Source organism: Lynx rufus, unplaced genomic scaffold, assembly GCF_022079265.1.
Source record: "Lynx rufus isolate CCGP_SWC_20201006 ecotype Redwood Valley unplaced genomic scaffold, mLynRuf1.p SCAF_4, whole genome shotgun sequence".
NCBI classification, from domain to species: Eukaryota; Metazoa; Chordata; class Mammalia; order Carnivora; family Felidae; genus Lynx; species Lynx rufus.
The window spans coordinates 135,652,798-135,796,976 of record NW_025814856.1 but is presented as its reverse complement, the minus strand read 5'-3'; the positions used below and the strand labels follow the sequence as shown (position 1 = coordinate 135,796,976).

The 144,179-nt window shown below is 38.0% G+C and overlaps 1 protein-coding gene across 1 annotated transcript; it reads right to left on the bottom strand.

Annotated features, from left to right (window-relative positions):
* Positions 1-29,358: 29,358 nt before the first annotated feature.
* MET (MET proto-oncogene, receptor tyrosine kinase) lies at positions 29,359-141,884 on the bottom strand. The gene is made up of 21 exons (XM_047097036.1): positions 141,721-141,884; positions 114,302-115,518; positions 88,280-88,471; positions 76,871-77,005; positions 75,661-75,834; positions 70,595-70,755; positions 68,684-68,786; positions 68,437-68,573; positions 67,583-67,744; positions 66,451-66,550; positions 62,666-62,884; positions 56,854-57,000; positions 54,884-55,040; positions 54,541-54,681; positions 51,212-51,442; positions 49,201-49,281; positions 47,424-47,605; positions 42,682-42,791; positions 41,343-41,508; positions 31,671-31,807; positions 29,359-31,562 (listed from the first exon to the last, which is right to left on the bottom strand). The coding sequence occupies exons 2-21, from the start codon at positions 115,502-115,504 to the stop codon at positions 31,352-31,354; spliced, it is 4,149 nt and encodes a 1,382-aa protein (XP_046952992.1). The 5' UTR covers positions 115,505-115,518; positions 141,721-141,884; the 3' UTR covers positions 29,359-31,351.
* Between the last annotated feature and the right edge of the window lie 2,295 nt (positions 141,885-144,179).

The following is a 144,179-nucleotide window of genomic DNA, read 5'->3' as shown; positions in this document are numbered from 1 at the left end:
TCTGGAGCCAAGCTGCTTAAATTCAATGCTCATCCTATTACTTACTAGCTTGGAGGTGTTGAATAAGTGATTTAATTCATCTGTGCCTCAGTTTTCTTATCAACAAAATGGAAATAATTATAGTACCTACCATTTAGCTGTTGTGAAGAAATCAATGAGATAATACATGTAAAGCATGTAAAACAGTGCCTGCTTCATAGTAAATAACTAATAAATAATAACATTTGTTACGATGAAATGGTTGGCAGCAGGAGAGAAGATAAAGTGACTTTGTATTGTCATTTGAACATATCTTAAGACTAAAATTCTCGAGGTATCCGTCACCACTCTAGTGGACCCCCCCTTACATTCTATTGTCAAATGAACAGGATTTCTCAGACTCAGAATAAAAGTCCTGATCCACACATGTCCCTTATAGTCAGGTGGGGACAAAGCAGGGCCGAATATGCAACACAAACGTCCTGGGAGTTGTCAAACTCACTCATGCCCCATGAGGCCAACTCATCTATGTCTGTTAATCATAATAGTCTGGGTTATATTACCAAATCACCTCTGATTCACTGGTTTCACCTCTAACCAGTAGAAAACCTGTGTTCAACTCCATGAACAGACACTCCTCCTTCTTGGCTTAGTTTATCCCTCATCTTAGCTTGTTGTTTTCGGTTCCTGACTTTGTCCTGTCTTGTCTGAGATTCTGTACCACTCCTAAACAATTTCCTTTCACATCTTGGCCTCCCTGTCTTACTTTCTTTTCTTGCAAACAATTTTTATTGTGGAAAATACCACACATAAAACGATACTGTGAACACTGTGCTATGCCTCTCAGTCCCATTCACAAATGAAAGACTTAGTCCCAGCTGCTAGGAGCTCGGCCAGCAAGAAGTCCTCAGCTGTGAGCCTCCTGTGCAGATGGCAGTGGCTGAAGAGAGCTGCTTTGCTCACGGTCAAGACCTTTTCCCAAGGGTGGCTTATATCCAATGACTGATTGCTGTAGGTATACAAAAACCAGACCCATCACCAAATCAGGACAACTCAGAAGGGCCATTCCAGCTTCAAAACTCTCTATGTGGTTGCTTGTGACCTTCACTGAGACCCAGTCTGGTCCTGCTTTCTTCAGTTCCCTTCCATAGGTGTGCTGATTCTAAGAACACTCCCAAATAAACCTCTTACATGGTAATCTCCCATCTCAGAGGCTACTTCCCTGGGATCTCAACTTGTGACAGATGTACACAACATTCATATAGTTTAAAGAACAATAAAATAGGCGTTCATGTACCCTCCATCCAGCTAAAGATAAAGAATATTTTACCAGTACTTTGAAGCCCACTGTGTACCCCCTGCACTCTAACCCTAGGTAATTACCATCCTGATTCTGGGGGCAAAAATTAAGAAGAGCCGCAAAAACTTGACACAGAAGAGTTTCGAGAGCAAAGCTGGGCTGGGGTGAGTTGTGAATGGACAAGTGTCATTGAACACTATTGCTAACTGCAAGCAGGTGGGAGAACTCGGAAGCCTACCTTTGTGCGGATGCTGGGGCAGTGGAAGTTGGCAAGTGAGGAGAGCTAATTCACACTCAGATAGAAGGGAACTCATTTGGGAGAGGAGCTGGAGGTCAAAACCAGGAGACCTGAGGCAAGGTGCTGAGGGTGGGACTTTGCATAGATTGGATGCCTCCTGCATCCTCTTCCTATCCACGTAAACATGTTTAATTAATCACAGCAGCATCTACACATCCTTGAAAAACAGTGATATAAAGAACATATAAACATGTTTATAGTATACATCTGTCCTTAAGCAAGATTGTTTTGTGCCTGTCAATGCTTCCCAAACTTTTATGCAGAGGAAGTATATATTACTTTGAAATTTAAATTATATTTTTTACCCACCCCATAACTAGTGTTCCAGTAAAATTGCCATGTGGCTTCATTTACCTGCCTGTGCATTGCTACTGACCCTAAGGGTTATACACATACTGTGTGAGAAATAGAGGCATATGACTTAGGGGAACTCTTACCATTATTTAGGGCCTTCTGAGGAGGATTCTACAAACCACAAATTGGGATCACTGTGGGGTAATCAGATTAGGGAAATAATATATAAAATGAAACTATGCTAATGTGTCATTTTTCCCAGCTTATACTAATTTTCAAATTAATATTTCAAAAAGATTCTGAGTAATATAATGGCCAGGCCAAATCAGAAGGGGAGATGTTTAGGTGGATAGACTTTTATTTAAAGAATAAGCTTTTAATTTTAGAATAGTTTTAGATTTACAGAAAGATTACCAAGAAAGTACAGAGCTCCCACATACCCCATACCAAGTTTCCATGTTATTAACATCTTACATTATTAGTATATGTGTGACACCTAATAAACCAACATTGATTTACTATTTTTAAGTAAAGTCTATGCTTTATTCAGATTTTCTGAAAAAAATTTTTTAAGAAAGAGAGAGTGAGAGAGTGTGTGGGGCGGGGGGGTGTAAAGGGGGAGGGGCAGAGAGAGAAAGAGAGAGACTGTTAGGCAGGTTCCATGCTCAGTGTGGAGCCCGCTGTGAAGCTTGATCCCATGACCCTCTGACCCATCCAGGTGCCCCTGGATTTCCTCAATTTTTATCTGATATTCTTTTTCTGTTCTAAGATCTCACCTTAGAACAACAAGTAAATTATGATTTACTCAATCCCTATCTTTCTACAAATCAAACCACTCAACAAACTGCACAGACTAATGGGACGAATCATTTCTAGGGTGGCAAAGTTCTATGATGATCCTCAGGAGCATTGTGATAAAGGCCAGAAAGGTGACTAACAGTTAATTGTGAGGAGAGTAGAACCTTTGGGGGAATAACGGACAGTTTCATTACAGTGATGTTTCCTTTGAAAATTTTGGCTTTCTATTAAATAGTTGATATCAAAATGAAGAGCGTTACTAATTCAAGAAGGGAATCTATCCTTGAGGAAGAACATGAAGAACAAAAGCTTTTCAGAGACTTTCTATATGTGTAAAAATCTGTATGTATCTGTCCTAAAGCATTCTGTTATATACTATGAACTTCAAAGACCTTTGAAGACTCTTGGCTATGGTAAACGACTCACACTGCCTGGATTCAGATATTTGGCTCCATCACCTATTTGGGGCAAGTTCCTTAATCTCTGTGAGACTTAGTTTATTCATCTGTAAGATGGGATAATAAGAGTAGGCTAAAATACAAAATTGTCCTTCTTATAGGTTATGAACAGTCAATTATCAGCAATTTCCTACATTAAATCTGACAATTTCTACTTCAAAAGGTTCTTGAGAGGATTACTTGAGATAATGACAGGCTTAGAACATACTTGGGACTTAGTGGAGACTCAATATACACCAGCCATGATTAACATATACTATTTTCTTCTTCTCTGCAAGTTTTGAATATGTAACATGACAATTTAGAAAAACTATGCTCATCATGATTAAACCCATGGATGGTAGGCCCACTTCTTGCTATAGTCAAATACACAATGAGTTTAACTTAGTCCTGCCTGAAGTCAAGGGAGCAGATCAAATCAGGGCCTGGAAAGGAGAGAGAGTAGCACAGTGCTTCGTGGCACGATTTGAGGAGCACTAAAAGATTTCTCTCACCCAAAACATTTCCCGGCATATCCTGACCATCTGAACATCTTCAACATTTGTTCTTTTATACTTAGCATTGCATCTGCTAGTGTCCACTTAAGCAATCCAGAGAGCTTACTTATATAAACGTATGCACATAACAAGACACTGTGGGGAGAAATTCACCACAGAACAGATTGGGTGAGGTGAAGATGAGCAGTGTAAAGACCCCAAGTCAAAGTTTTCACTTGTGAAGACTGCATCAAGACAGCTTTGGGCAAGGCTATTCTCAAGAGGTCCTCCATCTTATGGTACTTTGAATTCTTTGTATAAATACATTTTGTGGAATAGGAAGGAAGAAAGAAGAAAGGACAAACTGGTTTACATGCTTCTCTGGCTCCTACATGCCGTTGTTCACTTCCTGAAGTGAGAACAGAGCAGAGGACAGCTTTCCTCTTCTCTCTTCCCCTTTGCTTTCAGTTTTCTCTAGCAAGAATATTCCTATTATTTTAACCTTAGTATTTCTCTTTTCCCTCTTTCTCCACCTTCCTACTAATCATTATGTATTGGTTCACGCATGACATTTTTGGTATAATTAAGTACCTAAATTATTCCTTAGAAGTAAAGTGAAGTAAGAACAAAGAAGAAAAAGCACATCTAATTAGGCAAAGAGCAAGCTGGAGTTGTCTGGAGAAGGAGCGCGTTCTCAGAGCGCCATTTGAGGTCACTCATTTTTCTTCCTCTCCCCACTTACTTCTGCCTAAGCACTGCTTCCCTACTGAAATAGGAGTTTACTAACTACTTTATAACCTGTAGCCAATACCACACTACTGGTCTTTTCTTCTTATACATATGACTTTTCTTTGCAACACGGGCCCTGGCTACCAGCTGCAAGTGCGTCAAGTTAGGTAACAGGCTCCTGGAGTCCTGTGTCCTCAAGCAGATAAAGCTTCCTCAGACACCATGAAGTCCTGTGCTCTGCCACTTGGCAGCTGTGTGACCTTGGGCAAGTTACTTAATGTCCTTGTACCTCAGTTTTCCTTATGCATATGTTAAATCGGGGTAATAAAGGACCTCCTTTATGGGAGATTTTAATGAGAAAATAACTGTCAAGCACTCGATAAATGTTAACAATGACTGGGATGATTATGATAATGATGATGATGAAGGAAATATTCACGGGGCCAATTACACAAATTTTCAACTATATGTCTTAATTTGTCTGGTTCCCCAGAGTGTCAGTGGAAAGAATTTGCTTCATGGCCATATTTGGTGTTCAGTCATATAGAGAAATATTTGATGTATTCACAGGAGGATGGGTTTAGGGAAGCCAGATTAAAGGAAGGGCAATGGGCCATCTGAAATAAAATTCCTCATCAAGAAGTAGAGAGTCTGTTACATTTAGAGTACTTAGGTCAAAGTCCAAGTTAGAAGGTAGAAAGAGGTTCCAAATACAGTGTGTGGCTGCATGTGGACCCACCCTGACTCAGTGTCAACCTTGCCAGGCTGCAAAGTAAGAAAGAATTATATCTTTGGGAATCCAAAAAATTCTGCTGTAGGAACTCCTCTAAAGAGCTTGACAGGAAAAAAGGGCAGGAAGCATTAATCAGTCATTGCCTCCTGGGAGCTCATAGTCAAATATAGACATACAAGAATGGGACACACAGATAGAACAAAAGAATTACAAATGTATCAAGTATTTATCCACTTACATGATGTGTTAATCAAAAGTAAAGGTACTTTAGAAATGGATCCCATAAGATTAATGCCATAAGATTACCTAGTAGATATTAGTTTTAGTTAAGGTAAAAGACAAATGTCAGCTTGCATTTAAAAGTGGCAAGGTTTGTGGGATAAATTTATTTTAGATCTTGGGACAATTTTACTTTAGGTCTTGGCCTATTTTAGATTCCACTGGAGGCTGGATCAAAGGAAAGGATCTGGGTTGTTGTGGGAGTTTCATTGTGTCCCTCAAAAAGATACGTTGATGTCCTAGCACCAGCACCTGTAATTATAACTTTAATTGGAAATGAGGTCTCTGGAGATGCAATTGAGTTAAGGTGGGGTCATTAGGGTAGCTCCTAAACCAGGATGATTGGTGTCCTTATAAGAAAAGGAAAATGTTATGTGAAGAAAGATACACAGGGAAACACCACATAATGATAGACACAGAGATGGAACAATGCAGCTGGAAACAAAGGAGCACCAGAGGCTGGGAAGAGGCAGGAAAGGATTCTGCTTAGTCTTGGAACATATACCTGCTTACACCTTGATTTCAAACTGTAGGAAAATACATTTCTGTTTTAAGTCACTCAGTTTGTGGTACTTTATGGCAGCTCTAAAAAAGTAAATACTGAGAGATGCTGATGTAATAAGTATTGGTACCATCAATTTACTATTGTAAAGTAGTTTTCATATATATATATATATATGTTATATATATTATGCATCTTATATATAATTATATATAATATATATATTTGTTATGTATCATATTATATATATATTATTATATATGTAATTTATTATAAAGCAGGTTTTTTTCCAGGTAGCTAGTAATAGCTTTTTTAAACCTTTAATGTGCCTTTATAAATAAAAGCTTTAGTAGGTAGTTACTCTTAATAACAATATTAGAATCTATTCTGTATCTAGCAACAAGAATTTATTTAATCTAACAACTTCTTGCTGGTCAGCCCTCAATCTCTCCACTTCCTGCCTCCGACATTGCCACTTGTTTCTACCTCAGGGATGATGGGTCCTCATGGCCCTTCTAACCTACCATTCTGATCTTGTAGCATTTCTGTTGACTTCATGCTGTTCTTACTGGAGTCTGTTGGATATGGGGTCTATTCCACTCTGGTACAGTTAAAGAACTCTGTGTTTTACATTGTTTCTTACATTTCTGCTGGCAAAACATTTCAATACTGTGGTTTCCCCCCCTAATTCTGACATTTTAGTAGGAAATCTTGTCTTTTTGAGACTTTTCTCACATGTTTCATTAAAAATGCAAGTGCAGGGTGGTCTTGTCTGGTAAGATTCACAGGAGACACTACACCTGAAGCCCACCCCAGCTAGGAGCCTCATATAGTGCTTTTAATCCATGATGCTTTTGTAGCTCATTAGCTCAGGAGTTCTCACTTGGTCACTGCAAGCTAAGCACAAAACAAAGACTGCTTTTCTGTGGGGACTGAGCCCCAGACAGTCTTGAGGTTGAAGCCTAACTCTCGTCCAGTGTCATTTAGGAAGCCTTTGCTCTGGTTCCTTCTAGTGCAACTTTAACCACCACATCATTATGCCAACACCAGGGCCTGCCTTAGTCAAAAGCAGACTGAATTTTGCTTCTAGTTCTTTCCTTCCCTTTTCGGGCTTTTCTATCAACAACTTCCTATTTCTTATCCTTCTGACCTCTTGGGGACTGCTCTCTCTTTGAAAATCTGACAAACCAGTAGAACCAACCGAGTAATGAGAATTAATTTTTTCATGGAAGAAACCTTCCTACGTGCTTTTTAACAGGGGTTTTATAAAGATGATATGCTAATTTTAGTGGTAGGTAGGATCGGCCTTAAGAGAAAGGGAAGATTGTTTTGCTTTCTTTTGAGCAGCAGAGGCCTTATAGTACAGTTGCGATGTATATCCTATTTTAGTCTTTCACATATTTTTAGAGAATACAAGCCAAAAAAAAAAAAAAAAGAGGCTTATGTTTATAGTGTACTTCTACTGTTAACACTGACTGCAGTCCAACAGTTCTAGCGGTTATTAGCGTTCATGGTATTTTCAGGCCCCACCAAAAGAACATCAAGCTTTTCCCTTTCTTTCAGCATCTGCTTGGTTGCTCTGTATTTCCAAGGACTATTAAAAGAACTGATTTGTATATTTGGTTCAGGAATTCCAAAATAACCTAGAGCTCTCATAATAAGCAGACTGCTGGCTTTTTTTTTTTTTTAATCAAAGCAATTATAAGATGCATGACAAATATTTTGTTAACTGGCCATTTTCAAAGGGACAAATGGAGGGAAGAGGCACAGGGGTGACAAAAAGTTCTCAAAACTGTGATTTCCAAGTTTCTGAGGTTTGACCTAAATTGTTAAGCAGGGTTTCAGAATACACTTGACCTCTGAACAGTACATGTTTGAACTGTGAGGGTCCACTTATACGTGGATTTTTTATAGTATAATATTGTAAATGTATTTTCTTTTCCTTATGATTTTCCCTTTTTTTTAATTTTTTTTAACGCTTATTCACTTTTTTGAGAGAGAGACAGAGTGTGAGCAGGGCAGGGGCAGAAAGAGAGGGAGACACAGAATCTGAAGCAGGCTCCAGGCTCTGAGCTGCCAGCACAGAGCCCGATGTGGGGTTTGAACTCACGAACTGTGAGATCATGACCTGAGTCGAAGTCGGACGCTTAACCGACTGAGTCACCCAGGTGCCCCTTCCTTATGATTTTCTTAATAACATTTCTTTTCTCTAGCTTACTTTATTGTAAGGATACAGTATATAATAATATAACATGAAATAATGTGTGAATCCACTGTCTATGTTATCGGTAAGGCTTCCAGTCAACAGTAGACTATTAATAAACTTTTCAGGAAGTCAACTTATACATGGGTTTTCCATTGTGTAGGGGTTGGCTCTCCTAACCCCCGCCTTATTCACGGCTTAACTGTACATAATTTTTATTCTTCCGTCATTCCTTTCTAGTAAATGCTGAAGAGTAATAGTGTACAACCTGCTTTTAAAATAATGATTTGGATATACAACTTACTGTTTATAATGCATGTTCATTAAGTGGCTGAATACATTGTCTTTAGTTTCTTTATTTTTCTTTATCAACAAATGTTTACTAATGGCACTTAATTATATTCCAGGCAGAGTGCTAGAGATGCAAAGATAAAACATAGTTCCTGTTATTGAGCTGACAATATGTATCAAGCTAATAAATAATTGCCACATAGCTTGAAAAGTAATAAAAGCATGTATTTGTTAAAGGGACAGTACAGCAAAAAAAGGACCAATGTGGATTTGATAGACTGGAGAGGATCTTGCAGAAAAGGAGTTGAGTACTGAGTATTGAACTCACGAACTGAGTCCCTGAGTTGAGTATTGAAGGAAGATTATGATTTTAACACACAGATGGGAGTGGTAGGGCGATGTAAAGGCATCTCTAGCAGAAGGAACAGTCTACACCAGAGCAAAGAAGTGAAAGTTGGAGAACATTTAAAAGTCATTTTGGTCTGGACTGACATCTGAGGAAGTCATGAACTGTGATGCTCATAGAAGGCAGGGGGATCCAGTCCCAGGGTACCTTTCTCCATCTTACTTAGGAGTCTGTAGAAAAGGCAGAATCTCTGAAAGCTATTAACAGAAATGAGTATGTTATGAGAAGTGGATATTGGATTTAAGAATGGTGACACTAGAGGGGGTGGACCAAGTAGGAGACTATTTAGTGTTAAGGTAAAACATGATGAGAGCCTGAGGTAAGGCAGTCAACACGGGCAAGAGAAGATGAGGTAAAAGAGAACATTTAATAACTAGTTGAGCCTTGGGAAATACTGACATTTGAAATGTGGGTGAAGCAGAGAATGAGAGGAGAAGGCATTTAGATAAAGTAGAAGGAATAGGCCAAGGAGCAAAAGTTGAACCAAGTAGAAGATGGTATTCCATAGCACCCAAGTCTCAGTTTGTACATAGGCAGAACAATAGTAAGTGGTGTTCATTCACTCACTCTTTGACACATATTCTTGGGTTTCTATTGTGTGTCAGGTTCTGTCTACATTCTAAGGACACAGGGATGAATAAAAGAGATCAGACTTTGCTTTCCTAGAGCCTATAATCAAATGGAGGGGAGACAGGTAATACAGAAGTAAACACATAGATGCACAATAATTTGAAATAGTTATAAATCACCAAAGGAAAAGAAAGCAGGGTTATGTGACAGAGTATGACTGAGGGGGTGAGTGCTATTTTAGACTAGGTGATCAGGAAAGGCCTTGCAGAACGATGATAAGGGGTCAGCCAAGAAAAGATCTGAGGCAAGGGGTTCCAGGTGGAGGATATAGCTAGGGCATAGATTCTGAAGGGGAAACACGTGCAGAGGAGAGAAGGAAGCCTGGTGAGGCGGTTGGTAGTGTGCTAAAGGTGTGAGTAGAATGAGATGGGCTGGAGCAGAAGCTGAAGCTCCATCATGGAAACCTCAATGAAGCAAGGTAAACAACTTGGACTTTCTTCTAGATGCGATGGGAAGCTATTGGAAGATTTTAGACATGAAAGTGACATGGCCTGATTTATGTTTCTAAAAGCTCACTCTGGCTACAATGGAAGAATGGATTGTAGTGGAGTCTTGGAGACCATTTGAGCAGTAGTCCAGGTAAGAAACAACTGTGGCCTGGTCTTGGGGTTTGGCAGCACAGACGAAACAGATTGTGGATATATTTTGGAAATGGAGTCATTAGCATGTTCTGAAGGGTGATTTTGGTAGAGTACCACTGGGTGGATGATGATGCACTTTTACTAAGATGGTGGAGGACTTGAGTGGGAGAGGTCAAGAGTTCTATTTTTCATTTGTTAAACCTAAGGTGCTTATCACATGAAGATGTCAAGTGAGTAGCTGCATATGTGAATTTGGAATTCAAGGGAAGATGTAAATTTGGAATATTGTAGATGTATAGATGTATTTAAAACCACAGGACAGGATATTACTTTGGAAGGAGTGAGGCCACAAAAGAAATGGTGCTCCAGGACCGAACCTGAGATAATTGGATTTGAGCTGGGAAAAAAGATCCAACAAAGGAGACTGAGAAGGAGTTTTCTGTGACAGAGATAGAACCAGGCTGGTATGGTGTCACTGAAGTCACAAGAAGAAAGCTAACCACTGAGGGAGGAGTGATCACCTGGGTCAAATGCCATGAAGATGTGATACAAAATGAGGACAGACTTAATGCCACTGGTGACTTTGATAAAAGGAGATCCAGTGGAGTGGACAGATAAGAAACTTGATTGGAGGGGCGCCTGGGTAGGTCAGTCAGTTAAGTGTCTGACTTTGGCTCTGGTCATGATCTTGCACTTCGTGAGTTCGAGCCCTGCTTCAGGCTCTGTGCTGACAGCTCGGAGCCTGGAGCCTGCTTCGGAGTCTGTGTCTCCCTCTCTCTCTGTCTCTGACCCTCCCCCACTCATGCTCGCTCTCTCTCTGTCTCTCTCTGTCTCTCTCTGTCTCTCAAGAATCAACATTAAAAAAAATTAAGAAAAAAAAGAAACTTGATTAGAGTGAATTGAGAAAATGAAGTGTGGACATAGAGTTTGGGTCTTTTAAGATATTCTAACAGTACAAGGAAGAAGAGAAATGTGATGTTGGTAATATTTTCTGAACACTATCTTGTGCTAGGCATTTCTGCATATAGTATTTATAATTCTCACAACAATTCTACAAAGTAGGTATTTTAATTTTCACTGTTTAGATAATTAAATAGAAGGCGAGGGTGCCTGGGTGGCTCAGTCAGTTAAGTATCTGACTTTGACTCAGGTTATGATCTCACAGTTAGTGGGTTCAAGCCCTGCTTCAGGTGCTTGAGCCCTGCTTTGGGTGAACAATGTTTCTTTCCTTCTATTTCTCTGTCTCAGCTCCTTGTGGGATTCCCTCTTCCTCTCTCTCTCTCTCTCTCTCTCTGCCCTTGTTCACTTGTACCCCTCCCCCCCATAAAAAAAAGAGGAAGATGAAAAGGATAAGAAATGTCCTGAAAGCCACAGAGGCTCATTCCATTGCTCCATAGTTCTACCATAGTAGCAGAGCACCCCACTGATGTGATTTTCCAGAGATGCCCTCTCGATTTCTGACCAGAAATAGTTTTCCTGAGGGATTAAAAAAATCCATTCTTGAAAGTTTTTCAGACTTCTCTGTTATTAATTAAAATGTCAATAACTAAGGGAAAGGTAACATCAGATAGTTCATAATGTGGATTCCTATTATTTTAAGTACTATTGATAAGCTCATTACATCCCAATTTTTCTCTTCAAAACATTCCTTTGTGCTCTGGAATCATACTTCCAACTTGACATTTTTTTTTTAAAGTTTATTTATTGATTTTGATAGAGAGGGAGTGAGAGAGCACATACAAGCATGCATGGGGAAGGGCAGAGAGAGAAAGGAATAGAGAGAATACCACGCAGGCTCCACACTGTCAGCGTGGAGGCCGATGCAGGGCTTGATTTAAAAAATGGTGAGATCATGACCTGAGCTGAAATCAAGAGTCCGACACCTAACTGACTGAGCCACCCATATACCCCCAACTTGACATTTACATGGCTTACAGGCACTTAAAAATCAACATATGCCAATATATCTTGACTTCCACAACCCCTCTTCCAATTTCCCATCCTGTCAGTTGTCTGTTGCAGAAATCTGGTAGTCATCTTCTCATTCTCTCTTTGCTTACCCCTCACATCAGATCTGTCAAGCTATGTTGGTTCTGCCTTTAAGAGAGACTTTAAATCTGTCTGCCTGTCGCCATCTTCAGCATCTTTACTGCTACCCCAATCAAAGTGGATCCCTCCTACTCATCATCTCACTATGACTCCTGGTTTCCTTCTGGCACTTATCTCATGTTATTATCATTTGTTTAATTTTTTTGTTTGCTCACTTTCTGTTTATGCCTCCTTCTAGAATGTCAGTTCCATAAGGCAGGGGCTTTATTTTGATTCCTGTTGTATCCCCAGTGTTCACCACAATTAGCACAATGTTACGTACATGGGAGATGCTCAATCAACATATGGGTACTTGAATGAAAGGTTTAATGAGCAGGTAATTTCCCTGTGGGTGGCAGGCACTGAAGGGAAAGAAACAGCCCCCGTCAAGTGTGGCTGAAAAATAAAATGACAAAACCTGTGGTCATCAACGTCAGGCTCTCCCAGAATATGGGGGTGAGGGAATCTGAGGCACCAAGGTAACTGGGGCCGTCTCCCTGCCAGTGATATCCTTTCCTTCTCTGACTCTGGGTTAAGTTGTACATGGCAGTTCTCTGACAGGGCAGTAAAACACACAATAGCTTGTTGGTTGGTAGTTTGCAAAGCACATTAGGTGTGCTACTTAGATGACCTGTGAGACAGGGAATAGGTTTTACAGGAGGGAAGAATGAAGGATAAGCGACTATGTTGTCGAGTGGATAAGGGCTGAAACCAGTGTGGGACCTGTAGCCCTGACTCTTCGCAATCCACATGCTACACTTACATTTTCTACCAAAAGGACATCATACCTAGCTTCAAAGTGCAACAGTGTTGTAGGGTCAATGCCAGGCGATTTGCCTAAGTGTCAATCTTTCTATTAAAAAGGGACATCTACTTTAAAATTTCACTTAGAATTCATCTTTCTCATTTCTGAGAACCAGGAAAAAACCCCTGAAAACTGTAATGATTTATCACTTACTGAGACTTGTACATATAATGATCTCACTCTTCAAAATGACCTGGGGAAATAGGTAGAAGAGGTTTATTACCCTCATATTTGAGATAAGCTATCTGAGTCTTAGGAAGAAAAGGGCTCAAGGTTATCCACTTATGGAACGTTGATTAAAAGCTTGGGTTCTTATCCTAAGAAACTTAACAGAAACCCATGGGGGAAGGGAAGGGAAAAAAAAAAAAAAGAGGTTAGAGTGGGAGAGAGCCAAAACATAAGAGACTGTTAAAAACTGAGAACAAACTGAGGGTTGATGGGGGGTGGGAGGGGAGGGTGGGTGATGGGTATTGAGGAGGGCACCTTTTGGGATGAGCACTGGGTGTTGTATGGAAACCAATTTGACAATAAATTTCATATATTAAAAAAAAAAAAGCTTGGGTTCTTAGAGGAACACTGTCTATGTTTGATTCCTGGTCTGGCTGTTTATTAGCTATGTAATTTTGGGCAAGTTCCCTAAGTTCTCTGTGTCCATTTTCCTCATTTATAAAATGGGGACAATAATAGCATGTACCTCATTAGGTTATTGTGAGAATCATATGTGTTAATCCATGGAAAGCATTTTGTATCATGTTTGGCACAAAGTAAGTCCTCAATAAATGCTGGCTATTAAAAAGTGACTAAGCCAGCCCTTGGGTCCCGTTCTTCCAGCTGCGACTTGGTGGTCTTCCTATTGTTCAAGTTAGACCAATCTTAGAAAAGCAAGTTGAAATCATTTTCTTTTGAAATGCTCTTTCAAGGAGCATCTGAGGCCAAGGATGTCTTGTTTAGATTCTTACTTAACTCATAACTGTATTGCAGAGCACAGGTCAGAACTTAATGTTGCTTCATCTTATGAAATCCCCGCAGAGAATGTTTTGGCAGAGCGTATGCTGAACATCACAGTATCAACATAAGGAGTTGCCCTTTTCCATTTTCAACTTTTTTCTCCAGAATTTCAGACATGGGACAGATGTGGTCATGCCTTTTTGTTTTTTTTTTGTTTGTTTGTTTTGTTTTTTTAAAAATTTTTTAACGTTTATTTTTATTTTTGAAACAGAGAGAGACAGAGCATGAACGGGGGAGGGTCAGAGAGAGAGGGAGACACAGAATCTGAAACGGGCTCCAGGCTCTGAGCTGTCAGCACAGAGCCCGACGCGGGGCTTGAACTCATGGACCGCGAGATCATGACCTGAGCCAAAGTCGGAGGCTTAACCAACTGAGCCACCCAGGCGCCCCTGTGGTCATGCCTTTTTGATATGACACATGCTTGGACTTATTATGTGTCTAAGGAGAAATCTTTCAATTTCATATGTTTAATGTAATGTGATATTAGAGGATGCATCAATTATCTATTGCTTTTTCTGTCTTTTTAGGACTGTGTCACAGAATAAAAGGCAGGTATATTAGATGACATGTATATTTTGGACAGCATTGTTTGTAATGTTAAACAAAACAAAACAGAAAACTTGAAAACAACCCTAATGCCCATGAAGAGGGGAATGATTACATGAAATTTTAAATACCCATTTTGCAGAAAATTAGGCAACAAAAAGACTGAGTTACAAGCTGAAGGAATACCTGTGACATACTGCTAAGTGAAAACAAATCCTGTCGCAGATTATGTCCTTAGCATGATCCTATCTTTATTGAAAAACCCTAAAATCAACATAAATGTATATCTTTCTATGAATATGAAGAGGCATGAGAATATGGGGGTGAGAGAATCTGTTGGAACACATTAGTAGTAGTGGGAGGGATTGTTAGCCTGCAAGAATGTGAGCTTTTATAAAATTACTTCGTGACATTAATCGGCACACAGGCATACGTTGCTTATGAAATAAAAAGTCTAACAAGAACAGATTTTTAAAAGTGTTTTTCTTTAGCAGTGGCCACTTCATACATTGAATCTCCCAAAACCCATTGATTTTGAGGAAGCATGTTGATAAGATGTCTCGAGGCACCCAACAGCGAAGCTGTTTGTCCTGTTTAGGAATCAAACCTCTGACCTTGGTCTCAACAGCACAAAGCTCCAACTGTACTAGTCCCCCTTGCTTACTATATAATCATAGCAAACACAGAATCAGCTTACAAATTATACAGACGTATGCTGATATAGGATCATATACCTCCTCAACAAACCATGATTTAATTATGTTAGCCTTTTAATCCATACAAATGATCATACTTGGATTTCAGTATAGTGCAAAGCTGGAATGATAAAATCCGAACACTAAAAAAATCTGAATCTCAGATATAAATAAATGCAATTGCTTTTTTCCCACTGATTTACCACTTTTCTTTAAAATGTGTGTTTGATGTCATTTAAACCATATCTGCTATTGTCACAACCGCCTATAGGTTTCAGATTAGTAAAGTCTTTGAAATATGAGTCTGCTCAGCAGAAAGGAATCTGTAGCACTTGGTATAAAGATTATAATCTTTGGCCTTCCTGTGGCAAGATTTACAACTGTGACCTTAGGCTCTATTTCTTTTGGAGTGTAGTCACTTTCAGTTAGCAGTGATGATAGCTTTGAGTTACTGGGTCAGCGTGAATTGCCTAATATAATGTCAGATTCGTGCTTCCCAAGGGCTGGGCAGTATTAGGGACACGAAACAAAGTGAATTTTAATGTCTACAGAAGGCAGTGCTCTGATATATGAGCCACCCCAGTAACAGGGAATTTCCACGGCAAGAGATTTTAACACCAGTTCCTAACCTCTTCCATCCTATTCATCCTTTAAGTCATGAAATGTTATGACTTCACTTTTCATTAGGTGAAATAGTCTGAAACAGTTAAAGAGATGAAAAGAGAGAATTAAAAGCTAGCTCTACTTCAGGGCCTTTTCCTAGAATGTTAAAAAGAGGGGGTTGTATCAGGGATGATGCAAAGCTGAGAATAATGTCTTCCCATTCTGTTGACTTATCACAATCTAGAAGTGGAACTGAAACCCTTCTCACAATGCAGTTTCAAAATTAATATTTTGCTTGTCTAAAATCCAGATCTATATCCAAATGGAAAGCAGTAAAAGTAGTTTGAGAATTTGGTTCTGACTAGTCAGACGTTGACTAGTTTTCAACAGGAGAAAATTGCAAACATAGATAAATGCCTACCTTTCTTTGATATGCTGCATTAAAAAATGTTGTCGACACTAGATGGCACTCTAGCGTTGCTTTTCTTGTATGTTCCTCCAGGTCCAAGGTCCTTCAACATTAATTCCCTCCTTTAAAAAGAGCAAACATGCTATTTAAACAAAGGTCCCGGTAGTTGCTCTGTAGTTCTGTTTTTATATTTATAGTCATGTAATCAATATGTTGGAAGAGTAATTAATTTTTAACCTCAATCCGTGGGGAGAGCAAATGTTAGTGGAGTTAATGGATGGAACAGGCTTCATTATTCTAAAGTAACACTAATGATAAGGCAGAGAAGAAAGAGAAGGGTTGTAAACAATTGTGCCATCAAATACAAGCATAAAGCAACAGTGCAACGTGATCACAGGATGCTGACCTATTGTCACTCTCCTTCAGTACAGCTGTAGTTTCTGCTCTAGTCACCTAGACTACTTGAAATAGTCACTTCACTGAGCTTCTAAAATATTTCCTCTTCCAACCAATGCTGTTGGAGTTACTACTCCAAATAAGAGTTCTGATCTTGTTGCCCCTCTGTTTTGAAAGCCTTTTGTCCTTCCCCATTTCCCAACCCCTTAAAGGCCTTTCATGATTTGAGTCCTCTACACTCCTGGAGCATGCATGCTCCTTAGCTCCGGGAGTGCCATGCAATTCTTTTATTCATGACATTTTTTTTGCAGTGCTGTGTAGCTGACCATATGCTACGTTTTTACAAGAGAGGCAGCCGCCTTGTGCAGCGTTCGTATTGCATCACATCCAGCGGCACAGAGTGTTCTGGATGGGTCACACCCAGGACAGGAGTGGGGTGGCATGACCCACGCTGAGGGACTGGAAGCCAAAAAGGACAAAGAACTCACTTTTATCCTGATTATATCCTTCCATTACCCAACCCCATCCTTGAATTTCTGAACATACTAACCAGGGTCATGAGAAGATAAGAAAGGTAGGCAGGGGAGGCTTGCAGTTGATTGTTCGCTCAGGCTTATTATCAGTAGACACACTACTGTTTCTTCCCCAAGTATTATGTTCAAATTAACCTCTCTTGTTCCTTTACCATTCGTGTACTTTCCCGGCTTCCTTGCAGACATGACTCTCTCTCTCTAGTGGAGTATTCCTTTCCTGTTTATCCATCTGGGCCCAATGCACGTGCATCTTCTTTCAAAACCTCCTTCAATGCCCTTCTAGCATAATGAATCTCCTTATATGCTGAATTCCCCAATTGCTTGATTTCTATGTTTATTACAATAATCTACCACAGTTAGGATTTCTGTCCTTATTTTTCTTTTCTAATACAAGTGTAAATTATGGAAAGATTTGTAAATCTTTGTATCACCTGCATTGCCTGACCAAGTGTCCCATCAAACAATTACAGTCCATTAATGTTGAATTTGCTGAAATTAGATGGGATGAAACTTGATCCCATGATGGATAGCCAAGTCAGGGACAGCTCATATTTTTTGGATTAATCATTAAAAAAAGAAGATTCTTTTTTTTTAACGTTTATTTATTATTGAGAGACAGAGACGGGGCGTGAGTGGGGGAGGGACAGAGAGAGAGAGGGAGACACAGAATCTGAAACAGGTTCCAGGCTCTGAGCTGTCAGCACAGAGCCCAATGTGGGGCTCGAACTCACAAACTGCAAGATGATGATCTGAGCTGAAGTCAGACACTTAACCGACTGAGCCACCCAGGTGACCCCAAAAAAGAAGATTCTTCAGTGTTTTATTCCATAAAAAAACACTAGTTGATAGTGGTCTTGTATACATACCATAAAAGAGATTATTAGTTGCCTATTCATATCCATTCTCCCCTTCCTTAAAAGAACCCTGGTTTTCATTTGGGCATATTGAAGCCAAAAGTAAAGGACTACATTTCCCAGTCACCCCTTGTATCTAGGGGTAGCTCTAAGACTATATTCTGGCCAAATACAGCAGTGGAAGAGTTCTGCAGGCCTTTTAGAAAGGTTCTTAAAGGATGTTGACTCAGCCTTTCCTTCTTCTTTCAAAAACTCAGGAAGCCATCTGGACCACAAAGGTGACCATGAGGATAGAAGTCATGCACTGGGACGGCAGGCAGAAAGATGGGAGCTGGGTCCCTGATGACATTTTGTAGCCTCCACACCAGACCCAACTGTCTGACTTCCAACTTGTTTTGTGTACGAGAAGGAAGCTCTTCTCTCATTTAAGCCACAGTTGTTTTGGGGTGTTCTGAGCCCAGTCCTGATACACACACTCTAGATTAACTGTGGAGCATTTTTTTTTTTCAGGAACTTGCTTGAAGTACAGTAACGATCATATAAGCTTATCATCTAAGTAAAAGCAGGAGTTAAAGTGTTCAAAGTAAGCGGGAAAACGCAGGATGAACATCTTTCCAATTTAAAATGAAAGAAGACAAGCTTGGATATAATTTGTGTTGATTTAGTAATAGAAACTTTAGAACAATTAGAATGAAATGGAATTCTTCAGAAGCATAGACGAGACTTGTCATTAGGATTACCGGTCATGATGTATAATGACTGGTTAGGGTAAGATCTTTGCTTGCTTATTATATTCACTTGGGACCTAGATAAATAGAGGTGAAAGAAGTGATAGGTTTTTATTCCTTTGGGTATGCAGTAGCTCACTTCTTTTTAGAACCAGAGGTTAATCATATTTGCATGGTGGGAGTGAGCAGAAAGAAGGTTAAAAAAAAATGGAAGAAATTAACAATTGTTAAGTAGCTTTAACCAGCTAGTAGCAAAGCATACATACTTTAATTTTTCCATAAGTTTGTATTTTATAATGAAGTAAGTAACTTCTCAATCTTATCTCTCTGAGCTCTAAACATGAAGTGCCCTGAAGTTCTATCCTTGGCCTCTGTAGCTTCTTCCCCTAGATGATCTTGTCTGGTTCCATGGCTTTATACAACCAAATGTTGATGGTTTTGTTCCTTTAAGCTTCAGACTTAAATATTCAAATGCCTGCTTGGCATTTTCAGTTCTTTGGCTAAAAGGCATCTTAAGTTGAAATGTCTGAAGTAGAACTCTTGATCTGACTTGTGACTCTCCTAGTTTTCTCTCAATAGCTGGTGACATCATCCATCTATTTGTGTAAGCCAAAAATCTAAGAGTTGCGTTTGATCATTCCCTTTCCCTCCATATCCACATACAGTCCATCAGCATGTTCTGTTCATTTCATCTTCAAAATGCCTCTCAAATCTGTTCACTTATCTTCATCTCTGCTGCCTCCATCCTATTTCCATCCCACCTGATACCATGATCTCAGGCCAAATACTATTAAATAGCCACCTTGCTTCTTCTCTTGCTTTGCTACAATCTATTTTCACTTGGCAGCTAGACTGATCTTTAAAAAACCCTGGTTAACGCCCTCCAGTAGCTTCCCACACATTTAGAAGTCTAACTTGTTTACATTTTCAACTTTGCTTCATATCACTCTTCCCCACCCAGCTCAACATACTACTGCCATGCAGGTCTGTTTCCTGGGCCTTCAACAGGCTCCCTCCTGCCTCCAGAAACAGCCTTTGTACTTGGTGTTCTCCCTGCCTTGATGGCTCCACATCAGCCCTTCATACTGCTGGCTCATTCTTACCTGTCAGCCTCAGCTCACATTTTCCTTTCTTAGAGAGGCCTTTCCTAATCACCCGACGCCAAGTAGCCATTTTAATCTTTACCTTTTATCCTATTTATTCCTTTCACAGCACTTATAACAATTTGAAAATAACTTGTGTGTATCTATCTCTTCTGTGTATCTATCTACCTGTCTATACACCCAGCCATTATCCAGCCATTTTCCGTCTTTTCCTTCCCTTCCTTCCTTCCTTCCTTCCTTCCTTCCTTCCTTCCTTCCTTCCTTCCTTATCTTTTCCCCTGCTTTGGAGTAAGTGCTCCATGGGATCAATAGTCTTGTCTAGTATATTTCCTGGTGTATCTTTCTTCCTTAGAACAGTGCCTACCATGTAAGACTCTCAGAGATATTTTAAAATTGAATAAATGAAAATCCAGTATTTTTTTCCCTGGCAAATAGTGAGTAGTGGCAGAGCTGGGGATGGAAACCTGGCCTTTTCTTGCTTCAAACCCTTATTCTTTCATTACGAGACCTCCATATCAGTCAATCAGGACTGAATTTTTTCCTGCTATTAAAGCAAGGGCTATTTTAGCTAAATAAATTGAAGAATTACAGTAATGATTTGGTTATTTTGTGTTCCCTCTAAATGATTTTACCTGAACTCCACAGATGCTTTAAAATCATACATCTTTATTTGAGTTATTTAAATAAGTGTTGCAACTCTCACTGTTCTTTGCTATCATTTGTTATTCTTTCTACGTATGAAAAACTATTTCCTTTTAAAAATAATGTTGTCCATACCCTTATGAACTAGTTAATTTTCTTTCCAACATTTTCTTTTGGGCCATGTAGATATGACCTAACAGTAGCTGCAATAATGCTGTTGTTTCAAAGGGTAGAGACCTTTTTTCTTATAAAAAAATTGAATGTGAAAAAAAAGAAAAACTACCTCATACAGTGTGAGAATGCCTGTTTTTCTTGGTAATATTTCATTTCCTAACCAAGACTATTTTCTTCTGCTTTCCATTGTCAGCAGACAAAAAAGATACAATTAAATCAAGGAAACCTGGCAGGGCCCATTTTGGAAAATAAAATGAATTCAGTTTCTGATTTAAACAAAGAGCAATTTATTATGTTGGAAAAACACTGCCCTGATGAGATTCAAACTCAACTTGTTTCATGTTAGCTCAGGACACCACTTCAGATCTGCATTTTTGTTTATCTTTGAGAAGGGGCAGTGATTTCACCCCCAAACTTTGAACTCCAAAGAGGACAGGGAGTTGTTTAAGGGTCAGCTAGCAATGAGCGTTCAGAACACCCGTGCTGAGGCCCACGGCCAGCTTCATGCCCTTCTCCAATCCTGAGCCCATTGATTCTAAGCCCAAATCTCTATAAACAACTCCAGCAATTATGCTGGAGCAAAGGAAGTGCTGGGGTTGTTAGAGCAAATTTTTATACATCAGATGAATTCTAAGCAGACTTTTGAAATAAAAAAAATTGTTTTGATGAATTGAATAACCATAATACTTATATTTGTCTAAAACCTTATTATATTATTTCGTATTTATAGCTAACACTGTGAATATAATTATCCTCATACTTTATAGAGAAGAATAGTACAACTTTAAAAGATTGACACCGAGGGTCTCACTAGCAGTTAAGTCAGACTGGACGAGGGGCCTATTGTTCCTAACATCCAGGCTGGTACTACTAAAAAGGATGAGGAAAACCTGTGTCTGTTTTCATGCCTTTTACCTTCACATATTTCTGGATTGTGCCAAAACTTTGGACCTGTTTCATGGTAATTTTATTCTAGCATCTTCCACATTCAATCTTTTTGTGGAGCAAGGCAGGTTATAAATGATGATGATGATGATGATGATGATGATGATAAAACCAAACTCTCCAGAAATAATTACTGCCACTTATTGAGGGTTATGCATGTATTGTTCCAGTCAATCCTCATACAGTTTTATGAGGAAGTCACCATTTGCATTTCCATCTTCTAGATATGGAAACTGAGGCTTAGAAAGTTTGAGCAACTAGTCCAAAATCACACTGCTGATAAGTGGTGGAAATGATTCAAACTTAGGGTGTCCGATCCCAAAGTGTATCCACCTAGCCTCCATGCTATAGCGCTTTTATCCAGAATGAGACTAAGAGGTTGGCCTGCCAGGTCACTGGGCACTGAATTATGGCTGGATTAAGTCAGTAATATGATGTCAGCTGATTCAGGTTTCCACATGTGGCTCCTTATGTAACGGGCAAAATTAGGTTGGGTGTACTTCTGCCAAAAGGACAGTTGGAGTGAAGCAAAATAACTTGCTACAGTAAACAACCCATCTCTGTGGTGTATATTTGCCACACGTAAGTACAGTTCCAGTCAGTTAAAAGTTGTCAGTCAGCTGAAATTCTAAAAATAATCTGCCACAGAATGCTGCATATCAGGAATGGGTGATTTATTTTTATTACCTAAGTTTAAAACCCTTTATGATTTCCAAGCTGGTTTGGTTGGAATACTGCAAAACAGAATTAGAGTTTTAGAAAAGTACAATATTTTGCTAATTTTTTTTTTTTTAGGATATTGATTCTGCTTTGTTAAATGGAAATGAGTAAATCCGTTCTTTAATTTTTTTATCAAAAGAACATAATTTCAATCTTCTATTTAATAAAAGTTGAGAAAATATTTCAAGAATAACAGTTTGAAGGGACACCCAAATTATAAGCCAATTCGTGTGCAGTTGGTAGTCCAAATAGTTTGGTCTAGCCCTGTTTATTCAGCTTATACCAAAAGGGGGATATTTTTGGTATAAATTAAAAGTCACAAAGGTAGGGGCACCTGAGTGGCTCAGTCGGTTAAGCGTCCGACCTCCGCTCAGGTCATGGTCTCCTGGTTCGTGAGTTCGAGCCCCGCGTCAGGCTCTGTGCTGACAGCTCGGAGCCTGGGGCCTGTTTTGGATTCTGAGTCTCCCTCTCTCTCTGCCACTTCCCCGCTCTCACTGTCTCTCTGTCTCTCGCTCAAGAATAAATAAACATTAAAAAAATTAAAAAAAAAAGTCACAAAGGTAGAGAGATAATCTCTTGATTAGCAGATTATGATGAATGATAGTTTAATCAATAAAATGGAGGCTTTTGAAGGATGTCCTGAAAGTGCCTGGCTTAGTTTAGAACCAATGCAAGGTGGAAGTTTCTGGAAGAATATACAAGAAACTGTTAATGTTGTTTACCTTTAGGAAGTGAGGATAGAGGGTGTGAAAGAGTGGTCAGACGATATTTCCTGTGCACTTTATATCTTTTTGTCTAAAAATGTTTTCCCATGAGGATACATACTTAAAAAACACAAAACATGACATAACAACATAAAGAATTCATGCAGGGACCCTCTAGGAATGGACACAGGTTTTCAAGCTGGGAAATGATGTAATCAGATATATTATATGATTTTGGCAGCTGGTTTTGGATATTAAGATAGAATCAGGAGGTCAGTTGTTAGAATAATCTTGGAAAGAGATGTTGTATAAAGACCTCTAGGCCAAGTATAATTCAGAGACAACATTCTAAAGCCCACGTGGAGGATTCACTTTCCTCACATCATAGTTTTTAAAATAAATAATTCAAAGCGATCATAATTTTAAATTTGCTATGCTTGCACTAGAGGGAGTTACATTTTCTTTAACAGATTAATTTTGTGTCAATAAAACAATCCATAAGTAAACATATCCCCGGGGTAAAAGTGGGAGACAGATGTATGAAAGAAAAAATTAAAGGATATGTACTTTTTCTGAATCACAAATGAATAAAAAAATGAGTAAGAGCAGCACGTGGCACATTTTTGCATTAACTTTTTTCCCCCCTGTGAATCAACCAGGCTTGATGGTAGCAGCCCTGATTTTTTACTTCTGTCATCTCAAGCATTCGTGTACTAAACAAACAGCATTTCATTAAAGCAAGACTAATTTCTGAGAGTATTACCTTAGTGCATTAGCTGCCAGACAGTCATTAATTCCTGTAACATGTCTTGGGATGAGATCATTATTATCATCATTATTTTTATCAATTAAGTTCATTTTCAGAAGCAAATATCTATGTAGTTTTAACACTGGATATTTTCTTTCTGAAATATGTTTTTTTAGTATCTATGTGATAGTGACTTCTTGCTTTACCCATGTGTTTTCACAGACCCTTCGGCTACCACCAAAGCTCATTTAAATTCCCTATGTTTAATTCTCTTAGTCCAACAAAAAATTAGAAACAGCTTGCAAAAGTATCCCGATAGGATATTTGGGTTTCTCTGCAATTTTTCTTTATTGGGACTTCTGAAATAATATCTGAAGATCATGTGACTGACTTCAGACATTATGTGGCAGGATTTCACAAAGGCTCTGAATTTAGCATTTCTTGTTTACAAGAAGTTGCCCCTGATAAATATGGTGGTTGTTGAATACAGTTCTACAGAAGGAAAGGCCCAGCTTGACTATAATGGAAAGAACAGATGTCACCAGGATATAGGGGCAAACGTCAAAGTGATGGCTTCAGCTGGCAGAGAGCAGTGTGTCCATTACCACTTCCAATACTTTTAGAATTAGAGACAGAAAGAAAACTCACAAGACAACTGTGAAAATTATAAACAACCGAGAAAGGTGAATGAAATATGGTTCTTAAAAATTCCAGGCTGCCCAATAAAAGTAGGAACTGATATTATAGATCCCATGGACCATAATGGGGAATACAAATGGCTTGGGGAGTCAGTGAAAAACAGTTCTGACATGTTTGGATGCCAAAGATTTTTAAAGTTGATCTCTTTTGGCCTGGTAAGATTTTATGCATTTTTGTCGTTCCAACCCAGAAGTCTAAGGATTAGTGGATGTTTTTGCCAGCCTGGAACTCATGTGGTGAAAAGAATGCACGCATGTGACAGTGAAAAAGTGAATGCATAAAAACAAAGGACTTGTTTTCAAGGATAAAAATTAATTATCATTGTAGTCTGGATCTAGAGCTTCAAAATAATATCCAATTAGTACTAGTTTACTTAAATTAAAAATTCTGTTTATGCATCCAATATACATCCATTTTCATTCCAGAATTGCTTCTTTAACACTAACTAGTTTTCAGAATGCTTAACCAGGTAGGGTTTCACTGCCCAGGATAATAGGACATAAGTCCTATTCTAAATTAGTCTATCTGGGGAATTAGTTCTTCAGTAAAAAAAGAAAAAAATAATACTAAAGGATTAGGAGCTATTTGAATGTTTGGATGCTAATTTTATGGGGGGCTAATTAATTCATTTCAGTTTTTTTTTTAACCCATACTTTTTGTTGGTATGAAGGGAAACACATTTATCAGAATACCTCAGAAGCCAGCAATGGAGAAAAGGGAGAAGACAGAATCCTGTTTCCAGCATTTGTTAAATATTTGTCTTAAAGCCAACACAGTACTAGTTAGATGACAGGATAGTAAGTTCTATTAATGATGGGCTTTTCATTACTGTAGATATGCTTTTGCAATTTTCCTAGATTTCTGCTCCTGGGTCACATGCTAAGTCAATAGTAGTTATAAACCTCTCAGCATTGTGATCAATACCTTAGGCTGACGTAATCTAGACCTCTGGGTGTAATTTATAACAAAGGACAGTTTGGGCAGGCCTCTGTTTTATTACCTTAAATTCACCACTGAAATATTTCACCGGTTTATGACTGAACTTATTTCCAATTTTTGATAGATAGGGAATTGAGATTGTCTTGAAGAAAAATGTCAAGTATGAAAAGGAAAAACATTTTATGGAATTAAAAGCAATAAGCATTTCTTACTTTGGGGCATAATGTCTGCATACCTATCTCCTGAAATTGTCTAAATTGTGTAGTTACCTGTCTAGTCATCCAGATGGATTATAATATTAATGAAGTATTCCTTATCTTCCAAACATACATCATATAACTAAAACAATACTGTATTAAGCCCACTTTTTCCTGAATCTGAATAATCATTAACCATCCATTCGAGTGAAACAAAGAACAGTAATAATTTCTAGACATGAATACTGAGAATTGTGACTCCTGTTATTGTGCCTTCGTGCAATTTTCCTGGAATTTAGACAGATTTTTTTTTTCATGTCTCATGTATATTCTAGGTCTCAAGACCAAACAAGAAAAAAGGAAATTAGTCATTAGAGAGGTAATTAAAGAAATAGTAGGGAGTTTAAGGAAAGAAGAAGGGGTGGAGGTATTCTTCAGGTGTCTGGCACTGAGAGGGAAGGTGCCGCCATTTTGTCACTGTCTTGTTACCCTTCTTATGTGCTCCCCCTCCCCACCGTCCACACACACTCCCGCATTAATACTGAAGGAAAAGGTGAAATCACAACTCTGCTTCTAATGTATAAAGCAGGTATCAGATGAAGGAGGGAGTAAGGATTTGGATTTAAACATCTACAAGGTCCCTCTCAGGCTTAATTTTCCTTTTTAATCAACCACAGGTTACCTGGGCTCTTACCGTCCAAGATTGAAGGTAATAATAATATCACAATTTATGAGCAACTATGGTGTACCAGGTACCTTTCCATACTATTTTTTAGTCTTCAAACGACTTTGTGAAGTAAGTAGGATTAACCTATTTGAGAGAGGTTCAGTAGTTTGCCCAAAATAGGTCAGAATTTGATCTATTTGCCCAGGAGGCTTCACTTGGAATGTTTAAATTGTGATCTTGTACTATATTACAAAGCTATAGTAATCAGAACAGTATGGTGTTGGATAAAAATAGACACACCAATCAATGGAACAGAATAGAGGGCCCAGAAATAAACCCATGCATATATGGTTAATTAATTTACAACATAGGAGCCAAGAATATACAATGGGGAAAGGACAGTTTTTCAATACATGGTGGTGAGAAAACTGAACAGCCACATAGAAGGAAACTGCCTACTATCTTACACCACATACAAAAATTAGCTCAAAATGAATTAAGGACTTGAACATAAGATCTGAGGCCATAAAACCCCTGAAACAAAACACAGGCAGGAAACTCTCTGACACAGGCCTTGGCGATGAGTTTTTAAGTTTGGTGCCAAAAGCAAAGGCAACAAAAGCAAAAACAAATATGTGGGACTACACCAAACCAAAAAGCTTCTGCACAGCACAGAAAACCATCAACAAAACAAACAGGCAAGCTATGGAATGGGAGAAACTACTTGCCAATCATTTACTGGTAAGGGGTTAATACCCAAAATATATAAAGAAATCAACCATTCAACAAAAAACAAAATTAACAAATGGGCAGAGGATCTGAATAGACATTTTTCCAAAGAAGATACATAGATGGCCAACAGACACATGAAAAGATGTTCAACATCATTAATCATCAGGGAAACACAATGATGATAAAAGCCACAATGACGTTATCACCTTACACATGTTAGAATGGCTACTATCAAAAAGACAAAAAATAACAAGTGCTGATAAGGATGTGGAGAAAAGGGAACCCTCGTGAACGGTTGGGTGGGAATGTCAATTGGGAAATTGTATGGAGGTTCTTCAAAAAATTAAAAATAGAACTACCATTTGATTTAGTAACTTCACTTCTAGGTATTTATCCAAAGAGGGAAAAAACCCAGCAACTCAAAAAGATATATGCATGTTCTGTGCAGTGTTATCCACAAAAGCCAAGAAATGAAAACAACCTAAGTGCCACTGATGGATGAATGGATAAAGAAAATGTGATATAGATATACAGTAGAATATTATGCAGCCACTAAAAAGCAAATCTTGCCATTTGCCACAACATGGATGGACCTCGAGGGTATTATGCTAAGTGAAGTTAAATCAGATAGAGATAGACAAATACCATATGATCTCACTTATATGTGCAATTTGTAAAAACAAAAAACCCCACAAAAACAAAAGAATATTAAAACCAAGCTCATAGAAACAGAGAACAGATTCATGGTAGCCAGAAGTGGGGGATAGGATTGAAGAAATGGGTGAAGGGGATCAAAAGTTACAAACTTCAAGTTATAAACTCTGATGCTTCTTCAAGGTATTTTATAGATCTAAGAAATGCATAGCTATAATATACACTAGTTGTGTAATTTTGTCTGTCTCTTCTGTTAAATTCCTTGGGGTGGCAGGGGCTGTATTCTTAAATCTCCATTACCTAGCACATGTGCTTGACATTTGTAGCTGCTCAATAAATAGTTGAATTAAATGAAATACTTATCAATTTCTTATATATAATGCTAACTTGTTTCCTCAACCCAATTGGGTAGATTAATAATGTGAGATGTCTGCAAACATTGGATGTGCTTTTTACAGGTTGTATATTCCTGTACAATGCAGGAATCTGCAATCTGCTATGTAGGTCAGAAAGGACAAAAATACAATTGATGCTTACATTGTGAAGTGAAAAATCCTGTAATTAAAAATTCAGAGCGCCAAGCAAAAGTTTGTAAAAGAAGATCCTTTTATCTTCTCTCCCCAGAAAGGTCCTCCCCTCCCCATGCCATTGCTCACCAAATACCATGGAAGCTACATAGGTAATAACTTTGTCTGTGGTGCTTTAAAGTGATTAAGGATAAGAAAATTTGGTTTCAGATCAGCAATTATTTTAGAATCTCCTAAGTGCCAGACACTAGGGATATAAAGATGACAGGTTCTTGTCCTTCAGGGGCATGGAATCTGATTGAACTTTTCTTTCTTTTCTTTCTTTTCTTTCTCTTTCTTTCTTTCTTTCTTTCTTTGATTGAATTTCTTATAGAAAAGCATTTCTTGGCTGGGAGGGAGTTTGTGTACAAGGAATGAATTCTCTCTCATAAAGAATCAGCCCCCACTGTATTTTATAGGTACCAGTTTGATTTTGGGTCTTCTTAAAAATCATATTGCTCCAAAGTGCCACATGATTTTTTTAGATGATGGAAATATCACCATTGAATCCCCTTGCATTACAGAGGCACCTGGGTGGCTCAGTCAGTTAAATGTCCAACTGGCTCAGATCATGACCTTGTGGTTTGTGGCTTTGAGCCCTACATCGGGCTCTGTGCTAACAGCTCAGAGCCTGGAGTCTGCTTCAGATTCTTTGTCTCCCTCTCTCTCTGCCCCTCCCCCACTCATGCTCTCTCTCTCTCTCTCTCTCTCTCTCTCAAAAATAAATAAACATTAAAAAATTTTTTTTCAATTACTTGCATTACAAGAATACTCATGGAGATAACATGAAGGTTTTGTTCTCTAGTAACTGGGGGCTCCTGAATGGTGGGAACAAGTGTAGATGGAAAGGGTACTTTGAAGGGGATAAGAAGGCCTCTCTCCTCCAACACTCAAATAGGTATCTATCTCTCTGCCAACTGTGGGTTTTCAGCTTTATTGTCATAGCTTCTGGTCCAAGGATGCACCTTGCTAGGGAAGAACATCATGCTAAAAGGAGGAGACAGGTGCTCTTAGCAATTGAAAGACAGAGAAATGCAGGTAATTTGGCAACTCAGGGCAAACCACTCTCAGAAAGACAGAGACTTCCTGAGATTCAAGGATGCAAATTCTTTTAGCTGCCCAGGAATTAACTAAGGTTCTCATATATGGATGATCTTGATGCAGCCAGGTGAAATCAATCTTAGGCTTCCTCTCATTATGTAAGTGGATAGGTGATCAAGTATGGCTAGCAATAACCAACTCTCAATAACAAGATGATACATTATTTTAATTGCATGATTTATCAAAACAACAGCTATTAACATACAAAGTACCATTCAGTTCAACTGCAGGTATAGGCAGTGACAGTATCTAATTCTTAGAAGAATCACTTACTCTCACAGTCTGTCCAGACACATTAATCTAAGGACATTTTTATAAATAGCAAACATGATTTTCACATTGCAGCTTTCTCAAGCATATATACAGGTGTGTGGTCTTGTTGATGGGTTGCTTCCACAAGCTCTTTCCGTTCTGATGCATTCATCCTCTTGATATTCGTAGAGGTATTTATTTCTGCAGAGTTTTTCTTTTGTTACCCACCATTCGCAGTATTTGTGCATTGGTATCACTCTTTTACACTTCTGAAACAAAGTTTAAATTGGAGTATATCTCTACAGTACAATTCCTTGTGTCTTCTGGTAAATTCCACCATGGTCAGAGAGTTTAAGTTGTAATCGTCAGCCCAGCTCTACTATTGGGCTTTGGTGTAACACACCCTCTTTACAGCTTTCTGTGTTAACCCTTGGCTTCAAGTCCTGGTGATGTAATGAGGGTGGGGTGTACTGGCAATCAGTACATTTCCTTATCATTATTTACAGCCATTGAGAACTATGCTGTTACTAATCCAAGTCTGACATACCTTTTCTGAAATGTTCACAGTGCAGTATTTTTGTGGGCTGACAAAAGTTTTCTCATATCATTAAAAATAAACATTTTTATAAAAATATAATACTTTAAATGTTTACATTGACAAAAACAGAGTATCCTGTGCCACATGCACTATACAGTAGTAAGCACAAAATCCCACAGAACAAAACATTACAAACGTCCTGCCCAGAATAACTATTCATCCAGGTGAAATGGCCAGAACTTTCAATTGCTTTTTTTTTTCCCCTGTAAAATATGTTTTGCTTTACACAAAGCATGTGCTAATGAAAAACTGGACTCCCAGAAAGTTTTATTGCCTCCGATTGTGGGGTGGGAAGCTGCCACCTAAGAAAGAGGCTAATATTTCTAGTCCATCGATCCTTTCTTTGCCCTACATGAGCCATGATTGGAACTGATGAACCTTTTAGTCAGATGCATTCTGCTTTAAAAACATGCTGAGTTACACCTTTAAAAACACTTACCACAAATCACTTGTTTTATTTTCAGAGTCGTTGTAAAAAAAATACAGACAAACCATCTATATGTCTACAATCATAAGAACAGTATCATTCTCAGTTGATTTTTAAATGACAACTAAATATTTCATTATAACTAAGCTATTTTATGAGGACCTTCTTAATGTCATCTATGTACAATATGTAAATATCCCTATTAATTTATGAACACATTTGTGTCCTGCCATTTTGAAATGTTGACTGTGTTGCCTATGGATATTTCCCCATTAAAAGGAATGTATACAAAAATTTAAAAGGGAATGTTTGCCGAATGGGCAAAAGGCAACATCAGTAATAAAACATGTTAGTGACCATCCAACACATGAAAGTTCTTTGAAACACTTTAATTCTAAATGAGTGTCTTGGTACTGGGGCCATGTCTGTCCTGAACTTTATCACTTCTTCTGAATTTTATGTGATCAAGAAGCCCTCAAAATTCATTGCTTCCATTCCTCATATGAAATCATGTAGGATCCTGATTTTTAAAAACTTCAACCTAGAATTCAGGCTTTGGCCTCCATGCACAGGAGCATCATCACAGCTGTAGGGTTGCTGTTGGTCACTGGCCTGCGGGACAGAGCTTCTGGCTCTGGTGCTCTGTCAGCTAAGAAATTCCTTAGAATCCATTCATTTTAAATAGCAATATAAGGTCCTATAATAGTGCAATCTTGGCAAAAGCAAAAAATATCTGGTGGCCTTTCAATGGCCAGGCAGTGAAAAAAACAAAACAAAACAACAACATTGAACAAAATGTAGACTGCTGTTTGGAAAGTTCTATGATGTTTCTCAGAAGGGGGCTGGTGAGGTATCCATCCATCATGTGTCCCCCTCGCCATCAATGTTATCTTGTGATGACAACAGAGAAGGGTATGGAGCAACACATTTGACATTCACATAAGTAGCGTTCACATGGACATAGTGCTCCCCAATGAAAGTAGAGAATATCGCTGATATCCTGGAGACCAGTTCAGAAAAAGATGGGCGCAGTTCAGCTTTAGGGTGCCAGCATTTTAGCATCACTTCATATCTGTTTCAAATAGGAAGAAATGCTATGAGAGACATCATGAAGGCATGCATTTCTGTAAAAGTAAAGAATACAGGAATGACAGAAGATTCTGTTGAAAGTCCTACTTACAAGGGATCTGGGCAGTATTCGGGCTGTAAGAGTCTTCTGCCTTGCAATAAGTAAACTGTTATATCAAAGGTGTTGACATCAGGATAAGGTGGAGCCCCTCTTGTCATCAGTTCCCAGAGGAGCACACCAAAGGACCACTAGTCAAACAATGGAAGGGATAATCCAGGTGAGAACTGTGACCGCACGAACATGAAAGGTGACCAGAAGGTCTTGATAACTAAATTTGGCTTAGTATATTCAAGACTATTGCTCTTTGGGGCAAAAACTTCCTTAAAGGTAATACACATTTTATGATTTCTTTATACCAGAATTGGATAAGGTTTAGATTACAAATAAGTATAAAGTTTTTAAAAAGAATATCTGAAGTCCACATGAGGATTAAGATTTCATCTATAGTTAGTACAGTATGATTTTCAGGTTTTCTCTTACAGGGTCAAAGCACTGGTCAAAGCATTCACATGTTTCATCCTCTTTTCCAATAGTTTCACTATAATTTTATATTATTCATAAAAGAAGAAGATAGAGGAAACTTTCCAAAGTTTAAATTTTTTTTGACTTCTGAATGAATATAAATACTTTTTAAGAAACGTAACTATTAACAAACAAAAAATACCCCAAAGAAACAAGAAAGAAATGTAACCACATCTAAACATTAATGTTAAAAGGCAAAATCTAAGGCAGTGTAAGTACAAGTCCATATTAAAAATCAGAAGTGATAAAACTGCTAGGCAAGAAGGTTCTCTGTTGAAAACGAATTTCAATAAAATAAATGTAATTTAAAAACGTTAAAGTACAAGATTGATATAAAACAGCTGTATCAGTACTTTGCAGGAATATTGTAGGGACACAGAGAGGTTAAGTGACTTGCTAGAAATCCCCCCAATAAATGTGAATTCACACTGGGATAAACATTTAAGAGTTCTTGACTCTTGGTCCGATATGTCATTTGCAAATATCTTTTCCCATTCCGTTGGTTGCCTTTTAGTTTTGTTGGTTGTTCACTTTGCTGTGCAGAAGCTTTTTATCTTCATAGACTCTTGGGTCTTGGTTGGTCTACTAAACTGCACTAAATATGCAATTTCTTGATTTAAAGCACTCTACTCAGAATATACTAGGTCATACATATTATCTCCCCCTGGATGTGTGCCAAGGTGAGAATGACACAAAGAGAGTAATTGGGCATATGCGGTTCACCCCTGGCCAAGGACCCAGGAAATCAGCGCTTCCTTAGAAACACATCTAGGTCACTGACAGACTAAAAAGTATGTGGGGGGGGGGGGAGAAACGAGGCTCTGGGAACAAGGAGGCTTGGAGGGAAAGGGGAATCCAGACCTGATAGGTAGAGTGGGAAAACTTAACACTGAGACGCAGCGTAGCTTGTAACATTCAGTGAGGAGAGTAAAGCAGAGTGAAGCATGTGCCCAAGTGCAGGAGCCCTTTAAGGACATTGACTGCCTCGATCCAAATAGAGAACACAGTCTTTCCCAGGTGGGAACTAGATAACTTTGCTGTCCTGTGCAGCCTTTCAAAATCGAAGTATCCAAAGCCTGAGTCACTTATGAGTCACTTCTGACAACTTCACTGTGTTAACCTTTAAGTTCCAAAATATGCATTAAAGTTTAAATCAATTTAACAAGTATCTACTGACCCTTGGTGTACAAGTAGGTTACTTTCCAAGTTAGTGGATGGGCCTACGGCTGATTTAACAGGGTTAAGAGTTATGACACAACTGACTGTCACACAGGACAGTAAGGCAGAATAACTAATACAGAACAAAAATAGAAAAGATGTACAAATGCTGTGAAAAGTCAATAAGATAACAGTAGGGTACTGAGAAAGGCTTCAGGGAGAAAGCGACAGTAAAGCAGGTCTTGAAGAACGGGAGCATTTGTGTTCCAGCTGCACAGAAGGTGAGGGCGGAGGAGTGTTCTGGATGGAGGCAATGGGCCCAGAGGTGACAGTACTTGTGTGTTTTTCTGAACTACATAAGGACAATAGGTCACTCTGCTTGATGTATGGAGTAGATGAGGGAGACAAGGGATAGATAGGGTAAAAATGAGACCATGTTGTGGGGGTTTTTGAGTGCTGAAAGTGGGTTATGCCAAAAGGGACAGGACATGCAGCTGAGCTCCAGCATGCTGCATCTGTAAACACTATGCTTTAGACAAATAGGAGGAGCCGGTTCACATAAGGAGACCAGATAGGGGGGTTTCTGAACAGAATGTCTGGTGGGGGTGCTGCTACATCTTGGCAACCCAGAACCCAATGAGACTGAACTCCCAAATTAAGGTGGTGGGAAAGAGTAGATGCCATATAGTAAGCCTGGAACAGACTTCAGGCCCTTTTTAAAAAAGATTATTTTATTTAATCCTTTAAACAACCCTGTAATGTAACTGGCTTTGTAGATACTAAAGTATCTACAAAAGGTGAGGAAGCCAAAGTTTTGAGAGGCTGATTACTTGTCTGTAATCAAGTCTCCTAACCCATAGCCTAGGCTATAGGTTTGTCTGAAGGCAAATTCACAAAAAAAGGGGGCACAGTTGGGTACATTTCTGAGGAATTATAGGACTTGGGCAATGACTGGGTATCAGAGGAGGGTTGGAAGACTCACTGGACAGGAGAGGTCAGGGGGAGGCAGCTTCTGGGAAAACCATAGTACCACCTGCATTTCAAACCCCCAGGAACAGTTTGGAACTGACAGGATGGTGGGGAAAGGGGTCTTGAAGGAGAATGAGGCAGAACTAGAAGAGGGAGGCTGGGGGAGATGGTAGGAGTGGGAGGAAGAGAGAGAAAGAAAGAGAAAGCGAGAAGAGGAGGGAGAGAAAGAGAAGGACAGATAGGTGCACGATGCCCGTGCATTAGGAATGATGGAAAGAAGTTAGTTTTAGTTTCAAGACAGGAGAGCTCTGCCATTCTTTCAGTTACTGTGTGCACGTAGCCTGATTATCTGAGCACCAGCAGGGAGGTCCTCTGAAGAATCTCTGCCTCACTTTTCTTTTCTTTTTTTTTTTTTTTAATTTTTTTTTCAACGTTTATTTATTTTTGGGACAGAGAGAGACAGAGCATGAACGGGGGAGGGGCAGAGAGAGAGGGAGACACAGAATCGGAAACAGGCTCCAGGCTCCGAGCCGTCAGCCCAGAGCCTGACGCGGGGCTCGAACTCACGGACCGCGAGATCGTGACCTGGCTGAAGTCGGACGCTTAACCGACTGCGCCACCCAGGCGCCCCCCTGCCTCACTTTTCAAAGGTGAAGATCAAAGCAATTAGTAGACATGAAAGACTATTAGAGCCATAAAAAGTGATAGAAAGTGACACTAAGGCAAGCAAGGAATGGAGACAGCCCGGGCATTCAGGAGTGGGTAAATAGAGATACACCACAATTTGCAAAAAAACCACAACTGATTAAAAAGTGGATATATTCATAAAATTTTATAAACTGGTAAATGGGTAAAATTTTCAATAAAATGTAAAACTTCTGCTCTTTGAAAGATACCAGTAAACAAATGAAAAGGCAAGCCACAGACTAGAAAAATATATTCACAAAAACTTGTGTCTGATAACATGTACCTGTAATCCAGAATATATAAAGAACTCTTACCAACTCAATAATAAATAAACTAACCAATTAAAAAACCCAAAACTCTAAAACTTAAAAGAAAATGGGCAAAGGATTTGAGCACATACTTCATAAAGGAGATAGAAGGATGGCAAATAAGCACATGAAAAGATGCTTATCATCATTAGTCATCTGGGAAATACAAATGGAAAAGGAAATGACACACCACTACAGACTATGAGAATGGCTAAAAATCCCAAACTGACAATGCCAAGTGCAGATGAGGATGCTGAACAATCAGAACTCTTACATATTACTGCTAGGAACATGAAATGATACATGAACTGTGGAAAACAGTTGGTAGTTTCTCATAAAGTCAAATATATACTTGTTTTACAACCCAGTAATCCTACTTCTAGATATTAATTCAAAATAAATATAAACCTTTATACACAAAACAATTAAACAAATGTTTAGTAGTTGCAGCTATGTGTAATCAATTGCCTAAAACTGGAAAGAATCTAAATGTCCTCCAAATTGGTGAATGGATAAACAAAATGTGGAACATCCGTACAATGGAATTCCACCCAGAAATAGAAAGGAATGAATTCTCTGCTACAAAAAAAAGTATGGTTTCCTCAAAAAATTAAACATAGAACTACCATAAGATCCAGCAATCCCACCTCTGGGTATATATTCAAAGGAAATGAAATCAGTATCTGGAGATACTTCCACACCCATGTTCATAGCAACATTATTCACAATAGTCAAGAGATGGAAGCAACCTAAGAATGCCCATCAACAGATGAATAAAGAAAATGTGGTATATATATATATATATATATATATATATATATATATATATATAATGGAATATTATTTAGCCTTAAAAAAATCCTATCGTATGCTACAGTATCAATGGATCTTGAGGACATTATGCTAAGTGAAATAAGTTAGTCATAAAAGACAAATACTACATGACTCCACTTATATGAGGTAGCTAAAGTAGTCAGGTAGTTGAGTTCTTAGAAACAGATAGTAAAATGGTGGTTTCCAGAAAAGCTGTGGGAGGGGGAAATGGGGAGTTATTCAATGGATATAGAGTTTCAGTTTTGCAAGAAGAAGAAGTTCTACAGATTGATTGCACAACAATGTGTATGTAGTTAGTTAACCACTACTGTACCATACACTTAAAATAGTTGAGACGGTCATTTTTCTCTTATGGTTTTTTTTTTTTTAAACCACAATTTAAAAAAAGGGAGACCATCTAGATACATTGCTACATACTACATGGGTAACTCTCAAATGTGTTACGCTAAGTGAAACGAGACAGGCTCAAAGGCTATTTACTGTATGATTTACTGTATACGACATTCTAGAAAAGGTAAAACTGTAGAGACAGAAAACAGACCAGTGCTTTCCAGGTCCTTGGGATAGGGTAGGGTTTGACTACAAAGAGGCACAAGGACATTTTCCTGGATGATGGAACTGCTCTATATCCTAGTTGCAATAGTGATGGTCATACAACTGTATGCATCCTTCAAAACTTGAAGAACTGGGGGCGCCTGGGTGGCGCAGTCAGTTAAGCGTCCGACTTCAGCCAGGTCACGATCTCGCGGTCCGTGAGTTCGAGCCCCGCGTCGGGCTCTGGGCTGATGGCTCAGAGCCTGGAGCCTGTTTCCGATTCTGTGTCTCCCTCTCTCTCTGCCCCTCCCCCGTTCATGCTCTGTCTCTCTCTGTCCCAAAAATAAATAAACGTTGAAAAAAAAATAAAAAAAATAAATAAAAAAAACCTTGAAGAACTGTACATTAAAAAGGGTAAAGAGTTGATATATTGCATAATGGTGATACCATTAACAGAAATAAAGAAGAGAGGAATTGACAGTTGGCAGGAAAGAACTGGACTTTGAACATGGTGACTTTGTGATGCTGATGAAAACATCCAGGAAGAGAGGTTCAAAGGTAGTTGTTGATGGGAATGGTTGAAATTATTGAGGGAGGCTGGCACCTAAAGACCCCTCCTCCCCCAAAATCCTGAGTGACAGTTGCATGTGGGATGTGAGAGAAGGAAGAGGGCTGTTAAGGTTAAAGCAAACATAACAAAGAAGCAAGAGGAACCAGATGATGCAGTGTCCCAAAAACCAAAGGAGGAGGAAATTTTGAGAAGAAAGGAGTGGTGGACAATGTTAAGTTCTGAAGTAGGGTGAAAAAGTTAGCTGGTTGAACAACTGAGAAGTCAATACTGACTTTAATGGAAGCACCTGTACTAAGTGTGGCACACTGTACAATACTGGGTATGAGAAGTTACAAATATAGTGACACTTCTAGTTTGTTTGAATGGGCTTCAAGAGAATTCAGATTTTAGCTGAACTCCATCTGGTCATTTGTGAGAAAGTGGACATTTCTACTAGCACGCAAGGTTTTGCTTGTAGGTCTCTACATAAAAGCTTATCACATACTTTTGGAAATGTTCCATGTCAACATTCAAAAGATTGTCCTGTCTTGCAAATTAAAGTTAATGCAAATTTATCCAGGTAATCAATAACCATTTGTCAAAGCAGCACTGCATTTGGATTACTCAGGCTCACCCTTATGTAGTACAATACAGTATCTTCCAAGGAGAAGGAGAGAGATAGCACTTCATATACAGAAGCCTATATAAATCTATAGTCAAGAACCTGAGTGACAGTTGCTATGTGATAAATGGTGGCCTCTGTGCTGTGTGTGTGCGTGCGTGTAGGTTAGTAATGTGTGTATGGTTGTCTAAAAGCTCAGAATCACAGTTCTTGCCTTGAACATTCAAAATTTCATCAGGTTCTTTTTGTTTTGTTTTAAAAACTTCACTAGGTATAACATATATCATAAACTTTGCCAGTTTTAAGTGGACAGCCCATTATGTTTAGTAAATATTTTGATAGTGTACTTATCTCCACAATTCAGTTTTTAGATCAATTCCAACACCCTAGAAAGTTGCCCATGCCTGTTTGTAGTTAATCTTTGCTCCCACCCTCAGTCCCAGGCAACCACTGATCTGTTTTTTTTTTTTTCTCTTTAGTTTTGCCTCTTTCTAAAAATTTCATATAAATTGAATTGTTCAACATATCACCTTTGGAGTCTGCCTTCTTTCACTGGACATAGTATTTTTGAGGTTTATCCACGTTGTAGCATGGATTAGCATAGTGCTGAATGGTATTATTCCATTGTATAGAAATACCATGTTTTGCTTACCCTTTACCAGTTGATGGACATTAGGATTGCTCCTGGTTTTTTCCTATTGTGAATAAATACTATTGTGAACATTCATGTACAAGTATTTGTGTAGGCATATGTTTCCATGTGCTTATGAACTAGCTATTCATATATCTCTTTGGTAGATGGTCTATTCAAATCTTTTGCCTATTTTAAAAACTGAGTTGTCTTATTGAGCTATATGAGTTGGTCTGGTTCTTAATGGCAGACTAACAGTTAAGTCTGGATGAAATGTATACTCTTTGAGGACAGGTTAATTCTTCCTACCTTATGCCTTCACCTGCCACCATCACTAACATGTTTCCAGCCTACCTCTTTAGCACTCACTTCTTTCATCTTTTTCAGAATCTTTCAGCATCATAATCTCAGGCATTACACTTTAGCATATACCATCACGTCCTCTTATTAATCTTATCCACCCCAAAGTCCCATCCCTCCACCATGCCCTGTAACACATTTACTGAAAACAAACTCCCAGTCACTCTGAACTTAGTCTTTAATGTCTCCCCCACTTCCTCAGGAACTGAAACTGCTTTCACTTGAAGACCACAATGTCTTTGAAATCTGCTGACTCACAGGAGGGAGGGTAGATGACTTGTTGCTTCCCAATGCCACACTCAGATCCCTGTCCCCTGTCATCTTTCAATAGCTGCCAACCCTTTTCCTTTTGAAGTCTATGCCCTCCATTAATTTTATTTTTTTGTCTACCTCATTTACTGATATCACCAGTTTACATTTTTTCGGTTTTCAGTTTTATCTCCAAGGACTGAAAATTAATCTTTCTCTACCTCTATGCATCACAGTCCTCCTGACTTACTATGTGCAGATAGAGTAAGTATACTCTATTCCATTCAACAGCCACTTGAGACCTCCAAATCATTCAAGTTACTCGGTTTTCAAGACCATTTTTGTGCACTGAGTAGCAGTGGACCCTGCTGACCGTATCCTATTTCTTTTTGAAACTTTCTCTTCCTCTGGCCTCTTCTCTCTTGGGTCTCCTCCTCTCTGCTTTTCCCCCTCATTTCCTATGTGTAGTTTCTCCGGAGTAATTGTTTTTGGACTCTAAAAGGCTTATTTCCAGCCTTGACTTCTGCTATGGACTGAACTGTGGACCACCTACCCCCACTCAAATGTTGAAACTCTAACTCCCAGTGTGATGGCATTAGGAGGTGGGGCCCTCATGGTGGGATTAGTGCCCTTATGGGAGGAGACACCAGGGAGCTTATTCTGGCTCTGTCTCCCACACAAGGACACAGTGAGAAGGTAGCTATGTGCAAGTCAGGAACCTGACCACACTGGCACCCTGATCTCACACTTCCAGCCTCTAGAACTGGGAGAAATAAATGCCTATTGTTTATGCCACCCAGTCTATGGTATTTTGCTATGGTGGCCCAAGTTGAATAAGATAACTAATGAGGTTGTACAAGCTGTAGATCCACATTTCCAATTGCCTGATGGACCTTTCTGCCTGGATGTCTTTTTTTTTTTTTATTATATGAAATTTATTGTCAAATTAGTTTCCATACAACACCCAGTGCTCATCCCAAAAGATGCCCTCTTCAATGCCCAGCACCTACCCTCCCCTTCTGCCTGGATGTCTTACTCCCACATCAAACTCAGTATGTTTAAGCCTTAACTGGTATTTTTCCTCTCCAACAAGTTTTTACTCTGTTGCTTCACATATGTTACTGTACTAGCATATAACTTTATTCATCTTTGACTTTTATCAATTTCTTGCTTAATATTGTTATTACCTCTCAGATGCCTTTTCTGCTCTTGCTTTTCTGTTCCACAATTTCTGTATTATTTCAAGTTATACCTCTCACTTCATCTTCCTGCATCTACTCCTCTCAGAACATCTTACAGAATAAAGAAAGGCTGTAGTGTTTCTGATTACACTTTAAGGTTCCACATGGCCAGAGAATAAATTCCAGACTCTCTAGTTTGCTTTCCAAGAACCTCTATGATCTAGTATGAATGTATTTTTCGCAATCTATCCTCAGAACTTCCCTCTGTGCCTTCCATTTTGGCCAAATCACCCACTCCTTACTGTTTCCTTAGAACTTTAAAGATGTATATACTTTCCTGCCCCTTTGCTTACCTGGATTGGTATTTATTTCATGGCCCATTCTATCTTCCTTTAAGGCCTGTACAAAAGCACCACCTCCTCCACCAGGTGGTAGGTAAGTGAGGAAAATGTGGCTGCCCAGGTGTCTCTCCCACCCTCAGCACTCAGGTGTATGCTTTTTGAAGCTTGTTCTATGAGAGGATGACCGTGGTAGATACAAAAGGGCATGTTTCTAGACTTTTTTTTTTTTTAAGTAGGTTCCCCCGCCCAATGTGGGGTTTGAACTCAAGACCCGGCACTGAGATTAAGTCTCATGTTCTACCAACTGAGCCAGCCAGGTGGCCAAGAAGGGCACATTTCTAGCTGGGTGCAGGAATAATGCCCTCACTGCCAGTTCTGCCTCAGTGATAGCTTTCAGATTTCTCCAGGTGGAATGCAGCTGTCCCGGAGCTATGAGTGGCCAGACTAATCCCAGTCTACTTTGTGTAACAGCTAGTGACAGTTATGCCTTCTCTGTTCTGTGGAGCCAAAGCTCCTGGAGGACAGGGTTTAGTTCTGATTCAGCTCTGGGCTCCCTAAGGACCTAGCGTTGTACCGTACTAGGCAAATGTTTTTGATAAATGAATGAATTTGTGAGAACATATGATGGCTATCTGGTTTAACAATCAAGCTCTGAAGAAACTGAAATTAGGGTGTTGAAGGTGTACTTTTTTGAAAAAATTAAATAGCCATAAAACTATTAAAAATGTTGGATATGAAAGGAAAAGAGGAGACGGTCAGGGATGATGAGTACATTACCACATCTGACTTGGTGGTAAACTTCTGAGTTTGTAGACTTTCTAGAGCCATCCACTTCACTGGCAGCTTGGCGCCCGTTTTGTTGTGTACACTGTAGTATTCTTTATCATACATGTCTCTGGCCAGACCAAAATCAGCAACCTTGACAGTGAATTTTTCATCCAACCTATAGAAAGGACAAAAATCATTACTGGTGGCTGAAATACAATAATTTACAGTGATGCTGAATATCTATAGGTCAAAACAAGGACTTGATATTTGAAATCCATAACTTCTGCAGGGTGGGCTTCATCTGGTCTCTACTAATGCTAAATTACAATGGAATTCTTGAATAAAAATGCTTGACATTTACATTACAAATTCAACAGGCCAAGGAAAGAGATCTACGAATGATGTGGCATAAGAAAATCCCTTTTGCCTTAACAGTAAAGTTGGACCCCCCTCCTAGGTTTCCTTTGTTACTAAATCAAATATGCCAACTGACTATCCCAAGCAATTGTATATCTTCACTTGTCAATTAATTAGTAATACTCAGTTCTATGAGGGATTATGATAGAGGACTGTTATTTTACCTTTTCTTTCTCAAATGGGCTAGGTTATTACATAAAATTCATGTATCTCACCACTGAGGTAATAGAGAAGTAGGACACAGTAATGCATCTAACAAAAACAGCAAGGCTCAACAAAAATCAATTTCCGCTATCTGAGGCTATGTATCCTTTGTTTAAGCTGGCTTTTATGTTGTTACATTGACCAAAACCAAGGTAGGAAATTAATAGCACAGCTCTCTCATTCACACATACCATAAGTCATGAATCAGTGTTATGTGAGGGAAGAACTGAATCCATTACAAACTGTTGACTGTTGAATTATACAGCCCAGGCACCCAGACACAAATAAAGCTCTTTGTATATTCATTCCCCAATACCATTTTTGGTAGGGCTTCTGCAGACTGACTTCAAATCCAGTCTTGGGAAGTTGCAATATGTTGGTATTTGTGTTACCAGCCCTCTCCTTTTCACTGTAAAATGCTGAAGATCAAATTCTCCCTTCCAAACACTAATGCAGTGTGAAACCACAACATTGGGGGCTACTGGTGGGAAGGGAAAAGAAAAGCAAAAGCACACAACAGCTGTTTAAGACCCCCTCTGGAGAATTCCTTTTAAATTCTCCATTAGATAAAGCCTGAAAGCCCCGCCTACATCCCAATGCTTACATATCGGAAATAAAGGACTTTTGCATAAGAAGAGAAAACATCCTCACTAGCCTTCAACAGTGGGAAACAGATTCCTCCTTGTCACTTAATTTGGACTGTGGGCACAGAGATTCTTATACTTACATACAGTTTCTAGCAGCCAAGTCTCTGTGTACAAACTTTTTGCTTGCAAGATATTTCATGCCTTTGGCTACTTGAAGACCAAAGCCAATAAGATCTTTTACAGTTGGGTTCTGCAATCAAAGAGAATTAAAAACGCGTAAACTAAGCATCTACTGATCTGTGAATTCTGAAATGTTTATAAGAATTATCTTGTTTCAAGCAATAACTCGTGCCTTGTTAATAACAGCAATCATGTATTAGATATCTATTATTTGAAAAGCACCAGGCTAGATGCTTATGTGAGTTTTGGCTAATCCTTATACACTTCTATAAGGCAGGTTCCGTTTTCCAGATGAGGAAATGGAAGTGTTTTAAAATTATTCTGGTATGGTGGGGCTAACAGAAGGAAGACCACTGCCACCAAAAAGATAGCTTGTTACTCACAATTCCCAAGAGAAGGGGGCACACCATGCCAAGCGAGGCCACAAAGGGAAGCAATGGGGTTGGTCTAGGAGGCAGAGGGAGCAACGGGAAAACATGGGCAAGAGCTTGTTTTGTGGTTCCCATGGGAAAGAATGGGTGACGCAGGGTAAGCGGATTTAGGATTGGGCTAGTTTGAATAATTTCAGCAGGTTCTGAAGTGTAGGGGCTGTCTTCAGTTGCCCGGTACCTGGCCTTGAAGTGATTACAGCAGGTGGATAGTGTCCCAGAGTGTGAGAATTCTTTAAAGGAGGTGATTGGGGTATGGGCTTTGGATTGGTTGGTTTGCTTACAAAAGGCCTGCTCTTTGAAGATGAGCCATTTACTATCTTGGGGCTAGTCCTGGAAAGGGCCATCACCCCAAGGTCAGCAAGGCACTAGAAGTCAGAGCATCATAAATACACAGTTAATCTAACATTTGTATTGAACCCCAGAGGACTCCAAATAGCCAAAGCAATCTTGAAAAAGAAAAGAAATTCTGGACTTTAGGGTATATTATAAAGCTATAATCATCAAGATATTACGGTATTGGCCCAAAACCAGACACATATATCAATACAGAATAGAAAACTCAGAAATGGACCCACAAATAGTCAACTAATATTCCACAAAGTAGGAAAGAATATCCAATGGAAAAAGACAATCTCTTTAACAAATGGTGTTGGGAAAACTGGACAGCAACATGCAAAAGAAAGAAAATGGACCACTTTCTCACACCATACATAAAAATAAATTCAAAATGGATGAAAGATCTAAATGTGAGGCAGGAAACCATCAAAATCATAGAAGAGAACATAGGCAGCAACCTCTTTGACATCAGCCATAGTAACTTCTTACTAGATACATCTCTGAAGGCAAGGGAAACAAATGCAAAAATGAACAATTCGGACTTCATCAAGATAAAAACCTTCTGCACAGTGAAGGGAACAACCAACAAAATTAAAAGGCAACCAATGGAATGGGAAAAGATACTTGCAAATGACATATCAGATAAAGAGTTAGTATCCAAAATCTATTAAGAACTTAATCAAATTCAACACCCAAAAAACAAATAATCCAGTGACGAAATGGGCAAAAGACATGAATAGACACTTCTCCAAAGAAGACATCCAGATGGCCAACCAACAAGTGAAGAAATGCTCAACATCACTCATCATCAGGGAAATACAAATCAAAACTACAATGAAATACCTCCTTACACCTGTCAAAATGGCTAAAATTAATAACATAGGAAACAACAGATGTTGGTGAGGATGCACAGAAAGGGGAACCCTCTTACATTTGGCAGGAATGCAAAATAGTGCAGCCACTCTGGCAAATGGTATGGAGGTTCCTCAAAGAGCTAAAAATAGAACTATTTTACTACCCAGCAATTATACTACTAGGTTATTTGCCCAAAGGATACAAAAATACTGATTTGAAGGGGCAAATGCATCCTGATGTTTACAGCATCATTATCAAAAATAACCAAATTATGGAAAGAGCCCAAGTGTCCAATACTGATGAATGAATAAAGAAGACGTGGTATATATGTACAATAAAATATAACTCAGCTATTAAAGAGAATGAAATCTTGCCATTTGCAACAACGTAGGTGGAGCTAGAGTATGTTAAGTTAAACAAGTCAGTTAGAAAAAGACAAATGCCATCTGATTTCAATCATGAGTGGAATTTAAGAAACAAAACAGATGAACATGGAGAGAAAAAAACGGGAGGCAAACTGAAGAGACTCAACTAGAGAACAAACTGAGAGTTGCTGGAGGGGAAGTGGGAGGGAGGATGGGTTCAACGGGTGATGGGCATTAAGGAGGGTACTTGTTGCAATGAGCATTGGGTGTTGTATGTAACTGAAGAATCACTAAATCCTACACCTGAAACGAATATTATACTATATGTTAACTAGAATTTGAATAAAAGGTTGAAACATAAAAAAATAAAGCAATACATGGTTAGTATCAGCAGTTCAGAGAGAAATAAATCACCCAAAGCCACTCAGATGGTAAGTGGTACGGTTAGGATTTCAACCTAATCTGTTAGGCTCCAAAGCCCACACTGTAGTGATATCAATCACATTAGAAGCCCTCCTACTGGTATGAAAGTAACAACCTGCAACTATAATGGCTTGGATCCACACAGAAAACAGGAAATCTCATTCTCCAGAAATTTCATCCACAAAATTGGGTGGACAGAGGAATTCCTTTAGTAACTAACTATAAAAACTATATCTGAGGGGCACCTGGGTGGCTCAGTCAGTTAAGTGTCCAGATCTTGGTTTTGGCTTAGGTCATGATCTCACAGTTTGTGAGTTTGAGCCCCGCATCAGGCTCTGCGCTGACAATCCCTTCTTGGGATTCTCCTTCTCTCTGCCTCCTGCCCTCAAAATAAATAAACTTAAAAAAACCACAAAAAACATATCTGAAATCGCACAGATAACATTGTGGCTGGTAGCCCTGCTGGTACTTGGCCTTCAGGAACAGGGTATCTCTTCTTCAGCAGCCACTGTGGGGGTTGTGGGCTCAAGAGGCAGCTACTAGGGGCCCTGCAAGGAGGGCTGCAGCCCCCGGCCAGTTTCTTGTGTTTTAGGCTTCTTTTTAGAATGTATCTGTTAGTGGTTGTAATATAGTATCCCGGGACCATAAAAACAGGCCCTGGTACTGGATAATAGGAAATCTCTACCATGCTTGAATGCTGGGGGAATACTATTCTAGAGAAGACAGCATGTCCAGTCAGATGAACTCACCAGGACAGTGACAAGTTAAATTAGAAAAGTGGGATCTGTCGGGGCAGCTTTCACTTTGTAAGGTAAATTCACCTTATCTGCAAAAATTCACAGCTAGGGAGTATTTCATTCTTTTGGTTGAACACAAAATATTTCTTTCCTATCCTAGAGCTTATTTCTTTTGAGAACTTGACCCCATGTGTCTTGTTTTTGATCAAGAGTAAAGTTACTCCATTTACTCCCAGAGGCCTGGATGCAGGAGCCAAGAAGAAGCCTGAGATCACCTGTGCCTTCAGTTCCGAGGACTCCTTCCACTTCCCTCCTGCCTGACCACTTACTTGCTCACCCTTTAGGCATAAATGTCACTAAGAAAACTCTCACTTGCAAGAACCTAAGAACCTCTTTTGTAATCCTGAGCTCATTCATCCAGCAAATATGACTGAAGGCCTATGTGCTGAACACACTTTAGGAGCTAAGTCTAAAGCAATAAACAAAATACACAGAAATCCCTACTGTCATGAGCTTGCATTCTAATGGTGTGTGTGTGCACATCCATATATACATGTATTATATAGCTATTATGTATTTGCTTATTGTTCAGTATAGCACTGTTCAATAGAAATACAATGCAAACCATACATACAATCATGTTCTAATAGTCACATTAAAAAAGTAGAAAGAAACAGGTAAAATTGGTTTTCATAATATATTTCTCAACTCAAGAAATATCATTTCAATGTGTAATCGATATAAACAATTATGAGATATTTTACCTTTCTGTTTTTATACTAAATATTCAAAACCTGGGATTTACAGCACACTTACACTAACAGTACATCTCAATTCAGACTAGCCACATTTTACATATGGCTCATGGCCACAGTAGCACACTGCTTAGGCCTACTGTATCAGATGATGGTAAGTATGATGGAGAAAAATAAAGCAGCGGATAGGAGACAACAGACAGGAGGCATGGGGGTGAGGTGGGTCAATTACTTAGGCCAGGAAAGCCTCATTTTGAAGATGACATTAGGGCAAAAAGCTGAAGCTGATGAGAAGTGACATATGTGGCTATCTTGGGGAAAGTGTTCCAGGCAGATGGAACAGCAAATACAAAGGTCCTGAATTAGGACAGTGGGTGAAGGTTGAAGAATACTAAGGGATTCATTTGTAATTAGTTCTTCTGTGTTTTTCCTTCTAGAGTTAAAATCCCATGTGGGCTGAGGCTCATTCTGCCTCTATGTCTCTTGTGCTTTCTGTTTTTGGCAATTAGTAGGCACTCAAAAATGATTAATTGTGCCTATCAGAGGGATGGTAGATCAAGGCAGCTTGCAGGACAGGTAAGAATCATTGCCCCTGGGAAATCCTTCTAGGTACCATTATCTTCCCACCAGGATAGGGGATCTTGAGGTACAAGTGAATTAGCCTCTATATAGCTGAATGGCGTAAACATTTTACATGTGCTTCTTTGAAAGCTTTTAAAAATTTTCAAAACAGCAACATTTTGAAAAACTCGTTGGCTTATAGCTAGTTTACCAGTTAATAACCTTGGTAATATACTTACATGAGTCTCATTTCTGATGAAATTTCGAAGATCTCCATGTTTCATATATGGTAGGACCACCAGTGGAGACCCCTCACTTCGAAGGCAGATTCCCAAGAGTGAGAGAACATTTGGATGACTAAAATCTTTCATGATGATTCCCTCAGTCAGAAACTGGGAAACTTCACCTATGTCAGTGATTCCTGAGAAATCCAGCAGTGGAGACATTAACTTCATTATGGACCAATAAATACTCGGTTGAGTTCAGATAGGGAGAGTTATGGAATGTAAAACCACAGGGCTGAATCCTGTCCTGACACCTCATCCTCAGACTGTTTTTTAATAATACATTTGAATAAATGATGTCACCCTGCAGTGGGCCTTCAAGTCACCCCCAAACTCTAGCAATCAGTTTGTCTCATACAGAAAAAGGAAAGGGAAGCAGACCAATCTATTTCTGTAGTGACTGTCTAGGGCTGAGGTTGGCAAACTACTCTAAAGGGCCAGATAGTAAATATTTTTTCGCTTTGTGGGCCATATGGTCTCTGCTACAAATACTCAACTCTGCCATTGTAGTGCAAAAACAGCCGCAGACAATTATATATAAAAACAGTCACGGGGCCAGAGTTTTCTGATCCCTGGACTAGGAGGGTTTGAAGACCAATCGTTGTCATATGGTTTCTAAGTAGACTTTTTCTGGTGTAACAGTTTCTATTCATTTCCAGAGAGAGATCCTGAGGGTCCGACACTACTTGGCACTGATGAAAGGTTAATGACCTTTGATTTATTAATCTGACTAGTATCTGTGTCAGTGATGATATTCTTTTACAATGTAATGCATTCTGAGATGAGTCCATGTGGATAGAATAGAGATTAATGAACACCAGAGACAGAGAAGGATTTCTTGCTGTTAGGAATGTTCTGAGTACAATGAGCAGTGTGCTGTCTTGTGAGGCAGATATTATTGACAATCATACTTAATCCATTACAGTTTGTAGTTAGGTTTCATATAAACTGTCCCTTTAATTTAGAAATTTAGAAATATAGGTCAAAAAGGCAAGCACACTGACTTGACATGTGAAACCTCTCGGCAAAGGTGAAGCCAGGAAAACTCTTAGTATGAGGGGTACATTGGGTTGTACAAGAGAGTAATTTATGCCTTCCTTGCGTCTCCAGGTCATCAATAATCTTAATGTCTAGAAGCTTCTTTGTCTCTTGAACAGAGTATACATTCCACTTAAAAACATTTTCTCAATAACATCTAATTTTTTTTTAAATTCTAGCATTTAAAAGGGGGTAAGTATCACTTGTTTAGGAAGTTCATTTTTGTAGAATACCTCATGCAGATAAATGAGATATTGCCACACTTACAATTTTCTGCCAGCATATTTTTCTACTGTTGGTCTTATTTCATTTTTAAATCTTTTTAATGAAAGTTGTGGTTAAAAAATAATTATAATAATTCCTCTGGGTAAAATGAGTCATTATTACCGTATGTGCCAACATGCTTCCAATAGTTTCCATAAAACAAATATTATAAGGCAAACATAGCTACATGACACTCAGTTAATCCAAGAACCTCACTGCTCCTATACTCTTATGTATGAGGGCTCTGAGAAATAATTTCTGAGGAAATATTTCAAAAAGAATTTAGACCAAACAAATTTTCAGGATTAGATCCCTAATTCCGGCAGGGGCTGATTTTTCCACAAGAGAAGGTCGAAATCAACATTTTGTTATGAACTATTTAATAGTTAGCAAACCATGGAGGTGACTCCGCTGTTAAAGTATCACTTACTATTCAAGGATTTCACAGCACAGTGAATCTTCTTGTCATCACTGTCCAATAAAGTCCCATGGTACACACACCCAAAATGTCCTACATGAAAGAGGGAATTTGGTTAGTGTTGTATTATTTGTAACTATGCAGCATCACTTGTGAAGCCCTTTGTGATCTTCATTTCCTTCTTTTTTCCACATGGCAAAAAAGTGCATTGTTTCTTACACTTTTAATTAATAGTACCACTACATGTGTCTGTTAAAACATGTAGATATAATGTACTTCACTCTAAGATACAAGCTATATGATTATTTAATACATGGTAAAAAAAAAAAAGCTAGGTTCTATAACTCTTATTAAAAGCTAATAAAGCAAAATATTCAACTACAGTGGAACCACTGAACAGAGGAGTAACATCTACCTCATAAAAGAAATTTATTGTTTTTAAGGATCAAATACTATCTTTTAAATATGAAAAGAAAGTTTTATCACATGAAGAAATGCAACAAAATCAGTTCCCTATATTCCAGTAAGCTAAACTGAAATAAAAATGTTATCATTAGGAATAAGATGAGCATTATAGAATAAAGATTTCCCCCATTAGTCACTGGTTAATACGTAATCCAGGTTGGCAGAAACTGAAAGGCAACTGCCCAAATGAAGCAAATTCACTCTGAGTCATTTCATCTAGTTCTCTCTGGGTTTAGCCACATCACTTTCCAATGGTAGCCTTTCATCCAGTGGCAGTAATTTTCCCCAGAGGTGCCAAACGTCTGATAGCTGTGGAAGGCCCTAATTAATTAATTCATCCACCCAGCCAAGATTCCCTGAGTTCCTAGTGTGTGAGTGTCAGGCATTAGCTTACCCTCTCGTAAAGTGAAGATGAATAAAATAAAACCTATGCTCTTGAGGGCTCAAATTCTACTGGGAAAATGTATAAATAAATAATAGTTAATATTTATAGAATCATTAATGGTTACTACTTCCTAAGAGAAATAATTGCTAGTTTAGCACCTTTACTAATAAAAATTAAAAATTCTAATTTTATAATGAATAGAAATAGAACGTAATTGGTGAGACCGCATACTCTAAAACTGGTGCAACTTCTGGAATGTATAGGCCAGTAATAGAACTAAATATTACTCTGATGTAAAACAGGGTTGCTGATAGTGAAGCTACTGTTAGGAAGAGGGAGCACTCTAAGGACTAAAATCTGGAATGTGTGTCAGAGGAAGGTATGGATGAGGTCACAGGAAAATGGGAAAGTCTTGTGTTCATGTAAGGCAAACTGTCCCATCAGCTTCCTCTGCATAATGCTGACAGATGCCTGCTACCTCTTGTCGCACGTATAGAATAAAAGGCCATTTAGTATCAACGGCATAGGTTTTTTAGAAAAAAAAAGAGAAAAGCGCAGTTCATTTCCTGGCTTCTGGTCGGTTTCTTTTCCTGCTAAATAATTCCTCAAACACTATGTATGCAAACTGTTATTGCTGCTTTGGCTGGCTTATTACAAATATTCATCATCTTTGTATAAAGAAATTGGAGTGCACTGTAGAGATGATATATGCTGCTTCAGATCAGGGTAATGCTATAAATTCAATCTTTTGATTCTGTCCAGCAGTGTACAAACTGCTATAAGCCAAGACTTCATAGAGCTAGTCACTGTTATCTGGGCAAAGAAAGACTGGAGGAAGATATGAGTAAAAATATTGAAACTTAATGATTTTTATAAAGAAGTAAACAACACCTTCCAAGAAACTATACTGGCCATCATGATAATGGTAAGGAAAGGGTGTGATTTATTTTTCATATGTTTACAAGATTATCAAATTGCCTCCCTGCACAGGGGCAAATCCCCTTGGATATGATTTGTAGGGCTGTATTTCTGCAGAACAGAAATCAAGTGTACTTGTTATCACTGCTCTTTCAGTTGCTTTCACCATTGTCTAAGCTTCTAATCTGCAAAGGGAGAAGATAAAATGCTTACTGGAAAACTGTATTTAACAAAAAGCTGAGTGGAAATACTTACCTCTTCCTATGACTTCATTGAAATGCACAATCAGGCTACTTGGCCCAATCACTACGTGCTGGACTGCCTGGACCAGCTCTGGATTTAGAGCACTGAGGTCAATGTGGACAGTATTTTGCAGTAATGGACTGGATATATCAGAGTCCCCACTATTAAGCATGGGGGACAGGTCTGTCAGAGGATACTGTACTTGTCTGCACGATCCATTCTGAGATGAGTTAGGAAACTGGTCTGCAAGACAAAGCAAAATTACTAGAAAACAATAGCAAAACCTCACTTAGTGGAGACTACAACAAGGGCAGCAAATTCAATCAATAATGAATTCTGAATTTTATAATTTAAGGAATGGTAGTTTAGTTGTTGAATGAGGCTAGAAAGAGCCTTGACAAAGGAGCTGATTTAATAAAAATGATAAGGTGGGAAAAGATACTGGCTTATATATACAAGAGTTATAAAACAATGTTTATAAATTTTCGTTTAAATAAACTAGACATTAACTTTGAAACCTTGTTTACCCTCTTCATTTCCTCTTTTTATATATAGCAAAAAGCCATGCTTGAGGTTAATTTTTTTATTTGCTATATATATATATATATATATATATATATATATATATATTAATGTTTATTCTTGACAGAGAGATAGAGCATGAGCGGGCAAGGGGCAGAGAGAGAGAGGGAGACACAGAATCTGAAGCAGGCTCCAGGCTCTGAGTTGTCAGCACAGAGCCTGAAGCGGGGCTCGAACTCAAGAACCGCGAGATCATGACCTGAACCGAAGTTGGACACTTAACCAACACAACCATCCAGATTTATTAATGGCATTAATTAGTATTGCTAAACCTATATGGATTCCTGGCCAAGGGAAAATATAGTATGGTGACATTTTATATATACATATACATATGATTAGAAATACATAATACTCAAATTTTTGGAATTGAAGTCTTTTCACATTAGTGGCAAATTCTCTCCTATGTGGTGATGGCAGCAGATTTAATGTGATTGCTGTTCACAGAAGGCTAGAAACGGGTTAGTATGCCATCCCCACTGCTTAGTTGAGGGCACTTGGAAAGGAATCAGCATTCCTTCTTTGTTGATCTTTACAACCAAAGCTCTGTAAGAGTCTCAGTCAAGGTCCCCCACTGTAAGGTGAAGCTTTTTTTAAATAAGAGCTGTGTACTAACAGCTCACTGAGAATCGTGTAGGGCTGAGAATATAATTTCTTAATGAGAAACAGGGCAGAGAAGCCACCAGTTACTTTGCCCTTTCCACTGGGAATTCAAACCTGTCAAGGAGAGGGCATCATATCTACAACTGATGTGAAGATAAACTAGGCAGGGCACTGAAATATATTAACATATAACATGGGGAGATGGGAGACGGCTTGGGAGGGTCCCTGTTGGCACTAAAATATAATATAGCTTGTCTGCAAATGACCAGGAAAATTAGAACTTGAGAGAGGGGCATAAAAAGAAAGTTGATGGTACTCTAACTATTCCTAACCCTGTTTAAGCATTTGTAGTATTTTCCATAATGCAGTTAGGTTAATTATCAATTTGGCTAAAACAGTAAATCTCCATAGTGGTTCTACAAAAGCTTTGGGGGCCACCTATAGCTATAGTGACTGGCTGGAAATAAGACAGATGCAGCCTTAAAGAAAGGATGCAGAACATCAGGTGAGTACCTGGAATGTTGGATGGGTGAGGGAAGAAGGGAGCCTACTTGGGTGCCTGGTTTCTTTAATCCTAGAGTCGGCTTCTCCAAAACTTCCCCAAGGGGTAATGCAAACAAGCCTCTCTGAGCTCAGTTCCTTCACCTTCACTTCTCAAACCTTTGCATCTGGAGATCAGAGTTCTAAATTCTCAAGGGTGCAGAGACTGAGGGAAATCCTTGGTAAGATACAGGAAAAAAGTCCTCTGGTATAGAAAACCTCTGGTTTTTGAGCAATAGAAATTGTTCAAAAACCAATTTAAACCATCAATGTGTGATTCTGCTGTAATGCCACCGAGATTCTAGGTCTGCATGAAAAGACTGATGAGGAGGCTGTCTCCACTAGATATATATAGAAAAGCTGTGTAGCTGCCTATTCATTAGGTGCTGGCTGTGCATTTCCTCATTCTTCTTTCTGGATGAACTTCTTTTGTCTATTTTACTTTTTCACATCTTGAAGGTTCAGGTTCAATTTTAGAAAGAGGATGAAAGACAAGCCTTTTGGTAATGATGAAAGAGGTTGAAGGAAGATTAAACACTTTTTTTTAATTACTTGTGAATTTTAATGATCTCAGATTAGAGCTATTAAGTATGAATATAAAATACTAATAGATATAAATTTCAAAGATATAAACTGGGTTTTATTTGTTCATGTTGTTAAGGGCATGGATTTTCAAAGGCAAATGGAGTCATGTAGGCAAAGAATATTTGTATGTATCTCTACAGAATTAATATAAGCTTCAAAAAATAAGAGGCAATGAGTGTTAAAAAAGTTAAAATGTTAAGTGTCTCAGTGCTCTTGTACTTGTTTTGATGAGCAATTTCTAGTTTTCCAGTATCCTCAATCATCTGTGACTCATTTTATTTGTCCAATGGTAAATATTCAACCAGGGAAGTGCTGTACTTGACTCACGTCCTGTAACTTCTAAAGATAATGAGGCAGATACAATACAGACATTTTGCTTTTACCAGGAGATTTTAAATAAGACAATGTGAAATTCTCCGGTTAACCTTACCATTATTAGGTCTAGTGTTTTGCAAAGCAGATGGTGCTAACCACTCCTTTTTAAATAGCATAATTGCAGGTTTTTATTGGATAAGACTCAGAATATACCCAAGTCCTGGAATGCTGGTGGGTAAAAGGCTGTGTACTAATAGCTCACTGAGAATCCTTTAAAGGAATCTTTAAAGGAATATGAGAGGTATAATTTAAATGTTTGAGGATTAAGAGGTAAAAAAAAATGCATCGGTGCCCACTTACATAAACAAAAGTTTGTATCTTAACTCTTCCTGGGTTGTTAAAGAAAGCTTCACAATTTCTTCTCATTGAACTCTGATAAAGAACTTACCTTTGCTCAAATGATTTTAAAATTAACCTTTTTGTGAGAAGAAAGTTTAAAGACTCAAACTCTAATGTAATATATAAGTGAGTCCATTTAAAAATAAGAGTCATATAATTCTATGTCAAATTAAATTTAATTCTCTGGCCAAAGAAGATGTAAATGCTTCTTTTTTTTTTAATAAAAATATAAAGGGAAAAGCAAAAATAAACAACAATGCCACAACCCACTGAGGTATACGTATAGGTATTTCTTAGAATGATAAACTGAAATATACCTTCTGGAAAAGTAGCTCGGTAGTCTACAGATTCATTTGAAACCATTTCTGTAGTTGGGCTTACACTTCGGGCACTTACAAGCCTATCCAAATGAGGAGTGTGTACTCTTGCATCATAGCGAACTAATTCACTGCCCAGATCTTAAAACAGAGAGAGAGAAAGAGCTTGTTAAAGATTTGGCTATCATGGGTCCCAGTAGACCTTGACCCAGTGACCAGAACTCATGGGTTTTGCGGATTGCACATAAGACAACACACATGAATCTACGGCAATTTTAAACTGTAATGACTGTATACTTCAGGTAACCTCTTAAAGAAAATAGGAATAACAACAAAAATGCACCTTTAATTTGCTTTCTCTTTTTCAGCCACAGGAAAACCCCAAGTAATAGTAAGAGTATTATTGATATTGAGATAACACCAACAATCAATCCTGTGAAATTCTGATCTGGTTGAACTATTACTTTTCCAAGGATGGTTGAAGAAACTGCTTGCTTCCACTAAAAATGACAAATACAGAAAAGTCAGAATTTAGTAATGATAAATACAAAATATACTACACAGGTTGACTCACAGTCTCCTTGGACCCAAAGCACCACCTGGTTATTAGTGTTCTACAAGTGGCATAATTACCTTCAGAGCAATAAGATATTCCTCAATTCTGTTTTAGATAATAATTCTGTTCAAATAATTAGGGGCTACTGATTCCTAAAGTACTTATATGATGCTTAGCTGTTTACACTTATAACTAGATATTAGGGATAAAAAAATAAATAAAAAAAGAGTTTGATCTTGAGGAACTGAATTCCAGAAAGGGAAACAAATACATAGGTAAGTGATAATATAATGTGAAATATACCCTGGAAATACGAATAAACAGTAAGAAACAGAGACAACAGGACACTGATTCTGTCCTGATGGGTTGGGTAGAGGGCAGAGAAGACTCTCCTTAAGACATAATAATCATATGGAATAATAAAGTTGTATAAATTTTTATTTCAGTTTTGATACCCTGAAGAAACCTTTGAGGATCCTTCTGGCTCTAACATGGTATGATTTTTAGGATTTATGGTCCTTTTTAATTTCAAACTCCGATATCATGATTTAGCTTTAAGTTTTCTAATTTTTTTGTACTTTCCCATTTTATAACCTTCTGACCATTTCATAACTTTTTAGAAGACTTCAGGAACGCTTTAAAAATCATTCATTCTTGGATAAACAAAATGTGATATATTTATACAATGGAATATTCAGCCTTAAAGAGTAATGACGTTCTGACACATACTACAACATGGATTAATTGTGAAAACATGCTAAATAAAATAAACCAGCCACAAAAGACCAAATACTGTATGATTCCACTTATAAATGAAATATCTAGAATAGACAAATTCATAAAGACAGAAAATAGATTAGAGGTTACCAGGGGCTGGGGAAGAGGAGGGAGTGTGATGGTACCGTTTAATGGTTCTAGGGTTTCTGTTTGGGGTGACGGAAAAGTTTTGGAATTAGACAGTGGTGATGGTTGCACAATGTTGTGAATGTAATTAATGCCACTGAGTTGTACACTAAACAATAGTTAAAATGATACATGCATGTGGCCACAATTTTAAAAATTAATGTAATACACCCCAAACCAGTAAACTGTACACTTTAAATGTGTGAGCTGCATGGTGCAACATGAAAGAAGTTAGTTTATTTCCTATTTTACTTTGTCCATGCATTTGAGATCACTGTGGAGAACAGCTAGATGTTGGCTCTTGCTTCCTGGTGCTAAGAAGTGGGGGTAGGGCACTCTTGGATGTGCTCTTATTCTTCCTGAGAGTTACAATAAATTTTGGCAAAAGTGGGGCATGATGGAGAGGGACTATGGCTAGGCAGGACTTTTTTTTTTTTTTAAATAAAGTTTATTTATTTTTGAGACAGAGACAGAACATGAACGGGGGAGGGTCAGAGAGAGGGAGAGACAGAATCTGAAGTAGGCTCCAGGCTCTGAGCTGTCAGCACAGAGCCCGATGTGGGGCTCGAACTCACATATCGTGAGATTATGATCTGAGCCGAAGTTAGATGCTTAACTGACTGGGCCACCCAGGCGCCCCTAGACAGGACTTTTGAGATCCACCCACTGAAGGCTTGGAAGGAAACAGTGCAACAAAAACTCACTAATTCTAAAATAACAACTAAGAATCAAGGCTGAGCTGATGAGCTAAAGCCAACACACAAATGAGCTTTAATGATTTCTTTTAAGCATGCAAGTGACATAATTATACTGGCATTTTTATTTACATCATGAGAGGAATGCAGGAATCCCACCTCTATATTTAGCTCGTTGTTCAATTTCAGCAGGTCATTGGGGACCTTGCATAAAACAGCTTCAGAATCTGAGTATACAGTCTCACAGCTCTTATTTCCAACTTTTAACACTTCACCTTTAACTGCTTCAGGGTCAATATCATTTCCCTGAAAGAGAAAAAAGGAGGTGGTTAACACTTCACAGTTTGGTAGGAATGCTAACAATTGTGCAAGAACATAAATATACTGCAAACACAGGCCATGTTGTTTGCCAAGGCACATAATTTTATGATATTCCTTTTCATGGGAATTGGATAGTTGCAAGAAAGCATGACCATTTTGGGGCACTAATTAGGATTCAAAGCATTATAGTCTTTTTGTTTTGTTTTTTAAGATTTTATTTTTAAGTAATCTCTACACCCAATGTGGGCCTCAAACTTACAACCCCGAGATCAAGAGTCACATGCCCTAGGAACTGAGCCCCTACAGCTTTCCCATCAAATTGGATTTTAGAGCAAAGGAGAGATTCTTATTTCACACCTTTCCAACCAAATTTACCTTATTAAAGTCTAGTGGGTATCAATGGTTGGCATAAAGGAGGTAATTTAGAGATTCAGTTGTGCTAACACTGCCTCATGGAGTGACACTGAACCTTGGCTTCACTTTTAGAATCACATTGAGAGCTTTACAAAATAACTGATGCCTGGGTCCCATCTCCAGAGATTCTGATTTAATTGATCTATGTTAATATATTCCTTTTGTGTTTGAGTTGGGTGGTTTCTTTTCATCCTTTCTTCACAGCTGAATCTTATACATAAATAAATTCATTTTTACAGAATGTCCCGTGAGATGCTGTATGAGCCTCATTATGATTTGAGAGCATGATTACATTATTCTTACCAATTATAGTTACATGGGGATTTAAAAAAAATATGAAACTTGACATATTTAGTTAACTGAAAGCATTTAAAAAAATACCAACATTTTGTTGAAGAAACCAATTGTTAGCCTTGGAAAAGAAGTGAAAACATAGGTACAACTTCTCATATCAAGACTTAATAAGTGCAGTTATTTATTAAAAAGTGAAAAAGGAGATATATCAAAACATGGACAAACAGCAGCCAGTAATAACTACAATGCTGCTACTTTGTTTTATGTGATCTTTAATACTTGGCAAACTGCTTTTATGTACATTGTCTTACATGGATCTCAATAGATTGGTAGGTCAGAAATCATTCTGGAAAAAGAAGATGGAAGGAAATACTTTTTTCTAACATAAATCTGGATTCTAAGATAAAATGGGATAGAGACAAACCGTATGCTTCTATTTTTTCTAGATATTTCTAGAGGCAGTGTGTGTATGCCATTGAACCAGGTCAGCCACACAGGGCAATTCAACATAAAAGCACATAAATCTAACAGGTCACTTTGGGGCTTCAAATGACAACTTGTTGGTTAGGTCTGAGGAGGGGTAAGGCACTCACTCACATATTGGAGGGAATTCAGGGAATGACAAAGAAAAGAGATTAAAGAGCTGAAGGGCTTGATTTATGAGGGAATGACTAAAATGTGTCTTGCTTGCTTAGATAATAATGAAGGCTGGGGGAAGGGATGAACACACTACATTTGAACTCCAAATGCTCCTTTTAGGCACAGGCTCTCCTTGGATGTTGCATAAAGGTTTCTCTAAAACAAAAACAGACCATTCAGCTAAACACTGAACCCCTTTCCATTTGTGCCTAGTAAGGAACATACAATAAATAGTGACATACAAGTAATTATTATCAGCTTTGTATGTGCAATTGTTTTAAAAGTCTATAATCCAAGAAAAGTGATACTGGCAGTCCACTACTATATGCAGATGGGCCCAAGTCAGAAAAAAAAAAAAAGTATAAGGTACTTTTTGTCATTTAAAATAAACATAGCTTTATGGAGTTATGGGAAAAATGCATATGTTTAGAATTTTTATTATTTGCTTTTTATTATTTAATATTAACTATTATGAAATAGAAGAACATATTTATAAATTTGGCCCAGGTCTTCAGTCATTAAAATGGTAATATATTCTTTTAAATAAAGCAGCACAGGAAAAAACTTTCTGGTTTTTAATTCCCTATACATATAGAACAATTTAGAATTATAATTATCTCATTTTATCTTGTAAAGACAGCCCCACTGAGGTAGGTGTTATTGTCATTCTGGCTTTACATATTGAGATCTAAGATTCAAGAAGGGACTAGGTTATGAAGCAAATCAATTCCATTTGATACAAATTCTACCTATCATCTGCTGTGTGTTAGACACATGTCCAGTTACTGAGAATATAAAGATAAACAAGAAGTTTTTCTTTTCACTGTAATGTTAAAATAAATACATTTCTAAAGTGAAAAGTAATTACTCCTAATGTGTTATATTAGGATGTTCCTTATTCCTTTCCTCTTCAACTCTGGCCAGGTGTGACACAATGTTTCCATCTAGGATTCAGGCCTCGGGATCCATGTCTGAGCTGGTTACAGAACACAACAGATGGGAGCAGCAGTATGTAAAATTTGAAAAATAGCATTGTAGCAGGAGGGATCTTACAAGATTTCACACATCCAGGTGGCCACAAGATTGAGTCTGGGAAAGACAGCTAAAGCAGTGAGGTGCAGGCTGGGCCCCGAGAGGCAATGGTCCAGGAAGCTTGGCAAGAGAAAATCAGTAAACTGGGGGAGATAGGGGTAGGAAGGGGGAGATTTCATCCCTCCTTCATCCAGAGGATAGGAGTCCCTCAGCTTAGGGACGAGGCCAAAGAACCTTGATAGAGGCTTAAAAACTGAGTTCCAGAGGATGTTAACAGACATTTGCAGAAGAAGGTTCCTGGTCATTTGGGGAAAGCTGCACGAACCAAAATTAAAATGGTTTCTTCATTAGCTAGTTGGGGCACTGTAAAACCTCTGATCTTCCTGTCCTCCTTTTCCTGTTTTAGCTGGCTTCTCCAGACTGGACTTCTGAAGCATCCCTGTGGCCATATATATCAATATGCTCCAAAATAACATAAACCTCAGGTCAGTGTCAGACAGACTTTGTTCCAGCATTACATACTGCGCTTCTCGACTTTCCATAAAATATACTTTTGCACAAAAAGTCGTATAATAAGATAATTAGGGAAAATAAAGAATTTCTTCACAAATATGTAAAAAAATCAATTCTGTTTGAAGAGTCTAGGGTTATTTCATCTTAGGAACTGTATAGATATCTACAAACCATATAATAGAAAAGTTTCTCTATTATGAAAGGTATGTTGGTATACATTAAATGAAAGTTGATGTGAAAAGCATTGAAATCTAGTGGAAAGACGAAATTTGAAATCAAGAGACTTGAGTGTGAATCCTAGTTCTGCTATTTGCTCCTTAGGTGGCCCACAACAAATCACCTAATCTTCTAAACCTATGTTTACTTATCTATAAATGGGGATAATCGTCACTGGACCTCTAAACCTCACAGGTCTATGTGACTCTGAAATGAAATAATATATGTCAAAGTAATGTATTAACTAATCTTTCACTAAATTTGTGAGTTACTGTTGACATAAATGTTGTGCCCTGGTATGTATTCCAAAGGAGACAGGTCTACTTTTGATGACCACTGTCCACAACTGGTCCTGGCTAACTTGAAACCTTGGCCCTAAACTACTTCCCACGTCGATGGGATTTCTGGTTCATTCTTAGGAGTGATTGATCCTTGGTCTCTCTTACATTCTATTGATCCACACTTGGCTGACCCTCTTGGTCATGGTGTACTCATTTGGCCAGCTGCTGACTGAGGCAGTTCCCACAAGTAGGGCTGGAGACTATCACAATCTCTTTTTAGCAAGGAATTCTTGTATGTATGGCTGCTTGAGGAGTATGAACGCTCCCTGGCAATAAGGAGCAAATCTCTCTCTAAACACATAATTCTCTCCATAGCTTTCACTGATGGAATATGAATCTACTTTACACTTACGTTTTGAATGGTAATTGGACAAACACAACATGAAATAAAGTGCCATCCTTTCTTTTGATAAAAACAGTCTACTGCATGTCCAGAAGGGCCTTTTCTTTCTTTTCTCATGCTTTGCTTTCCTTTGTTTCTGTCCCAAGTGAGACAGAGGTATAATGTGATTAACTTGAGAAACTGATAAAGGGTTAAACAGCTGTCACACAAATCTTCCATCTTAGATTTCCTCTTATATATAAGGAAAATGGAGTATGGAAGAAGACTGAATGATGATACCTAAATAATCCCTTCTAACCACCCCTTCTCTCCCCAGACTACCATTCTGTGACATGACAGATGTTATACACTTGTTAGAGAAAAGAATCATTCTGTATGTAAGCAAAAAAAGAAAGTGTTTTGCGTCTATTTGCAGAGATCCCTTGGGCCACGTTGGGAATAGCACTGAAAGGCTGAGGATGATGTCAAATCATGTTTTTCTAGGTCCAACAATTTTGTAGGACATTGAATAATGGGTATTTAATTTACAGAAAAATAAGTTTTCTCTTCCATATAGGACCATGCTTGGAAGGGCAGATAAAGAACCATTTATCTCTAATCCTTCCATCAGAGATACAGGAACAGAAAAATAGTCTTTATCTGGGTGTAAAAACATTTGCAAATAAACCTTTGTTTTCATCAAGAAAAACCAAATGGAATCTTTCAAATGGCAAACACAGTAATTGTTGAAAGCAAAAGGTCACACTAGATTAGTTTTATTGAAAAAAAAAAAGAAGTGATAAAAGCTCTTTCTCCTTCTCTAAAACTAATTAAAGAAGCAGATGAAAGAACTTTGCTGTGGTAAACATGCTGTTCACTGAAGCAGGCTTCCATTTAATTTCATGCTGGGCTTGCTTAATTATTGTATAAAACACAATTCAAGGTTAGTAAACTTACATGACTATGAACGTGTGCATGAATTTGGCTGTGGATAAAATCTTTTTGAAAAAGCAGAAAAATTTTGGTAGAAATACATTATTACTTGGGTGAGATGATCTATAGTAACTTACATTACATGTAAACAAGAACTATCCTATTACTTTGTTCATATTTGCATTCAGGCTATCTTTCAGGGAAAAAAAGTCTGAATGTCTAAAACAATATGTTGAAGGATAAATGTGACTGGGGCTATTGATAAAGTCTTGATCATTTTGCCCATTTTATTACTTACTACTTGAAGTAAAAATGATTGAAGTGATGTAAGAGGGCTGTACTCTAGTCTTTGTTTTGCTACTGTTCCATCACCTGTCAAACCACTTAAACTCTCTGGGCTTTAGTGTTCTTTGTTGCAACAGGCTGGGTTAGAAACAACGATCTGTTATTCTCCAATTAAATTACATTTGGAGGCTAATATATTCCTAAGGTAGAGGAAATCCAGCTCATTTAGAAATCAGTTTAGAGAGGACCATACCCAGATACAAAATTCCCAGTATTCTAAGGAACTACAGAACTACAATTGATGCATTTACTTTCATAGCTCTTACCTTTTATATTATAATGAGCACATTTAGGTGTCCAGGGAAATGTATAACATCAGCAAGATAATGCATTACAGGCAGCCTATTTAACAGATCGTGTCCCACATTTGCTACTTTTTAATACACACACAAGAAACAATTTTTAAATGCTTCATTAAAAAGCAGTCCACGATTACACTTACCTTTTAGTCTTAATGCTAAAAAGATTTGTTTTTCAGAGTTTAGATATTTGCTGATGTAGTATAAGATAATGACCTAGTACAAAAATTCTATTCATATAGCTATGAAGTCAATTAAGTTCAAGCTGATGATTTAAGAGAATATCTTTAAGCGTTTCTTACCTTAATTTCCAGTACATTTTCATTGCCTATTGAGATCATCACTGGCTTTTCAAAAGGCTTAAACACAGGATTATGTACATAAATGAGATCAAAGTATTTGGAATGGATCCCATCTAACATGAAAAAGGCTTTGGTTTTCAGAGGGAGTTGCAGATTCAGCTGTTGCAGTGAAGGAGTTGTACAGCAGATTATCTCTGAATTAGAGCGATGGTGACATGCCTATAGTAAGACACAATTATCCACTGTAGACAGAATACAGCCAAACAACATCAATAGCAACTTCCACATTTCATTGTTTTAGACAATCAATTGAAAATATGTAATTTTTGAAAAAAAAAATCCGCATTTAACTTCCTAATGTTAAAGAACACATTTCGGAAAGTATGATAGATACAATATTATCCAAATAACACCGTCTTCAAAGGAATGCAGAACTTCATTTGCCTTGAATAAGCTATATGGATCTGAAGCTGGCTCTCCCTCTGTCACTTTTATTTTCCTTAAGATGACAAGACAGTCACCTGAAGGGACTGCCTCTTCATTTATGAAACAGCTATGGGACAGTGAGAGCTGGACTTTGTGTGGTGAGAAGTCCTTGATTCACATCAGACCTTTAAAATAAGCCATGAGAATCAGGGCAAAGCCCTTGCTAGGAGACTCAGTTTTCTGAAGTAAGAATTGAAATTAAAGTGTGTGATACTACATGGTATAAAGTATGTTGTCGTCAACTACCAAGCACCATACTGCTGACATTATAATTAGCTGTGTAGTCGGGTCATCTGTTTGATGTGTTTTAAGCCTCAATTTCTGAGTGTCAGGTTCTATGCAAAATACTTTACAGGCAAGTCTCATTTAATTCTCACGATTCTGAGAGGTGCTATGATTACCCACAGTTTACAAGATGAAGAGACTAAGCTTTTGAGCTAGTGTCATTAGACGAGGTCACACAACTCTGAGGGGCAAAGTGGGAACATAAGTCCTAGGTCACTGGCTCAACTTCACTGACTTAATTCCCATGCGATATGGCTTCTTGCTCTCTCTCTATATGTATTCTATATTGGTAGATTTTTTCCTACACTATTTTACAAAGTCTCTGCTATTATTACTTCATGTGCTTTCATCTCTCATTTCAAATCTTCCCCTTTGGAATTCTGATTTATGGAAGTTTGGAAAATGTGGTTTCCTCTTTATTGTGCTTAAACTAAACCAGCAACACAAAGTGGTACATTTGAGGTTAAATGGTTGTATTTTTTCCCCAAGGAAAAGACAAACAAGCAACAACATCCTTAGATTTCCTTTTCTTTGACAAGTAGAGTTGGAGATAAAACAATTACTTATGCCCACAATAGAAAAAGGACTCAGGATATACATAAAAAGCACAAGCAAAATTTAGTATTTGATACTTTCTTTTAAAAATAATGAAAAAAAATTATCCTACATTTTAAAATGTATGCTGTAAGCAGATAAAGAAAACAGATACATAGATATAATAGAAATAAAATGTTAGTTTTATATCAAATTCATATTATAATGCCAAAAGCTATTTATTCCTATCGTCCTGAAAAATGGAAATGAACAGTGTTACTGCCAGTACAATAATTCTCTATTAACAACAAGAAATTTGAAAACTATATAATAAACTGCTGGCTTCTGGGATATTATGTGTATTAATATTAATTTTGTTAAGGAGGTGGTTAGTATTTTTATTTTAAAAGATTAGAGTGTGTTGAACTTAAAAATTATCATGGCTAGATCAGTATACTGAAATCAGACCTGGCCAAGAGTTTTTATTTGTTAAATAATAAATGGGTTCAATTCATCACGCTCAGCTTCAAATTCTATAAGCACCAAGGAACACAGAAGAACACACATTTCTTTATGAAGTAGTTCTCAATAAACAACAGTCAAGTAGAATTCTTCATTCTTGTCCAATTCTAATGCAGAGTTCTATTGTGCTAATATGTTTGTGGCTAAAACAATAGAAGTTTATATTTTCAGATATGTAGAGATAAGATTTTTATCTTCTACCATTATTTGAATCTTCCTAGGGTTATGGAACTCTTATGTCTCATGCCTAGGAGATTTTTAAATAAATTAAAAAGTTGATTACAAATGAATGAATAAAGCCAAAAGGTGTTCTACATGTCATCATAATGCTGGTGAGGGAGAAGGAAATTTAGCCATTATTTTAATAACCTAGGCTCACCATAAATTAGATATTGCTAATCATTTCTCAGATTTCTAAAGAGTCCCATGCCAACACCAAAAAAGGGTATTCTTATTTGGTTAATGAAAAATTGTTCTGTTTGGCTGTGAAGAAGTGATGTTCCTTAAATTAATAGCAGTGGTATTCTAACTTTGTTTGTGGCCATGTGTGGGGATTGGTTTTAAAGCTCTCTACTTCATACGGCGACTCCCTGGAGTACAATCTCTCAGGAATATGATAAAAATCTAATAATACTCTTTAGAGGTGATGCAATGTGGCTGATTGAGAAGGTCAAGAAAAATCTCATTGGAGGTGACCCTATTGTTTGGTGATTTGGCTTGACATTTTTAGCCCCAAATTGGTTTTTGTAATTAAAGAACACTGTGGCCTTAGTCTTCAAGAAATATTGGATGGTGAATAGAAAAGAAAGTGCTATAATTCAATCTATCACCTGCCCAATCAAGACCCTGCTTGAGAGAGGGCACTTAGAACTTTCATTTTTAGTTGAGTGCACAAGTCCAACTAGATTATGGTATCTGACATTAGAGAAAAATGTCAACAAAAATATGAAATCTTTGTAAATAACTCCAACCTTCCTAAAGTCTAAATGAAAACTGCCACTTTAATATGATCTATATAAATTGTTAGACCACAAAATAGGTCACTTTGAAGGAGGCATTCAGTTAAATTTTGACTGACCTTGCAAACAAAAGGAGGGAAGGTAGAGAAATACCAAGCAACAAACGGTCTAGGACATCAGTCTAATGGTCCTTCTCATTACTTGATAACATGCTAACAAAGGGACAAGAAGAACAGTAAGAACACCGTTCTTACACTGGGATGTAAGAACATACATACGTGTGCCTGCCACTTAGACAAGGATGCTGCTGCAAGATTACAGCAAAAGGGATAATAGGGGTAATGTCCTCTGCTGCATTAAAAAAAGGGGGAGATAGAGGAATTCTATGGACTGTTTATGCCCCTCCCAAATTCACATGTTGTAATCCTAATCCTCAGCATGATGGTAGTTGGAGATGGGGCCTCGGGAAGGTAATTAGTGGAGTTCTTATGAAGAAATTAGCGCCCTTATAAGAAGAGACACAGAGAGCTTGCTTCCTCTTTCACTCTCTGCCATGTGAGGATACAATGAGAAGATGGTCTTCTGCAAATCAGAAACAGTGCCCTTACCAGACACCTTGATCTTGGATTTTCCAGCCTTTGGAACTGCGAGAAATAAATGTTTGTTGTTTAAGCCACCCAGTCTATGGGGTTTTTATTATAGCAGCCTGAACTAAGACAGGGAATGACGTAGTTTCCATCTGTACTATCTTTAAAAACACTGCCTCAAGTTGGTACTCATCATTTGTGTCTAAGCATTTTGTATGTATATGTGCATTTTACAATGTTAGGCTGAGACAACATAATTTTAGTTGTTGAATAAAATATACTATTTGACCTGTGCTGCAAGGAAGGGAACTAGCAATCAGAAGCAAAACCCAAATGTCCTCTGCACACTGAAAACCAGTGGTAAAGGAAGAGATGCACAGCTTTAAGTACAACCATCACTCAAAGGACTTACCACTGTAAAGTTCCTTCTTGTTTCATGTACACTTATTACCATCCTTAGGACACTAACTGAATTCAGGTTTTTCCCAACAGCTGTTATGGTGCTCCCACCACTGAAAAATAAAGTAGAAAAACAGCAATATTGAGGGGTACCTGGGTAGCTCAGTCAGTTAAGCATTCCAACTCTTGGTTTCAGCTCAGGTTGTGATATCATGGTTCGTGAGATCAAGCCCCGTGTTGGGATCCACACTTGAGAGTGTGGAACCTCTCAAGATTCTCTTTTTTTCTCTCTGCCCTTCCTCTGCTTACATGTAAGCACTCACACTCTTTCTCAAAATAAATAAATAAATAAATAAATAAATAAATAAATAAATAAATAAATAAAATAAACACAGCAATAAGGAGAGGTTCTTTCTCTACCAAATATTTTAAGAAATAAGTTAAATTAAATCACATGTAGTGACTGCAAGATATAGTCAGAACCAAAGTCAAATAGAGGTTCAGTGGTAACTCTTCTTTGGAAACAACTTATTTAACTTGAAAATATTTTTAAAAATTCCTATTTCATCAGTTGAAGAAATGCATTTTTCTTTTTAGCCACAAAGTATGCAAAAGAAATATTTTTTTCTCTCTCTTAAAAATAAATCAAAGAAAAATGAACTTTATTGTGTCAGACTGGCAGAATTAATGGAAACAAGGCAGACTGAACTGGATCCAATGAGATACTGATTCAAAGGTAATCTAGTGTAGGGAAAAGCTATATCTAAAGTAGGCAGAGCAAAAAAACACTGAAGAATGGAAGGAAAAAAAGGTAATTCTACTTTTGGGCACTGAAGTTAGTACAGAATTGACATGTATATAAGTGCATAAATACTATGGTGCCACATTGAACTATTTCACTGAAATCCATTTGAAACGTAATAGAGTAGGATAAAATGTTTCTTGGCATGAACCTAGCAATGATAAAATTAAATTGTACTCAGAACCTGAATGTAGTTTTCACTCCTGAATTGGAAAGGCAGCCTTTAAAAGAAATGCAACCGCATCAAAGCCAGAGATAAAACTGCAGTTCCTCTTGACTATTTGACAGACAAATCATCCATATGTTCATTATTTTCTTACACCCATCAGAAGCTTTTACTTACCTAATAAAAGATTTGGTTGGATGAATTGCATAGACAATGGGGTCTTCCTGGTAACTGAAACTGTTCATCTCTCGGTTGGCTAAGTCAATTTTCAATTTAATAGGAAACTCAGTTGGAATGGTTTGAGCTGGGGTATAACATTCGAGAATACTATCTGACACACTGAACAAAAAAAATTAAGAAAATTGACCTTAGCTATTAGATATACATATTTTAGAATTATATGCACAAAAGTATATCACTCAATGGCTCCTAAATGAGAATTTCCAGATGTGTCTAGAAAAAAGTTCTTTCCAATGCAGCCTATTTACATTTGACTGGATCCCAAACTCAGCCTTGTTATAGACAAGCCATCTTTGACTTCAGAACATTTGGGATTTTAAGCAATTTTTAAAGTATCTTTTTGGTACTTGATTAAACTGAGCTCTTTCACCTCTAAGAATCAGAAACATACCTTCTTTCTAAACCCAATCTCCCCCATGTTTCTCACCTCCCCAAAGTGATTTAATCTAATTGTAAATATTGATGGAAATGTTTATTTTAATTTACTGTCAATTACCAGAATCTCACAGCTCACAGCATAGCTAGGATACTAAGATGTAATGTAACAGTAGAGAAGGTAGATGGGAAGATGAAACTTAAAAGTGGAATTAATAAACATAATGGAAGGGTAAAAAAGTCAGCAAAAAGGTAGATGGATATGGGAAAAGAAATTTTGTCAGTATGGGAGTAAATAATATGCATCTTGATTTTCCTCCACAAAAAAAACCAAAACAAAACAATCTCTTCTTGATTTGTTAGGTACAGATACTAATCCTACTTAACTGATACAACAAAAAGTAAATTCACAACACCTTTTTAAAGTACACGTTTTTCCACCAATTGAAATGTGTCTAGAATTCCCACTGTTAAGGTACTTTCCAGTTAAAGTAAGCAAGGTGCCACCGGTCTTAGGACCATAACTTGGAAAAATACTTGTTATTACAGGATCCTGGATGGGAAATAAAAACAAAACAAAACAAAGTAACTTGCTGACTTTATAACTAAACAAATTTGGTACCAAATATCCTAGTTCATGAGTACTGTAGTGCTTAGACTTACCACATAGGAAAATGTACTGTATTGTGCTGTCCCTCGCCCATTTGAAATAATTATGGATATATTGAAATGCTCATTCACTGCAGGACCAACTGTGCATTTCAACCTGAAAAAAACCCAAAGTTTAATATGTTGCAAATCCAAAGGCTTTTTCTGGTTTGGCTGTTTTATATGAAGGAACATTAGCTCTAAATTACGATGAGCTGGATACTCTGAATAGCAAGTAGAGTTTTGCGGTAAGCATTAGGGCTAAAAATTGTATATTTCTAGTTCTGTACTATTACACTTCACACAGACAAAACAGCAACAGTTAAATCTCATCTGTGCAGACCTCACCAACTGAAAAATTCATAATAATCTAAGTGTAATCCTCTAAAATTGTAGGCATAATGTTTGGTATTCTTAAGATAAATATTTCAACAGCATATGAAACAATGGGATAATAATAAATAAACCAAATCTCTTCATTAAAGAATGTCAACAGGCACATTTCTGTAATTACACGTATCATGTGTGTATTTAAATTATTTTAAAAATAATGAAATTGTGACAGACTTTCCATAGAATTATTTTTTTTAATATTAAAAAAAATAAAATAAAATAAAACATTTATTTATTTTGAGAGAGAGAGAGAAAGAGTGCACAAGCAGGGGAAAGGCAGAGAGAGAATCCCAAGCAGTCTCTGTGCTGGCGTGATCTCACAAACCATGATCTCATGACCTGAGCCAAAATCAAGAGTTGGATGCTTAACTGACTGAGCCACCTAGGTGCCCCTCCATATAATTCTTTTTGAATTAATAATGTTATAGTCTTGAAAAAGTATAAATATGATTTTTTTTGTTAAACAACTATTCAAAGAAGAAAATGAATTATGTTTCACTTTTACAGGTTATAATATATAATGCAAGGAGTAAGAACTTACAAGGAAGATTTCTAGAATGGATTTGTTTTTCCATTAACAAGTATGACATTACTTGACGTTTTGGTTTCAGTAAATGAGTAGACTTAGACCTCTGTGCCCTGGAAGAAATTCTACAAGGTATAAAATAATCACTTGATAGGATAGTTTCAACCATAAAACTTGAAATGTTTGATTGTTATTACTAAATGATAACTAAAAACTTCTGGATTCTCTGTTCATTATGGGATTTACATTTGATAGAAGGTACATGTAGAAAATGGCAGAAGAAGGATGTATCTTGGATCAGGAGAGTTGAGTTAGAAGGCCTATTAAGCTCTTATTCTCTGGATTGCCTCTGCTAAACTACACTCCACCTTTCTGAACTTCAGGTCCCACCTTTGTAAAACAGGTCTGGTATTGCTATCTCCTGGGATTTGGGAATGGCTAAATGAGATACCTTTCCATTACAGTACCAATAAATATCAACTGAAGATAAATTTAAATGCATGAAAGAAAGAAAGAAAGAAAGAAAGAAAGAAAGAAAGAAAGAAAGAAAGAAAGAAAGAATTCTCAAAAATATGACTGAGCTGCTTCACTACATTTCTGAGGTTTAGAAAGTGAATTTAGAAGAGAGGGTCTATATTGAGCTGTTTACTGATTTTTATAGAAAAAGCCATTGGAGACTCTATATTTGAAGACTTTAAAGATGGAGCAACCCTAGCCAGTGCTGTTCTTTCAAATCTACCCAAACAATTTCTGAAGAAATGTAACAAAAATGGTTTCAAAACTCCCAGATGCTGGATTCTTCTTTACTAGGTAATGTCACCTTTCTTCTTTATTAATCCTGGTAAGTAAATAGGATTAAAAACAAAACAGTTCCACTAGGGATGTTACAAGGCCAAGACCCTTTTTTAACTCAAGACATGGACTTTTGGGATAATTTTACAAGCATTCATCCTGAAACACAACCTGTTTTCCAACCACACCCCAGCAAAACATTTCAAGATCCTTACATATTTGTTGTGCTCTCACTTAAGGTCAAAGTGCAGCTCTCATTTCCAAGGAAAACTCTAGTTTTCTTTAAATCAAATTTATTATTCCTCCTGAATCCAAAGTCCCAGCCACACACAGTGAGCATCGTTCCTCCTTCCAGGGGTGCACTGGTTGGGAAAACCTACAAGGACAACCGAAAACTTAAAAAAACATTCAAGACATTATCCTTCATTTGTGTGCAAAACAAACAAAATATATATCCTCAGTCTAAAATTCTTCTATCCTGCCACTATCTAAAAAAACAAAACAAAAAAACAAAACTGAAAAAGTGTCACAAATTTCACGGAATCTGGAACAAATATGAAAATTACCTAACATGCTGATGAATAAAAGCTGTTTTCAGGAGATCCAGAGATGGGACAGAAAGCAGATTCAGCCTGGATGGAAATTAAGGGTCTTTGTGGGTCACTCTGAAGTGAATTCATCTAGTAATCTTCTAGGTTGGAATAGACACAGTTTGGGCCCAGACTTTTACATGTTTGTAACTCTCATTATAACTCCTTCATGGGCCTCCAGATCAAACTCTGATGAAAAATCCTTCATGTGCCCTAGAAGCCAAGCACCAATAAGTGCCTTGCTCCATGCACCAGCTGGGTGTTTGCTATAGTCTTGTGCTATGGTACTCCCCACCCAGAGAAGAAATTCACACAGTAAAAACACCTCTTGGTGTCCAGTGTTTTCATAATTGCATCCAGCAGCTATCATAAGACCAAACACAAAGATGGTATTCAATATATATCTGGCATTCACTCATTCATTATTCATTATAAATTATTTGCTATGTGCCAAGCACTAACAAATGAATAGGTGAATCTATTTCTTTATACTTGTTAATTCACATTTATTACTGATTTGGAATTTTTCTTTTCTCCTTTAAATATGGTCACTATTTTCTATAGACAAGCTGGTTAGTTGACACACCCAGCTTTTAAAAAATGATATAATTTTAAATAAATATATTATTTCTATTAGAAATAGATATAAAAAAAAAAAAAACTAGAGAGAGCCCCAAATGTAATCTGTATTGTAGCAATGTTTCTAATTATCTCTCTTGGCATTATTTTACATCTCATTTCTAGAGCTGACTTTTTTCTCTCCCATGTTCTATGTTAAATACATACATTCATTTTATTATTGCAGGCTCACTTTTGGTGTGTTGAAAGTAAAACATGAGTTCATTACCAAAACTTTGGCAACTGCGATATAAGATAGCAGTAGGTGCTTATGAAGTCTACAAGACAACTGTTCTTAGGCTAAAACTATTAAAACAAAACAAATTTCTAAGTTAAAAATAAGCTTCTCCTCAGCAGCTTTGTGACAATTGAGAAAGGAAATGCTCTTTTGGGGAGGACATATTGTAAATTGTGCTGGAAAAGTACAATGGTGGGAAAACATAGCACCACCATAGAAACAACTCAAAAACCAGTAAAAGTGTTTGCTAAAGACCAGTTAGTAAAAGTCTAAAAGTGATTCTTTCACAATTTAGAAGGGCTTTTAGCAAAATTCAAATTTGCAAACATTCCCATTCATCCCAAGTAAATAATCGCAAACCAAAGTCTTAACTTACCCTTGTTACCAAACCTCTTTAAAGTCTTAGCTTAATGCTTTTATGATAGCCATTTTACCCATAAAATCCATTACACAGTTGTGCCTTTCATGAAAATTTACCTCGCCCATGTCTAGTCAAATAAGAACTGCTAGAAAAAAAAATGTATTATTATGTTAGAAATCCAGTAGGAGAGAACAAGACACCTAACCCTTCCGGACTCTCTTCAGCCTGAAGCAGCCACACAGCTGCCTTTCCCTTGTTTAAGGAGGAGGCTTCCCCATAGAAAACAGCTGTCTAAGGCTGATGTTGGCCTGATCCTGCTGCCCAGATCCTCCCTTTCTATGTAAAAACTGAACTCTGTCATCTACATACATCATCACTTGGAATGGAATGGGTGATGATTTGGAAAACACAATGAGAGTTGTTCAGCTGGTATACTGGCAAACAGAAATGAATATTATAAAAATGTCTGCTAGATGGTAGATCAGGATTTGAAAGGCCAGCTGAACTTAGCTTTCTTCCCTGGGCTGAGATGCTAGAGTGGAGTATGCGAGCATTTCCCCCTTAGTTTATGGGGTAATGTTCAATCTTCCAGGGGAAAAGGAAGGAAGTGGTTTTGGACAACACACCCTTGGACAGAACCAACAATGAGCTGGCAAACTCTGAGTTATCCTAAAGGGCAGGGAAACTCTGTGGGAAGGAAAGGAGTGTCCAGCATAAAGTCACAGACGCAGATCTCCCACCTGTCTGGACAGGGAGAACAGCCACAAAAGCAGCTGGTGCCCTTTCAACAGGTGGAAATGATTTAAATGATCACATTTTCAAAACCTATCAAGATAATACAAGAGAACACTAAAACAACAACAAACCCTTCCTGGAAAATTAGAATTTGCCTCTTTAGTACTTAAAAAGTCACAAATACAGTGGTGGTAGTGTTTTGCCTGAATGACCCCCCTGCCCCATAAGATATTGCTGTTGCTTCTTATCTGAATCTTCTGATCAATTAATAGTTTTATTGTCTCACTGGGATTGAATTCAATCCTATAAGATATGACAATTTTATCTTAATAAATTCAGAATACATTGGAAAGTGCTTTTCCTTTTCTGAAACATTTCTCTTTGCTCTTTAAGTATGAGATCAGGTAACATGTGTGAAACAAAATAATGGGTTTGCAATCCTGAAATCTCTCATATGTGGAAGTGCAAAGAATTTCAGCCACTGAACATCACGTACCTTGAAAAGCAGGTTAACTTACATTTATTGGAAAGTAAAACAATACACTAGTTGGGTTTTGTGTCCATAGTATTTAAGACAGATAAGAAATAGATGAATAATCTGTCTTATTTTTTGCAGTAAGAATGCTAACTGTCACGGTCTAGTGCAGCATGAAATCTTCCTAACAACTATGAACTGAAAAGGATTTATGGACTCAGCTGCACTACTTTCCTCCTAACCATACAGCCCAAGCCTCACTGACTTGTGCATGATGCAATGCAACCTTTTAAAAATCACCAACTACAGAAAGGTGGAGTTAGGAAAGGAGAGAGAGGAGGGAGATTTAAACACTGTCAGAGATTCTCTGGTTCCAGAAAATTCTAAGATATTTAGTCATTTTAAAACACCATTTTAATATGGCTTTCATGAGTCATAAAAGGAAGAACATTGGTCAAAATTAAATGTTCTACTTATACAGGTTCTCCATGTTCTGTATTTAAAACACCAGTTTGGCTACTTTTGAAGAAATGAAATTGGTGTAATTCAGTTGCATGTACACACACACACACACACACACACACACACACATCACATATACTCTTCCCATATCTCTTTCATGGAGTTGCTGAGTTCAGATTTCTAGTGTCTCAAATTGCCAAGGCTGTGTGTTTAAAAAAGTATAACATTGCATGTGGTTTTACAAATACACTAAACAACAACAACAGAAAGAGTGCATGTAGATTTAAGTTTGTTTTCTTACTATCTTCTAGTTTATTCCTGACTGATCAAACTAAATCTTAATAACTGTGTCTCACCTAACAGAAAATAATTTGGTTTAAAACCCAGTCACCCTGCACAAATCTTGCCTCAAACCGTAACTAAATGAAAACATGCACTTCAGCGGGGAGGGGGGGGGGTTCTCGTTCTGACTTGCACACTTTGTTTACTTGGGCTTAGCACCAGGAGACCGAGACCTTTAACTTGAACCTTTCACAAGAATCATTTACTAAAGTTCAACTGTTCTATATGTGGACAGGGAAAATACATATCGGGTCCTCACCAGAAAATTATTTTCAAGCAAAATATATTTGGACGAAGACATTTAAAAAAATGCCATGACGATTTTCATAGTGCCAAACATATGCTTAAACAAGGCAGGAAAGAGCTAGAGAGCATGGCTACAATGTCAATTGAGTTCATCAGTAGAAGCTAAGTTTTCTAGGAGGCACTTTTGTCTTGTTCAACTACATTTCCTTAATGTCTAGAAGAGTGCCTCCTTAATGTCTAGAAGAATGGTTTGTATTCAATAAATATTTTTGGAATGAATTAAAGAATGAAATGGCTCACAGAGTATAGATGTTAGTATAGTCATCAGCTGTACCTATACTGTTCTTCTAGGAACTTTGAGAGAGTTAGCTACCTGTGAGTGTTCAATGACTACTTGCCTCCCATATTGTCCTGGGGGTAACCTCTAGTCTTTTTTTTTTTTTTTTAAGTTTATTTACTTTGAGAGAAAGAGAGAGAGAGACAGAGACAGAGAGAGAGAGAAAGAGAGCGAGCACGACCGGGGGAGGGGAAGAGACAGAGGGAGAGAGAATCTGAAGCAGGCTCCGTGCTGTCAGCACAGACCCCCATGCAGGGCTCAATCCCCAAAACTGTGAGATCATGACCTGAGCGGAAATCAAGAGTTATGGATACTTAATTGACTGAGCCACTAGGCACCCCGGTAACCTCCAGTCTTATGTGTGATGAGACAAGGCCACCATCTATGCATCAGACAGGAAGAAACTTTCTGTCCTATCTGCTCCTGCATGGCTGGCATCCCTAGCTTGCATGGCTCAGCTTAAGATTCTGGGTTATTCTATGAGCAGATCTCTGTGTGTGATGGAGGCTCATTTCTGGGCACCTGGTAGATTAAGTAGGTGGTGAGGAAACCACTGAGTCAAATGAGTCAGGAGGGAAAAGTCCCAGGGTAAGGAAATGGGGAGCCATGCTGCTCACTAGCCACCATTCTTTTATTCACAAAGCACCAAAGGAGAGCAACTGCTCAAGGAGGGAACTACTTAGGGAGTGTGAAGCAAGCACTTCAGGTACAGGTCTCAGGGTGATGTGCCCAAATGCCACCTTGAAGGAAAACCTTGGAGGGAGATGGTGTTTTCACTGGTGTCTCACAGCCAAATGAATAAACTGAGTTCGGAATTTTTTCATCAGTGGGATTTATGTTTACCAAAAAACATACATGAGAGCTGACAGATTCCTACCTCATAGATTGTAGGCAGACAGATCTCTTGAGTCCATGTTCCACTGGGGCATTCCTCCAGTTGCACACATTTATCGTGGCACCAGCCACACTGCACAAAGGGAGGGGCAGAAAGACACTGACTGCAGGACTGGAAATGTTCACAGCCTAAGCCATTCAGTGGGATCTTGGTGATCTGTGAAGAAAAGTGTTGGAAAGAGCTTCCAGAGAGGTTTTTTATTGGTTTGTTAAATGAAAAGTAAATACCCCAAATATATATGTAACTATAATCGTATAGAGTCTACTAGAGATAGCACCAATGTGTAAAAAACATGTAATATAATAATGGTTAAGTGATTTAAATCAAAAAACCAAATTCCTTCCTTTCTTCTATTGTTGGCACATATGTGATAAACATTACCATTACTGTCCAGGGAACATAAGTACTGTCATGCAATGTTAGAAGTTTTATTTAGTAGGGACATTCTGCTCTATCTGAAGTGTGATTTTAAAACATTAGAGAGTTCATTTATTTATTTATTTATTTATTTAATTTTTTTTTCAATGTTTATTTATTTTTGAGAGAGAGAGAGACAGCATGAACAGGGGAGGGGCAGAGACAGAGGGAGACACAGAATCTGAAACAGGCTGCAGGCTCTGAGCGGTCAGCACAGAGCCCGACGCGGGGCTCAAACTCACGGGCCGTGAGATCATGACCTGAGCCGAAGTCGGACGCTTAACCGACCAAGCCACCCAGGCGCCCCTTAAAACATAAGAGAGTTTAATATAAGCTGCTGGAAAACACACTTGACCCCTGGGAAATTCTAAGTAAGTTTACACATCATTCAGCATCAAGATGCATCTCCTCTCAGGGAAGAGGGATTGCTGGCTGGTGTCAGATTCCAATGTACATTTCAGGACTTACCAGCCTGCATTAGAGTCTGCCCTTAGGACTGTAATTCTCATTCTGCATGTTTGTTTTTCTCATTGAGAAATACAGGACAAAAGGAGTAGTACACATTACAAGGAGGACCTCCCTTTGGTCCAGTCTTCCTAAATAAAAATTTAACTTGGCTTCAGAAGATCTCTGGAATACTCAAGAAATAACCTGAGAAAGGAGAGGTGAATCCAAGACCAAAACAAAACTTAAAAAGGGTCATATGATACATGCTTTAAATATCCACTCAGGAAAAACTACAGCCCTGGAACCTCCCTGTGGGAACGGGGCTTACCTTCTTTCCAGTAACAACCAGTGTGTAGCCATTTTGGTTTAATGGGTGCTCCACAATTGCTTCTGAAGACACAGGGTGGGAATCCAGGCGAAAATTCACATGAGGTGTTGATGATCCTGATCGAGAAACCACAACCTGAGAAACAAAACACAAGCACCCTTAGTCCAATGAGTTCAGTTTAAATATAAGTGGAAAATGTGGATGATAATGTTAATAACAGATTAGGAGAGCTTGTGGGTATCTGAAGTGAAGGCCCAACAGTTTATCTCATTGTAAATCAACACAACATCTCCTAATCTCCTGCTGTGAAGACAGTTCATCTGAACCCCCAAGACAGACTTTTGCATATGATCTTTTAACAGTTTATTGAGAAGAAGATCTTTCAGTCAATCAGCCAGCACATGCAGACAAATCCTCACAATTGTATGGGGAACTGGAAGAGCCAAAACTCTCTCCAAAACAGAAGACCTCACTTATGCTACAAGGATTTCAGATTATTTTTTAAATCTATCTTCCTCCCCCTCCTCACTGGGCAGCTTTCCTTAATGTAATGGAAAGGTTAGCAGACAGGGAGTCTGGAGACCTGAATCTAGTTCCAGCTTTGCTAACTCTTAAGCCATATTTATAGATCTTCTGAGATCAAAATAGGCCTTCAGGTACTTTAATGTCATTTTTATAAACCATCGTCCTATCAGATGTTATTTCTTGGATTATAAAGTTCTTCTCGGTCTGGTTTTACAATAAGGCCTGATGGTTTTAACAATGCCTTGGAAATGGAGTTTGAGGACTTGTGTCATTCTTGCTTTCAGGTATTTCTAATTTGGGATGTTTCTCAGGCTATATAATTACCATCTTCTCTACTGCAAGAACCCAGTAATAATGAAGTCCAGGGATAAAATCAGAATGACAATCTGAGATGAACACTCAGACTTCAGGAGTATTTAAGAGTGCTCAGAAGGGCACCTGGGTGGCTCAGTCGGTTAAGTGGCCGACTTCAGCTCAGGTCATGATCTCGCAGTTTGTGAGTTCAAGCCCCACGCCGGGGTCTGTGCTGACAGCTCAAAGCCTGGAGCCTGCTTTGGATTCTGTGTCTCCCTCTCTCTCTGACCCTCCCCCATTCACACTCTGTCTCTCTCTCAAAAATAAATAAACATTAGAAAATAAAAAGAGTGGTCAGAAAGATTTTCATTCTTAATAGGCCGTGGGTTTGCATCTACATGAGGTGCAGGAGGCTTACTGCATGCAGCTCTGGGCTTGAAACTGACTTTGTGAAATTGCCTGACATCCCAAATATCCTTTTTTGTTTCATTGAAAGTGTACTTATTTGTTGTGGGTATGAAATCACAGGACAAACATGGGCATCTGTGAGGTTATGATTAAATAACCATTCCCTCTACCTCACCTTTCTTATCTGTAAAATGGGAATGAAAATTAACTGCTTAGTACTCTAACAAACTCACATACAACATATAAATGTCCTGGAGAGCTAGCAGTAAATTTTTTCCTCAGCACAGGGAGTCAAGTAGCTTGAAACAATTTGGGAAGATTTCCAAAGTACCTAATTTGCTTCCAGAGAGTGGGTTGTTGATAGAGAAACTAACCAAATTAACATACAGTCATAAAAGTTAAACATCATGACATTTTTTTTCTAACACATGTTCTATTCCAAACATGCAATACTTTCAAAACATCTCCATTAAGCAGGGTGGCTATTTTTTCACAGAAGTAAATGATGGATCACAGGTCATTTGATCAGGATGGGAAAGGATGGGAACCGTTATTCCTAAATGTAGGCCAAATAGTTATTTGTGACTTTTGTAGCCAAAGTAAAAAGAAGTTTGATTACCAGTCCTACCTCCTGCTGGGTGCAGGTTACAAGCAGAATTATCAGGACATTAGACTTCTAGAGCCTCTATCCCAAATTATCCATATTTCAGTTATATAATTTTTCAATTTTGACTCACTTCTGGTGCTCACCACTTGTTTTTCCTATCTGTCAACCCTCATTTTTTTTTCCATATATCCCTGATTGTTGCCAATCACTTTCAACTACAAAGGTGAAAAAAAAATCTTTCACACATGTCAAAAACAAAACAAAACCCCAGCCTCTCTTAATAACCAGACTCTGTTCTCTGCCTCATTCTGTGCTTTCCACTTCACTGAAGATTATTCATCCCCCTGAACTTCCTACGAGTATTTCCATTTTGCCTCTCTTTGTCTTGTGCTTCCATTCTATTCAGACCTGCTATATAACAATCAACTCTTAGTACCCTTTTTTTCTCCTATGTTTTTTGCTCTCTTTAATATCATTTCCCACATCTATAATAAGCAATTCCTTCCTAATTACGAGGTCATCATCTTTGACTTTATCAAATATCTGAAGTCCATCCAAATGTTCATTTCCCAGAAAGGATTAACCTTTATCTCTCTTTTCATAAAGAAGCTCTTTGCACCTCTGGAACTGGAATTGATTTAGTGTATTCCCTAAGACTTCTTGTCTGGAGAGCACCATATATATGGTAACTGAGTCAGTCATTGTGCTAAGAGCTTTAAATGGACATTTTGTTTACTTCTCACAATAATCGTACAAGGTAGGTACTAATATTTTCCATAAAGAAAATAAGACAGAATTTTAGCTAGGAAGTACAAGAGTCAGGTTTCCAAGGAGCTTTATCTAATGCTAGAATCTGACTGCTTGACCTCTTCTTAAACACTCAACTGCTACACTCTTGGAGCACCAGAATAAATACTAATAAAAAGCTTCAACTCTGAGCTCTCAAGAGCTACTTGTGAGTCAAAGCATTAAAACAAATTTCCCAATATATTTGCCTTGCCAATCCTCCTTGTTTCAGCAATCTTGGCTGCACAAGTTAAGTGTGCCTAAGGAGAAAGACTCTATGTCTGAATAGTTTTTGATGGTACAGAGGAAATGTTATTTAGTAGAGCCAGTAAGCTCTACTTTTGAGCATGAGCTAGGATAAGTGGGGCTTCATACAGAAAATGAGATGAACCAGAGAAGATGGGAAGGCTGTGTGGAAAAGTGAGATACCTGGAATTTTAAGCAGAGGTCATATCACAGATGTAAATACCTTTTTGTTGATCATTAGCCCTTTCTCTACAGGTATACCTACTGCTGTAACATGCCAAGAACGCTTTTCTATCATTAATTTCTCACTTTATCTTATTGCTAGAATTCCAAATAATGGAATAACCACTTTAACTTCAAAATACCCCTGAAGCAATGCTTTTAAGAAATTAGAAGTTCCTTTTGGTCATCATGGAGATAGTTTTAAGGACAGAACTAAATCTGGCATTTAAATTTAATTCTTAGGACAATTCGCTTGGCAATCTTAGGGTAAGTATAAAATAGAAGAATGGCAATTATCTTTGAGTTTCTACTATGTTGACAACTAATTTTTAATGTTTATCTCAAAAAATACGTGCCTTTTTCTTTTATGCTCCTGAAAATATAAGACTAATATGTTTGGGTGTGAGGGACTAGGGAGGAATCTAAATGTACTTGATTGTTGTGGCTGTGATCTCAAATGATATGGGAGAAGACATGGGGAAGAAATATATGTACAAATAAAATAAAACCTTTGTGGTTAGGCTCCAAAATCCATAAACCTCAGTAAAATAATTCTGCATGATGTATCTTCAAATATGTAAGGGCCAGATTCCCTTACCCATGCACAGAGTTCTATTTATTTATTTATTTTAAAATCTTTTTTTAATTTATTTATTTTAAATCTTTACTGTTTATTTATTTTTCAGAAAAAGAGACAGAGTGTGAGCAGGGGAGGGGTACAGAGAAAGAGGGAGACACAGAATCTGAAGCAGGCTCCAGGCTCTGAGCTGTCAGTACAGAGGCTGACATGGGGCTTGAACTTGTGAATTGCCGGATCATGACCTGAGCCGAAACTGGACGCTTAACCAACTGAGCCACGCAGGTGCTACTAGAGCTTTATTTTTGATTAAACTGTTTCAAAATTTAATTTTCCTTAAGAATGATGAATACAATTCAACATGAGATATTTGTATGTTGCTTTCTCTTCATTTTTTTAAAGTGGACAGTTCAATGGTTTTTGGTATGGTCACAGATTTGTGCAACCATCACCACAACCAATTTTGGAACATTGTCATTATCTCAAACAGAAACCCAACACCTCTTAGCTATCATCTTCTTTATCTCCTCACACCCTCCAGTTTCTTGCAACCATGAATCTACCTTCTATCTCTATAGACTTCCCTATTCGGGACATTTAAATGAACTGAATCCTACAATATGTTATTTTTTTGTGACTGGTTTCTTTAACTTAGCATAATATTTTCAAGGTTCATTATGTCAGAACATGTATCAGTACTTCATTCCTTTTTATTGCTGAATAATATTCCATTATATGGATATTCCCTAAGGAATGTTTTACTTATGCATTTGCAGCTGATGGGACATTTGGGCTGTTTCCATTTTCGGCTATTGTGAATAATGCTACTATCAACATTCATATACAACTTTTTGTGAGAACATGTATTTTCATTTCTCAGGTATATACTTAGGAGCAGAAATGTCAGATTTACAATAACTCTATATTTAACTTTTTGAAGAACTGCCATACCATTTTCCATAGGTGTGCACAATTCTACATTCCCACCAACAATGTATGAGGGTTTTAATTTTTCCACAACTTCACTGACATTTGTTATTTTCCATTTTCTTGATTATTTATAGCCAACCCATAGTTGTGTGAAGTCATCCTTCATTGTGATTTTGGTTTGCATTTCTCTGCCAAATGTGTGCTTAAATTAAGTAAAAGGCAAGCTTACTTCTCGAGATGTACAGTCTCCCATCCATTCCTCCTACCCAAGACTGAGAACCTGGGTATCACTTGCTTAGCCTCCCAACCTGTGTCCTAAATATCCCCTCAGGATCAGACTGGACTTCTATACAACAAGGTCCTAGAGAGGCTGGAGATGGGAAAGGGGTAAAAAATGGAATAAAAGTGGATTTTCACTAGAAGAATCAGAGTGGAAGATGCAGCACACTCCCTGGACCCTATTGCCTTTTTTTTTTTAAGTTTATTTTATTTTGAGAGAGAGACAGCATGCACACAAGCAGGAGATGGGCAGAGAGAGAGAGAGAGAGAGAGAGAGAGAGAGAGAAAGAGAAAGAAAAAGAGAAAGAGAAAGAGAGAGAATCCCAAGCAGGTTCCACACTATCAGTGCAGAGCCTGATACAGGGCTTGAACTCACGAACAGAGAGATCATGACCTGAGCTGAAATCAAGAGTTGGACACTTAACCAACTGAGACATCCAGGCACCCTGGGCCCCACTGCTTTTTGAAGATCAAAGTAGAGCTCGCTTTGGCAGCACATATACTAATTGAGGATCAAAGTAAATTTTCCTTTTGTAAGAACAGAATATATACAGTTCAATTTCTAGGCAAATAGAACTGAATGGAACCTGTGATAACATCTAGACTGATTTCTAATTTAAAAACAAAGAAAAATAGAGGACTTTTGTTAGGGAATGAGGAAAACTTCATTTGTCATGAAAGATGATGCAAATTGTTGGAGTTTGAAACTCAATGAGAAAAAAATGTGAATTGAAAGAAAAAAATGTGAGAGGAGATGACACCATTAATAAACAGCCTGGGTTGTAACTGGGTGTGACCTTATGGATCTAGAGTGGGTCTGCTTTAACTGTAGTTCCCAAAATAGGATTGGGCACATAGTAGGTCCTAAAGGTATATCTATTGCCTAAATATATGAATGGCCTGAAATAAGAAACTCACTTAAGTCTTGATGAAGGGGTAAGGTTTTTAGACGTTTCAGATATTTACATAACCTCCAACAGTTCAATTTGCATTTTCAACGTATGGCTTCTAATGCCTCTTGCGTCTTGCTTACTGCAACAGACTGAATGTTTGTGCCCACCTAAAATTCAGATGTTGAAATCTTAACCTCCAATGTGATGGTGTAAGTAGGTGGGGCTTTGGGAGGCAATTAGGTCATTAGGACAGAGTCCTCACAAACCAGATTAGTGTCCTTATAAAAGGGACCTCAGAGAGCTCTCTTTCCCTCTTTCCACCATGTGAAGATACAGCAAGAACAGCCATTTATGAACCAGGAATCAGATTCTCACCAGAAACCAGATCTGCTGTATCTTGACCTTGAACTTCCTAGCCTCCTGAACTGTAAGAGATAAATATTTGCTGTTTAAGCCACCAGGTCTATGGGAAATTTGTTAAAGTAGCCTGAACTGGTTCAGACACCTGCTTTAGGTTTACTATCTTCTTCAGTATGTGAGAGAAATTGGTGTTTCTATAGCAAGAAATCAGATATGAAGAGTGGAACCATTTATTTCAATCAAGGTAAACCATCTAGTTTTCTGGAATGGAAAAAAAGAAAAAACCCAACAAACAACAACAACACGAGAAACAGAAATTGCTGATTGGTGCTGACAGCTCAAGAAATAAAAGTCGTAAGACAAAGTACCAGGTGGTAAGAGACGAATTAAATGAAGCTTTACTGTGTTCTTTCTTTCCTTTATTCTTTTTGGTAAATGGGCATGAGTGCTTCTACACCAACTTGATACTACAAAACCCAGGTATACACAAACAGCACAATAATTTTCCTTATTGCTGCACTACTGATGTGGGTGTGTGTTTAAATTTTTTAAAATGAATCAGTGTGAGTTGAAATGAGTCAAAACCAGATTGAGACTTCTGCAAAAAAATATCAAGCAACTAAAAACCAAAAAGACTAGAAAATATAAAAAAAAATTAATCAGTACTTTCAAATCAATACTCCAAATACAGTAATTGTAGGATCTGTCAATCTATACACAGAGTATATCTGTTTTTCAATTTTAGAAGTGATAAAAGTTAAAAAAAAAAACTACTGATTCGTATACTTCATGTTTTAAAATGTGTTTCTACTCTGTCAATAAAGCACCCAAACAAGAAATCCTAGTTATTTCTTACTACCAAAAAACAAAACAAACAAAAGCTTACCATTTTCTCAGGGTTTCAAATATTTATGTTTTAATTTTCTATGCATATAATAGCATATAAGATATATGTATTTCAAGAGCATGCATGAATTCATTTTAGGAGATATACATGCCCTAGGTTTAAATTTTAGTTATAGATAGAAGTCTGAAATTATTATTTATAATGGGTTCTTTTTCAAACAAAAGAAGTCTCACAATTCATGAATATATTTTCTCCTAAAGAAATATACCAAATCAGGGGCGCCTGGGTGGCTCAGTCAGTTAAGCATCTGATTCTTGATTTCATTTCAGGTAATGATCTCATGGTTTGTGGGATTAGGCCCTGCACTGGGCTCTGTACTGAAAGCATGGAGCCTGCTTGGGATTCTTTATCTCCCTCTCTCTCTCCCCCCCTCCCCAGCTCGTGCTCTCTCTCAAAATAAATGAATAAACATTTAATAAAAAGAAATATACCAAATCTACCATTCTTTAGGGATATAATTAAATCAATGATGTACACATTAAAAACAAGGACACATGATATTTTATCTGAGCATTTTATAAAGGAGACCAGTAAATCAACAATCCCTAAAGAGAAATGTTGTTTATTTGCCTGGGTCTCTGCTGGATGGTCATATCATTCATTTGTTACTCTAAAATAGCAGTAATCCCAAAGATAATGTATGCTACAGGCTTCCAACAAAAAGCATTGACATACCATGATGGTGGTACAGGAACTGAAAGAATTTGAAGACAGGATGTCAATAGATGAATTGATTCTTCTTACTGGAAGTGTGTAATTATTTTTAAGTTTACTGATTACTAACATAATCCTTTAAGTAATGATCATAAGTAATGATCACAAGCAAAGGATGTCTTTTTAGGTGATCCCTCTGTCTTTTTAACTTTCTTGCTTATGATCCAACTAGTCCAGTTAAGAGGCACAAGAGAATAGGGGTGATGAGTGGGAACAGCCTCAAAGAATCAGGGAGAGGGGAAAAGGGGATGGGAGAAGAGCAAGGATGATGCCAAAGAACCCAGGGACAGCTGTGACAGTGCCCAGGCAGTGGCCACGGTATACAGACAAGGTAGCTGCCCAGTGAATGTTTGTGGAACTGAACTTATAAAGTATTGAAAGTGCCTTCCTCCCCCCAACCCACCCGGTATACTCACTCTCTGTGGCCTGACAGTCAGGCACAAATATTTTAATAGCAATGCCTTGCATCTAGAGATTAAAGGCCTTATATGAGAGCTTTAAAAAATTATATATATATATATCAAGCAAGCATTATTTTTGCAAGCTGATTAGATGAGGAGCTCAGAAGGGGAGACGTGGGCAATCCCTGTGAATAGTCCTGTGATCTTCATGAGTAACGGTCCTCCCTCTCCCACGTAGCCCTGCACATTGTGCTAATGTTCTCAAGCCTTGTTCTTTTCAACATCCCTTCCCCATCTAAAATTTGTAAGAAGCCCCATTCTCACTGTTCACTTATACTATCTTGAATAATACTTATCATACTATTTTACTTCTAAGTATCCCAAGAGGGTGATCACACAAATAAAAACTGTTTTAGAAATTTGTATCTATGTTGAATTGGTGCTACAGAAAGACTCTAATACATGTGCACATCAGTATATTTAGATATATCTGCACCTGTACGAGATAAGTTACACATGTTTAAATGTTAGAAACATGTCAAACATGTCCTCTCTTCCATACATATAATATTGTTAGCTAAACAATATAATTCTTTCTAACCAAATAACCACTGTGAAATACCTGATTCACTTTGCACCCAACAGCTGGGGCTGAAGCTTGTATTCCCAGCCAGAGCTGAACATAAGCACAATAGGAAAGGCAGAAACAGCTGCAAATTCATGAGAGAAAACATTTGCAAAGCAACTCTGCCTTTAGGCTTCAGGGTAGGAAGGAAGTAAAAGTCATTTTTCTGTTCCTTTTCATATATGGCACCTGCCTTTGGAAAAAAAATTATGTCCATTCTATTTTATAACAGAAACTCCACAGTATTACTAAAACACAAGTTGTAGGAAAATTAGGCCTGGCCAGAGATTTAGCACTTTAACGCAGTCAAAACATTTACATAACTTGGTCCGCAGTTACTACTTGGCTAGCTTAAGCTAGAAGTTCCCTAGGTCTTTGCTGCCGCTGGACTCCTCCCCCAACATTATTTGCTGTAAACAAACTGGATTTCAGTGATGTTGACTGTTTGATCCTTCAAATGCTTTAGGTTTATTTACATAAAATTTAAGGGACTGGAATTCTCTTAGACAAGTGTCAGAGAAATGAATCCTATATGTGGGTCTCAATAGCCCTTTGTCTGTATGTCTTTGTCTTGCTGTCTTGATATCAGGTATGTGTTCTTATCTCCCATACTAAAATTTTAGTTCCTTAAAGGCAGGTTCTGTGTCACTGCTTCCTTTGCTTCACTTATTTGCCTAGTAGAGCAAAGTTAGTAAGTTCTCAGTGGATATCTGATGAATTAAGAACCACACGGTTTAAAAAAAATCAGTGATATCAGCACTTTCCATAAAATAAGTATCTACTTACTTATTTTCCTCTTTAATGTTTTGGATGCACAGATAATGGGCATAACATTGCTTCTTTTATGAAAATGCTGGGAGATAAGAATAAAACACGTGTCACAGCATTTCTGTCACAATGAGACTGATGTATGACATATCACTTAGGTGGTAAAATCTGTCACACAGCAGAATTTACTCAGTTATTAAAGTGATCTATCTAAAAATGGGATTTTATTAGAACTTTAGAATCTGGAAATAGGCCAGGAACCTTTTGATGTAAAAAAGTATCAGACCTAAAGTGACTATAGAAAGCTTATTAATATGAAACTGGATGAATGAGGTAATAAACAATTTAGAACAAAAAGAAAGAAAAAATAAAGATAACAAATCAACATAGTGAACACCTTAGGAATTCAACAGATGCAAGATTCTTTCATCCTCCTTCAATTTTTTTTTTTGGAATTCTGCAGAATAATATCAGTGTCAATTAAAAACACATTTAAACACAGAATTACATATTTTACAAGGATAATAGATATGACCATAACTCAAATACTTCAGAGTGCATACAGAAGGGGACTGAGATTACACTCCTCGGATTTTGAGGAGTTTAGACAGAACTAACTGATCTGAGGTGGGTAAATAAGAACACTGGGCTGGGAGAAAGGGGAGGGGAGAAAAAGTATAGTAATTAGAAGCAGTGGGAGGAGGGGAGACCAAGTGTGGAAACATTTAGATAAGAGGATCTATATGATTAGTTTTGAGCTAGGAAGGTTTTATTTACATTTTATGACTTTGAAAAAATGCCAATTATCCAACTAGTGTAAGAAAAACATGATTTAAAATATGGCAATGACCGATATCCATACCACTATAAAAACAACGGTAATTTTAAAAGATATATTTTGTAAAAGAATACAGATAGAAGATGTACAGATGGGCAAGTCATAGGAAAACATCATTGTCCTCAATTGGCTTACCAGAAGTCACTGTCTGATTAGGATGTTAATTACATCAGATTATTATGAAATAAGAATCTCTCTTTAGAAGAAATTTCTACTCTTTGTAAAAAGTCAACATTTCCATAGATACCCTGGTCATTCTGCATTAATCAAGATCCTACTAAGAACTCATGTTGAAAGCACTACTCAATTACTATTAAAGAAAACAGATTCAACACAAGAGCATTTTAATTTCTGCAAAGTGCTATGATTCTTGTATTCTGGAAACACAATAATTGCAAGACTGAAATGTGAATTTTCACTTATAGAAATACTGTTGCTATCCATTAAAATCATTTATTAATAAAGTCCAGATTTTTCTCCCCCCAGTATATGAACTTCTTTGTGTTTGACCCCATCCTTTTGCAGAATCAGGAGAGCTGGAGTTACAATGGGATCCTGATGATAACGTCCCTTCCTAACTCCTGCCAATATTTCTCAATGATGTGAATGTTTCTTCTCATGGAGACACACGGTTCACACAATAGCTCTCCTTTGATCCGTAGCTTCCCTTGAAATAGGAAAACATCGCCTGGAAGTGCTTTAATTGTTTCATTTTATTTTCCAATCATGTGACAGAAATCATGAATGGAAAAAAAAAAAACAACAGCAAACAAAATTCTAAACCATTCTGGGCAAGAAAATTAAAGCAACCACATTTAAACTGAAAGCTTCAAGAACTTAACAAAAAAATAGGCTATACACTTCATAAAGAGTGGACCAGGCTTCATTGTCTGGCTTCCAGTCTGTGTCTCTAGGTTTTACTGTGATTTTCACTTTACAGTATCTATAAATACCTTCTGTGAAAACAAAACCAAACTAATTGAACAATACCAAGTAAAACAGCCACAGCCACTCTCAGAAAACATTTACCTGCATAAAGCGACCCTCTGATGTCCCAAGATTAGCAATGGTGAGGTCTCCTTTAATGAAGGTGGATATAGATGTTAAGAGGACTTGGTTGAATTGGCCCATGAATAAGTCAACTCGCTGCAAAGCTGTGGTAAACTCCGTTCGATATTCATCACTGCGCACTTCACAGCCTGATGAATTTCTCAAAAGTGTCTGGAATAAAATATGGTCGTAGAATTAATGTGAGTCAGATGCGAACAAGCTGGTAAGAAATTTTTCAGTGTGTCTTTTCAGAGCTCAGAGTAGAATAGCAAGGATAACCATGCAAATAAACAAAGAGCCCCAGACAGGCAGAAATTATTCTAGTGACCTACATGGCTCCAGTACTGGTAGGTGCTGCTATGTGTATATAGACTTTAACTGGGGTAAACCTTACTATCACAGTTTGCACCATGGTTGAATATGTCCATACATAAAAATGGAACTTAGTGGTGCTAATAAAAGAAAAACAAAACTATAGATGTCCCAGTCCTGGGCATAAAGGTATTGCTTCTAGCCTGGGTGGCTCAGTTGGTTAAGTGTCCGACTTCAGCTCAGGTCATGTTCTCACGTTTGTGGGTTCAAGCCCCGCGTCAGGCTCTGTGCTGAACGCTCAGAGTCTGGAGCCTACTTTGGATCCTCTGTCTCCATCTCTCTCTGTCCCTCCCCAGCTCAGACTCTGTCTCTCTCAAAAATAAATAAATATTAAAAAAATAAAAAGGCAGTGCTTCTAGCAGGCAAGTCCAATGAGATGGATTTCAACTGGAATAATAATAAATGTTGGAGTCATACATAATACATTATATATTTTAAAATACAATTTTAAAATAAAATTTAAAATGTGTGCCTTTGTGTGCAGTGAGGTGGTAGGGGGGTGGTGGCTGATAGATAATTCACCAGGAGGCAGCGGAACACAGACCCCAGACTCAAGTTCTGCATCAAATCCTAGTCTGTCATGCTTATTTACCTTACACAGACCCTATAGCCTCTATGTGTTTGTGAAATTCAGGTTATTCATTTCAGTCTCCCAGGAAAATCAAGAGACTTATAGAAATGTACCTACCTTGCATAGCTGTTATAAAAGTTAAATGAGCTGATTTACAGACATCTTTTACCATAGAACCCAGCACCCAGAAAATCCCAATGAAGTATTTGTCATTATTATGGTGAAAGGCTCAAAAAAATGTAGAAACCATGCATCAAATGCTGCAATAGTTAACTTACTAAAAGGCAATTACCACTCAATCAGGTATTTATCTTTTAGGCTCAAGTGCAAAATTTTAAAAATATTGTTCAATTATATATGTCAGTTAAGCACTGTGGATCCCTTCCTTCACCTTGACACTTCAGTGTCCTGATTTTCCTTCTACTTCTTACACTGCAACATTTGGTCTCTGGTGTAGGGCCATCTACGTCAGGGTTTCTCAAAGATCCATCCTAAGGCTGCTCCTCTCCTCACTCTTCACACTCTCTGTAGGCAACCTCTGTCTCTCCCATGATGTCTATTGCCATTTAGCTGACACACATTTGTACCTCCACCCTATCCTCTCCTCTGAGCTGACCATGCATATATCAAATTGCCTATGAAATACACACTCAGATGTCTCCAAGACCTCAGGTTCAACACAATCAAAGTAGAAACCATCATTTTCCCTCATGCCTGATCTGATGATACCACACACCCTAGTGGATGGTTCTATCATTCCTCCAGATGCACAAGTCATAAATCTAGGTGTCATCCCTGATTCCTCCCCATGTACAGTCGATCACTTATTTTCATCAGTTGCAGTTTCTAAATATCTCCTGGATCCATCCAGTTTTCTCTGCCTCCATACTTCAACCCTTATTCAAGCTATGCCCTCCCTTTCCTGAACTACTACAATGGCTTCCAAATTGGACCTGCCACATCTGATCTCACCCAATCTCTTTCCAGGTCCATTCTCTACACTGCAGCCAGATTTTTTCCCCCCATAAAACACAAATCTCATCATATCACTCTGTTTAAAACACTGAATGTCCCCCTACTGTTCTTAGGATAAAAGACAAAAATTTTAACATGGTCTGATGAGCCCTTCATCATCTGGATCCTACTGAACTTTCCAGAATCATTCTCATTGTGTTCTCCTTTGCACTCTGTACTCCAGGGAGCTGGCCTTTGGTCAGTTCTCCAAATATGCCATATGTCCTCTCATTACAGGGCCTTTGCACATATTGTTCCCTCTTCCTGGAGTGATCCTTCCACCTTCATTCATTTTATTAACTGCTATGCCTCCTTCAGATCTTAGTGCGTCATCATTTCCTTAGGAGGCCTATCCTGACCTTAATATCTAGGTCAAATGCTTCTATTACAGACTGTCATAATACATTTTACCTATTTGTCATAGCACTCACAGCTGTAACTATTTGCTTGTGGATTATGACTGAAGTCCCTGCCATCAGAGACTCTGCTTGTTCACCAAGGTATTGCTAGTAGTAGATGAAATATCACACAGAGATCTTTAATAAATATTAAGTGAATGAATGAGTAAATGAGTCAATTATAAGTAGAGAGGGAATGAGTGTGGAGACGTAAACTAATATTACTAAAGCTTTTTTTTCTTTCAGTAATAGGTACAGGAAAGAGTTTATAAGAAATGAATAGAGATAGCAAATAAATAGAAAATAGAAAAAAAATAGAAAAAAAAAAAAAGCTAAAAAAAACAAGGCTGGGTGCCTGGGTGGCTTAGTCGGTTAAGTATCCTACTTCGGCTCAGGTCATGATCTCATGGTCTGTGAGTTCGAGCCCTGCAACCGGCTCTGTGCTAGCAGCTCAGGCCCTGGAGCCTGCTTCAGATTCTGTCTCCCTCCCTCTCTCTCTCTCTACCCCTCCCCCACTCATGCTCTGTCTCTGTCTCTCAAAAATGAATAAACGTTAAAAAAAATTAAAAAACGTTAAAAAAATTAAAAAACGTTAAAAAAAATTAAAAATCATTAAAAAAAATTAAAAAAAAAAAGAGAAATGAATAGAGTGTCTGGCTCCTGACTGTACTGATAAGACATCTGGGAATTAGTAAATGGAGGGCAGATAACAGGAAGCAGGAGGATAAACAAGGAAAATGAAGTCTAACCTGTTAGAAAAAGAGAAAAAGTTCATTTTTACAGATTTTTGTATGTAGTTTCAAGTTAAGGAAAATTATTTGAAGATCAGGAATTCTCTATTATTGTCCTATTATATTTATAATAATTAGAAAGCTGTCAGAGTAGATTTCAGACCAACTTAGTGTTTAAGAACAAAGTGAAATAAAAAAGTCAGTTATCCTTATGCAAAATAGCCTTACTCCTCAATGTCAAATTTCTGTCGGTCATACGGAATACTGAGTTCTTACATCTATTAACTTTTATGGTTAAAAATAATCTACAATGCTGTTTTATATAGCAACAAATATTTCTTCATTTTAAGTGGCAATAAATTAGCAAACAAAGAGTCTCAGAGATGCAAAACCTGCTGACTCTTATAATTAATGAAATGTACTGGTTCTAGACATTTATTTTGATATATTAATGAGTACTATTTCACTATTTAATTAAAAGCTTTTCTTCACTAAAGTACTATAGATTGCTCTGAGGAATAGCAGATAACTGAGACATACCAGCAATTCAATAGTAACCGATTAATTGGTAATTAAGTTTCCATTGGTGATCAATCATCCATTTTGCAGATATAGTCAGAACCAAGGGACACTGCTTAAAGAAGCAAAGACTAGTTTTAAATCAAAGAGCATTTCAAGTATTCCATTTCAGAAGTGACTGCTCTTCAGGGTCAGTATCTGTGGTTGTTTTGTTCCTTTTCTTGCTTGTTCTTACTTTTTTTCTATGTCTAGATGGCATCCTGAGAACCTAAAGCCTCAAATTTGACCTAGTGGAGATATGATGGATTCATTGGAATATGAAAACAATTTGCTGCATGTGGAGTAGAGTCTTAGATTGTAAACTAGTAGCAGGCTTCTATCAACAAGAGGCCCTAAACGGTCTCATTCATCTTTTATCATCCTGCCCTGTATTGTGCCCAGCACACAGTAGGCATTTAATAATAGCTTCCTTAAAAATTAATGCATCTGCAAGGTACCCAGAGATAAGCCCATCTGCCTACCCAGCTTGCTTTGTTGTCTGCTTGCTGAACTGGGCCAGTGGGAGAACGGAAGTGAGATGGGCTTCGGAGTGTCTGCAAACCTGCAAGAAGTCCTCAATCTTTTTTAAATGGAGGGAAAGTAACACAACCAGAACTCTGAATTGTATGTCTGTTTCCTCACATGTAAGGCATAAATGCAGAACTCTGCACCTGACTCAATTCACATTTATGTATATTCATGTATATTTACACTTTTAGATTTCTCCTTTAGGAAATAGTAAGGTCTCTAAATGGTACCTCCTCAAGGACTGACTGTATTATGTCTCTATCCCCCTCCCCCAAATAAATTCCTAAGTATAAAAACATTGCACAATGCTGGAATAGGATCTACAGAACTCCTTGGTCTTGAAAAATTATGTAATTTGGAGCTAAAAAACAAATATCATGTCAGATCCAAATGACATTCAGATTTTATAAATCACAGATTCCTAACCTTTCTCTTTTTCATTTTTCTCCATAGCAGAGATCTGCAGGAAAGGACTGGGGCCACAAGCTTCTAGGAGAAAGTAACATTCCAGCATTCACTGCAGGAGAGGGGACTACTCCTTGTCTCTTCCTTCTGAGAATCTTGACAAACTCAATGATTGGGGTCAGGGTGGCAGGAACTAGCTTACAGAGCCCCATGTTGTCTTTGAGTTTGAACAGAATTTTAACTCTCAGGGAACCCTGGTTTAAGCTCTCAGCATTGCAAATGTAGGAAAATGCTCTCTACTCATAAATCTCAGTCTGAGTCACTATGTGCCTTAAAGGAAATGTATTTGCTGCTCATTTGTGCAGGGAAGATGGGGAGGCTTCTTCTCACAACTTTACATACAGTTCCTGGGTACAGCATTTGGAGTGATTGGGTGGAGATGGGAGACCTACAGATCTACTGCCAGGGGTCTCCTTGCCACTCGTGTTTCCCTCAAAGCCAAGAGGCCCTGTGCTTTGGGGTAAAACTGAGCATAGCTTGTGGAAGGCAGTTCTCTAGTAAAAGCTGCTTTGGGGCACCAAGGAAGAGTCTACAAAGGTTTCAGCCCAGCACTAGTTGGGGAGTCAGACTAACTCTCTTTTTGGTAACAAAGGAAGGAAGGAGGAAGAAAGGAAGGGATGGGGGATATCTGTCTTTACCCTGCACCTACCTACACTGTGCCAGGCACTGAGTTGGGCATTTTTACATTCAAGCAGATGCACAGCCCTGTAAGGTTTTCAGTTTTCAGGAGCAGGAGACTCAGAGCAGCCAAGGGTGCGGCCACAGTGGCCGATTCACGCTGGAACTGGCATCAGAACTGAAACAGTCATTAGAATTCAGTTCTCTGTGATTCTCAACCTCATGAATTTCTTCTGCTACTGTTTACTATTCTGGGCAAAGTTCCAAGAATTGCACAATTACAAAAATGGAAAGGGCCTTAGAGACCATCTTACCCCAGCTCCTCATTTTAAATACGAGAAACTCAAAGTCAGGGAAATTGTACCTCTCAAAAAGTTGGAATCATTCAACAAAAGTTATCAATCAGCATGTAAAAAACCTACAACCCTTCAAAGTAGGAAATGTGGATTCACTCACCCCTGATTGCTTTTCTGAGAGAAAGGCTGGAATTAATTATTTTTTTTCTGGATAGTGGCATAAAGATGACCACTAGCATTTTGGGCTGTTCTAATCAGCTTGGCTCTCAAATCTTCCTCTCTATTGCCTATTTTGGTTTATGAACATTAACATGTTTCCACCCAGGTAATTCTAAAATTTCAGTCATCACCAACGCCTCTCTCTTGAGCATTTCTCACATCCAACTAGTTGCTCAATTCCTCTGACCTCTGGCTACAGCCCTCCAGCCACTCCTGCACCCCTGCCCTAGGCTAGTGTTTCCTCATTGGCCTTCCTGTCCTCCATCTCATCTGCCTTGAAGCAGTTATGAGCTGTCACTCTCTTCTTCAAAACCTTAGTTGCTTCCCAAAGGATTGCAGGAAAAGCCCGCACTCCCTACTATGGTATCCACACCTGCCTTAGTTTGTTCTTAAGTCTTTTTTCCATTAAAGTGAAACGTCAAGTGACATCTAGGACACCAAATGAATCTAAGAGTGGCTATCCTGACACAAGACCCTTCCCATTCTTGGATTCTTGCATTTGCTTTAGCAGCTGATGTCTCAGCTTCTGCTAGTCAGTGATACCTACTCCTTGGCCATGTGAACCTAAAGCCTGGCTCTTTTCTAAAGTCTCTCCTTGCGAAGTCTGTTGAAGGACAGAAGTTATGTTTTAGTGGACTGGGAGGGAGATAGTGACAAAGAATAAGATGGACAGTATATGGGTATAAGTAGATACCATAAAGCTTGAGATATCTGAGTCAAGAGGGAAAAAGAAACAGGAAAAAAAATTCACTTAATACATTGTTTAGGCATATACACACATGTAGTGCAACTAATGGCAAGGAAAAGACAATTCGCAATCATTGTTTACCTACTTTTCTGGGAAGGACAGGGATATGACTGGGGTGGGACATACAGGGGACTTAGAGGCTTTGGTGATATTCTCTTTTTTAAGCCTGGTGGTAGAGAACTCAGTATTTGTTTTACTGCACACACGCGCGCGCGCACACACACACACATAAAGAGAACATGAGTCTTTTGCATATATGAATATAACAAAAATAAATTTTAAATGAATTACCAATGAATTCATTTAATTGGTAATTTAATTCATTGGAATTACCAATGAATAAATGCGAAGTGAGAAAGTGGAGACAGCCTACTACAAACTCTCCCCACCCCAATTTCCTGACATCCTAAGCAGATTTGAAACATTCTCATGGCTTTTGTCATCTCACAGGAGCTCACAGTAATGTTAAATATCATCTGCATAGTAGGTTATGGTTTTCCAAGTACATTATCTCATCTGATCCTCTCAGTAGGTCTGTAAATTGGATTTGTTATGATCATTACATTTCTACAGATGAAGAAACTAAAGTTTAGAGAGTTGTCAGTAAATATCAGAGCTTGAACCCTAGCTGTTGATTTCAAATCCAAATCCAACTGCATCATACTCCTTACTTATAGGCTCCTACAGTATTTCTGAAACAAACTCACATTCTAGGGATGGTCTAAGGACACTGAAAAAGAATGTGTGTGCCTACAGCACAGGACTGGTTCTACCCAGCTGGGATTTGATGAGTTGCATGAGCTTAGGCAAATAGCTTGATCTCTCTGAGTCTGAGCTTTACTTTACTGATATAAAAAACATTTGTCCAGAGTGTTTATAATGCCTCAGACACTGTTCTAAGCACTTTCCAAATATTAATTCATAACAATCCTAGGAGGAAACTGAGGCACTGCATGGTCAAAAGACCAGCAGCTGCAGGGCAAGGATTAAACTTAGGTCACACAGCAGCAGTGTCTTCACCCCCCACCTAGGTTTGTCTGTAAAGGAAGGGCTTGAGGGAATTAATCCAAAGTTCTCTTCTGGCTCTACCATGCTGTGGGTCTGTGGATGGCTTTCCAAAGCTTCCTCTAGGCTTGGAATTACCAAGCTGCCATTGGCCTGCTGCTGGAACAAATGACTGCTCAGGATATTTAGGATGTCATGAGTAAACAGTCACCCAATCATCTTAGGCTACTCCAACACATGAAAAGATTCTGGATACATATGCCCATTTTTTAAGAAGTTTGAAAAGCATTTAATTGCTCAAGGTTCATCCTTTTCTAAAATAATAATATGAAATCCACTCTGAGAACCAATGGTAAACATCCTGTTCTGCTTTAAAAAAAAAAAAACTTATTACAAACCTGCTTCCTTAACTCAAGGGCTTATATACTGTCATAGGGTTAAATATTAGGAACCACTCTACAATTTGTAAGTCTTGAAACAATAATTTATTCTTTCTTTACCTTTTCATGAATACTTGGCCAAATGTTGTTTTTTTTTTTACCTGACTCAGACGTATGCTATTTTTTTTTATAAAATGAACACTGAAGTGCTATATACCTCAGTGTATTTGATTCAAACTGTTTTCCCTAACTAACATTATGATGCATGCAGTGAATATGCAATTACATTTAATTCTGTATAATTAAGGATGTGATATACTTAAAATAGAGATTCCTTTAATTCATCTATAGGACAGATTTAGCTCATCTATAGATAATTTAAATCAGTCTTGCAGCTAGATTTAAAAAAACGTACTATTTTATAAAATCTTTGCCAGTTCACTCATACCAGCCCTCTCTCCTTCTTGTACGTGATGAAACTAACAGAAGCATTTTAATATAAATTTTATTCATAATCATCTTTTTAAAAAATTTTTTTTAAGGTTTATTCATTTTTGAGAGACAGAGAGAGACAGAGCATGAGTGGGGAAGGGGCAGAGAGAGGGAGACACAGAATCCGAAACAGGCTCCAGGCTCTGAGCTGTCAGCACAGAGCCCAATGCAGGGCTTGAACTCACAAACTGCGAGATCCTGACCTGAGGCGAAGTCGGACGCTCAACCAACTGAGCCACCCAGGCGCCCTAATAATCACCTTTTCTACAAATTCTATTGACATATAATAGTGGTTTTCTGGGGGATATGTATTTCAGAATAGATAGTCCCTCTTTCCGTAGAACTTTTCATATAGCTGGTTAAATACTCAACGGCTTTAATTTCAGGAATTCCACATTACTTATTTCTCTAAATTTCATTCATGTTCTCTCTTCTGTTTATTCATGTTCTCTCCTTCTGTTCTCTCTTCTGTGGGACTGGGAGGGAGGTGCTGTGGACTGCAGGCAGAGGCACAGAGCTTTGAACTTCAGTGTCTGCTTATGTTGCTTTCAGACATATTTAACTTCTATGAGTCTGTACTCAAATATCTAAGATGTCAACATGAAGCCTGATTGTCTGTAAAATGCAGAAAAGTCAGTTCTCTGCCAGAGCAGGACCTTTTCTTTGGGGTCCTTAATGCAAGGCCAGACTGTTAGGGTGGTGTGGTTGAACGTTAAGAATGTGACCGTTTTGTGCTACAAAGACAACTCAACTTCATGTTGTGCTCAGCCACAGTTTTAAAAGAAAGATGCTTCCTTAATACTTGTGCTGCCACAAACTCCCCTTGATGAAGTAATCCTACTGCACTGCTTCAACAGCCACGGAGTTCATTACAACCAGAGACCTCAAGCAGGGGAGCAAAGGTGGGGGGGGGGCAGTTAAAGAAGAGCTGATTTGTCTCCAGGAAGGGAGAAAGGGCATCATCTCTGGCCCTGTGTGTTCAGATGGCCCTGAATGCAATACAACCATGCATCTGGCCAACAGGCTGCTGGCTCGACAGTAGTGATTCACGAGGTGATGGAGGCTGCCTCGTGGATGATCCAACTTCACACACCCAGCGGCATTCTCTCTTCTGAGGACTAGCCCTGTCTCTGCAACTGCCTTTAGGCCAAGTTTGAATGTGCCATTAATGACATTTGAACTCACTGCTTTTCTTTCCAAACTAATTCCCTCTTCTGGCTTCCTATTTCTATATGGCATCAATAGCCACCCTCTCCCTTCAGGACGTCTCAGTCATCTTTGACTTTTCCTTTTATTTTATTGTTTACATCCATCTATCAATTCTTAAAAATGTTTCTATAGAGTTAAAGGAAATCTCTCACTTGGTGTCCCACAATCTAATTTCCTTGATTCCAGAATGTCTTTGTTCAATTCCACTTTCATAACTTTTTAGAGTAAGGTTCCCCAAACACCTTCTTAGTCATATCCAGTGGTAACCACCCTAGCCTAGTGGAGAAGAGCATGGGCTCAGGAGTGGCCTTGCCCTTACCCGCTGTGCAAACTTAGAGAGAATACTTAGATCACCAAGCCTCACTTCTTCACTGGTAAAATGGAAAAATGCACATCTATCTAACAGAATTGCTTTGAAGTTTAAGTGAAATGAGTCGTGCCAGAGGCAGACACACAAAATAACTAATAATGCAAAGCACAAAGAACATCACTGATAGATACATTCTGAAAACACTGGTACAGGTGGTAATGCTAGAAGATTAGGAAAAAGATAAGATCAAGTATGGGCTTAAACAGCTTTGCTCATGGCAGAGGCCAAAGCTGACACAGGTCTTGACAGAAGGTGGATTAGTGAAGAGGGAAGAAATATTTGGAGCAGAATGTATTTTATGTACATGTGTATACACATGTATAAAATGCATTTACATATAAATGAAATAAAAACATATCCACCTTCCTCTCGAGGTATCCCCAGGATTCAAAAGACTCTGAATTCTAATATGATAGGGGTTCTGGAATTCTACGTGTTAAAATGTTTCCTTCTTTATCATCATTTCCCAAGGTGAATCAGATCTAAAACAGACCAAGTCCATGTGGTTTGGCTTAGCAGCCTTCATACCTCACTTCAGTCACAGCCAGGAGTGACAGAGTGATTCATAAAGAAAGCTGTTCCAAGTGAAGCAAATTTTAATGCTTAGTGTATAGAATTTTTCTCCTTTTCTCTATTTAGTTAATAGAAAACAAATTTTAATGTGCTTACTCATTGAATTGTAAGAGATACTCAAAACACAGAACACTAGTTACCCTGCACTAAGCAATAAGACAGAAGCAGTTCTTTCTGTAGAGTATAAGAGCTGTGGTCTGTTGATGTGCCTAACAGTGTCACGCTCAATAGAAAACAGGCTGATGAATGTCTTAGAGGATGGCCAGTTGAGGTGAAAGATGGATGAAACCACAGTTCCTCAATTGTGCCCCAGTATTTTGTTTAAACCCATGTCTATATCCTAACCTGCCATGACTGTCATCACCTCTTATCCTTCTTTTCCATCTTACCATTGTGCAGTGGGCCTCTTTACTCATCTTCTTCCCTTGTTCCCAACCAGAACTGTGTATCAGAAACCTCAATCTGTGGGTAACCCTTCTCACTGACCAAACCCCTACCAAACTACAAGCCCCTACCAAACTCTCTTCTAATCTTTCTGCATCTACATCAAGGCCAAGCTCATGCTATGCACCAAGCATGTATTTGGTACACATGCAGTGATGCCATTATGGCCACAGTAAAGGTGGTATTGAAAAAGACCTTCACTCTTAACTTCTTTTTCTTAACCCACAAATTATTTTCAACTTGAAATCATAGACTGGTGGTTAGTGAAAAATCTATGAATTCAAAAAGCAAACTTCATGGGAAGTCACCTCTACTAGTACCACTGCTCAAGCAATGTCTACTAGAAGATTTTGCCTAAAGTCTCTCATTCAGACAATATCACCCACTTAAAAGGGACACTGTTGAAAGGCTCAAAAAAGCATTATGGAGCAGAGAAGTTAATCTACCATTCTTCTTTTAATTGTTCTAATTATGTTTTCCCAATTTTGATTAAGTACAAAGCTCTGGAATTTCTATTTACTCTCCCTATCATCTTTTCTTCTCCTTTCATTGTTCTCCTTGTTTTTTGATCCATCTTCATTCCACACTGGTGTATGAAGGAAGGTGTGTGTGTGTGTGTGTGTGTGAGTGTGTGTGTGTGTGTGTGTGTAAGGAAGGGACCAACACTTCCCAGAATTTCTTTCATGCTATTTTAACTTTTGGAAACTCCTCAATTCTATAAATTAGTTTTTAGAGATTTGGGGGAGGAAATGAAAAACTGTTTTATCTAAAAATAATTTTTACTAATCAGCATTTCATTACATTACTTGAAATATGAGGCTGTGCCATAACTATTTGCTCATTTGATAAACAGATATTTTGTTCAAGCAATTTTGTTAGGTACTGAGGATGTGGAGATAAAAGCCACAGTTCATATCTTCAGGGGCTAATGAGGAAACCAGTGAACATATTACCACAGAGTGTGGTAAGAGATATGGTAGAAATAAGCAAAGGGTGCTACTGGAGCACTCAGGAAAGGCAGCTTATCCAGAATGGAGGGTTAGGGGAAAGCTAGAGAAGATTTCCTGGGGAAGGAAATGCCTGAGTAGAATTGTAAAGAACTGGGAGAAAATGTGAACCTGACAAAATCAATGTTAAAGGGAATTTGAGGCAGATGAAGTAATATGTGTTAAGGCAAGGTTGTGAGAGACACTAATGGATTCTGGGAACTACAAGAATGATAGGCTGACACACATCTGATAAATGCACAGGTTGACTCACATTGCACTTACTATCCAAAATATGCAAGGAACTCAAACAACTCAGTAGTAGCAAAAAAAAAAAAAAATGGGCAAAGAAACTAAATAGACATTTTTCTAAAGAAAAGATACAAATGGCCAAGAGGAACATGAAAAGGTGCTTAACATCACTAATTAGGGAAATGCAAATCAAAACTACTATGAGGTATCACCTCACACCCTGTTAGAATGGCTATTACCCAAAAGACAAGAGATAACAAATGTTGGTAAGGACATTAAGGGAACCCTTGTACAGTGTTGGTGGGAATGTAAACTAGTACAGCCAGTAAACAGTATGGATATTCTCAAGAAATTAAAAATAGAATTACCATATGATCCAGCAATCCCACTTCTGGGTATTTATCCAAAAGGGGGGAAAAAAGGAGCACTAGGAGATATCTGTACTTCCACATTAATGGCAGCACTATACACAACAGCCAACACATGGAAACAACCTAAGTATCTACCAATGGATGAATGGATCAGGAAGATGTGGTATATGTCTATTCAGACTTTAAAAAAAAAAAAAAAGGAAATCATGTCATTTGCCACAATATGGATGAACCTGGAGGGCATTATGCTAACTGAAATAAGCCAGACAGAGAAAGACAAATACTGCATCAATTTTATGTGAAATCTAAGGGGAAAAAAGGTTGTGTTTCTAGAAATAAGTAGAAAAATGGCTGCCAGGGGCTGGGGCAGCAGTTGGGGGTGATGGGGGTGACGGGTGGAGAGGGCAGCAGAAATAGGGAGACATTGGTAAAATGGCACAAACTTTCAGTTAAAAAATAAAAAAAAGTCTTAATATCTAATGTATAACATGGTGACCATAGTTGACAATACTGAATTATATAGTTGAAATTTGCAAAGACAGTTTTTTGTTTTTGTTTTTGTTATTTGTAAAAAGGATGATAGGCTGAAGGTAGGGTGGGGTGGCAGTGCTGTGCTTGAGCCATCTTGTACCAGCTTACAGACCCAACTGTGAACATTTCTTCCTAATTTCATCCTGTTCAGTGACTTACCTTGGCAGCTTGAAATTGACTTGGTGGGAGTGTTTACACCACACAAATTGGCAAGCACTATAGATCGGGGCTTCTACTCCCCTCTTCCCTGAGAATTAGACATCCAGCACACTAGTGAGTTTGAGGACCAGGAAATAGTCGAGGCCAAGGTAGGACACTTCTTGAATACATACTAAAGAGTATGGATTTACTCTAGAACCATTGGGGAGTCCTCAAATTATTTTAAGGGACACAGTAAGACAAATGGGTTTGCTTTCAAGAAAGATTAGTTACTCCAGCAGCAGTCTGGAGACAACTAGATTGGTTGGAGATGAGAATGGAGCCAGGGAGATCTAGTTTTATCTTACTGGCACCGTTTCAACATACTAAAAGAACAAAATCTATCTGGAATGATAACATACAATTTTGTTTCTCCTTTGTGTATCTGCAGAAAGAAAGAAAGAATAAGTAAAGATTTTGAAACTTCACATTTACTATAAATGAGACCAAATTTTATTCAGAAGAAGGAATAGAAGAAGCAGGCTGAATTAGATCATGCTGATGGAGAAGGCTGAGATAGGCTGAAAGATTCTCTGGAAATATTAAGTTCCTTGATTAAATAGGTGTTGTTAGTTGCACCCAAAACCAGGATAAGGTGCTTAGAAAGTCTTAAATAAGGCTGGTACACAGAATAAGAATGTCAACTTGGGTTAATGAATGAGAGAGGTTGTGTAAACTATTACTTAATCCTAGTTGAGGGTTTCCTGAGCCACTGGGGATCTGGGCTGAGGTTGAGAGACAAAAATAAGGTTAGAAGGAAATAGAGCATTAAACAAACAATAGTTCAGTTTAACTTGTGATTTAGCCAGAGTTCAGAGTATAAAATAAAAGCTATCTTTCTTGCTAGTAGCAAGAAAGATAAAATGAAGTGATGTCAATATCATTATTAAAATAATTATCCAGCTATTCACTGGAACAGAGATTTTATTATATTTCTGCAGTGAAAATAAAAAATTTGACTATTTCTTAGCCAGTTTGTGAATATCCGGCATATAGAGTATTTAAAAAAGCACTGGGAGTTATAACAGCTGGTTCTAAAGGCCCAGAAAATGAAGGAAAAGCTTTAATATCTACAGTTCACACAAATACTAAATTAATATTTACTTATGAAAATTTAGATGTTTACTTTTCAAATATTTAATAATCTCTCCTTTTCTAGGAGTTCATCTGCATTCACTTGGATTGTTATCTTATCATTAGGGTCATAAGATACTCAATATCACATAGTTTACACCATGACTAGTCTAGATCCTGAAGATTTTTTTTAAAAAAGAGCTTTCTTGTTAGGCGTGGTAAAGTCCTGGTGTTTATTTTTCTGTGATCTATAACTGTGCCACAAATGGTGAACTTCAAATTTTCAATGGTGCCACCATACCACATACCCAGGATCACAAAAAGCACTGTTTGCCTAAAAATCTGAAATTAATGCTTTTGTTTTCTTAAAGAAGTATCTACATAGAAAATACCATAGGGGCGCCTGGGGGGCTCAGTTAGTTAAGCGTCCAACATTGGCTCAAGTCATGATCTCACAGTTTGAGAGTTCGAGCCCTGTGTTGTGCTCTGTGCTGACAGCTCAGAGCTTGGAGCCTGCTTCGGATTCTGTCTCCTTCTCTCTCTGTCCCACTCTTCGCACTCTGTCTCTCTCTCTCTCTCTCTCAAAAATAAATAAAAAACATTAAAAAATTAAAAAAAAATTAAAATACCATAATCATCGCCACAATTCATCATAATACGTATTTTTTAAATCAGGCACATATTTTAGTCTTCTTTGTGCATGTCAAAAACCTGACCTTTAAGTGTTAATTACAGGTTATATGTACTATTGTTAAACTACCATTTATATATTACTCATTATTTTGCAAACACTGACTAATATTCTTAATATTGGGCCAATAACAGAATTGATCTGTGTTTTGGCTGCCCAGTTGTACTTGGAATCAATACATTTGTTATGACTCCTCAGAAACCAGAGTGAGTTTAGTTGAGAGTAAGAAACACTGCCCATTTTTTTTTCCCTATCAGCTCTAGATAGACCCAATGTAACTGGTATTTTCAAATTAGAAATATTTCTCAATTACTCTTACTAATACATTTACTGATTCTTGTTTACCATGATGTTGGAGCCACAAATAAGTTTACATTAATGAATCCTCAGATACATTATAATGAATCATCAGATATATTCTATTGTAAATTCCTCTTCTTTATTCATTTAATTCAGTTCCTTAAGTACCAGGATCACCTAATTTGACCTCATATTCACCTCTATTACTGCACTTCAGAACATTTCCAGAGTCTTGGACCTTCTCATATTAATGAATATATGAAGAAAAATAATCTCACCCATTATCTTTCCTAAGGTTTTGTATATCCACCCTCCCGCCCCCCCCCCACCAACGGTACTCCTATAAACTATCTCTTACATTCAAGATTCTGGTTACTTTACTGGAAAGTAAATATAGCCCTTTGCCATAATTATAGTCTTCAGGAAGGGGCAAGCCAATGACCTCTCTAACTTGCAGGCACAGGAACGAGCCCTGAGGATTAAATGCCTCCTGTTCCCTCATCTTTTCCAATGGGAGACTCCACTTCTTTCTTGGCAAAACAAAAGTGAACAAAGTGAGCAAGAAAAAAGTGAGTATGCCTTTGGATTCCTCACATGTATTTTTTGTACTTGGATTTCAAATCTTCATGGCTTGTGGGGAAGGCAAAAACAGTGCCTTTTACGACCCTCAAAAAAATATGTGTAGTTCTATCAAGGGCTTTTATCCAAACACTGCAGCAATTTAGATGGTCTCTATTTACTGTATAAGTTTACAGATTTCTTTTGGAAGACAAACTATTTTGTCAAATAAAATCAACACTATTGTCTGTTGTCTGCAAGGCATATATACCTAGGTACAAAGAACCATGACAAACTGCCTGCCCTCTAAGACCTTAAACTTATTTAGATATTTGCACGATTATGTATATATAAATCAATATGATTAAAATGAAAGAGAAAGGCAAAATATCTGCAGTTAGGGAATGCATTAGAACAACATAAAGGCAGCACTAACTAGAGGACATGCCCCTGTACATTCAGTAGGTGCTCATGACATCCTTGTGAGTCCCAGGAGCACTTGTTCCTCAGCCCTGTAGGGCACATGATTCACATGAGAAGGAAATGGTCTAAAATAAGACAGTTGTGCAGAGAACGGTATATGATTGTAGAAAGACAATATGATTGGGGCCCATCTCAGCACCACATTCCCTTAAATTCCATCAATTTTTATAATTTTGATAGTTTCAAAAGAGCTTATTTTGTGTGTTTTTGGAATTATGATTCACTTTGTCATAGGATTTACTGGTGACAGGACAATCCCTTCCATCCCCAGGAAATGCAAATTCTTCTGTTGCATAGGATCCCAAGTGCTGGCCACAGAAGAAAGGTGAGAGGGACAAGAAAGAAACAACGTGGAGAGATACAAGAAACCTCTATTTTTCAAAGCTGATTAAGGTGACAGGCTAGGAGAGGAGGTAAGTGCTACCTACATTATGTCATTAGCTTCTAGAAATCTACATATTATCTTCCTCATACTAAGAATTACTTAATGAAAAGTAACTTAATTCCCTTAGAAATCAAAGAAAAGACAAACTTTATATACAGTAACAACTTTTTAAAAAACAAACTGTTAAAGAAGTTAAAATCTCTGGCACAGTTCTACCTCTTGCGATATGTTTTTCTAAGTGTAAAACAATATGTACTCATATCCAGAACTCACTTTAAAAAGCTGGTTAAAAGCAGCACCACGTAGTTAAGACCTCAAGTTTATGAAATAGGTAATAATTATAAGTTAATTAAATAAGTAGTTGGCCTTGTACTAAGGACATATGGCTTCTTCTAAAATTTTGGGCTTTCTGTAAAAGTTAACTTTCACCTCCTCAGGGTGGTCTTTTGTGCCTACGCTATTAAGTTTACATATTCCTCCTAGCTTACATTCACAGATTTTTATGTCCCTCACACTATATTTCATAAACTATCATGATATGTTTATTGGTGTGACTGGCTTCTTATTGACATCCCTCCCCTAGTGTGTTCACTTCAAAAAGACAAGAACCATGGCTATCTCATTCATCACTATAAGATCTGAAAGGTCAGGCACTCCATATCTACTGAATTTCTTGTTGAATCTTGGTTGCATGAATAAAACCTTTTTTCTGTCTTTTGCTGAAAACAGTGATCACAAGTTTTTGGTCATTTTATGCACTAAATAAAATGATTAGGTTTCTAGAATTGGCTTAAACTAGTAAGATGAAAGAACAAGCATGTAATGTAAGCAGCTTTCAAAAATGGAAAAATTTGTACATTTTACTGTCAAGATAATTTTTAGAGATATTTGTTTTTGCTATTGACTGTCACTGCATTAGTGCTTGTATCTGCTTAATGCATTAGCACTAAATACTATTGATTCGCTAACAGACCAATTTAATCTTTGCATTTTTCCCACTTGCTGAGCACCACCTCACCTATAGTTAAGTTAGTAGAGCAGTTGCCACATGCAAGTGTTAATCAGATTTTAAATTAAAAATGTCACTGGAAAATTTAATATTATACAAATTTACACTTTTCTGGTACATGGACACAAATTAAAGCAAATCATGAATAATCCATATATTTTGACATGGCAATTTAGCAAACTTAATTTTCATAAAATCAGCTCTAGAAAAGAGTGCTTAACAAATCAAAACTGACCTAAATTCACCCTTTTTACCTAGAGCATGATTTGAAATGTCACCTACCATTTTAATGTCCTCTGATTGATGAACATTTTGCTGATTTGCCCAAATAAGACAACTGAGGTCAGACTTTAGTCTGAACTCACAATTTTAATTTTTGTTTTCCAGCTACACTATTCATAAGGCATTTCCCCTTACTTGCGAGCACAGAGTGGTGAAAATAGCCTTTATTCTATATCAGCATGAATTTGTAAGACGTTTTTCTGTCCTTTTGTTGAAAAACTAGAGAATATTTTTGAAATAAAGAAGGTAGACACACTTCATCTGTTCTAAATTAGCCTAGGTTTAGGGTGATGTGCAGTAAACTTCTTCCCCAAGGCTTTTAAGAAAGGAAGTCAACACTGCTCAGCAAGCAATTCATATGCAAATGAACCAGCTTGGAACATTTTAGTTAGAAAAAATACATAATTAGCAAATTGGACTGTATCCAGGATCCCAGAATCACTTACCACATTCACTATTATTAAACACACACACACACCAACAAAAACAAACAAACAAAACACCCCAAAACACACTGAGGGAGTCTTAAAGATTTCAAGAGTAGCTGAGCCCTTGGTTTCATTCCCTTGATATAGGAGCCCTTTACAGCCCTCCCTGGCTGCTGGAGATGTGACTTACAGCACTTATCTGGGCACTGAGTCATTCTGGACTCTGTGTGCCCACTGACTCGGTATCTGTGCCAATCCATGAATAAGCAACGGGAGAAATTCCTCATGGGTATTCCATCCAAATTCTAACAGATCCTCTTTTTTCTTATTAGAGGAGATAACATGCAGGGTGGGATGACGACTGATAAGACAGAAGTATGAAGTAAAGGTGTAACACCCAAAATTCGATATATTATTCTGAGTAAAAAAATCCATTATTACTCAAGGAGGTTAATATTTTTATCAAAATGCAGGATTCCACATGTTTTCATTTGCCTCTAATCAGTAGTAGTATAACAGTATGTAGCAGTATGACAACGAAAATATTGTGTATTAGAACTGTCTTGTTAACACTTCAGCTTTTCAAAAACCAACTTTAAGACTTATTTTTTGCATGAATGCCTTATTGTTTGCTACATTATTAGTTTTACCAAGTGAATCTCCGTGTAGAACTCAACTACTTAAATAAAATACAGATCATACCACCTGCTTCAAAAGGCACTGAGAATAAAGAATTAATTTAAAATGCATCCATCACATCATGGATCAATATAATCCACAGGTAAAGCCTACCTACGTTTTTGACAATGGTTTCAGCATTAACTGTATTTCTTTGCTGTTATCTTATAAAAATGTCATGCCCTTGCTTTTTCATTCTTTCCTGGGGTGGACCTATGAATAAGCTACCAAATGGTTTAAAGAAAGGTTAGCAGGAGGAAGAGAGAGAGTAGAAGATATTAATGGCTCACTGTAACACATTTTCAATACCCTCTGGGTGTGCCCTGTGATCTCACAGAGTATCACAAAATTCTGGAAAGAAAATTATTTTAAATTATTTTTAATAAAATAATGCAATATGCTACTTTTCATGGGACGTTAGCGTGTAGAATTCAAATAAGTAAGTTAGGGAGCAGCAACTCCCTGAGCCTGGGTGAGAATAAACGAGTTAATGGGAGGAGAGGAATCAAGTGTAAAATTAACAAATTTCTACTCAGATTTTTAAAACAGTATACTGAATCATTATACCTCAAGGATTTTCTTTTTTGCAAGATTTTGCTTTGGTAGCTATTACGTTTGGCTTAAGGCCAAGGTATCTAGTGTTTAGAATGAAGAATCCTCAAAAACATTTTTCATATAGGATAACATTCTCTCATTTCGTAGCATAGAAAGTAAGAAAACCCTGAAATCCGACTTCACATTTTTCATCCTTAATACAAAAATACTCTCTTGAGAGTGCTAGATTGTTTAAATAAGACATGCCAAACCAGTATAATTACATGGATGTTATTTGTAACACTGACTCCACATTCCCAGTTCAAATGGTGCGGTGTGTGGGAGATTACAGATACATGGCCTATAAAGAGTTATAAATCTTTGTTTATTTTATTAAATATTACGAGACATGCCCTGAGGATGACAGATCAATAATGGTCCTTGTGGTTTCCTGATGGAAAGCTGCAATTATTTTCTTCCATTACAACTTAAATGTAACCCAATTTTACTCATCTATCATTTTTATAATAGTAATAAAGAAACATCACTGTATGTTTATTTTTCTGCCTATTCCTATTATTCCTTGTTTGCATCTTGTTTCGATTTTGTTTTCATTCAAAATTGTTCTAATCATTTTGCTTTCTTCCTCAGATGGCTCTGAGTGGTGACCCTTTAACTTTGGCACTCCTTGAAACGGAGATGGAAAATTACTACTTTAAGTTTCCTTTATTTTGGGAAGTGGTTGGCTACTCTTTGAATTTGAGTATAAATGATATTTAAAAAACAAGGAAGCCTGACACAAACAACCTGTGAAGTTGACTTTTTCTAAAACAGCATTATCTGAAAATTCTTGAATGCAGAGTATAATTTAAATTACATAAGCTTAGTATCTTACAGTGCCATGGACAGTCAGAATTGAAAGTGGGAACAGGGGCACACCTTATAACTTCTAGCCTGGCTCTCCTCTCCAAACTACCACCACTCCCCACCTCTCTCCCTCTTTCTCTCTCCCTTTCTCTTTTTTGAACAATCAAGTTTTAAGAAGGACTTACACGAATTAAGTATTATGGAGGTAGGTCACTCATAACAGGTAGGAAGGTAAGTGAAAGACTTTCATGAGCAGTAGAACCAGAGTTTACCCCTTCCAGAAAATCCAATAATCTATATTTGCCTTTCTTTACATAAAGAATTCCTTACAATATTCCTTACAATAATAATTGCTATTTGTTAGGTGCCAAGGACTAAGTTAGGGTCTTTTGCAAACATTTTTGCACTTGTCTTCCCAATGGTATTGCATGGAAGAAAGTGAGTTCAGAGAATTTAAATAATGCTCTTGTGACCAGACAGGTATAAAATGATCAGGTACAGACCAGATCTCTTTGACTTCAGTCTTGTTCCTTTAGACCATGCTGTTGTCTCCCAAAGAGCTACATTTATGGTTCCTTTTTTTAAAAAAAATATTTTAGAGACAGAGAGAGAGCGAGGGAGTAAAAGCAGGGCAGAGGGAGGGACAGAGAGAGAGAGTGAGAGAGAGAGAGAGAGAGAGAGAGAGAGAGAATCTTAATCAGGCTCCATGCTCAGCACAGAGCCCAACATGGGGCTTGATCCTGAGACCCTGGGATGATGACCTGAGCTGAAATCAAGAGTGGGACACTCAACCGACTGAGCCACCCAGGTGCCCTGAATTTATGGTCATCTTACTGTGTCAGGTACTCTCTATGTATTATTCCCAATTTTTACAAAACCGTGTGAAGTAGGTTTTGTTCTCTGCATGTTACAAACAAGGAGACTGAGGCTCTGAGGAGTTAAGTCATGCAGCAAAAGTCACACAGTTGATATGCAATAAGCTGGGACTTCTATCCAGGGGTGTCTGGCACCAAACTGCATGCTTTTCCCCCTCAACTGATCAATCACTGGTCATTAAGATGTTGGTGAAAATATTTTTTACTACAAGCCTACTCTTACTCTTCCAAATGCTTACATATGGAGCAAAACTTTGAAATGGGATTGCAAGAAAAAGTATAATGTGGTAATTGTTATTTTCTGGTTAGGTAAGAGATATTACAAGAACTCTTTTTCTAATTTCAACTCTGATTAAAAATCTTTCCAAAATGTATTAATCCAATTCTCTTAGTAAGTATAATTTAGGGAATAGGATCTTTAGAGAATTGGGGATTAAGAAAATTCTTTTATTCAATATTGATCCCATTTTTAAGGAACTGGGTCAATGTGTATTGATTCTAGTTTTCTCCCAGAGTAAATGTCATGTTAGTAAATCCCTTATATAATACTGTTGAAGAGTCCCATCAATGTGCTTAAAATGAACTGAATTTTTAAAAATTTTTATTTTATTTTATTATTGTTTTTCAGGAATAGAATTTAGTGATTCACCACTTACATATAACACCCAGTCCAGTACTCATCCCAACCAGTGTCCTCCTTAATGCCCATCACCCATTTAGCCCATCCCCCCCACTCAACACCCTGCCAGCAACCCTCCATTTGTTCTCAGTATTTAACAATCTCTTATGGGTTGTCTCCCTCTCTGTTTTTATCTTATTTTTGCGTCCCTTCCCCTATGTTCATCTGTTTTCTTTCTTAAATTACACATATGAGTGAAATCATAATATTTGCCTTTCTCTGACTGACTTATTTCGCTTAGCATAATACACTCAGGTTCCATTCATGCTGTTGCAAATGGCAAGATTTCACTCTTTTTGATTGCTGAGTAATATTCCACTGTGTATACATCCCATCTAAAATGAACTGAATTTTTAATACTGTTTATCCCCAAATTTGATTTATAAACTCTCCATATTATGGGACATTTTCTCAATTATTTTATTTTGAATAATAATGTGCTGTCTAGGAAATATGCATTAGACTAAAACAACTTTAATCAAATACCAGTTTAAGATGTTTACAGAGGTCAAATGATGAATGAGTAAAAAGGTGGTAACATATTTAAGACTAAAGATTTAGTAATTATTTGTGGGTATTTAATCTCATAATTCTAAGTGCTAGAAATCACTGTAAACGTATCTATCCTTTAAGAATCATTCTCAAAAGCAACATAGAAAATGGTTACATTGTGAAGATCAAGAATTTATTTTTATAGAACTGATACAATCAACTCTAATATTACATGAATGGGTACATATATGGCTTAGGATAAGTTTCCAGAAACAACATCGTATGCAGAATCAAAGAGTTCTGAAGCACAGACAACTTAGATGTGAAGATGATGTGTTCTGGAAACTATCAAATGACTCAAAAGAGGGCTTTAGAGATGTCACCAATATGAGAAGTATAGACCTGTTTCATAAAATGCGAGTGGGAAAAGCAACCTAATATGTGATCTGAAATAAGCCAAGTCAGGCTTCTATACTGGCTGGACCCCTACAACTTAAAAGACCCTTTCTTGGCACTCTCTCTGTCTGATCCTGTGATAGAAACTCTTTTTGTACATGGCGGAAGCTCAAAGAGGGCCAGAAAACCCCTGCCATGGCTTTGTTCACACACTGAGGACTGGGCAGAAGCCTTAGCACAAGGTTACCACTGCAGTTTTCCTCGTCTACAGAGCACACAATAGTCCCTCCATAAAGATCTGATGGATTAGAGATGTTAATAACAAAACTATAATATATGTGTTTATTCACCAACCTTTATGCCAAAACCAAAGCTCAGTTCCAAGAAATTGTTAGAAGGGTCACCTGATATCTTGCCAAGAAAAGTTGCCAAGACAAAATGGAGTCATCTTATTGCTTGGTCTTTCCAAACAGGTTTGATTTTGTAAATCATTTTGTTTTGTGTGAGTAAAGGCTCTCTAGGTGACCTTATTTTAAGATGAAGCTAGGAAATGACTGTATGCTGATTATTGGGGGAATCTGAGTTCTTTCTGTGGACTGGTGTATGAAAACTGACAATGTAGGTAGTTTCATTCTCAGAAGAATTTTGATATTTAGTAACCAGAGAAGATAAACAGGCAAATAAGTAGAAGAAGTTGGAAGGTATTTGTCTTTATGGAATTTGGCCAGTGCAAAACTTGGCTTCCCTGGTAGGAAGACTATGTTGGCAAGCCCCATCTGTTTTCCACAAGAATTTTGCAATGGGAATGATAATGATTTCAGGTGCAAATGGTGCATTTGGGGCATTTTTTTCCTGCATGCTAAAACTGACCTGAATTTCATTGGATAATCCTGACTTTTTGTTTCCCTTGGAAAATACTAAAGGAGCGAAAGGGATAAAAAAAAAGTTCAAATTTATTTTGAAAATTTCTAGAATTGATAAGTATTTTACACAGCGGGGGGGCTAAAATGTACAAAATAAGAAAATGAGATATCAATATTCCCTCATAAGGTAAAGTCTCTTTTTAATTTTTAACAGAACAAGATTTAAATAGCAAAGTCATGTGCTTTAGAGGCCCTGGAGGAACTTCTAATAGAATCTTTTAAAACTCGTGTTTCTGATGTAATTTATTGGATACAAAAAAGTATTTTCTCTGGAATGCTATTAATATTACATTCCCCCCCCCCCTAATTTCAGGTTTCTGAAAGTCCTTTTGTTTCCTTCATTCTTCTGTATTTTCTAGTGAAGAAAAGGGGCAGCCTCATGAGGAATCTTTATTGCTTCTTACAGAGTTTCTGACATATATGATATGGATGCAGGGAGAAATAAGTCCTACTAGGGATTTATGCATGCATATTATTTTTTATTCCTAGACTTTGGAGGGGGGAAGGAGGGAAGGTATGTCTTTAGTTCACTGAAACATGAATTCATTTTCTCAACATTTTCTACCTTTATAAGAAGTTGTTTGTAGTTTCCATTTGGGGAAGTATCTCAGACATTTCAGCAAAAGTGAACCAAATGTTTCTGAATTCCTATGTCCTTGGTACCCTTCAGCAAATTATATACTCTGTTTCATCAAGGAGATGCTTAATGTCCTTCCTGCTTACAATTTCAACCTTCTTTCTGAGGCTAAAAACTTTTAGAGTAGAGAGATTTGGATTTCCAAAGTCAAACCATCTATAGAAAAGCTACACTATTTGTTCATCCAATTATGATCACCATGGGTCATTATGTTAGGAGTAGCCAGGTTCATACGTTCAAATCTGGGCTCAAACCAAAAAGCCCAAGGACATAACGAACTCCTGTTTTGGTGCTCTTCTTCTAGTACCGAGTGATCTGATGGCTAGTAGGATAAACCCTCTAGTATAGCTGGTAGTTTTTACTACATCTAAATCAAAGCAACAGAGACTGTCCCTAACACCTCCTGTGAAAGTATCATTTCATGTAGGCTTAAACAAGCGTTGATTAAAATATTTATATTTATAAATATCAAACACCATCCAGGTAAAAGTACCTAACTAGAAGGTGGTAGACACATGTCTATTCAAGTAGAAAGTCCATACATGTTGCAAAGGAAGGATGTGAAAGCAAAACTTTTGTCTAGTTTTCTAAGTTATTCAGAGAAGTGTATTCACACATTTAAAAATATTTTATTTATCAACATTTTAGAAGAGATTTATTTTGTTTGTTTTTGGTTAATTTTCATGTAGTGCCTAGAATATAAAAGCATTTATTTGTATATCAGTGAGTGAATGGGGCCTTATAAGGAAAATGCCTTCAAAAATCCACAAATTAACTTGAGCTTCTTATTCTAAATGTTGTAAAGACTGCATTGGGATCTCAGCAATTGTGTTTAACTGTTATTGTGTTACAGTTTATGTAAATTTGATTAGAACTATTAAAACTTCTATGAGAAATAAGTTTAATAATCTGAAGTGTTGGAGCACCTGAGTGCCTCAGTTGGTTAAGCATCTGACTTTGGCTCAGGTCATGATCTCGCAGTTTGTGAGTTCAAGCCCCATATGGGGCTCTGCACTGACAGCTCGGAGCCTGGACCCTGCTTTGGATTCTCTGTCTCTCTCTCTCTCTCTGCCCCTCCCCCTTGTGTTCTCTCTCTCATAAATAAATAAACATTAAAAAAAAAAACAATATGAAGTGTTGACAAACATGTAAACCCAAACTGTAAAATATATTTTCTTTTAGAACAACATTAACTTTTTCTCAAGCTATGATTTTACAATTAAATGAATATTCAATATTTAAATTTTCTTGGAAAGAATGTACAAATATTTTGGAAAAAGATCATTTACCAAGCACCAAAAAGCCCTTGATATTCTTTTCAGACTGCTACTTATTCTACTTATACCTTATAATTTATAAGTGGAAAATTAACGTGACTTACCCTATTAAAGCAGTGTTCGTGGTTGGGTCCATAAAAATGTTGAAGACATCTCACGTTGTTTTTGTTTACAATCTTGTTGAAGAATTCATTGACATATTTGATAGGGAATGCACAGACGGCAGAGCGATTCATTGGTTCAGCAGAATCCGGCTTGCTTTGTGCGAATACTCCATAGAGAATGTCATCATTCAGGTTGGCACCTATTTGCTTAGCAAGGTGGGCCCCAGGCTTACTGACATATGCAGCTTGGAGAATATTAAACACTTCCTCCCTTGTGGATCTCTTTCTTCTCTTTTCTGTGAGGATACATTCCAGAGGCATTTCCATGTAGGAATGCAATCCAGAGTCTACAGAACAGAACCTGATTATTCTTGTGTGAAAAGTCTGAGCATCTAGAGTTTCTCGCTGGACTGTCAAAAAGTAAATAAAACGGTTGCTTTCAAAGGCATGGATGTATTTAATAGGGTAGGAATCTCTGAATTCAGGGAGAACATCAATATAAGACTGGTCTGTTAAAAACTTAAAGCCATCTTGAGTTTCCTTTAGCCTTCTCACTGATATTGAATGCAATGAATGATCTGTTAGGTAAGAGGAATTTATGGTATTGCCCACGAAGAAGTTGATGAACCGGCCCTTTTCAGATATCAGGACTTTGGTTCCCAGGGCACTCACCACACAGTCAGGACAGTGGCTGGACTCTTCGTCTGCCTGTGGGGAGTACATGCAATGAACTTTTGACAGTATATCAGCAGTATTGCTGGGTGGAAGGACATGTCGCTGGCAGGTCCCTCTGTGGACACTGCCACAACTAATGAGTTGGTCGTCATAGTACGTGTCAATAAGTAGAGCCATGTTGATGTTATCTTTCCAAACACCACCTGATAAATTGGCTTTGTGGCTGCAGTCCTGACATGGGAAACAATCTGGGTGTTCCAGCACGGGCCCAGTCTTGTACTCAGCAACCTTCTGAAGGTCTTTGTCATTTAAAACGTAAATATAGTTAACTGCACCAAGGTAAATATGATGCTTGTGTAAAACAACATTCTGGATGGGTGTTTCTGCAGTGAAGTTGGGAAGCTGATACTTCATGTTCACGTTCATCTCAGACTTTACTAGTGCCTCTCTGCACTCCCCATAGCTCTTCTGCACCAAGGTAAACAGAAGCACAAGGATGCCAGGTGCAAGCACAGCAGGGGCCTTCATGGTGAGAAGCTTATCTGCCAAAACATGTTCAAGGCGAGAGCAGTTTAGTTGTCATTAGAAACAAAGAAACTGAAAGAACTATACCAGTTAAACTATTAGAAACAAAGCTTCCTAACTGGAATTTTTACATCAAGTGAAAACAAAAAACTCTAGCTGGTTTCACATAAAGATGCATTGTACAGATGGACATGACTCCACATAGTTTAATTTTAGAACTCAAGCCAGAACGAGTAATTTTAGAGAACCATTATGAGATGCAAACAATGTTCTGTATTAAGACAATACAGCAACTAAGTTAGACTCTATTAGCAATAAAGTCAGAAACAGCAAGTTTCTTTCTTAACCGCTTGCTGGTTGTTTAATGTGGTTTAATATCTGTGGTTAATGACTAGGTTGATATTTAAGCCTTCTCAGTTAGTCAAGTAAAGGAACTGTGGTTCAGATTCATTTATTCTAGAAATCACAGCAGGCATTGTTTTCTTGGGAGCATGTAGAATTACTAGTCTAAATTTAGCTTCCTTTTGGAAGAAAACAATCATAAATTCTAGAAGCAATATGATCACATGCTGTTTATAGGATTTTGTGTGCAGAGGAAAGGTATGGTTATAATTTGGCTATAGCAGACCTATTGTTTTGGATAGACAAATGCTTAACTTAATGTGAGATCACTAGAAACATAAAAACAGCAAACTGAAAATGTATAAAATAAAATGTTCAGGGCTAAAGTCCTAGAATTATTTCTCAGAGAAAAACAACATATTGTTTATTACCAAGTCAAAAGCTATTTAGTAAAAAAAAACAAAAAACAAAAAACAAAAAACAAAACACATTATCTTAACATTCCATTGTATGCACATGGACAGTATTTCTAGTTTTCAACGAGTGTATTTGTTTTTCAGTTTTGAAAAACTTAAGGTACACGTTACAAACCTTGTTAGTTCTAACTATAAAAGTTGAAGGCAAGGCGGTAGGTTAGAAAGGAGAGGACTTAGAAGGAATAGAAACCAAATAGCTATTACTCTTTCCCCTCATTTTTTGGTGCATAATTCTGACAAGACAAAAGGAACCTTTAAAAACTTACTAGGCATTATAACTATGCTAAAGACTAACCCTAGGTCTACAAAATCTAACAACTAGTATGTGCATGGCTCTGTGCTTGCACTATGGAAATGGGATGTGGTACTTACTCTTCAGTAAACCTACAGTGTGGTTGAGAGACAGCACACATACAAAAATAACAAGAATGCACAGCATTATAATACCCTGCATAGCACTAACCAAAGCTAAAAGCATTAAGAGAGGGGGGAATAATTCGTACTTAGAATTATTATGATTATGACCAGTGTGTGCAAAGATACAGAGGCAGGAAAGAGAATATGGCATGGCCAGAAGAACTGCCCAGAGGGCCCAGAGAACTGCATGTAGTAAGCCCAGAGAAGCCCAAGGAAAGCAAATGGGGGAGATAAAAATTGTTGGAGCAATATTCCAAAAAGAGGCACTTTCAAGAGCCTAGAACATAAGAGAGATCACTCTTTCTGAGACAGCAGGTGAGGATAAGTCAGATGAAGATAAGTACAGACACTGAGGGAGTTCAGGGAATATGACCTCAACATTCTAAAAATAAATTAGGGTATATGACCATCACTGAAAGTAATGGTTACAGAAGAGGGACTAGGTTCTTCAGATTGGAGAAAGAGGTTTAGAATAGCTACAATAAGGCATGCAAAAAGAGGTCAGCAGGAAATGAAAGTAAGGATTGCTTAATAGCTCCTAAGACAAAACACAATGTGTTGTGGCTTTCTCTTCAAGTAGAAAGAGTTCTAGTTGGACCAGAGGGCAAAGCAAAGTGTCATTAAGGTGAAGAAGTGAAAGACGTATAAGCCATATAATAATAACAATAACATGTACTGAATGCTTACAATGTGCCAGGCATTCTGCTAAACCCTCTGATTTACTCTTTATAAACACCCTTTTCTTTTTAGGTTTATTTATTTGAGAGACAGAGAGAGAGAGAGAGAGAGAGAGGGAGAGGGAGAGAGAGAAAGAGGAAGAGGAAGAGAGAGAGAAAGGGGGAGAGAGAGAGAATGGAGAGCACAAGCAGGGAAGGGTCAGAGAGAGAGAGACGGAGAGAGAGAGAATCCCAAGCTGGCTCCATACTGTCAGCTCCGAGCCCGAAGCAGGGCTCTCACCCATGACCCATGAAATCATGACCTGAATTGAAACTGAGTCAGAGGCTTAACTGACTGAGCCACCCAGGCGCCCCTATAAACACCCTTTGAAGTAGAAAGTATTATTATTCTCCTCTTCCAGATGAGTAAACTAGCCAAAAGTCACACAGAACCAAATTCAATCCCATGTCTGCCTGACAGGAATCCGTCCAGGCTCTTAAATGCTTCACTAGTACTGAAGCAGCTTCCTGAGCTAAGAAGAGAGTGCACTGGAGCAGAAGTTAGACAATCAGAGCCCTGGGTCTTGCCCTTTCCCTCCCTAGCTGTAGGACTCTGGATAGTTCATCCACCTCTCGATCCTGGAGTGCAATATCTTCACAGAATTGTTTTAAGTATGAAAAAGAGATCTCATCTTTGAAAGCTTTGGCCGTTATACAGTGTATATATAAATGCAGGGTGTTGTACTTGGTATTTACATATGTAATTCTCATTGTTTTGAAACGTACTAGAAAATTTTTGGCAATAGTGGGGGGAATGACAAGAAGTAGAGGAAAAGAAGGGTTTAAAACAATTTTTCCTCTGAGAAGACAAAATTAAATTCCAAACAAACTATAAATATGTGTCTAAAACTTCTAGAATATATTATGGGGGAAAATTAAATGAACTTCTTGATATGGTATTAGTGTATCTTCTAAAATTGGGAACATTAGCCTACTACATAATTTATCACTGTATTTTCTTTAGGAAATATAGTAAAGAAAGAAAATAAATGAACCATTACTAACAAAAGAAAAAAAAAAAAGCATTACAACCAATTTGTACCTTAGTTGATATCCATTAATGCAATGTGGAGGGTGAATGACTTTTTCCTTTAGGCTTTCTGAAGGAGCCTTCAAAACGAACTTTTTTTGTTTTTAATCTGAGGTATTAAATTATGTTTTAAAAATAAGGTCCATATCTTAAAGTTGGTATAGAAGTCACTCACAGTAAGTACTAAACCTCAATTAACTAGAATCCAAGAAAATGTACAAATATACTAATGGGCTTTGTTGTTATCTCACTTGATGAGAAGGCAAATCATAAGAAAACCAGTAGGGAAGGAGGATATTTTTTCTGTTTAAGGGGGAAAAAAAACATTGCAGAATATCCCTGGAGTTAGCTAACCCAGTCTTCTTCATCTTCTTTACATTCTTTTGATAGCAAGCAGTGAAGCCATATTTCAGACTGAGAAATCAAAGAAAGGTTATTTTTTTTTTAAATTAAAGCAAATAACCAGGGCTAGAGCCCATTGTCAACAAAAGGACTTTTAATTAAAATACAGGTTTCTGTTTAATCCTCAGATAATGAGAACACTTAAACATCCCATTTCCTTGATCATTTCAATTAATTAAGTCTCCTCCCCATTAACAAAGGTGTATTAGACTAGATCTTCTCCAGGAAATGTCTGTCTTTCATAAGGAATGGAGGAGGGACACCTTCTGGAACTATTTCTTGCTGAGCTATGTAGCCTGATGACACTGCTGGTTAAATAAGTGGCAGTTGAATAGTCAAGTGCACAGGCTCTGGAGACAGACTGCGAAGTTTAAAACCATTTGCTGTCTGTGTGGCCCTTGGGCAAATAACTTCTCTGAGCCTCTGTTTACTCATCTGAGATATGGGAGTGATTGAAATTATCAGTGAATCTCAGACTAGTAGGGGAGACAGACAAATAGACCGCAGTTTAAACTCAATGTGGAACGGTCTATGAGGGTCCCTGAAGGGGAGCTTAACCAGGCTTGGGGAGTCAGGCAGGCATCAATCAATCATGGTCTTTCCTCATAACGCATCCAGAATCCTGAGATGTAGCCTGGGGGAGAAACTAAGTTTTGCTTGTCGCAGTGCAGCCAAATAGTTGTATGACCCAAAGCCAGTCACCCAACTTCTTTGGCCTCAGCTGCTTTCTTATTTGCAAAATGATAGTGTTGAACTCCTCATGTGCTGGAGCCCTCTGTCTCATGACAGCCTATTGCGTGCATCTCTTTCCAACTCTGAGTTCAGTGACCTATCTTGAAATCCACCTTGGGTGGAGTATTTACACCACAGAAATTGGCAAACATTACAAATCAGGGCTTTTTTCCTTCCCTGAAGATTATGAAATATTTATAAGCACACTCCTGGGCTGAACTAATGACCTCCAAAAGTTATTTTCTAACTGTAATAATTTTCAACTCTGAGATTGTTTTTTTACAATTACATTCTACTTCAATGCTATTGCATTGGCATATATTGCTTTTTCTTTTCTATCTATATAATCTGCCAGATCGGGATGTGTGAGCAATTTTAATATTTATATTGGTAGTGATTCCAGAAATACTTTCATTTTTCATACATTTTTGTCTTGATACATTTATTCCTGTGATGTGCCTGGATCAGGCTTTCAATATAGAATGACTTTTTTACTGTTTCTGTTTATTCTTTCTTTCTGAAATAGTGCTAGCCATCTAACCAACTTTGAGCTCCTTACTAAAAGGAACACGTAAAGATGATTCAAACAGATTGACTAATTCATTCTGTTACCATGTTGTACACATAGCAGGTGAAAATGAATCATCCATAAAACATTTCTTTATTTCTTTTCAGTTGATAGTTAAGATAATCTCACTGGCAAAACATTTCCTGGGAGTAATTATCTGAATGGCACCTTGGCTATTAAACTCTTGGTATTTAGGAGTATTTCCTCTAAAGAGATTACTCTGTTAGCTAGGAATACCAGCTCAGCCTAAACTTAAGACAAACTACTCCACTATGTCTGCCATCTATCTGCCTCTAGTTTTCTCATTAAACTAACTTACATTGGTTTTTCATTCCCCAGAAATATATTTAATTCTCGAAGAATTTATTGAGTTGCCACCTGTGCCTATCACTATTACTGCTGTTGTCATTACTGTCCTCCTCATCAACAAAAACCGATCACAAAGCACATGTGTGTTGTATTCAAGCACTGATATCTCAGGAAAAAATACCACAGGTGTAATGGAATACATTTGTAAGAGAAATTTTCTAGACTTTGACAGAGATAACTTTGCTTTCTTTAGGAACTGATTTTCTTAAAATCGTAATAATTTACAATTACATAAATAGCACTATATAGTTTACAAGGTACAGTCAGTTACATCCCACCTCGAGTCTGCATAATTATAAGGTAAGCATTATTCCTGTGTTTTCAGATAATGAAACTGAGATTCATAGAAGATAAAATATTATGTAAAATGTACTAAACATGCAACATAGTTCTTGTTTCTAATTTTTTAAAACATGTATCGTGCTTATTTGAGCTGTTTTAAATTATTTGCATTTCCTAGAAAATATTTTTATTCAAAAGCACAATATTTTGGTAAACATTTGTTTTTACCTACCCAGTTCTCAACGTCTCTACTACTGGCAACTCGTTTGAAAACCCTCCCTCTTCTATCTAATGGGGCTGTCATCACATGGCTTACCTCCTTACCACAAGGTGAGCTTGCAGACCAAGCTGGCCTTTCAATGAACTTTTCCTTTGATGCAGAGCTTGGTCAGGATAAGCACGTGACCAAAGCAAGACCAATCAGAGTCTTTTTAAGATTTAATACAGATACTGGGAGAGGACCTCTCTCTTTCAAAGATCACAAGCACTAAAAATGATGTTAACTTAGAGCATCTAATGACCAACTTTGGCATCCATTATGTGGACAAAGCCTGACTGAACATGAAACTGACCCATGTGACAGGAGAACCCAGACACGGAGAAAGGGAAGTTCTCGATGTTATTGTTCAAGCCTCTGTGCCCACCATGTGTAAAACTAATGGAAACCAGTGAAATCTTTCTCCCTTCCTTTCTCTCTCTCTTTTTTTCCATCAGCAGTTTCATTGCGATTCTTTTATTCCTTGCTCCTAAATAAGTCCTCACCAAACAATGTCCAGTTGAAAATACTACAAACCTCTGAATTCAAACACAAAGTCAAGTGCATAAAAGCAATTTTAAGTAAAATATTACAGTAATTAGAACAAAGAACAAAGATGGTTTCTTTATTTACTTGAATAATTAAATATTTCACTCTGATGGGGCGTCTGAGTGGCTCAGTTGGTTAAGTGTCCGACTTCAGTTCAGGTCATGATCTCATGGTCTGTGGGTTCCAGCCCTGCATCAGGCTCAGTGCTGACAGATTAGAGCCTGCAGCCTGCTTCAGATTCTGTGTCTCCCTCTCTCTGCCCCTCCCCCACTGGTGCACTGGCTCTCTCTCGCTCTTCCTCAAAAGTAAATAAACGTTTAAAAAATTTAAATATTTCACTTTGGATTTAGAAACACATTTATTAGTTAAAATTTCTGAGGTGGTATACTAGTTTTTTCCTGCCATATAATTCCAAATTTTTTCTATATTTACATAATATAACCTCAAGACAGAAATAATGTATCTAAGTGAAGAGGCAAGATATAAAAAGCAGAAAACATTTCAATCCTGCTTTTAAGTATATAAAAGGGATTTACGATGATGGAAAATGGCCGAGGCCCCATATTAAGGAAATTGCAGCCATAAAAAACAGTCATAGCTAAATCTCCAGGAGGACTTGCCAGAGTGAAATCCTAAGAAAAATTCTTAGCCTTCTCCACACTTATATTATTTCTATTAACTTTTTTTTTTTTTTTTTTTTTAAATTTTTTTTTTTAACGTTTATTCATTTTTGAGAGAGAGAGACAGAGCAGGGAAGGGACAGAGAGAGGGAGACACAGAATCTGAAACAGGCTCCAGGCTCTGGGCTGTCAGCACAGAGCCCGTTGCGGGGCTCGAACTCACAAACTGCGAGATCCTGACCTGAGCCGAAGTCGGACGCTCAACCGACTGAGCCACCCAGGCGCCCCATCTATTAACTTTAAAAGTAGGCCCATAAAAGCAAAGTTAAGAGATTCTAATAGGAGATTCCTGATGTCATTTAAAATACTGTATTTATAAACATTCACTGCATATGAATCATATTATATCACACAATATTAGTCAAATGATTGTCAACATCCATTGGACACCATGCACTTATCTAGATACTGAGAGTTCCCACTCTCAAAAAAGTATACAGTCTGTGGACTTGAAGACAGAAAGATAAATGCTAAAAATCTAAGTGTATAACCTAAATTGAAAAGTGAATGGATCTACCAGGCTGTTGAGCAAGCAAATTTTAAAACATTCTTTGTTGAACATTGGATTCTTATACCTAAAGATTTACTAGTGTTAAGAGCATCAAAAAAGCCTAAATTGACTTTAGAAAGATAAAACAATATGCCATGTCAAAAATCCCATCTAATGTAGTCAGATACTACTTTGACAATGATTTTTAACAGTAAGTTGAGGACAGAAGAAATCTTGAGGATTTTTCAGCCTATCCAATTTCTCTATAATATGACCACATTTAAATGATCTGAATACTCAGGGGTCAATCCTATGTCTGATATTTACAAACTCTTTTGTTTGACAACAGTCTTCCCAACAGTTCATAAAACCTACTAGAAAAGAGATGAAGTGTAGTGGAGAGAGTATGGGCTTTGGTGTCAGAATTTGATGTGATGTGAATCCGGGCTTTACCACTTACATACCTTATGACTGTAAGTGTCAGTTTCTATCTAAAGCATCGGGAATAATGATACACATCTTGTGGGATGGCCATGAAGGTTAAAGATAAATCATGAGACACTGGCATTCACTCATGCAGCATACATTGGCATTCAATAAATGTGGCTATCATGCTTATCCTAAGTTGTGTTTTAGCCAGTTTTTGCCTGCCTTCATCAAAAATGAGGAACTTGGCACAGTCTAGTGGGTGAGCCCACTCCAAATGCTTGGTGACTATTTCATCACCTTAATCCTCTCAGTTTAAATACTGTTATTTCTTATTTTCCCACACTTTGGCCATTTGTGGTTTTTCTCTAAACCTGTCAAGTTCCTGAAGTCGCTCTTAAGTTGCCCTCCAAGACAAAGACCATGGTAAAAGTCTTCCACTCTAAGGAAGAACAACAAAAAAGGAAAAATTACTTTACCACTTTAAAGAAGAGTAAACCCACACCATCACTGAAGTTTTAGCAAATAAAGATACAGGATTCCCAGTTAAATTTGAATTTCAGATAATAATGAATACTTTTTAGTATAAATAAGTCCCATGAATATATTTAAAAAAATTTTTAATGTTTATTTTTGAGAGAGAGAGAGAGAGAGAGAGAGAGAGAGAGAGAGAGAATCTGAAGCAGGCTCCAGGCTCTGTCTGAGCTGTCAGCACAGACCCCAATGCAGGGCTTGAACCCAAGAACCATGAGATCATGACCTGAGCCAAAGTCAGACACTCAACTGACTGAGCCACCCAGGCACCCCTCCATGAATATATTTTATGTGACAATCCTAGTTGTAAGCAAATGGAGAAAAATCAGGGAACAACTACCCTTTTTACTAACAGAATTCAGATTGAAAAGATTTTGGCCAAACATATTTATCTATTGGAGTAGAACAGTATTTTTAAGGTTTTTATAGCACATATATGTTGCATAACTGCATATGATTATTTTGTTTCTGTTGTTTTGTTGCTATGTGTCTAAAACATGCTGTTTTCAAAGTGATTATCTGTACACAATAAACTTTATTTGTACAGTAAACTTTACACAGTAAACTGCTCCTAACGGGTGATTTTAAATATCATGTGAAGATATAATTATGTGAAAGGGAGTAAAAATTCTTTTTTTTTAATTAAAATCAAGGAAAAGATTTGTGTGCTTGTGGAGAAAAGTTATACTATATAAGGCAATCTGTCATTGACACAAAATTTCTAGAACAAAGAAAGTATCTTTAGATTGATTTGTATACTTAATTTATAACAAAAAAGCTTACTAAAAATCACATATAGGTGGCTATAGGAGAAAACAAGTTAGACTAAACTTGGTGCAATAATAATTTTCACATGTTATAATTAATTAATGTTTTAGGGGCTCCTCTAAACATTGAGGCTTGATTACTACACAAATGTTATTTCTTTGAAAAAGACCTAAATAGTGCTTTTATTCAGATCCTTATCCAATACTGCATCCTTTCTTCTTCCAAAAAACATTTTTAAAGTTGAAAATCATAGAATTATAGCGTTAGAAAAAGCCAACTGTGCATTTTCTAGTTGTAACATATGACTGAGACCATTGTCCAAATCTGATCTGGTAAGAATACAGATAAAAGAATAGAATTTCATTATATCCTCAAGATTATCCTTCATACATTCATAATCTGTTAGTAAACATCTTTGTCCTTTTAAGAATTGCTGAAAGTATTCAAGTTCTGGGAAAGAAGAATAAATGGATATTTGTTTTAACATTGTACATACTATAAAAAGTCCTATTGAGAAAATACATTGAATTGTCAGAGTTCTGAATGATTGGAAAGGCTTTTGTCTCATTAATAAGTTGTAGGTCAGACAAGAACGTTTCATTATTCTTGAAAATGTGAACACTGAACTTTCACTATTAAGAAAGTGCTAAGAAGCTTGAAATCCTATAAAAGTACTTAAAAATAATTTGTGGCCTAATGGATAGGTGTAATTTTATAGTTTAGATTGTGCAGAAGTGCTACCAGGTTTTCTTCAATTAATCCAGGGACAGTGAATAATGAGAAAGTACAAATCTCACTTGAGAAACATCTTCCTAAGCATGTAAGTTAAAATAAAATAAGCTTAGCAACTTTTTCCAGTTGTATTCAAGCACAGGGTTGGAATACGATAAACCTGACTGAAGAGTCAGAATGTGAAGCACTAAAGGGAGACCAGTTAGAAAGGAAGCTGGTACATTACTCATTAATGAATCAGACATATTTCCCTTCCTCAGTGTTTGAAAATGTCCCCAGCATAAGGCATGGTGAATTCCAAGTGTGGGGAGTTGTGCTCAGAATTGGGTCTATATAACTGATGAAACCTCCTGTGGTGTTACCTAAAGCAGAAATCAAATGGTTGTGAGAAATGGTGGTGGTGAGTAGATCCCATTTGTGTCCTGGTGGCTGTCAGGTAAAGAGGAACCAGCACCTAGGGAAAGAGAGACAATGGGAGAGGCATGGGGGTGCCTAAACTGGAAATATACAGTCAAATCCATGTCATGTGGGCATTACTCTGTAACACTAATTTCACTAAGTTCTTCGGGTAGGTCTGAATTTTATTTTGCTCATACCTGAGTACTTTTCTTGGAAATCAAAGTTAGCAAGTAGATTCTCTCCCAGGGGAATGAACTAGGGACCTTTTTCAAGATAAATTTTGTCAGTATATAACATAGTCTTTTTCAGGAAAAGTAGAAAAAACTTTAAGAAATCATAAAAATACTATGGAAGGAATAGCCAAACCTATCACATTTTATATAGATGTGGATTCCTTGGCTGAACATAATGCAATTAACAATGTTGGGAGAAAAATTAAAAGCATATAAATATCACTACATTGAGTTCAATATATAATCAGAGAATAAAAGAGCCAAATAAACTTTCTATAAAAATCTTAAAATACTTTTAAAGGGATAGAGAATGTCAAGCAAAAGCTATCCTTGTAAAAAACAGAACAGTACAGAAAATAAGTACGTAGGTACAAAACTCAATTTCTAAAACTCAGTAAATACTTTGGATCCTTGAAAAATCAATAAACCAAAAGTGAGGACATTAGGACAACTTAAAAACAACTGTGCTCAGGATTGTGTTTATATAACTGATCAATTCAAGGAAAAATAATCCAGGGCATTTGTGTTTGTGTGTAAGGGGGAGTTGTGTGTGTGTGTTTGAGGGAGAAAGAAACAGAAAGAGAGAGGACAAGACAAAAACAAAAACAAAAACAAAAACATTTCAACCATATCAGTGTTGCTCACTGACTGGCAGTCCCAGCCTCCCACCCCACTGTGCTATAAAGTGCTATGAAGACAGGTGCACATTGCTAAAGGAACACAGAGGGACAAACAGCTAATTGTAGCCGAGAGGCAGAGCCAAGGAGTATGTTAGCATGGAGATAATACTTGAGCTGGGTCTTGCAGGTTAGGAGTTGCTTAGGCACAGTGGAGGCAGGGGACAGGCAGGACATACACACACAGGCACCTAGAGGAGAATGTGCAGGGCTGTTCAGGAAGTTGGCACAGAGACTATGTGGGCTGGGCTGGGTATGGACGAAACTGAAAGATTAGTCCAGGGCCACATCATAGAAAGCCTTATACATCCTGTTGAGGGATCTGTAGTTTATCTGTAGTAAAGAGTCACTGGAAGGTTTTAAGCAGGAGATGGAAATGAGCATAATACTTGTAATTACACATATTAGACAATTTTGGTAACAACGTGGTGAGTGGATTGGAGTGGAAAAAAGCTAGATGCCAGAAGACACAACAGAAGGTCACTGCATCTGTCCAGGCAATTGAAGATAAAGACTGACAACAGTGAAGATTCCCTGATCTGTATCTTCATCTCTTTATCTCCAGAGTCCATAAATTCATCTCTCAAGCATGAGTTTTGTTATGCCCAACAGCTATTTAAGACAGATTTAAGCTATTTAAATCTGACAAATATTAATTAAGGCCTTAATATGTGTGAGGTACTTAGGGTGGGGTGGGGGTAAATCAGTAAACAAAATAAACAATCCTGCTTTTATGAAACTTACTTTCTAGCAGTTAGATACAGAAAACAAATTATACATGTAGTGTGTTACAACATGAGGAGTGTTGAGCGCTACTGGAAAGACAGAGAGAGAGAGAGAGAGAAGGAAGGTGGTGGGAAAGGTCTGTGGCTTTGAAAAATTGAGGAGGTAGCTTTTAAGGAAAGAGTTGAAGCACAGGAATTAGCCATCTGAGATGTGAAGAGATTTCTTTTTTTCTTGCAGAGGCAAGAGGGACCAAACCGAAAGCATGCCTGATGTGTCTTATTTGTTAATAACACTGGACTCTGGTGATGGGGAGATGAGATCAGAGTGGACAAAGAATCAGACCATACAGGGCCTTGTAGGCCACTGTGAGATTGGGTCTTTTACTGGAGTGAATGTGGGTGTTGAGCAAGGCAGTAAATATATTTGAATGGAATCACCTTGACTGTGTGTGTGTGTAAGAAGACTGGTGGTGGCAGGGGGATGGGATAGGGCAAAAATGGAGAAATGAAATCAGTTGGGAGACTGTTGTAGTAGTCCAGGTGAGTGATGGCGGTAGCTTGGGCTAGACAGGAAGGAGTGAGTGATGAGAGGTAGCTGAATTCTGGTTATATTTTGAAGACAGAGCTATGAAGATTTGGTAAAGGAGTTGGAGATAAAGTGTGCAAGAAAAAAGGAATCATGAATACTCCAAATATTTTGGTTTTTGTAACAGGGATAATGATTTTGCCACTTACTGCCATGGAGTAAGAAGCTGGTGGGTGGACCAAGCCTGGCAGAAATGTATGACAATCAGGCACTTTAGTTCTGTTCATGTTTGAGATACTTTTTAGGGAAGAAAGGTCTGTACTAGAGATTTAAATTGGGAAATTGTCTGTGTAACGATGGTGGTATGAAAAGCCATGAGATTGAATGAGACCACCAAGGAAAGGAGTGTAGAGAATGTAGAGGAAGCCTGTCTGCTGAGGCACACCAAACCAGGAGGCTGAGGAGAAGAAGGTGAATGAGAAAAGTAGACTAAGAAGAAACAGTCAGATGTTCTTCCCATGAAAACTTATTTTACCACTTCAAATCCTATCTCAATGCCTAACATTCCCACTTTTCCAGGACATCACCCTTGACTCCATAGGTGTTTTTTTTTTTAATTTTTTTTTCAACGTTTATTTATTTTTTTGGGACAGAGAGAGACAGAGCATGAATGGGGGAGGGGCAGAGAGAGAGGGAGACACAGAATCAGAAACAGGCTCCAGGCTCTGAGCCATCAGCCCAGAGCCCGACGCGGGGCTCGAACTCACGGACCGAGAGATCGCGACCTGGCTGAAGTCGGATGCTTAACCGACTGCGCCACCCAGGCGCCCCCTCCATAGGTGTTTTAAACATGTTCATCTGCTTCCACTCACAGTTTAAGGTGGTATCACTTCTTGCCTGGATTACAACAGCTTCCTACCTGGTATTCCTGTTCTATTCTTGCCCCTGATCATCCATTACCCAATGTACCAGAGATATCTTTCTAAAACGACAATCTGATTATGTCACTTTGCTGTTTAAAAACAGTTCAACTTGTGGCGGCTGGGTGGCTCAGCTGGTTTAGCATCCGACTTTGGCTCAGGTCATGATCTCACAGTCTGTGGGTTCGAGCCCTATGTCGGGCTCTGTGCTGACAGCTCAGAGCCTGAAGCCCTCTTTGGATTCTGTGTCTCCCTCTCTCTCTATGCTCCTCCCCCACCCCTCTGAAAAATAAACATTAAGAAAAATAAACAATTAAAAAAACCAGTTCGACTCCTGGGGCACTGGGTGGCTCAGTTGGTTAAGCGTCAAACTCTCACTCTCGGCTTAGATCATGATCTTACAGTTTGTGAGTTTGAGCCCCATGTAGGGCTCTGTGCTGACAGTGTGGAGCCTGCTTGGGATTCTCTCTCTCCCTCTCCCTCTGTCCCTCTTACCCGTGTGTGTGTGTGTGTGTGTGTGTGTGTGTGTGTGTACTCTCTCTCAAAATAAATAACTTAAAAAAAAAGCAGTTCAACTCCTTAGCACATGTTAAAAACCATTCATGATTTGGCTTCTGCTTAACTCTCCAGCCTTGCCTTTTGCCATTGTCCCCCTAGAAATCTAGGCTCTATTTTCCCCTTCTGCAAGTTGCTGAAGTAGGCCATGAGCTCTCCCACTCTGGGTCTCAGCACATATGGATCCCTCTCTATGGAACACTTTTGTCCTCACCTTCACCTGATTAACTAACTCTCTCTTCAAGTCTCATTGTAGGTGACACTTCTTTCAGGAAGCCTTCTCTGTTGCCTCTCTCACCCTCTAGAAAGAGTAGAAACTGTTCCATGTGCTCACATATCAAACCTGCCTTATCCTTAGTTACACTTTATTATGTTGAGTTGTAATTTACTTGTTTGTAACTCCCACTAGACTAAAAGCTCCATTTTTATCCCCTAGCAGTACAGAGCACTTGGCAAGGATTTGTTGAAGAATGGATAATGAAATGAATTAGTAAAGAATGACCCTGTACAAAGACTCTGGCAGTATGGATATAACAGAAAAAAAGAAGACTAGATTAGAAAGATATTAAAGAGATAAAATTTATGTGACAATGATCTCACATGGATTTTGATCATAGGGGAAGAATCAGAAGTCAGGGATGACTAAAAAATATCTATCTTGGTGTCAAAAACAAAGGTAAGATAAATAGGCAGAGAAAAGTTATGGGGCAAAAAAATAGTTCATTTAAAAACTCTGAGGTACCTGTTGGTCATTCAAGTGCAAGTGTCTATAAGGTAGCTAATAAATGGGCATGGTGGTCTAGAGCAGAGAGAGTCAGACATGACAATTGTGAATCATTGGTCCATCAGTGTATTTGAAGTAATGGAGGTAAGTAAGATCACATATGGGCATGTTCAGTATGCAGAAAGAAGGAATTCAAGCTTTAGATATAAAGTTGAAATCTAAACTCGAAAAAGAAAAGTTTGAGTGGTATTTCAGAAGCTAGAAATTTCAAAAAGGAGGAGCAATATGTATGGTGTCAAATCTCACAGGGGGGTCAACTGGGATAAAAACAAGTGTCCATCAGATTTCACTATGAGGAAGTTGCTGGTTACTAGAGTGAAGACATCTTCTTGGTAGATGGGAACAGACTGCTTGAGTGGAATGAATTAATGAATGAGATTAGAGACACTGAGTTAGAAATTATTTTCAAGAATTTTTTATTTAAAGGATAAGGCAGAAATAGAAGTGAATACTTAAGATAAATACTTAAGGTAAATGTATAGTAAAAACCCTATCAGAATGTCTGGAGATTTTTTTTTTTTTTTTCTAGAAGCAGCAGCAAGTTGAGTAAGGGTTGAATGAAAACAGTGAGGGAGATTTTAAAAGATGGTAGGGGTGGGCAGGGAGGGTGGGACAGATGAAGCAAGGTGCTCAAAGATGTGGGAGAATAGAATCAAGACCACAGGGTGAAAAGACCATTTTATCATTTGAGACAGAAGCAGGGAGGTAATAACGGGTATATGGAAACCATCTGGGCTTCTGTTTACTCTTCAAACCATAAAGAGAGATATTACACTGAGAGTAAAGGAAGCAAAAGAAAGAAAGTTTGGAATCATTGTGGGAATGGGGAAAATGGGCAATGACCAAAACAAAAGTTCTCTTGAGGTGATACTAATCCTAATGCACAATGCTGATTTCAGTTGAGTGTCCAAGCAGTCAGCAAGATAGATTTGGGAATTAAATGGTTCCATAATCATGACGTTGGTAGTGAATTCTTATAATGTTTATATAACTCATCAGATATATGGGCCTTTATTAAAGGGCAATGCTAGCATTTGATTATTTTTATTTCAAAACCAGTTTTATTAAAATCTACAAGGAATAATTTCAGAGAAAAGAAAACACACTGAAACAGATACTCTGTTCTCTTTTCAATAAAACCAACAATCTGAAGATGTTAAAGAAATGAATCAGATATAATGATCATCTAACTGTGAAAATTAAAACCCATTTAGGAATTGTGAGGGAGACTTGATCTTAAATACCACTCTAGTTACTCATTCAGAATCTTTAATAACATTTGGAAAGTAATTAATCAACTTATGACATAGACTCAAGGGCTGTCACATTTCATTGTCGTTAGTGAAACTGGGGTTTTATCTGCACTCTTCTGGTGATTTAAAGAACAATCTTTTTTGTAAGCTTTTTGAAGAGCAGAAGAGTGTTTAAAACAATTGAATTCTGACATATAGATTTCAATGAACAATCCAAGTATGTGTTAGTAAAACTGAAGTACAGTTTAGAAGTATCTTAATTTTGACATGACAGAAAGTGAATTTCTGAAAAGTCCAAAATGTGTATTTATTTCTTTTAGGAAGACACTTTTTCTGTCAACAAGCTTTACTTTGGGTGCTTCTTTATATAATTCAATAGCACTTAAAAAAAAAAAACAGCTAGGGTAATAATATTTTAAGCCCAAAGGTTCATGTAGGCCCTAAACGATTCTATTTGTCTGGTGTCTCTATCTTAACTAGACAATGGTCAGTCCATGAACTCACCTTGGACAGTGTAGCAGCAGCTGAAGGGGTTCTGTCTGAATATGAGACCAGAGTAAGGTGACATCTACTCACTTCAGTCTCTCAGAGAAGGAAAAAGACAAAAAGTGAAGGCAGACCTTGATAGGAGCTTTCCTCAAATCTTTAGACCACTGTCTGAGTTCGTGTTTAGAACATAACAAATGTAATTATTACATACACTCCAGCATGAACTCTGTGTAATCAAAGCCCAAAGAAATGGCCTCAAGATAATATCTGAAAGTAAAGCTAATATATATCCACAGCAGATGGTATTCCAAGGGAGAATAGTTATGGATATAATTTCGAAGGCCATAAGCTTTGATCCCAAGAGTAACTGATGCATTATAATGAGCTGATATGCTAGAAAATTCTGGTCACGAACATCATGTAAAATACTTGTAAGTTTGGTTTTAAAACTATGAATTCTTTTGAGAATACAGAATTTCATTTGTAGTGTCTGCAAGTAGCTAATAGAATGCTTAGAGCATGTCTCCAACACTCAGAATAAAAGTTCCTTCTACTTCCTGCTACGTATCCTTGCTATTCGTATTGGTATCTGAGGGTAGAACAGACTAAGAGTTCTGATCTAGGACTGGGCAAATGATAGCCTCACTTCTCCTAGAATCAAACCACATGTGACAGAGGAAGTTCAGACTTTGCTTACCTATCACATGTCCTACCATTTTACTGTGAGTATTCCTGGATTCCCCACTCAGTTGTGCCCAGCCTTTTTCCTATTCAGAAGGCAGCAGCCTGATTCCTAATGTGACACTCTCCTCACAACCAGCACTGCACCCAAGCCCGTGACCCAGCAGTGTATCCACCCATCTCTCCCCTCTTGTAACCTCACTGATCCAACACCCATTAAAACTTCCAGGTTTTGGGGCACATGGGTGGCTCAGTGGGTTAAACATCTGACTCTTGGTTTCAGCTCAGGTCATGATCTCATGGGTTCATGAGTTGGAGCCCTGCATTGGGCTCCATGCTGACAGTGCTGAGCCTGCTTGGGATTCTTTCCCTCTCTCTCTGCTCTTCCCCCACTGGTGCTGTCTCTCTCTCTCTCAAAACAAAACAAAACAAAACAAAACAAAACAAAACAAAACAAAAACAATAAACTTCCAGCTCTTCTCCTTCATTATTTCTTTTCTCTATCTGTTGCATGAGAGTTATCACAAAAACCTTCTTAACTTGAACTACAGTTTTCCAAGTACACAAATATAAAGGCTTATCAAATTATGAGAACTTGTAGAGTTTTAAAGAGCATCTAAAAATGAACGTGCACATATTGATATACGATTATTACTAATGGTTTGATCAACCATTGAAATAGAAATTAAGCATGTCTCTTTCTATATATATGACCATATAAGCCATATAAATAAATTACTCCTTATATAGTACTATCCATAATTAAGTTTCAAAACAAGTTTAATGATGGAATGAATATGCATTCAGTAAACCTTCAGGTTCACCTAAAAGAACCTCTATGTAAAGACCATAATAGCACAATTTTCCTTTTTCTCTCCACCAAGATACAAGAAATCACCAAATTCTGTCACCCCAATGTTTTCTGAGGACAAAATGTGAGGAGTAGTTAGAAATTCACAACATGGTATCAAGAAAGATCTCAGTGCCCATGTTTCAGTACTCTGCCTTCTTCTAAATACTACTTTCTTTCTTTTAGAGAGAAGGACTTGCTGTCTCCACAGCCATCAGTACTCTAATCATGTGCATTTCAACTTCACGTAAAGCTACATATTTGTGCTGAGTCCATATGGGAAGTCTAGTTACTAGAAAATATACACTCAAAAACAGGAAGTCTAAGTACAGTAAGAGGTGTTTTTCTCCACACAATAGAGTTTAAATATGTGTCATCTATATAATCTGGAGCAAAACCTAACACCCTCATTATTGTTGAAAAACTCTTCCCTTCTACATTATGGCAATTTAGGATTATAGCATTACATTTTCTAAACCTGTTTGAACTTGCTTATAGATACAAATGACCTGCCCTTTTCTATGCATAGTTTTCAGTCAGTAAGCATGTCAAGGTGGAAGAATGGCAGGAACAGTAAAAGGGGGAAAAAAAATCAATTTTCAGAAAGCATATGGTAACAACTGAATATTTAATCTAATTAGCCTAGAAATGCCTTCCTATTTTCAGCACTCTTTGCAAGGCAGTTGCTTCATGGTACAGAATGAATTTCAATAAATGTCATATATTTAGTTTGATGGCTTATTTTAAAAATTTGTCGAACCAGGTCACTGACTCAGAATAGATTTATTCTGAGACATGACAGATGGATACTGATACTGAATAGAAAGATTGACATTAGCTGGAAGGTTCTACGCAGAAGAAAACGTCATTCAGTTAACATTCAACAAAAGTGTTACTGAGTACCTACTGTGTGTTAGGATAAAATAATAAATATTTGGACCTGACTTTTTTTTTTTTACAATAGAAAGAGGAGTGCTGGCAAAATATTTTCCTTGGGGTTAGTAAGGATTACAACTGAATACTACTGGGTCTTTAAAAGTACTTACATTTTTCACATTGCATCAGAAAACTGTATTAGCACTCGTTCAAATATTCATTCTGTTACGGTTATGAGATTTTAGACCTAATTCAGGTATTTGAAGATGCTGTTTACTGACCCTTAGCAAAAACCAACTTCCTATTCTTCTGGAACAAAAAAGGCCTTACATGGCTTCAAAGATTTCTTAGACATCAAAGAGCTTAGAGAGACATACAGTTTATGGGTAATGATTTAGGATTTAGTGAATCAAAAACACATGGATTAAATTTCCTTTAAAAGACTCCTAGGTTTAAATTTTAAGAGCTAAAATGTTGGTCTAAACACACAGTGGTCTCAAGAAAAGGCAAAACTTATTTTTAAAGATAGTTTGAATTGTCTTGTGGACCCCAAACTTGGCTGGATTTTCCTTTCTCACATGATTAGACTTCAAAGGAGACAACCTGCCTTCTGTTAAACAAATTTACTCTACCTCTCTCTCTGCCTTGTGAAAACTACATTACAGTTGACCCTCCAATAACATGAGTTGGGAATGCACGGGTCCACTTATACAACACAGTACTGTAAATGTATTTCCTCTTCCTTACCATTTTCTTAATAACATTTCTTCACTTTATTTTAAGAATACAGTATATAGTACATGTAACATAATGTGTTAACCAACTGTTATTGGTAAGGCTTCCAGTCAACAGTAGGCTATTAGTAGTTAAGTTCTGGGGGAGTCAAAAGATACACATATTTTTGACTGTGCAGGGGGTCAGTGCCCCTAACCCCTGTGTTGTTCAAGGGTCAACTATATTTCAAAGGTCTCCAGCTCTGAATGCTTTTCGGTATTTTCAATAAAATGTTAAAAAATCACAAACAACCCATGGTCTTATGAAACAATTGCAGTACTTTCCAGTTCCTTCAAGTCAATTCTGTTTTCTTATGTGCAACTTCAAAATTGGACTGGGATTTTAGATCCAACTATCAGGGAATATAGGATCACTTCAAAACAGGAAAAAGCCACTGATATTAATATGTGCACTGTTTCACGATATATTATATTTGCATTTAAAATAGTAGGAAGAAATACAGTACATAATCTTCCGTTCTAACACAATGGCCTTCCTGAAGGCCACTAGCCTGGGCATTTCACTGAGATTTTAGGATTAAAGGAAACAAGTTAGTGGACAACCTGTGAGCTTTCATTCCTTTGGAAAAATAGATTGCAATAGTGATCTGATGGCTTTTAAAGGGCACTCAAAACTAATGCAGCACACATTTTGAATTTCAATGGTAGAGAAATAACAACTAGTGAAGTTCAGGCAGATATAAAAAAACAAAACAAAGCAAAAGCACCAGTATGCCAAAGAGGGAGTTTATCCTGAATGAGAACTTGGAAATGAAATCTATACATACAGTTACGATGAACTGAGGTTTCAGAAAAAGATTGTTTCACTTTAAGAATGAAAAAAGTAGAGTGCCCTTTAGTTTACAAATATACATAGCTTGATAGAAAGCATACTGGTTAATGAGTTTACAAAAATAAGTATGTGCCAATAGGTGATAAATTATATCTTTTTTTATTTAAAAAAAATTTTAATGTTTATTTTTGAAAGAGAGAGAGACAGAGTGTGAGCAGGGGAATGGCAGAGAGACAGAGAGACACAGATTCCGAAACAGGTTCCAGGCTCTGAGCTGTCAGCACAGAGCCTGACGCAGGGCCTGAACTCACAAATTGCAAGATCATGACCTGAGCCGAAGTCGGATGCTCAACTGACTGAGCCACCCAGGTGCCCTTATCCTTTTTTTTTTTTTTTTTTAATTGCTAAACTAATTTTCCAGAGGGAGGACAAATCTGAGAACTCTAGAAGATAAAATACTTGGCACAAGTGGCTCTGGGACTCTTCGGCCATGCATGGTGCTGAATATAACACCTGAAGGTGATACAGTGGACCACTTGGCAGGTATAGTCATGGCTAAGGATTGTAAACAGAACCACCAGAGGCCAAATCTGGCACACACACTTTTTGTCTCTGTATCCTGCACAGTGTTTTAAAGATGCTGAGTCAACACTTTAAAGTTGCAAGGTTTCTAGTTTCTCTTGAAAATTTGAAAGACACCACCACATGGGTCCATGACACATACTGGGGTCCACAGCAACTCTGATGATGCCAAATGCTGGCTGCCTCCTTTCAGGTGTGGCTTTTTCTAAGCATGTTGTCATCCCTAGTGAAATGGTTAGTTTCATTCATTTAGGTTACCTGTTTACAAATCTTTTTTTAATTTTTTAATTTTTTTATTTTAATAATCTCTACGTCCCACATGGGGTTTAAACTCACAACCCCAAGATTGAGTTGCATGCTCCACTGACTAAGCCAGACAGGTCCCCTCCCTTTTTTTTTTTTTTTTTTTCCTGTTTGCAAATCTTGATACAGGATATAGACAGGGCTTAAAGGGGCAGGAAGAAAAGAAGAAGAAAATCCAACACAGTGGTTTAACATTGGAAAGGGAAAAGAGAGAGACAAGAAAAAAGTGTTCAGCAAACAGAGGCTGCATACCATGAGCAACTGTCTCCTTTGCTGTCTCCAAATATTTACTATGGAAGGGATCTGAGACAAAGACTGTGGGTATTACTCTCAACAAATCCTTTTGGGCCAGGCTTACAGTGTAGAAAATAAGAAGGAAAATTGTCTGAATGGAGCAAGAACCTTGATCAAGGATGGCACGTGGACATGGGACCAACTGAATGCAGGAAAATACCATGGGTTTGCTTCTTCCATACACCATAAACCAAGGGATGTGGGCCACTCCTTCACCGTCCCCTTTGAGACTGCAATGAACTATGGCAGGCACTGTCCAAGTACTTCCCATAAAAAATGAGGGACTCCAAGTATAGCTGTGCGGGCTATGCAATGCACAATTCCAGAGACAACACAATGAAAATAGCGTTCCCAAGAAGTGCAAAGCAGAAGCCATGCTCCAGATTTTCACATGGCTCATTCTCTTATCTCCTTCAGGTTCTAGTTCAAAGGTCATCTTCAAAGTGAAGCCTTCTCTAACTCTACTACTGAATTTTTCAATTACCACTCCATCCCCTTATGCTTGACAGTCCCCACTCCGCTTCCTTGCAGCTCTTATCACCACATCACAAACACCACATTTTTATTTATGTATTTTATTTATTGTTTGCCTTCCTCAATATAGAACAGAGTATTTTACTGTTAGAGATCTTAGTCTGTTTTATTCTCTACTGCTATGCCAGAGTCTTGAATTATGGCTGGTAGGCGCTCAGTAAATTATCCTGAATGTCTAAGTCCTCAATCACATTCTTAGAGTATAGGAACCTGACTTTCTATACCCAACGTGGGGTATGAACTCACAACCCTCAAATCAAGAGTCATATGCTCTATCGACTAAGCCAGTGAGGTGCCCCTACAGGCCCTTAATATGAATTCTATGGTTCCCTATAGCTACATAATTTATTACAGAAATTAAAAACTACATAAGTAACCTGCATAAATATACTTGTGCAAATTTACACAATCATAGAAGAAATATGTATACCTGGATATGCAATTAGTTAGCTGGGGTTTTTTTCCCCACTGTTCTCACACCTCCTGCTACAAATGCCACACGTGTGATTTTTCTCTCAATTACATTTTACAGCTTATAAAAACACTTTCTTCATTTTGTCCTCCGAAAAGCAAAGGATCTGTAGTAAGATTTTACTGGATGTTTTTATTGAAACAAATCCCAAAGGGAATATACTAAACTGTTAAACACAGCTGAAGAGATATCTGAGAATGGGCTTTCTGATAGTAGGACAGATTACAAAATTACTCACAGCTCTTTATCTGATAACAGGAGCAGAATGCCCCACACATATGAATGAAGGCTTTTTCTGGTATCTTTACTACAAAAAGAGAAAGAGCAAAAAAGAGCATTTGAGAAATAGAAGGTGAGAAAAACTCCAGAAATTAGAAATGTTACATTCATCACTTATCACTAACCTAAGAATCCTAAACTATGCTTCAGTGGAAAATGCTTCAAATAGTTAACCTTAATGATGGCTGGGCAGAAGCTATGTGGTGCAGTCAGGATAGCATGGAGGCTAGGCTCAAACACAGTGTCCTTGCCTATAGCAAGGAGAGGTTAGTATGTTGATATCAGCCTCGTCTATTTTGTAAGGTTGTTGTAGTCTCAAAAAGAGAACATGCTCAGGGGGTGCCTGGGTGGCGCAGTCGGTTAAGCGTCCTACTTCAGCCAGGTCACGATCTCGCGGTCCGGGAGTTCGAGCCCCGCGTCAGGCTCTGGGCTGATGGCTCAGAGCCTGGAGACTGTTTCCGATTCTGTGTCTCCCTCTCTCTCTGCCCCTCCCCCGTTCATGCTCTGTCTCTCTCTGTCCCAAAAATAAATAAACATTGAAAAAAAAAATTAAAAAAAAAAAAAGAGAACATGCTCAGAAATAGCTTGAAAATTCTAAGAAGTCTTTAAATTCCAATCTTTTGTTGTTTTTTTTTTAAAGAAGTCTATTATTTAGTAGTAAATGGGATGATTTCTAATGTCATTTTCATGTTATGTTCCCTTAATAATTATAGATCTTGGTTCCATTTTATATGTTATTTATCTGAATATCTAGATTATAAACTCTTCAAGGGCAGAGATTTCATTTCTCCCTTTGAAAAAATGTTTCTTTAGTATCAAACACATACGACGCTCAACATATAGTTCTTAGCTATTTTTGGTGAGGCAAATGTAAGCCTGGCAGCAATTCAGTGCCTGTTAAGAAAAGAGAATCAAAGTGATCCTAAATTGACATTAGTCAGTATATTTATCATCCATTACTAAGAGGTTACTATTTATTTTGCATAGAGCAAAGCCCTTGAGGAAACTGCCCTGAGGGCTCTATGTCAAAGATACCAGTTTCAACATACACCAGGGAGGTAAAAGGAGGTTAATTTCCTGGTACGTGAGATTCTTCAAATTTTCTTCCCTTAAGGCAGCACAATTAGGAAATTTGGTATCCCATTAACAAGCACAGCAGCCTGAGGAAGTATTAGGGATGATGGGGAAAAGACAGCATTGCTGGCTCTGGTGCGCCTAATGACGGCAAAGAAGAAACCATGAAATCAGAGTGGAAAAATGGGGGTACAGAGGGTTTGGAAGCAACTCTGACCAAACCCAGGAGAAGGGGTGAGGAGAAAGGGACAGAAAGATGGGAGGTGCTCTCAGAGTGTACAGAGCTGTGTATTCCTCATGGGTGTGTGGCCATAGGCACTGGTGCAACCACCTAGAGAAAGGTGTTGTGTCCGAAAGGAATAATTCTTTTGAGTTATTCACTTTCTTTTGAGATGATTATATTTGAGAACAAGTTTATTTGAGGCTACTATATAGATTTGTAAAAGGAAAATTAGACCAATGCTATTTTGAATTATTATTTTTTTAACCAACGGCTAAGAAAATTGACTTTTCAAATGTATTTCTTAGTCTAACCCACATTAAAACAAATTTTAAAAATTTCAAGATTATAGTGGGACATATACTTAAATGGGAATTTATAAAATAAGTATATGTCTCCTGCTTAGAAAAGGGTCAATTTCCTTTTATTGTAATTTTAAAAGTCATGAAAATATTACCAGCTTTCATACTGACTGGCTACGGTTAATCTTGTATATCTTTAGCATTCAAATAAACCTCACCCATTAATTCTGAAGGCATGGAGTGTATATATAACGTAAACCCCTCCTGTGATGTATTAAGAACAAAGCAATCTTTGAAAAAGTAATACTCAGCAGATCATCTTTTATATGCCATACAGTCCATCATGTTAAAATCAAAACATATTTCGGTTAACAATTATAGACTTATGCACCATTAAGTTTGAGACTTGAACAGATTTTCCAAAACACCAGTGTATTTTATAGGCACTCAAGACACATTTTTGTGTCTACACTACAAAAATGTCTTAGGAGTAATATAAATGATACTGGTATTATTCAGCAGTTTAAAAAGAATGAACTTTGAATACGCCACAGTCTTGCAGTGTATGAGTGGAGCCACAGCACCTTACTTCTGTTCTATTACAGAAGTTTACATGTGAAAACAAATCCCAATATGCTTAGAACTCGAAAGGAAAGCTACGTACATGTAAGTAATCCAAGCACCACTTAACAGTTTACATAAAAACACAATTTATGTCCCAGTAGCACAGAGAAACATGATGTACAGCATTTTCAGACCATCTTCATGCAGAAAAAATGCATTAGTCAGCTATAATAGTTCAGCTATAAAGAAAATAATGTTTTTCTGGATCCATTTGCATGGCAATGTCCATGTGTCTGGCTGATGAAAACGGCAGAATAAACCACCCAACTCTACAAAATGTGAACAGTCTTCTTAAAATTCAGTAGAGGGTCCACATAGTCTATATTCTCTGCAATGTGAGTTTTTACAATCCTCTCACGTTCATCGCCCATCTTAACCTGACAATTATAGTATCCTGATTATGTTGCTTAAGAGGGCTGACAATATTTCATTCAGCCCTAGAGCTCCTTTGAACATAAAACTGTGATAAGGTAAAATACACTGGGCAACTATTCATGCGTGAGCCACTGGAACTCTCTCCAACTGCCAAATTAGTAAATGGCCCTTTTAAAACATAGAAGGTATGAAATGGGAAACCAATCCATAGTCGGTGAAAATACTTTCATTGGAACTTAAATTATTGGATCAGTACCAGTACTAGCTAGACTGCCCGACCTCCGGTTATAATCTATTTCCCCGAATAAGACAGATGCCCTCCATATAGCCCCGGCAAAGACATAAGTAAGGTACGATTGAAAATGATGGATCACAAGCCCTATGTGTTTGCCAGAAATGAAGAATTCAGATTTTCACAAACACACCTGCCCCTTGAAAGGATCCTCAAGCGTTATAGATAAAGCAGGGCTGGGAACAAGAAAAGCGCTTGGGTCGAATCTTGCCTGCCGCATCACTCTGGGACATGGTGACCAAATCTCTTTTCTAAGGGCTGAGTCAGATCACCGCCTTGAAACTTGCCCGGCCATAACAGTCATACATCACCCCTTACTCCAGCGCCCCTCTCTCCCCTGAGTCATACAGGTGGCCGTCAGAAACAACCCCTTAAAACGAAAAGCTCCACTCTACTTTACACCTCTACCCCGCCACGTCCCTTCAGTTTCTGAAACCCCTAAACTTTTGCTCACCTCCCTGGTCTTGCCCCGTGGAACAGCACTCAGGTCTCTTAAGGGGAACAAAGAGCAGAACGCTGGGGCCGAGGGGTGGGGTGCGGGGTCTGGAGTGGGCTGTAGCTTTACCTCGAGGCGTCCAAGAACCGTGGAGAAGTCAGTCGCACAGAGACCACCCGCGTGCTCCGCGCCTCCCGGCTGCAGGTCAGCTGTCGCCCCGCATCTGGCTGGCGCCCTCCGCTGGGTTCCGCATCTGGTCACAAAGCGCTCGGGGCGCTGCAGGCAGCGAGAGCGTCCGGGTCACCTGCGGCGCGGCCGAGCCGAACGCCCGGTCTGCCACCCAGCCGAGCTGCCTCCGCCCCTTCTCACCCGCGCGCAACCGAGCCGGTGACTCAGCCGGGCAGTGGCGCGCGCGGCCCGCGGCGGCCCCGGGCGCGTCCCGGCGGGAAGCACGGGCAGGCGACCCGACCCAAGCGTTCGCCCGCCGGCCCGCCCCAGCACGTGTCCGTCTACCTCGAGTGGGGTCGTCCGCCCGGTCCGCCGGTCCTAGGACCGCTGAGGTGGGGACTGGCACCACCCAGAGGGGGAAATCGGCCCCCGCCCTTCCTGCCGCCCGCGCGCCGCGCCTGGCCCCGCGGGGGTCGCGTTTCCTCCCACCCCTCCCCCGCCCCCGCCAAGGTGAAACTTTCTAGGTGGAGGAGAAGTTTTCTCGCCCTGGCCGCGAGATCTCAACTCCGCCAGCTCGGGCAGTTTGAAGTTAGCACAGCGGGAGATAAGCGAGTCCGAGTCTCCCCCTCCTGGTGCTCGCGCGGCGAGCGTCAGCCGACGCGCGGAACGCCCGGCGCGCCCACTCCGCGCACACTCCACGCACCCCACCCCGCGCGCTGCCGGCGGGAGAAGCGCGACGCTCTGTTGCCAGACTCTCCCACGGCTCCGTCAGCCGCTGGGCGCTGAGCGGGGTAGAGAAAGAGTTGGACACCACAGAGACAAGGAATTCATTGTTAGCGACGGAGGTAGGAGTGGATGGAGAATTGTCCCAATGATTTCGTTATGCAACGTTTATCCCCTGCTATATAATAACTTGGATCTCTGGGAGGAAGAACAACACAGGAGTTTAGCCCTGAGGAAACTTCAACTTCTTTCACTTTTTTTTTTTTTTTCATAGCAGGAAACAGGCTGATTAAATAACTAGGCAAACAGCAATGAACAAGCAAAACGGAACAAAAGTTTAATTCTTGAACGTTGAAATCTTATGATTAAAAAAAAAAAGGTTTGTGAGGCCTGGTGAATTGTATTAGGAATGTGTTAGGGTAAGTTTTTATACTTCATATGCCTGACTACCAAAATTGACATTAACCTTCAAGAGAATAAACACGCAAAGGTAACAGAATCTAAGGAACAGCATTGCCTGTTAGGTCTTAGTAGGTCTCCTTTCTGACTGGCCTAAGGGCTTGTCATATAATGGCATCTGTTAATTACTGAGTCACGGCACCAAACAACATTCACTGTGCAGGCTCAGGAATCATTTACTACAGAATGAAAAATAGAAAAGTAAAATAAGAATAGTTGTCATTTTCCTGAGAGCTTACTATGTGCCAGGCACTTTATCAGGGACTGCAGAAGCAGTTTCAATCCTCAAAAGTAATTACCTCACGATTCCCCAATTTTATGGAAAAAGGACTTTCCTATTACGCCATACTAGAGCTCTGCATTGAACCATTTTGCAGATGAGGAACCTGAATGCCTAAGTTCCTGAGGGTCACATAACTGGTTAGTAAAAGAGGTGAGGTTAGAACCCAGCCCTCAAATCCCAGTCAGGTGTTCTTCACAGCATGCCAAAAGGCCGAAGCCTGGCAAGCTTACTGAAGATTTCCTGATATCACATGGCGTAATTTAAGTATGACTATAGTTATTGGTTATATAACCATATTGGTTATATGGTTATTAAAGGCTAACCTATAGGTCACAGGGCACTGGTCCCATTTATGGACAGTTCAGTTATAGATTTGGGGTTCAGTACCAACTTTCAATAAAAGAGGAATAAACTAATGGATTCACACACACACACACACACACACACACACACACACACACACACAATTAGCCATAGTTGTCCAAAGAAATGACTAGAGTGTCGTTTCTGTTTCCTGGTTTCCATAGCAATATGTTAACTGGATATTTAGATTGCATTATATAGTTGCCTGAACAGGTTTTCTGAGTTTGTGTACCATGATAAAAACACAAAAGAAAAAAATTACAATTAAACTAGTAGAAAAGCCAATGCAAAATAGAAAATAGATTATAAACCTAAGTAATGTATTATGTATCTTCAGCACCAAAGTTTCCTAGTTCCTAGTTACTGACAAATTTCAATCCACTTTTGAAACTGTATTAAAAATTGTCATTTTGATTTATTAACCATGAGTAAGGAGATAACATTTTATAAAAAATAACATTTACTAGGAATAGCATCATAAAAGTATCTGAGTGTGTGGAAATAAAATAGTTTTTACATACTACCCAGAGAGTTTCGATCAGGGGAAGGGTTAGAAGTCATTTCACATATTCGGAAATGGACAGAAGCAGAT

Excerpts from the sequence above, each read along its gene's own strand:
- MET (XM_047097036.1), bottom strand. The coding sequence starts at position 115,504 with ATGAAGGCCCCTGCTGTGCTTGCACCTGGCATCCTTGTGCTTCTGTTT. Across the intron at positions 55,041-56,853 it reads ACAACGAGCTAAATATAGAG|TGGAAGCAAGCAGTTTCTTC; the intron begins GTGGGATTCCTG and ends TGTCATTTTTAG. Across the intron at positions 31,563-31,670 it reads GAATACTGCCCAGATCCCTT|ATATGAAGTGATGCTAAAAT; the intron begins GTAAGTAGGACT and ends TATTTGAAACAG.